This window comes from Saimiri boliviensis, chromosome 2 (assembly GCF_048565385.1).
Source record: "Saimiri boliviensis isolate mSaiBol1 chromosome 2, mSaiBol1.pri, whole genome shotgun sequence".
Classification (NCBI taxonomy): Eukaryota; Metazoa; Chordata; class Mammalia; order Primates; family Cebidae; genus Saimiri; species Saimiri boliviensis.
In genome coordinates this window covers 172,188,982-172,331,572 of record NC_133450.1, presented here as the reverse complement: position 1 = coordinate 172,331,572, position 142,591 = coordinate 172,188,982, and the positions used below count along the sequence as shown (strand labels likewise).

At 43.6% G+C, this 142,591-nt stretch overlaps 3 protein-coding genes, 2 non-coding genes and 2 pseudogenes across 7 annotated transcripts; 4 read left to right on the top strand and 3 right to left on the bottom strand.

Moving 5' to 3' along the window:
* Positions 1 to 49,931: 49,931 nt before the first annotated feature.
* On the top strand, positions 49,932 to 69,539 carry PLIN2 (perilipin 2). 2 transcript variants are annotated; one of them, XM_039474860.2, is made up of 9 exons: positions 49,932 to 50,044; positions 51,488 to 51,539; positions 51,627 to 51,822; positions 53,556 to 53,638; positions 55,110 to 55,395; positions 57,023 to 57,204; positions 58,706 to 58,840; positions 60,477 to 60,767; positions 68,555 to 69,539. In XM_039474860.2, the coding sequence occupies exons 2-9, from the start codon at positions 51,510 to 51,512 to the stop codon at positions 68,690 to 68,692; spliced, it is 1,341 nt and encodes a 446-aa protein (XP_039330794.1). In that variant the 5' UTR covers positions 49,932 to 50,044; positions 51,488 to 51,509; the 3' UTR covers positions 68,693 to 69,539. The 2 variants fall into 2 exon arrangements, with proteins under 2 accessions (XP_039330794.1, XP_003928183.1); XM_003928134.4 differs by lacking the exon at positions 68,555 to 69,539 and having other exon boundaries at positions 49,933 to 50,044; positions 60,477 to 61,358.
* Positions 69,540 to 74,652: 5,113 nt separating this feature from the next.
* Positions 74,653 to 136,052, top strand: HAUS6 (HAUS augmin like complex subunit 6). Of its 2 annotated transcripts, XM_039474861.2 has the most exons (17): positions 74,653 to 75,080; positions 82,263 to 82,358; positions 86,298 to 86,376; positions 88,675 to 88,807; positions 95,012 to 95,159; positions 98,212 to 98,277; positions 98,581 to 98,629; positions 100,798 to 100,968; positions 103,457 to 103,650; positions 106,220 to 106,346; positions 108,095 to 108,197; positions 115,703 to 115,784; positions 123,401 to 123,467; positions 124,113 to 124,298; positions 126,857 to 126,992; positions 128,384 to 129,424; positions 132,581 to 136,052. In XM_039474861.2, exons 1-17 carry the CDS (start codon positions 74,953 to 74,955, stop codon positions 132,640 to 132,642), a joined length of 2,868 nt encoding a protein of 955 aa, XP_039330795.1. In that variant the 5' UTR covers positions 74,653 to 74,952; the 3' UTR covers positions 132,643 to 136,052. The 2 variants fall into 2 exon arrangements, with proteins under 2 accessions (XP_039330795.1, XP_074250998.1); XM_074394897.1 differs by lacking the exons at positions 74,653 to 75,080; positions 88,675 to 88,807 and having other exon boundaries at positions 82,267 to 82,358.
* On the top strand, positions 82,365 to 86,291 carry LOC141583731 (macrophage-capping protein pseudogene; annotated as a pseudogene).
* Positions 92,328 to 92,820, bottom strand: LOC120366355 (NADH dehydrogenase [ubiquinone] iron-sulfur protein 5-like; annotated as a pseudogene).
* On the bottom strand, positions 110,801 to 110,902 carry LOC120366471 (U6 spliceosomal RNA). Its single transcript, XR_005581129.1, has one exon. It is a non-coding gene; the product is annotated as a U6 spliceosomal RNA (small nuclear RNA).
* Positions 123,185 to 123,319, top strand: LOC120366484 (small Cajal body-specific RNA 8). Its single transcript, XR_005581138.1, has one exon.
* Positions 136,053 to 138,611: 2,559 nt separating the features above from the next.
* On the bottom strand, positions 138,612 to 140,358 carry RRAGA (Ras related GTP binding A). Its single transcript, XM_003928136.3, has one exon. The coding sequence runs from the start codon at positions 139,960 to 139,962 to the stop codon at positions 139,021 to 139,023; it is 942 nt and encodes a 313-aa protein (XP_003928185.1). The 5' UTR covers positions 139,963 to 140,358; the 3' UTR covers positions 138,612 to 139,020.
* Between the last annotated feature and the right edge of the window lie 2,233 nt (positions 140,359 to 142,591).

Below are 142,591 nucleotides of genomic sequence, written 5' to 3'. Positions count from 1 at the left end.
TGAATTTTTTAAAAAAAGTTAACAGTTTAGAGTGGTTTTTGGAAGCTGGGAGCGGGTGGTAGGGTCTGGAATAAGGAGGTTGACCAAGGTCGATTACAAAGTCCAGTTGCAATTGAGGCAGGAATAAGGAACAGTAGAGAATGCCTCAAAGTTAATTAGGCGCTGCAGGAGTTGATCATTTCTTCCCCTTTTCATGGTCTTCCGGTTACTTCAGATTTTCCAGGAACTCATCTGGAGTGTCTGCGCAGGTCACAGAGGTTTCCATGGTGTCCATGGTGCCGTCAGTCAGTCAGCCTAAAAGACCTTACAGATACTGGGGGTGGGGAGGTGAGGCTTAGGCAGGAGAATCATTTGAACCCAAGAGGCAGAGGTTGCAGTGAGCCGAGATTGTGCCATTGCACTCCAGCCTAGGCAACAGAACAAGACTGTCTCAAAACAAAACAAAACAAAACAAAAAATGTGAATACTTGTTTTTCATTCTTTTGGATATATACCTAGGCGCAGAATTTCTGGGTCATATGCTAATTCTATGTTTGACTTTTGAAGGAACCACCAAATAGTTTTCCACAGAGGCTGTACCGTCCTACCTTCCTTCTAGCAATGCACAAGAGTTCCAATTTTTCCATGTCCTCACCATTTCTGTATCTAGAATCATTAAAAGAACATCCTTATTAGATATATGGTTTGCATATATTTTCTCCTATTCTGTGATTTGGCTTTTCATTTTGTTGATGGTGTCCTTAGAAACAAGAGTTTTATATTTCAATGATGTTCAATATGCTGAATAAAATTTTTAGGAGGCCATTGATTTGGACTGAGCTCTTTCCCTAGGCCTAACAGACTGAACCAAAATGGAGTTACACATGCTGAAATTGCATGTCACCATGCCAAAACTAAAATCTTTATCTGACCTTCTGAGAAATCAGCAGAGAGAGAAAGAGAAAGAATAGCCAAATTCTCAAACAGGCCAGTTTTCACTGGCATGATAAGGAAGTCCCGTCTACCTGTCTATGAAAGCAATCTCTTTTTTTTTTTTTTTTTTGAGACGGAGTTTCGCTCTTGTTACCCAGGCTGGAGTGCAATGGCACGATCTCGGCTCACCGCAACTTCCGCCTCCTGGGTTCAGACAATTCTCCTGCCTCAGCCTCCTGAGTAGCTGGGATTACAGGCATGCACCACCATGCCCAGCTAATTTTTTGTATTTTTAGTAGAGACGGGGTTTCACCATGTTGACCAGGATGGTCTCGATCTCTTGACCTCGTGATCCACCCGCCTCGGCCTCCCAAAGTGCTGGGATTACAGGCTTGAGCCACCGCGCCCGGCCATGAAAGCAATCTCTTCTGCTTTAATCATTGGAAGACTCATTCTGTTTTATAGAATAATATATAGCCTGAGTTTAGAATCACAAATAAATGAAAATTAAAAATTTTAAACTAAATATGTTATAATTTTGTCTTTTGACAGATATTTTCATTTGTTCTTTTTTGTTTGTGCTTTTCATGTCCTATCTCAGAAACTGTTGTCTAATGAAAGCCCATAAAGATGTACACATATGTTTTCTTTTAAAACTTTAATAGTTTTCGCTCTTATATTTGGGTGTATGTTCCATTTTGATTTTATTTATTTAGATTTTTTTTTTAGATAATGTTGCCCAGGCTTCAGTTCAATGGCGCAGTCATGGCTTTTGGCACACTGCAACTTCCAAAACTCCTGAGCTCAAGCCATCCTCCTGTCTCAGCCTCCTGCATAGCTAGGACTACTGATGCTCACCACCACACATGGCTAATTTTTAATTTTTTTTTTAAGAAACAGGGTCTTTTTGTGTGTGTTTGACAGGGTCTTGCTTTGTTGCCCAGGCTGGAGTGCCATGGTGTGATCAGCCTGCTGGACTCAAGTGTTCCTTTTCTTAGCCTCCTGAGTAGCTGGAACTACAGACACACACCACCATGCCCAGATAATTTTTTTTATTTTTAGTAGGAACAAAGTCTCACTATGTTGTTCTGGCTGATCTTGAACTCCTGGACTCAAGCAATCCTCCCACCTCAGCCTCCCTAAATGCTAGGATTACTACATGAAGCCACCGTGCCTAGCCTGGAATTAATATTTGTATATGAAGTGAGATAGGGGTTTAACTTCATTTTCTTTTTTCATAAGACATCCATTTGGGTCGGCATTATTTGTTGAAAAGATAGTTTATTTAGGCCAAGTTTGAGGACTGCAATGTGGGACCTTTGATTAAGTTGCCCTGAATATATGCTCTGATCAACAGCAGTTACAAGTAAATTTTTTTTTTTTTTTAAAGGTGAGGTTTCACTGTGATGGCCAGGCTGGTCTTGAACTCCTGACCTCAGGTGATCCAACCACCTCAGCCTCCCAAAGTGCTAAGATTGCAGGCGTGAGCCACCGTGCCCGGCTACAAGTGAATTTTTTTTTTTTTTTTTGAGACGGAGTTTCACTCTTGCTACCCAGGCTGGAGTGCAATGGCGCGATCTCGGCTCACCGCAACCTCCGCCTCCTGGGTTCAGGCAATTCTCCTGCCTCAGCCTCCTGAGTAGCTGGGATTACAGGCACGCGCCACCATGCCCAGCTAATTTTTGTATTTTTAGTAGAGATGGGGTTTCACCATGTTGACCAGGATGGTCTCGATCTCTTGACCTCGTGATCCACCCGCCTCGGCCTCCCAAAGTGCTGGGATTACAGGCTTGAGCCACCGCGCCCGGCCTTACAAGTGAATTTTTAAAGAAAAAAAAGAAGAGGTAGTTCCTAAGTTATTTACCAAGAATTTACCACAAAATAACATAAACTATTAATTGGCTGTACATTGACTTTACTTTTAAATTTTATTTTATTATCATTATTTTTTTTTAGAGACAGGATTTTGTCATGTTACCTAGGCTGGTCTTGAACTCCTGGACTCAGGGGATCCACCTGCCTTGGAGTCCCAAAGTGCTGGGATTACAGGCATGAGCCACTATGCCTGGCCTGTTTTTGTTCGAGATAGGGTCTCACTCTTCCTTAGGCTGGAGCATAGTGGTGCGATCACAGATCACTGCAGCCTTCACCTCCAGGCTCAAGCATTCCTCCCATCTCAGCCCTCTTAACTATCTGGGTGTGCACCACTACACCTGGCTAATTTTTTAAAAATTTTTTTTGTGGAGATGGGTTCTCCCTGTGTTCCCCAGGCTGGTCTGGAGCTCCTGGGCTCAACCAATCCTTCTGCCTCTGCCTCCCAAAGTGTTGGGATTACAGATGTCAGCCACTGTGCCTGGCCCTAAATCCCTTAAACAGTTGGCCCCTCCCTGGCACATGTTCGTTGGATGCGTGGGGGAGCTTGATGTACTCATGTCTCTCTGGCCTCAATAAATTTTGCATCTCAACATCCCAGACTGCTCTGAGCTATTTTTCTTTACTCAGAAATCAAAATGTAGGCTGGGCATGGTGGCTCATGCCTATAATCCCAGTGCTTTGGTAAGCCTAGGGGGTAGTACTACTGGAGCCCAGGAATTTGAGATCAGCCCTGGCTACATAGCAAGACCCCATATCTACAAAATTTAAAAAAAAAAAAATTAGTTGGGACTAGGCATGTTGGCTCACGCCTGTAATCCTAGCACTTTGGGAGGCTGAGGCAGGTAGATCACCTGAGATCGAGAGTTCAAGACCAGCTTGGCCAATATGGCAAAACCCTGTTTCTACTAAAAATACAAAAATTAGCTGGGCGTGGTGGTGGGTGCCCATAATCCCATCTACTGGGGAGGCTTAGGCAGGAGAATCGCTTGAACCCAGGAGGCAGAAGTTGCAGTGAGCCAGTATTACACCACTTCACTCCAACCTGAGCCAAAGAGCAAAACTCTGTCTCAAAAAAAAAAAAAAATTAGTTGGGTATAGTGACGTGTACCTGTAGTCCCAGTTACTTGGGAGGCTGAGGTGGGAGGATGGCTTGAGCCTGGGAAATCAAGGCCTCAATAAGCCCTGATCTCATCACTGCAGTCCAGTCTGGGTGACAGAACAAGAGCCTATGTTAAAAAAAAAAAAAAAAGAAAAATTTGGCCAAGCATGGTGGCGAGAGCCTGTGATCTGAACTACTTCAGAGGCTGAGCTGGGAGGATCACTGGAACCAGTAGTTTCAGGCTACAGTAAACTATGATTGTGGCCGGGCGCGGTGGCTCACGCCTGTAATCCCAGCACTTTGGGAGGCCGAGGCGGGTGGATCACCTGAGATTGGGGGTTCACGAGGTTAAGAGATCGAGACCATCCTGGTCAACATGGTGAAACCCCGTCTCTACTAAAAATACAAAAAATTAGCTGGGCGTGGTGGCGCGTGCCTGTAATCCCAGCTACTCAGGAGGCTGAGGCAGGAGAATTGCCTGAACCCAGGAGGCGGAGGTTGCGGTGAGCCGAGATCGCGCCATTGTACTCCAGCCTGGGTAACAAGAGCAAAACTCCGTCTCAAAAAAAAAAAAAAAACTATGATTGTGGCCCAGCCAGGTAGCTCACCCCCGTAATCCCAGCACTCTGGGAGGCCGAGGTGGGCAGATCACCTGAGATTGGGGGTTCAAGACCAGCTTGACCAACATGGAGAAACCCCATCTCTGCTAAAAATACAAAATTAGCTGGGTGTAGTGGCATGCACCTGTAATCCCAGCTACTCGGGAGGCTGAGGCAGAAGAATTCCTTGAACCCAGGAGGCAGAGGTTGTGGTGAGCTGAGATTGTGCCATTGTACTCCAGCCTGGGCAAAAAGAGTGAAACTGCAACTCAAAAAAAAAACAAAAACAAAAACAAAACTATGATCACACCATTGCACTCCAGCCTGGGGGACAGAGAAAGACCCTATCTCATAAATAAATAAGAAGTCAGAATATATGTGTCCTCCAATTTTATTCTTCCTCTTCCCAATTGTATTGGCTATTCTGAGTCCTTTGCATTTCCAAACTATTTTCAGAATCAGTCTGTTGATTTCTGCAAAGAAAACAACTGGGATTTTGATAGGAGTGGTGTTAAATGTGTAGATCAGTTTTGGGAGTAGTGCCATCTTAACAATATTAAATCTTCCAATCCATGAACATGGATGTCTTTCCATTAATTTATCTTTTTTTTTTTTTTTTTTTTTTTTCCAGATAGACTGTCAATCTTTCACCCAGGCTGGAGTACAGTGGTGCAATCTCAGCTCACTGCAACCTCTGCCTTCTGGGTTCAAGCAATTCTTCTGTCTCAGCCTCCTGAGTAGCTGGGATTACAGGCACATGCCACCACACCCAGCTAATTTTTTGTATTTTTAGTAGAGATGGGGTTTGACCATACTGGCCAGACTGCTCTCAAACTCCTGACCTCGTGATCCACCTGGCTTGACCTCCCAAAGTGCTGGGATTACAGGCATGAGCCAGCACACCTGGCCTGATTTATATCTTTTAAAAGTTATTTCAGCAATGTTTGTAGTTTTCAGAGTAGACATTATGCAATTCTTTTGTGTTTCTATTTTTATTTATTTATTTATTTGTGACAGAGTCTTGCTCTGTCACCCAGGCTGGAGTGCAATAGTGTGATCTCTGCTCATTGCAACTTCTGCTTCCCCGGTTCTAGGAATTCTTCTGCCTCAGGCTCCCAAGTATCTGGGACTACAGGTGCATGCCACCACAGCTAGCTAATATTTGTATATTTAGTAGAGAAGAGATTTCATCATGTTGGCCAGACTAGTCTCGAACTCCTGACCTCAGGTGATCTGCTCACCTCAGCCTCCCAAAGTGCTGGGATTACAGGCATGAGCCACCACCCTCAGCCATATTTTATTTTTATTTATTTTTTGAGACAGAGTCTCACTCTGTCACCCAGGCTGGACTTCAATGGTGCAATTAAAACTCACTGCAGCCTCAGCTTCCTAGACTCAAGCCCTCCTCCCACCTCAATCTTCTGAATAGCTAAACTACAGCTGCCTGCCGTGGCACCCAGCAATTTTTTTTTTTTTTTTTTTTTTTTTGAGACAGAGTCTGTCTCTGTTGTCCAGACTGAAGTACAGTGGTTCAATTTCAGCTCACTGCAACCTCTGCCTCCCAGGTTCAGCCTCCTAAATATCTGGGATTACAGGCACCTGCCACTACACCTGGCTAATTTTTGTAGTTTTAGTAGAGATGGGGTTTCGACACATTGGCCAGGCTGGTCTTGAACTCATGACCTCAGGTGATCCGCCTGTCTCGGCCTTCCAAAATGCTGGGATTACAGGTGTGAGCCACCTCTCCAGACCATTAAGTCTTTATTAAACATCTCTTGCATCCAGGCATTGGGTTAAGGAACCAGGACTCAAGTTCAAATGAACCACACCTCAGCTTTTTTTCTCTTACTTAGAGTGTTTTTTGAATGCCTCAGTTTTAAGACTGAAAGTTTTAAACTTAGGGAAGCTTTCTTAAACTTAAAACTGTTTAATAACGAATTCTTGGTTGGGTGCAATGGCTCATGCCTGTAATCCCAGCACTTTGGGAGGCTGAGGCAGGCAGATTATAAGGTTAAGAGACCAAGACCATCCTGGCCAACATGATGAAACCCGGTATCTACTCAAAGTTACAAAAATTAGCTGGGCGTGGTGGTGCCTGCCTGTAGTCCCAGCTACTCAGGAGGCTGAGGCAGGAAAATCACTTGAACCTGGGAGGCAGAGGTTGCAGTGAGCCAAGATCAGGCCACTTCACTCCAGCCTGGCAACAGAGCGAGACTCTGTCTCAGAAAAAAGAGGATTATTGGGCCGGGCGCGGTGGCTCACGCCTGTAATCCCAGCACTTTGGGAGGCCGAGGCAGGCGGATCATGAGGTCAAGAGATCGAGACCATCCTGATCAACATGGTGAAACCCCGTCTCTACTAAAAATACAAAAAATTAGCTGGGCGTGGTGGCACGTGCCTGTAATCCCAGCTACTCAGGAGGCTGAGGCAGGAGAATTGCCTGAACCCAGGAGGCAGAGGTTGCGGTGAGCCGAGATCGTGCCATTGTACTCCAGCCTGGGTAACAAAAGCGAAACTCCGTCTCAAAAAAAAAAAAAAAAAAAAGAGGATTATTAATTCACATACTATGATATACCCAACAACATTCTGCATGCGGTAGGCCAGGTACGGTGCCTCATGCCTAATCCCAGGGCTTTGGGAGCGCTTTGGGAGGCCAAGGTGGGTGGATAATTTTGAGTTCAGGAGTTCCAGACCAGCTTAGCCAACATGGCAAAACTCTGTCTCTACTAAAAATATATACATATATATATATACATACATATAATTAGCCAGGCGTGGTCGCACACACCTGTAGTCCCAGCTACTCAGAAAGCTGAGGCAGGAGAATAGTTTGAAACCAGGAGGTGGAGGTTGCAGTGAACCAAGATCGCACCACTGCCCTCCAGCTGGGACGACAGACCGAGACTCTGTCTCAAAAAAAAAAAGAAAAAACAAACAAACAAAATACATACTGCAACAGCTGAAGATAATCGAAAGAGAAAAATAAAATTCTAACATAGTATTTTGCCTGCTAGGCATTCTAGGTTTTTATTTTAAAAATTTCTTAGGAGGCCGGGCACGGTGGCTCACGCCTGTAACCCTAGCACTTTGGGAGGCCAAGGTGGTTAAATCGCGAGGTCAGGATACTGAGACCAGCCTGGCCAACATGGTGAAACCCCATCTCTACTAGAAATGGTGGCATGCGCCTGTAGTCCTAGCTACTCTGCAGGCTGAGGCAGAATCGCTTGAACCTAGGAGGTGCAGGTTGCAGTGAGCCGAGATTATGCCAGTGCACTCCAGCCTGGGCAACAGAGCGAGTCATTTCAAAAAAAAAAAAAAAAATTTCTTAGGAAACTCCAGCTGTTACAAGGAAGTATTGCTCTCGGTTTAATGTTTTACCCTGTTAGTGTACTCCACCCTTAAGTGATCTTAATGACTAATAGGACTGGCACCAGTTCTCACTTACCAGATGTGAACTCGACTTACTAGCTTGTTTTTTGTCTTCTGCTAATTTGCAGTTGTAGACGAAAACAGTTTAAAGAAGTTCTTAAGATAAATGAAAATCGGCAATGTTGTCGCTTTTTAAGTTTTGAATTGGCCTGGCACAGTGATCTCACCTAAGAGTCATATGGTTGTTATGTTCCCTGCTGTGAGGGAGCCCTCCCCTGCAGCCCACAGTGACTCAGAAGGCAGCTGCTGAGAACAGGAAGGCTTGTGGTTCATGTGACAAGCCACCAGCCTTTACCAGGGCAAACAAAGTAGGTGGGATGTTCCTCATATCCCCTGCCCACCAGTTTTATACCACATTTCAGAGTTGCCTTTTTTTCCCTTCCTCAAACTGCTCTGGATTTTCTCTTTGACCTAATTTGATTTGTGGAGAAATGCTGTCGAAAGGGCCTGCTGAGATTTTGTCCTGGCCTGCCTCACTAAAGAAGGCCAACAATCTGTTTGCATACCAAGAATCAAAAAAAATGTTTCTAGCCGGGCGCGGTGGCTCAAGCCTGTAATCCCAGCACTTTGGGAGGCTGAGGCGGGTGGATCACGAGGTCGAGAGATCGAGACCATCCTGGTCAACAAGGTGAAACCCCGTCTCTACTAAAAATACAAAAAATTAGCTGGGCATGGTGGTGTGTGCCTGTAATCCCAGCTACTCAGGAGGCTGAGGCAGGAGAATTGCTTGAACCCAGGAGGCGGAGGTTGCAGTGAGCCGAGATCGCACCATTGCACTCCAGCCTGGGTAACATGAGCGAAACTCCGTCTCCAAAAAAAAAAAAAAAAAAACTGTTTCTGTGCTTCAGAGATTACTGAATAATCTCTAAAATAAATCCATTCCTTCTAGCCAGTATCATTTTTGTCAGTTGGGAAGATGAAGTTGTCAGTCTTCAGTAGCCAATCTCTAGATAGATTTCTTTATTTTCTTTTTTTCTCTTTTTCTCTTTCTTTTTCTTTCTTTTTCTTTCTTCTTTCTTTTTCTCCCTTTCTTCCTTTCTATTTCTTTCTTTCTTTTTCTCACTTTCTCTCTTTCTTTCTTTTCTCACAGTCTTGCTGTCGCCCAGGCTGGAATGCAGTGGCATGATCTCGGCTCACTGCAACCTCCACCTCCTGGGTTCAAGTGATTCTCCTGCCTCAGCCTCCCAAGTACCTAGGATTACAAGCACACACCATCACATCTGGCTAATTTTTTAATTTTTAGTATAGACAGGGTTTTACCGTGTTAGCCAGGCTGGTCTGGAACTCCTGAGCTCAAGTGATTCACCCACCTTGGCCTCTCAAAGTGCTGGGATTACTGGCATGAGCCACCATGCCCACCGCCAATCTCTAGGTTTCTGGAGACCATACATCTTCATAGTTCTTGGAAGTTTTCTTCACTGGATTTAAGTCATTGTTCTCCAAAGTGTGTTCTGAGGGCTACCTACATTTGAATAATCTTGATTAAGGTACCATCATCTCTACGGAAAGACCCTTTAATCTGTTTTTTTGTTTGTTTGTTTGTTTGTTTGTTTGTTTGTTTGTTTTTTGAGATGGAGTTTTGCTCTTGTTGCCCAGACTGGAGTGCAGTGGCACAATCTCAGCTCACCGCAACCTCTGCCTCCTGGGCTCAAGGGATTCTCCTGCCTCAGCTTCCCCAGTAGCTGGGATTACAGGCATGCGCCACCACGCCCAGCTACTTTTGTATTTTCAGCAGAGACAGGGTTTCTCCAAGTTGGTCAGGCTAGTCTCGAACTCCTGACCTCAGGTGATCTGCCCGCCTCAACCTCCCAAAGTGCTGGGATTATAGGCATGAGCCAACACGCCCAGCCTGTAATCTGTGTTTTCAACACGGAATATAACTCACCAAAATTCATTTTTATGCCCAAAACTCAGCTAAATTAGAGTTCACAAGCCTTCATTGGTAATGTGACCCGCAAGGGAGAGTCCTGAGGCAGAAGGGGAGTCTTATGACTTTCCTATTTCCATTCCTGTATTCCTCCTCCCTGCCAAAATGCCATTTTTTATTATATTGGTTACTGCAGAAGGAAACGGGGAAAAAACAGGAAAGAACTGAGGAAACATTAATGTTTCCTTTTGGTTATATTGGTGTGGGAAACAGGCCTGAGTTTAGAAAGCAATGCAGCAGAATGCTTACGGATCATTCACAGGCTGGGCATAGTGGCTCAGGCCTGTAATCCCAGCACTTGGGGAGGCTGAGCGGGGTGGATCATGAGGTCAGGAGTTCGAGACCAGACTGAGCAATATGGTGAGACCCTGTCTCTACAAAAAATACAAAAATTAGCTGGGCATCTTGGCGTGCACCTGTAGTCTCAGCTGCTCAGAAGGCTGAGGCAGGGGAATTGCTTGAACCCTGGAGGCAGAAGTTGCAGTGAGCCAAGACTGTGTCACCACACTCCAGCCTGAGCAACAGAGAAAGACTGCGTCTCAAAAAAAAAAAAAAAAAAAAGAATCATTCACAAAGCTTGGTGAAACCACAAACTCCCCTTCTCCTCATTCTAGTAAGTGGGTATGAGGTGGGGCCTGAGAACCTATATTTGTAAAAATGCCTACAGTGATTCTAATGCAGGTTGATCTGGGGGTACATCAGGATATTTCTTGTTCAATATATTGGAGCCCAGAGCTAGAAATCCTCTTTGACAGCTGCTCTTCAAACTGTTGGCAAAAAGACCTAAAGTAATTTTACAATATAAAGACATATGTGGATTCTCTGTCGCAGGGCAAACCCCAAATTGGGGATCAGCCCAGGAGGCCATGAGGGTTCTTGACTTTTGGTAGAAAAGAATTCAGGATTCAGGAGCAAGCTGACAGAATAAAGTGAAAGCAAGTTTATTAAAAAGTACAGGAATGAAACAGTGGCTACCCCATAGACAGAGTAGCAGCATGGACTCCTTGACTAACTATATTTATGGTTATTTCTTGGTTACATGCTGAAAAAGGGGTGAATTATTCATATTTTCCTGGAAAGGGGTGGGGGGTTCTCAGAACTGAGGATTCTCCCCATCTCCTACTATCTAGATTAACTTAGGGACGTTGCCATAGCATTTGTAAACTGTCATGGTGCTGGTGGAAGTGTCTTTCCAGGTGTTTAAGGGTGTTTATGATGCATTAGAATTAGCATTTAATGAGCAATGAGGATGACCAGAGGTCACTTTCTTTGCCATCTTGATTTCGATTTTGGGAGGTAGTTGGCCAACTGTTTTTTTTGTTTTTGTTTTTATGTTGCCAGGCTGTTCTTGAACTCCAGGCCTCAAGCAGTCCTCACACCTCGATTCCTAAGCGCTGAGATTACAGGCAGGAGCCACCACACCTAGCCCTTGGCTGGGTTCTGTACTGCATCCTGTTTTATAAGCAGGGTCTTTGTGACCTACTTCTTGTGAAACAAGTCCTGCCAAATTCCTGTATCATAACTAACTAGCATTTAGTTTTAGTATATTCCGTGTTTGTCTTAAGATAGTATGTACATGCCGGGCGCGGTGGCTCAAGCCTGTAATCCCAGCACTTTGGGAGGCTGAGGCAGGTGGATCACGAGGTCGAGAGATCGAGACCATCCTGGTCAACATGGTGAAACCCCGTCTCTACTAAAAATACAAAAAATTAGCTGGGCGTGGTGGTGCGTGCCTGTAATCCCAGCTACTCAGGAGGCTGAGGCAGGAGAATTGCCTGAACCCAGGAGGTGGAGGTTGTGGTGAGCCTAGATCGCGCCATTGCACTCCAGCCTGGGTAACAAGAGCGAAACTCCGTCTCAAAAAAAAAAAAAAAAAAAAAGAAACATTGGGGCCAGGTGCGGTGGCGTAATCCCAGTACTTTGGGAGGTCGAGGCAGGTGAATCACCTGAGGTCAGGAGTTCAAGACCAGCCTGGCCAACATGGCCAAACATTTTTTCTAGTCTCTGCTAGGAAACACACACACACACACACACACACACACACACACACACACACACACATTAGCCAGGCATGGTGGTACCTGTCTGTAATCCCAGCTACTCAGGAGGCTGAGGCAGGAGAATTGCTAGAACCTGGGAGGCAGAGGTTGTAGTAAGCCAAGATGGTGCCACTGCACTCCAGCCTGGGCAACAGAGTGAGTCTCTGTCTCAAAAAAAAGAAAAGAAATACTAGCTAACATGTCTACAAATAAATGAGCCATCTGGTAGAAACAATTCTTTTATGTGATTTCATTAAAAAATATAAATTTTGGCTGGGTAATCCCAACAGTTTGGGAGGCCAAGGTGGGTGGATCACCTGAGGTCAGGAGTTCGAGACCAGCCTGGCCAACATGGTCAAACCCTGTCTCTACTAAAAATACAAAAAATTAGCCAGTCATGGTGGCACACGCCTGTAATGCCAGCTACTCAGGGGGCTGAGGCAGGAGAATCACTTGAGCCTGGGAGGTGGAGGTTGCAGTGAGCCAAGACTGCACCACGGCACTGCAGCCTGGACAACAAGAGCAAAACTTTGTCACAAAAAAAAAAATTAGCTGAGTGTGGTGGTGCACACCTGTAATTCCAACTATTTGGGAGGCTGAGGCACGAGAATCACTTGAACCTGGGAGGCAGAGGTTGCAATGAGCTGAGATAGTGCCACTGCACTCCAGCCTGGGTGACAAGAGCGAAACTCCATCTCAAATCTATCTATCAAATCTATCTATCTATAGATAGATAGATAGATAGATTCTAAATAAAGTTAAAAAAAAAAGATTGATAGACTAGGAGAAGATGGTTGCAATGTCTACAATTAACAGGAGATTTCAGAGCTAGAATACCAGCTTTTAAAGTGTGGTCTATGGACCATGGGGTCTCCAAGAACGATCAGAAGGGTCTACAAAGTCAAAACTGTTTTTATAATAATGCAAATACTTTATTTGCCTTTTTCACGTGTTGACTTTTGTACTCATTGTCCAAAATCAATGTTGGATAGAATTTACGCCCAGTTTTCTGGCTTGAGTAATTGAGTGGGTCGTGGTAGGTACATTTACTGAGACACAAAACATGAGAATAGTATCCTAAGGGGAAGGAAAGTATGATTTTGGATGTATTGACTCTGAGATGCCTATGGGACATCCACATGGAGTCACATATATGGATCTGCAGCTCAGGACTGAACTGCAGTCAAGGTTATTTAGGCAAGATGGGTGGTCATTATTTTTTATATACACTCTAGTTTTCCTGACTAATGTAGATCCTCCTGATATACTCTTTTTGCTCAAGGCCAACACAGCCATTTACCAATTTGTGTAAACTTGAACAAGTTAAAAAACAAACAAACAAAAAACTCAGCTGGGTGTGGTGGCTCACCTGTAATCCCAGCACTTGGGGAGGCTGAGGGGGGGTGGATCATGAGGTCAGGAGTTCAAGACTAGGCTGGGCAATATGGTGAAACCCTGTCTCTACGAAAAAAACAAAAATTAGCTGGGTATGTTGGCGTGCACCTGTAGTCTCAGCTGCTCAGAAGGCTGAGGCAGGGGAATTGCTTGAACCCTGGAGGTGGAGGTTACAGTGAGCTGAGATTGTACCACTGGACTCCAGCCTGGGTGACAGAGTGAGACTCCATCTCAAAAACTAAAAAACTCTCTTGTTTCTCAATTTTCTTATCTATAAAACAAGATAAGGTGATGGCAGCAACCTGGATTAGGATCCAAGTCACCAAAAAAAAAAAAAAAACAACAACGAGATAAGAAACTTTGTTATAGGATTGCTGTATTAACAGATCTAATATGTGTCAAGTGCTAAGAATAGTGCATGGTACATAGCAAACACTAAAAAAAATTAGCTATTTTATAATCATGGGACCAGTACTTTTTTTTTTGAGATGGAGTTTCGCTCTCTCTGTGGAGGCTGGAGTGAAGCAGCGCAATCTCAGCTCACTGTAACCTCCACTCCCCAGGTTCAAGTGACTCTCCTGCCTGAGCCTCTCAGGTAGCTGGGATTACAGGCATGCACCACAATACCTGGCTAATTTTCGTATTTCTGGTAGAGATGGGGTTTCACCATGTTGGCCAAGCTGGTCTCAAACTCCTGACCTCAAGTGATCCACCCGCCTCGGCTGCCCAAAGTGCTGGAATTACAGGCGTGAGCCACTTCACCCAGCCAGTACTTTCTTTTTGTAGTACTTATCACAATTGTTCCTATATAGTTACGAGGTTATAAGCTTCGAGAGTTCAGGTCTGGATCACTGCTGTATGTGTAGCACTGGTATATAGTAGATACTCAACAAATACTTATCAATGAATTAATAAATAAATCTCCAAGAGTGGTGATAGTATTGTTGTAATTTCCCTTCTACCTCAAAGCTGCTTTTGATTTAACTCCTCTCAACAGGTTGGAGAAGTGAGTTCATCATTACTTGTTCTCCGTTATATATAGCATTGTGTCCCCACAATCCCTGTGATGCTGAACATATGAAAGGGGATCGATACATGTTTAGGCGTTGGTTGATTAAATGATGTGGATTGATACTCATCTCCCACCTCAACTTTGCCTATTGTCACATGAGAGGCAAAGAGAAATAATAGAGAAGCAACTCTCAGATTACAGACATCAAAATTTTACTTGGGTCTTTTGAAATATAGTCTGGCATTCATAGGAATTTGTCTGTTTTTGTCCACTGTTGGTCTGAAAAATCAAATACCCTAGGCCAAGAACCTAATGGCCGGTAATTACTATAGTATTGAGCATTATAGATATTAAATTCTATGCATGGCCAATATTATAAATTAAAAGGTTTTAAAGTAATCAGAAAGTATTTGCCTTTTTTTTTTTTTTTTTTTGCTTTGCAAATGGATGGGTAAATATCCACTATTCCTCTCTTCATTGTAGCAAAATCATAACTATATTAGAGCATTAATAACTCACTAGCTGTGTGGCTTTGGACAAATCATTTCTCTCTGGATGTAAATTTCCTTATTGACAAAATGAAGAGATTGGATATAAGGTCTCTTCCAATTCTTTTTTTTTTTTTTTTTTTTTGAGACGGAGTTTCGCTCTTGTTACCCAGGCTGGAGTGCAATGGCACGATCTCGGCTCACCGCAACCTCCGCCTCCTAGGTTCAAGCAATTCTCCTGCCTCAGCCTCCTGAGTAGCTGGGATTACAGGCATGCGCCACTATGCCCAGCTAATGTTTTTGTATTTTTAGTAGAGACGGGGTTTCACCACGTTGACCAGGATGGTCTCGATCTCTCGACCTTGTGATCCACCCGCCTCGGCCTCCCAAAGTGCTGGGATTACAGGCTTGAGCCACCGCGCCCGGCCTGGTCTCTTCCAATTCTAAAAAAATTTTTAAAAAATTAACTTACCTCTGTTTTATTCAGTTTTCTTTTTTTTTTTTTTTTTTTTTTTTTTTTTTTTGAGACGGAGTTTCACTCCTGTTACCCAGGCTGGAGTGCAATGGCGCGATCTCGGCTCACCACCACCTCCACCTCCTGGGTTCAGGCAATTCTCCTGCCTCAGCCTCCTAAGTAGCTGGGACTACAAGCACGTGCCACCATGCCCAGCTAATTTTTTTGTATTTTTAGTAGAGATGGGGTTTCACCATGTTGACCAGGATGGTCTCGATCTCTTGACCTCGTGATCCACCCGCCTCGGCCTCCCAAAGTGCTGGGATTACAGGCTTGAGCCACCGCACCCGGCCTGGAGGTAAATTTTTTTAAGGTTGTGTATGTGTTCCTAAAAGAGAATTTTCTTTAAAAAAAAATACTGGGAAAAAAGAAAAAGAAAAAAGAAAAAAAGGAATTTGGGAAGAAACCTGGTTAAAAAAAACAGAAAGAAAAAGAAAAAAAGAAAAGAAAATACTGGGCTGGGCACAATGGCTCACGCCTGTAATCCCAGCACTTTGGTAGGCTGAGGTGGGCAAATCATGAGGTCAGGAGTTCGAGACCAGCTGGGCCAACATGGTGAAACCCTGTCTCTACTAGAAATACAAAAATTAGCCAGGCGTGGGGGTGCATGCCTGTAATCCTAGCTACTCAGGAGGCTGAGACTGAAGAATTGCTGGAATCTGGGAGGTGGAGGTTGCAGTAAGCTGAGATCATACCACTGCACTCCAGCCTGGGGGACAGAGTGAGACTCCATCTCAGGGGGAAAAAAAAAAAAAAGGAAAAGGAAAGAAAGTAAAATAAAAATAAAATACTGAATCAGCCTGGGCAGCCAAAAAAACAGAAAAATTAGCTGGGCCTGGTAGCACATTCCTATAGTCCCAGCTACTCGGGAGGCTGAGATGGGATGATCACTTGAACCCGGGAGGTCAAGGCTGCAGCAAGCTGTGACTGTGCCACTGCATTCTAGTCTGGGTGCCAGAGTGAGACCTGGAGAAAAAGAGAGAGAGAGAGAGAAACAAAGTGAAAATTGAAAATGTAGACTTTTTCCTATTTGACCATTAGATGTCGCTCAACATCCAGAAAGTGGAAGAAACCAGATGTACACTATCAAGCTCCTGCCTGAGTACCCCAGGGGTGACCCAGTCGCACCGGTGGTTTGTTTAATCATATACTGGTATTTGTGTGTCAGTGTCTTGCCATATATAGCCCAAAATCTCCTTAACCATACAGAAAACTTGTTGCCTATACACCTTATTTATGTATTATTTATTTAAAGAGACAGGGTCTTGCTGTGTTGCCCAGGTTAGAATGAAGTGGTGCTATCATAGCTCACTGTAACCTTGAGCTCTTGGACTCAAGCAATCCTCCCGCCTCAACCCAAACATCTCAATTTTATCATTTCTTTGTAATTTTTTGAGACAGAGTCTCTGTCCCCCATGTTGGAGTGCATCGACACAGTCACAGCTCACTGCTGCCTCAAGTTCCTGGGCTCAAGACATCCTCTTGCCTCAGCCTCCAGAGTGGCTGGGACTTACAGGTGCTCACTACCACGCCTAGCTAATTTTTTTTTTTGCAACAGAGTTTTACTCTTGTTGCCCAGGCTGGAGTGCAATGGGACGATCTTGGCTCACCAAATGCTCTGCCTCACAGCCAGCTACTTTTTGTATCTTTTGGAGAGATGAGGTCTCCCTGTGTTACCTAGGCTGGTCTTGAACTCCTGCAGTCAAGTGGTCCTCCCACCTCAGCTTCCCATAGTGCTGTTATTACAGGCATGGAACCCTGCACCTGGCTAATTTTATCACTAATGTATAGTTGTTGAACATTTAGCTGACTACGTACCAGGATCAATAAGCTCTATGTCGGAATTCCAACTCATCCTGCAAGACCTAGAGCAAATGCCACTTCCTCTGCGGGACCTTATCTGACCTTCCTAACCAAGAGCACTATAGAAAAACCTTTGTCACAGTACTTTTGTGTTGTATTCGTTTACACACCTCCTTCTCCAAATTCTGGAAAAGATTCCCAGTCTCCTTCATAATATAAGAAATGCACACTAAACTACAAAAATATGCTATTTTGTCTTAGATGGTAAATATCAACAGTTCGGATATTTGGTTTAGGATAATAGGCATTCTCATATATTTTTAGTGGGAGTGTATACTGGTTTATGATTACTATTAATAGAAGACAATGTAGGGCCGGGCACGGTGGTTCACACCTCTAATCCCAGCACTTTGGGAGGCTAAGGCGGGCGGATAATAAGGTTAAGATACCAGGACCAGGCTGACTCCATTTTTGGACTCAGCCTACCTGCACCCAGGTGATTTGAAGAAAAAAAAAAGAGGGAGAAAGAGAGATTGAGACCATCCTGGCCAACATGGTGAAATCCCATCTCTACTAAAAATACAAAAATTAGCAGGGTGTGGTGGCGCGCACCTGTAGTCCCAGCTGCTGGGAATGCTGAAGCAGAGAACTGCTTGAATCAAGGAGGTGGAGGTTGCCGGGCGCGGTGGCTCAAGCCTGTAATCCCAGCACTTTGGGAGGCTGAGGTGGGTGGATCACGAGGTCGAGAGATCGAGACCATCCTGATCAACATGGTGAAACCCCGTCTCTACTAAAAATACAAAAACTTAGCTGGGCATGGTGGCATGTGTGCCTGTAATCACAGCTACTCAGGAGGCTGAGGCAGGAGAATTGCCTGAACCCAGGAGGCGGAGGTTGTGGTGAGCCAAGATCGTGCCATTGCACTCCAGCCTGGGTAACAAGAGCGAAACTCCGTCTCAAAAAAAAAAAGGAGGTGGAGGTTGTAGTGAGCTGAGATCGCACTACTGCACTCCAGCCTGGCAACACAGTGAGACTCCATCTCCAGAAAAAAAACAAGGAAGAAGATGGCAATTTGACAATTTAGAAGTATCTGTCTATTTTTATTTTTATTTTTTGAGACACGGTCTCACTCTGTCACCTAGGCTGGAATGCAGTGGCACTATCATGGCTCACTTCAGCCTTGACCTCCTGGGCTCAAGTGATCCTCGCACCTTACTACCCCAGGCCCCAGGTCACAGGCAAATAAACTGATAAGATTTGACCCGAGAAGGAATAACAATAGTAGCATGAATGTATTCTTGGCAGACTTGAGTCCGGGAAGGGAAGTGTTGACCTGGAGGGGTGATGCTAGGTATGACAACTGGCAGGTGGGTGGTTAAAGGCCCACTTACACTGCCACACACCTGTGGAGAGTCCTGCACAAACCACACTAGGCCTCTTATCATTAAATTGGCATCTTTTGCCATATCTCTTTTTCCCCTCAGAGAAGAAAAATATCCTGGCACTCGCCACCTTCAGTCCCCTTCTTTTTTCAGAATGCTGATATTTATGCTTGAGGAGTGCTTTACAGTAATTTTTAATTGGTTGTGTATTTCATAACCCACACAGGGAAACTCAGGCATCACCTGCAACTTTCCCATGCAGTTAGTGTTCCAACCTCGCACCACATTTCAGTACAGAATTTTTTTTTTTTTTAAGATAGAGGAGACAGGGTCTCCCTATGTTGCCCAGGCTAGTCTTGAACTCTTGGGCTCGAGGGATCCTCCTGCCTCAGCCTCTCAAAGTGCCAAGATTACAGGCATCAGCTACCAAGCCTTGCCTCAGTACAGAATCTTGAGTGTAATTGTGGTTTTATAATGAACTTTGGTTTCATCAGATGAAGATTAAATTACAGCATTGCAACTTTTATTTATCCACAAGTGCATTACTTAATATTTGTTCTCATTACTACAGATTTAAAAAGCCTTTCAGCCGGGCACGGTGGCTCAAGCCTGTAATCCCAGCACTTTGGGAGGCCGAGGCGGGTGGATCACAAGGTCAAGAGATCGAGACCATCCTGGTCAACATGGTGAAACCCCGTCTCTACTAAAAATACAAAAAATTAGCTGGGCATGGTGGCACGTGCCTGTAATCCCAGCTACTCAGGAGGCTGAGGCAGGAGAATTGCCTGAACCCAGGAGGCGGAGGTTGCGGTGAGCCGAGATCGCGCCATTGCACTCCAGCCTGGGTAACAAGAGCGAAACTCCGCCTCAAAAAAAATAAAAAATAAATAAATAAATAAATAAAAATAAAAAAATAAAAAAGTAAAAAAGCCTTTCAGCAAAAGGCTCTCATTTGCCTCTCACGTGATTGTTGCCAGGAAATGAGAAACTAAATTACATCCTGAATATTCCTTGCTGCCTTAACAATAGATCTAAAACAATAACAGGCTCAAATTAAGATAGAAATAGAACAATGTGGTGGGAGGGAGCTAACATTAGCAATATGCACTGCTAATTTAGCACAGAACACTTATATAACCAAGGTACTTGATGCATCACATCTAAACATTTATTTAATAAGCAATTATCAGCTGGATTCGGTGGCTCCTGGCTGTAATCTCAGCACTTTGGGAGGCCAAGGTGGGTGGATCATTTAAGGTTAGGAGGTCAAGACCAGATGGCCAACATGGTGAAATCCAGTCTTTACTAAAAATACAAATATTAGCTGGTCGTGTTGGCCCACACCTGTAATCCCAGCTGCTTTGGGAGGTTGAGGCAGGAGAGTAACTTGAACACGGGAGGTTGCAGTGAGCCGAGATTAAGCTACTGCACTCTGGCATGGGTGACAGAGTGAGACTCCATCTCAAAAAAAAAAAAGCAGTTGTTAAATACCTGGCATTCCTTTTACTTTTCCCTGATTTATAGTTAATAACTGTATTTGAATATTATGTAATCCTATATTCCAGGCGCTAGTTTAGGCACTTTATATATCATCTCATTTTTACACTTTGGCTTCACATGTCTATTCTCCTCCTAACTGCCTTTTTTCCTTCTGTAGCTCACAGTTTGTCTCTGCCTTCTACTTTTTTACTCTTGTCTCCATTACTTACTTTCCTCCCATGATTTTTCTCTTTATGTCACCACTCTGTCCTTGGAAAACTTTTTCCATTTTTCCTGTGATTCCCACTCCTTTTTTTTTTTTTTGAGACGGAGTTTCGCTCTTGTTACCCAGGCTGGAGTGCAATGGCGCGATCTCGGCTCACTGCAACCTCCGCCTCCTGGGCTCAGGCGATTCTCCTGTCTCGGCCTCCTGAGTAGCTGGGATTACAGGCACGCGCCACCATGCCCAGCTAATTTTTTGTATTTTTAGTAGAGACGGGGTTTCACTATGTTGACCAGGATGGTCTCGATCTCTTGACCTCGTGATCCACCCGCCTCGGCCTCCCAAAGTGCTGGGATTACAGGCTTGAGCCACCACGCCCGGCCGTGATTCCCACTCCTAACAGGCCCCATTATTTTTCTCTTTGCCTGCCTATAGTGTATGTTGATTGATGTGAGGAAAGTCACAATAGTTTTCCTTAAAAAAAAAATTTTTTTTTTTTTTGAGATGGAGTTTTGCTCTGTTGCCCAGGATGGAAGGCAGTGGTGCAATCTTGGCTTACTGCAACCTTCCCCTCCTAGGTTCAAGCAATTCTCCTGCGTCAGCCTCCCGAGTAGCTGGGATTACAGGTGTCCACCACCATTCCTAGCTACTTTTTTGAATTTGTAGTACAGACGGTGTTTCACTATGTTGGCCAGGCTGGTCCCGAACTTCTGATGTCAGATGATCCACCTGCCTTGGCCTTCCAAAATTCTGGGGTTACAGGTGTAAGCCACTGTGCCTGGTCCACTCCTCTCAATTTTATGAGCACACTTTATGTTTTTAAATTCTTTTTTGTTTTTTATTTTGAGACGGAGTTTCACTTTTGTTGCTCAGGCTAGAGTGCAATGGCTCAATCTCACTCACTGCAACCTCTGCCTCCCAGGTTCAAGCAATTTTCTTGCCTCAGCCTCCCAAGTTGCTGGGATTACAGGCACGCATCACCACACCCAGCTAATTTTGTATTTTTACTGGTCAGGGTGGTCTCAGACTCCTGACCTCAGGTGATCTGCTCACCTTGGCCTCCTAAAGTGTTGGAATTACAGACATGAGCCACCACACCCGGCCTACTTTATGTTTTAATCTTCATGATGCTCAGCTTCCAGCTCCAGGTGCAGCCACTCTTGAATACCTGTGAAATTCATAAACTTTCAATGTCCTCAAGCAGTCTTCTCCAGGAACCTTATCCACACTCAGATGACCCTGATCACAGAGTCTAGAAAAGGGAAATAATAAACTCAGAGCACTTGAGAAAGATTTCCTTTGCTTGTAAGTTAAGGTGAATATACTTTAGGAAGTAACCCAGAAGGGGAAAGTGTCTGTCTTGGGCACATAGAAAGCCTTTCCTAAGGTGAGACTCTTGCAAAGACTGATTGCATACTGGCATCTTGAGCAATATGCCACGTGATCATGTGTGACACGTAGCATGGGTCATTTTTGTCAGGCACAACCTTTCACTATGCATGGGACTAACTTTGCTCTAGATTGGAGTCATTTCCTGTAACATTTTAGTTACATCTACTTTGTTGTGCTAAGATAGATAAATGACTCAGAAACTCTGTCTCTTCTTGAACTTTGGTCTAATTTGTGTTGCAATGACGTGTAATCCCCTGTGAACTTTCACCTAGATAGCTGATCCCCTGAAATTATTAATAGTACTGCAGGTGGGCCTAATAATCCTCTTCATTCATTTTGAGATATCTAAACACTTCATAACCATTACCAAATACACGTAAAGTTAAAACTCCTCTTTTTTTGTGAGACAGAGTTTCACTCTGTCATTCCGGCTGGAGTGTGGTGGATCAGTCTCCACTCACTGCAACGTCTGCTTCCCAGGTTCAAGCAAATCTCATGCCTCAGCCTCCTGAGCAGCTGGAGTTACAGGCATGAGCCACCACACCCGGCTAATTTTGTGTGTTTTTTAGTAGAGATGGGGTTTTGGCCATGTCGGCCAGGCTGGTCTGAACTGGTGACCTCAAATGATATACCTGCCTTGGCCTCGCACAGCTCTGGGATTCCAGGCATGAGCCACTGCTACTGGCCAAAATCCCTCTTTCTATCTTAGTCATAACAAACAGCACTGGTCTATAATTTTCATCTTGTGGAAATAGTAATAAATAATACTTACAGAGTCTTTACCACATGCTAGATATTTGTTCTAAGCCCTTTAGGTAATACTCCCATGAGGTGGGCTCGTTATTATCCCCATTTTATTTTTTTATTAAAAGAAGATTTTTAGGACGGGCGTGGTGGCTCATGGCTATAATCCCAGCACTTTGGGAGGCTGAGGTGGGCAGATTATTTGAGGCTGAGCGTTTGAGATCAGCCTGGCCAACATAACAAAATCCCATCTTTACTAAAAATAGAAAAATCTGCCAGGTGTTGTGGCTGTAAGCGTCATTGCCGAGTTTAAAATGAGGAAACTGAGGCCAGTATAAGAAAATTAAGTATCAATTTATTCAGCTTCCTGGCGAGGTTCTCTGGTCTGGGAAAGGGGGCCAGAGAAGTTGTGCTGACTTCCTGAAGTGGGGGTGTTGGGGGGAGGGGTGTGAGAGGTGAGGGGATGTGGAGGGTACGGCTAGGAGGGACGAGCAACAGCTGGGTGCTCTGATTGGGTCTGGGTGCTCTAAGTCGGGGGAGCAGGATTGAGACGGCAGGGGCCGCTATTGGTTGGCGGGTTGTTGGGCGGGTTTTCCGGTGTGAGAGCCGGCTACGGTTGCATTAGCGGGAGTCTTCCAGGGGAGCCATGCGGCAGAGCTAGGTGCCAAGTGCAGAGCCTGGTGCCAGGTGCAGAGGTGGGTGTGTCCGGCCTCCCTTCGAGGCAACGGGCCTTACAGTGGCGTGCACCTATGATCACAGCTACTCAGGAGGCTGAAGCAAGAGAATCGCTTGAACCTGGGAGGCAGAGGTTGCAGTGAGCCAAGATCCAGCCATTGCACTTCAGTCTAGGTGACAGAATGGGACATCATCTCGAATTAATTAATTAATTAAATATAAAAATAATAGGCTGGGCGCGGTGGCTCAAGCCTGTAATCCCAGCACTTTGGGAGGCCGAGGCGGGTGGATCACGAGGTCAGGAGATCGAGACCATCCTGGTCAACATGGTGAAACCCCGTCTCTACTAAAAATACAAAAAACTAGCTGGGCATGGTGGCGCGTGCCTGTAATCCCAGCTACTCAGGAGGCTGAGGCAGGAGAATTGCCTGAGCCCAGGAGGCGGAGGTTGTGGTGAGCCGAGATCGCGCCACTGCACTCCAGCCTGGGTAACAAGAGCGAAACTCCGTCTCAAAATAATAATAATAATAATAATAATAATAAATAACTTTTTGAGAAAAATAATAAATTTTTTGAGGCACTGTCTCTAAAAACATTTTTTTTTTCAATATGGGGTTTCATCATGATGGCCAGGCTGGTCTTGAACTCCTGACCTCAGGTGATCCACCCACTTCTGCCTCCCAAAGTGCTAGGGTTACAGGCGTGAGCCACCTTGCCCAGCCTCTAAAACCAATTATTTTGAGATGGAGTCTTGCTTCTTGGGAGGCCAAGGCAGGCTGATCACCTGAGGTAGAGAATTTGAGACCAACCTGATCAACATGGAGAAACCCCGTCTCTCCTGAAAATACAAAATTAGCCAGGCCTGGTGGTGCATGCCTGTAATCACAGCTACTCAGAAGGCTGAGGCAGGAGAATCGCTTGGACTGAGAGATAGAGGTTGCGGTGAGCCAAGATCGTGCCATCCCACTCTAGCCTGGGCAACGAGTGAAACTCCATCTAAAAAAAAAAAAAAAAAAAAATTAGTCAAGGGTGGTGGTATGAGCCTGTGGTCCCAGCTACTTGAGAGGCTAAGGTGGGAGAATGAACCCAGGAGCTCAAGTCTGCAGTGAGCCGAATCATGCCACTGCACTTCAGCCTGGACAACAGAGAGAGAAATCCTGTCTCAACAAAGAAGAGGAGGAAGACAAAGAAAGAAGAAGAAGAGGAGGAGGAAGAGGAAGAAGGAGAAGGAGAAAGAAAAGGCTTTCAGTGTGTCATAATTTTCTGGCATCAATGAAAATTGGTACTTTTCCCAGTGATTTCTCCTGTGATTCTCTCAGGCTGTCTCCTAAATGGAGGTATTCCTTAAGGTTTTCTCAGGACCTCCTTTGTTTTCTTGCTGGACCCTCTCCCTTGACCTAAGCCATCTCATGCTACTCCTAACTCCTAACTCCAAGGCAGTGACTCCTAAATCAACCTTTACCAAAAAGATAGCTTTACCTAAGCTATCTGTGCACAGAGGGACAATGTGTGCTGGTGTCTAAGGATGACACTTAGACCACAGACCAAGAACATAGGTAACACGGGTGCATTGTAACAAAGCCCTAGATGGGAGGTTGGCAATCCTTGTCTTTAAAGGGTCAGATAGCAAACACTTCGATTTTGTGGACCATGGAGTTTCTCTGTCCTGATTATTCAGCTTAGTCATTGCAGCATGAAAGCAGCCACAGACAATATAAAATCAAAAAGGCATGGCTGTATCCCCATAGGTTTTTATTTGCAAAAACAGGTAACAGGCAGGAGCTGTTTGTGGTTGACTAAGCCCTTTGATCATTGATTTTCAAACAAGAAGCCCTTTCTGAAATCACTAGGAGAGAAAGAAAGAAATGAGAGGGAGGAAAGAACGCAGTTATTCCCTCCCACTTACTCCAACCAGAGCAATTTAGCTTTAATCTTTGTTTACAATGGCTGACTAAGATTTCATTTGCACAATGGGTTTCAGGGCCAAAAAGTTTGAAAGCTGCTGATCTACCAGTTCTCTGAGTTTCATTCTACGTATGAATCTATCACGTCCTTCAATCTAGTCAGGGTCTGCTTAGATCCATGTTCTCTGCCAAAGTAGTAACCGAATTGCCCACTTCCGATCATATTACTTCTTTTTTTTTTTTTTGAGATGGATTTTTGCTGTTGTTACCCAGACTGGAGTGCAATGGCACGATATTGGCTCACCGCAACCTCCGCCTCCTGGGTTCAAGCAATTCTCCTGCCTCAGCCTCCCGAGTAGCCGGACTACAGGCACGCACCACCACGCCCAGCTAATTTTTGTGTTTTTTTTTTTTTTTTTCTTGAGACGGAGTTTCACTGGTTACCCAGGCTGGAGTGCAATGGCGCGATCTCAGCTCACTGCAACCACCGCCTCCTGGGTTCAGGCAATTCTCCTGCCTCAGCCTCCTGAGTAGCTGGGATTACAGGCACGCGCCACCATGCCCAGCTAATTTTTTGTATTTTTAGTAGAGACGGGGTTTCACCATGTCGACCAGGCTGGTCTCGATCTCTTGACCTCGTGATCCACCCGCCTCGGCCTCCCAAAGTGCTGGGATTATAGGCATGAGCCACCACGCCCGGCCCTAATATTGCTTCTTAATCTTCAGTGACTCCCTGTGAGCCATTCCCAAGCTTCCTCCTTAATCTAACATACCTTCTCTATCAGCCACCCAGGGCTCTATGCAGGAGACACCCCAAAGGTGCTTTTTCTTCTCTTTTTACATGTTCTCCCCTTGCCTGGAAAGGCTCTCTGCCTCCCATCCTGCGCTCTTTTTAATCTTCTATTTTACCACCCAGAAGCAGCCTCTTTTCTGTGTTCCTGCTGTACTTTTTCATGGGGCTTTGATGTGTGCCTGTCCTAGCTCCCCTGCCGGATTAATTCTCCTTATTAAGGGCAGGAATCACATTTTGTAGATCTCTGTACCCAGCATAGGCACTAGCATAATACCGTATCCACATCAGCTATCTGAGCTCTTCTTTTAGATTGAAAGAAGGCATGCCCTAGCAGAGTGCATCCTACCTGCCCAAATATTTTTTCTTTCTTTCTTTCTTTTTTTTGAGACGGAGTTTGTTACCCAGGCTGGAGTGCAATGGCACACTCTCAGCTCATCGCAACCTCTGCCTCCTGGGCTCAGGCAATTCTCCTGCCTCAGCCTCCTGAGTAGCTGGGATTACAGGCACGTGCCACCATGCCCAGCTAATTTTTTGTATTTTTAGTAGAGACAGGGTTTCACCATGTTGACCAGGATGGTCTCGATCTCTTGACCTCGTGATCCACCTGCCTCGGCCTCCCAAAGTGCTGGGATTACAGGCATGAGCCACTGCGCCCGGCCTCTTTCCTTCTTTTTTTTTTTTTTTTTTTAAAGATGGGGTTTCACCATGTTGGCTAGGCTGGTCTTGAACTCCTGACCTCAGGTGATCCACCTGCCTCGGCCTCCCAAAGTGCTAGGATTACAGGCGTGAGCCACCTCGCCAGGCTGCCCAAATATTTTTTCACCTGTCTGTCATCTTCTCACTCCCACCTCCTCCCACTGTCTATAGAAGGCCATCATTACAATGCCCAGGTGTTACCTATGTTCTTAGATTATAAGAATACCTGATTGATGACTGGGAGCTAAAAGAACAAGATCCAGGTGAACTAGCAGTGAACAACACATGAGAAAAAGGCTTGAGAGAGAGACAAGTCTACAAGCCTTGCATGACAGGCAGGCATAAGCTCTCTGGCCCAGGTGGGCAAGGTCTAGGCTGAGGCAATTGCCAGGGTTTGGAGAGACATTGTTTTACAGTAGAAAGAGAGAAGCAGGTCTTGGAAAAGAACTTGCTTAGTATTTACAGCTGTTTACCATTAGGTGGATTTCTAATCCTCTGAGCCTTATCTGTAAATTAGGAATAAAGTATCTTTTGCAATACTCTGAGAGTTAGGAATAATGTTCCTTGTACAGAGCATACAGAGCAGGGGCTCGATAAGTGGGGTTACAGGTTGTGAAGAAAGGGATTAAAGAGGCACATAAGATGTAAAAAAACAAAAAGAAGGAAAGGGTAGTTCTTTTTTTTTTTTTTTTTGAGACGGAGTTTTGCTCTTGTTACCCAGGCTGGAGTGCAATGGCGCGATCTCGGCTCACCGCAACCTCCGCCTCCTGGGTTCAGGCAATTCTCCTGCCTCAGCCTCCTGAGTAGCTGGGATTACAGGCACGTGCCACCATGCCCAGCTAATTTTTTGTATCTTTAGTAGAGACGGGGTTTTACCATGTTGACCAGGATGGTCTCGATCTCTCGACCTCGTGATCCACCTGCCTCAGCCTCCCAAAGTGCTGGGATTACAGGCTTGAGCCACCTGGAAAGGGTAGTTCTTAACATAAATGTCGGCTAGTCACGGTGGCTCATGCCTGTGATCCCAGCACTTTGGGAGGCTGAGGTGGGCAGATCATCATGAGGTCAGGAGTTTGAGACTAGCCTGGCGAATATAGTGAAACCTCATCTTTAGTAAAAATACAAAAATTAGCTGGGTGTGGTGGTATGCGCCTGTAGTCCTAGCTACTCAGGAGGTTGAGGCAGAAGACTCACTTGAACCCAGGAAACAGAGGTTGCAAGTGAGCCAGGATCACACCACTGCACTTCAGCCTAGGCAACAGAGTGAGACTCCGTCTCAACAAGAAAAAAAAAGATAAATGTCTTTATTTTTCTCTGTAGAGATGGTCTTGCTATGTTGCCCAGGCTGGACTCAAACTCCTGGCCTTAAGGGATCATCCCACCTTGGGCTCCCAAAATGTTAGGATTACAGGTGTGTACCAAGCCTGGCCAAGCTGAATGTTATGAACTACTCTTTTTTTTTTTTTTTCCACCTATGACCAGCAAATTGCACTGGGCTCCTTTTAACCATGGTTGAAATGAGACTATAATAATGTGTGGTATGTGCAATAGGAATCACTTGAGAATCTTGTGAAGTGACAGATTCTCATTCAATAGGTCTGGGTGGGCCTGATACTGTACATATATGATGTAATTCTGCTGGTCTGTGAACCACCCTGTGAGTAGCAAAGTGGTTGTCCACATAGGCCGTTGAGATAAAAACAGCTGAGTCGGCTGGGCTGCTTGGTCTGCTTCTCTCACTTGCCTAAAAACTATGCTTTCAAGAAGAAGGAGGTCAGCTGAGGGAGGTTAAACTCTGTCAGGGAGAACAGCACCACGTGGAATGATAAGGGCCAAAGGGTGCAGAAATTACAAGTGAAAAAGAGAACTTGTGTTCTTTGGGGCTTATCTACAGACCATACTCAGACACAGGAAACTGGATTTAAATTCTTCTCTGGAGATGTTAATCTCTTTGGACCTTGGCTGAAATGCTGGAATTAAAAAAAGAAAAGGTTAAGCAAGATAGTATCAAGAAGCTTTTGCAGCAAACCACCTACATTTGACAGTTTCATCAGCAGTAAAATGAGAATAATAATAACAATACCTAAAGCAAATGTAGCAAATTAGTCATTGCAGAATCTAGGTGGCGGAAGTGTAGGTATTCACTGAACAATTCTTTCTTTTATGTTGTATTTATTTATTTTTGAGAGGAGTCTTGTTCTGTTGCCCAGGCTAGAGTGCAGTGGCGTGATCTTAGCTCACTGCAGCCTCCACCTCCTGGTTCAAGAGCTTCTCCCGCCTCACCCTCCTGAGTAGCTGGAATTATAGGTGCCTACCACCATGTTCAGATAATTTTTGTAGTTTTGGTAGAGACAGGGTTTCTCCATGTTGACCAGGCTGGTCTCAAACTCCTGACCTTAAGTGATCTGCCCACCTTGGCATCTCAAAGTGCTGGGATTAGAGGTGTGAGCCACCGCACTTGGTCCCACTGAAAATTCTTTCAATTTTCCTGTATGTTTGAAAAATCTTCATAGCGAAATGTTGAAAAAAATATGCTTCCAAATAAGGTTGAATTGAGATAAAATGGAGTAAAATAGATGAATCTAAATAACATTAGCCCAGTCTCAACAGTAGTTACTCTCTAAGGGACTTTCTTTTAGCGGTTTTAGAAATTATTTCAGAGGCAGAAATACGCATAAAGTATTTCCGAAACAATACGTAAGACAAGGAAGCATTGATTGGCTCCAAGGAGGGGGAGCTTTGCGAGTAGAGGACAGAATGGAAGGGAGACTTTTCACTATATTCTCTTCTGTAAGATTTGCATATCAGATCATGTGTATATATTACCTATTCAAAAATAAATAAAATTATGGCCAGGCTCACACCTGTAATTCCAGCACTTTGGGAGGCCAAGGTGGGCAGATCACTTGAGGTCATGAGTTTGAGACCAGCCTGGCCAACATGGTAAAACTCAGTCTCTTCTAAAAACACACAAATTAGCCAGGTGTGCTGGTGGGTGCCTATAATCCCAGCTATTCAAGAGGTTGAGGCAGGAGGATTTCTTGAACCTGGGAGGTGGAGGTTGCAGTGAGCCAAGATCATGCCATTGCACTGCAGCCTGGGTGACAGAGCAAGACTCCATTTCAAAATAAATAAATAAATAAAATTAAAATTAAAATTAAAATGTAGAGCTCTCAGGCCAGGCGCAGTGGCTCAAGCCTGTAATCCCAGCACTTTGGGAGGCCGAGGCGGGTGGATCACGAGGTCGAGAGATCGAGACCATCCTGGTCAACATGGTGAAACCCCGTCTCTACTAAAAATACAAAAAACTAGCTGGGCGTGGTGGCGCGTGCCTGTAATCCCAGCTACTTAGGAGGCTGAGGCAGGAGAATTGCCTGAACCCAGGAGGCGGAGGTTGCGGTGAGCCGAGATCGCGCCATTGCACTCCAGCCTGGGTAACAAGAGCGAAACTCCGTCTCAAAAAAAAAAAAAAAAAAAAAAAATGTAGAGCTCTCAAAGTCTGATAGTTTGCCTCTTTTCCAAGCAGTTTAATAATTAAGTTGCAGATCTTGCTGGGCATGGTCCTTGGTTATCAAAGAGGTCAGTGTTTAGCTTCCTTGAAGCAGTACATCACGAGGCTGAACTGGCCTATTCGCAGCCAGCTGGCTCTCTCTATTTGAGGACATTTTTAGCGATGAGCCAAAGGACTGTATTTTCCATTCCTGTGTTCCAGACAGGGCTGAGCTCAAGAATTATCTAGGTTGGGTAGCTAGAGAAAAATGAAGGGGTCAGAGGCAGACTGCAGGTCTAGTAGATGTGTGTTAGAGGACAGAGACAGACCGAGGGAGTGAAGAGCTACAGGTCACGGCTGGAGCACAGTCCTGTGTAAGGAATATTTCACATGTTCCACACTTAGAATTTACTTAGTGTTTATAGACATTGCCTTCTCTGAGTCACCCAATTTCTCTAGATGGCAAGTGGGCAAGGATTTTGTCCTGTCTTACCAAAGAGGAAAACTGAGTGTGGTGACCATGACATATACTGGTCAGTCATCCTTTCAACTGCAGGGAGCAGTTGACTGAGGGCCCCTGCTGCCTTCTGAACTCCATCACTGTGTGTGAGCTGAGGCCACACACCCAAGGGCTAATTCCAGCCAGAGACAGAGTGTGGCAGGGGTATTAAGGCAGGCTGATACTTTGGAGATATGCGACTCCTCTGATGACTGGAGTGCTCTCGCAGCCTTGCTGAACTTGCCTTAGAATACACTATAATGTAACATGCTTCTACCCACCCTTCCCTTTTTTCCTCTCTTCTTCACTTAGGGTGAGGCCTGCATTGCAGTCTGTTGGCCCTGCCAGCCTCTCCTGGCTCCTTTGAATTTTCTTTTAGAAGCATTTTCTGCAAGTTGAATACTGTTTTGGCATCAAATATAGATCTGGGTGATTCTAGGTATGCTTGTAATAAATGCGGTATACCATCTTTGTTTTCAGAAATTCATTTCAATTTGAATCATTAGATAGGCACATCTTTTCCTTACCAGCGAATCATTTTTAATACTTTATTTAAAAATTTACACACGCACACACACATATATATATGTCATTCTGTGTGGCATATTACATAGGCAAAGAAATGAAAATTAGCCAGGTGCAGTGGCTCACACCTGTAATCCCAGCATAGAGGCCGAGGTGGGTGGATCATTTGAGGCCAGGAGTTCAAGACCAGCCTGGCTAACATGGTGAAACCCTGTCTCCACTAAAAATACAAAAAATTAGCTGGGCATTGTGGTGCATACCTGTGCTCCCAGATACTCAGGAGGCTGAGGCAGAAGAATCACTTGAACCTGGGAGGTAGAGGTTGTAGTGAGCTGAGATCAATGCACTCCAGCCTGGGCGACAGAGTGACTCTGTCTCCAAAAAAAAAAAAGAAATGAAAACTATTTTATGGTTTTTTTTTTTTTTTTTTTTTGAGACAGAGTTTCCCTCTTGTTACCCAGGCTGGAGTGCAATGGCGTGATCTCGGCTCACCGCAACCTCCGCCTCCTGGGTTCAGGCAATTCTCCTGCCTCAGCCTCCTGAGTGGGTGGGATTACAGGCACGCGCCACCATGCCCAGCTAATTTTTTTTTAGTATTTTTAGTAGAGACGGGGTTTCACTATGTTGACCAGGACGGTCTCGATCTCTCGACCTCGTGATCCACCTGCCTCGGCCTCCCAAAGTGCTGGGATTACAGGCTTGAGCCACCGCGCCCGGCCTATGTTGTTAAAAATATAATTCTAGGCCAGGAGCTGTGGCACATGCCTGTAAACCCGACACTTTGAAAGGCCAAGGCTGGTGGATTGCTTGAGCCCGGGAGTTCTAGACCAGCCTTGGCAACGTGGCAAAACCCTGTCTCTACAAAAAATACAAAAATCAGCCAGGCATGATGGTACGCCTGTAGTCCCAGCTGCTCGGGAACCTGAGGTAAGAGGATCGCTTGAGCCTAGGAGGCAGAGGTTGCAGTGAGCCAAGATCACATTACTGCACTCCAGACTCAGTGACAGAGTGAGACCCTGTCTCCAAAAAAAAAGAAAAGGAAAAACGAGAAAGGTTCTCACTGTGTTGCCCAGGCTAAAGTGCAGTGGCTATATACAGGCGTGATCATAGTACATGACAGCACTGTGATCTCCTGTGATCACTCTTTTTCTTTTTTTTTTTTTTTCTGGAGACGGAGTTTCGCTTTTGTTACCCAGGCTGTAGTGCAATGGCGCGATCTCGGCTCACCGCAACCTCCACCCCCTGGGTTCAAGCAATTCTCCTGCCTCAGCCTCCTGAGTAGCTGGGATTACAGGCACGTGCCACCATGCCCAGCTAATTTTTTGTATTTTTAGTAGAGACGGGGTTTCACCATGTTGACCAGGATGGTCTCGATCTCTTGACCTTGTGATCCACCCACCTCGGCCTCCCAAAGTGCTGGGATTACAGGCTTGAGCCACTGTGCCCGGCCCCTGTGATCACTCTTAACTCCTGGGCTCAAGCGATCTTCCTGCCTCAGCCTCCTCAGTAGCTGGGACAACGAGCCCATGGCACCATGCCTGGCTATTTATTATTATTGTTTTTTTGAGATGGAGTCTCGCTCTGTCACCCATCCTGGAGTACAGCGGCATGATCTTGGCTCATTGCAACCTCCGCCTCCTAGGTTCATGCAATTCTCCTGCCACAGCCTCCTGAGTAGCTGGGATTACAGGTGTGCACCACGACACCCAGCTAGTTTTTGTATTTTTAGTAGAGATGGGGTTTCACCACGTTGGTCAGTCTTGTCTCATACTCCTGACCTCAAGTGATTCACCCGTGTTGGACTCCCAAAGTGTGGGATTACAGGCGTGAGCCACCATGCCCGGCCCATGCCTGGCTATTTAGCTTTTATGAAGACTCTGAGGTATTTTTGTTGTTGTTGTTGTTTGTATAATTTATCCTCCCCCATTCTCCACTCCATTTTTCTTTCTTTTTGAGACAGTGTCTTGCTCTGTCACCCAGCCTAGAGTGCAGTTGCCCAGTCTCGGCTCACTGCAACTGATCAAGTGATCTTCCCACCTTAGCCTCTTTAGTAGCTGGGACTAGATGATACAGGTGCACACCACCGTGCCTGGCTAATTATTGTAGTTTTTTATATAGATGAAGTTTTACTATGTTTCCTAGGCTGGTCTGGAACTCCTGAGCTCAAGCAATCTTCGTGCCTCGGCCTCCCAAAGTGCTGAGATTGCAGGCATGAGCCACTTCACTTTTCCTTGTCTTTATTAATGCTCTGGAGTTTGTAATTATATGGCCATCCTAGGGGTTCTGGGAATTTACTCAAGCCAGGAGAATTACCATTTGCAGGTGGTCCTTGTGGCTTGGCAAGGAATCTCATAAACCCACACATGCTGGTCAAAGGAGGAGATAAGGTTTAAGTCTTTTTTTTTTTCTAGGTCCCTAATTCCTAACATTCTATATCATCTACCCTTACCCAGGCTGGTTCTAGGAAGTGAAGAAGAAAATGCCACAGAGATGCCAGGGAATTAGGTAGGTGGAAGACTAGGAGGGGAGGTTTTGGAGAGAATGTGTGGTGTGGCTTTTTTTTTTTTTTTTTTTTTTTGAAACGGAGTTTCGCTCTTGTTACCCAGGCTGGAGTGCAATGGCGCGATCTCGGCTCACCGCAACCTCCGCCCCCTGGGCTCAGGCAATTCTCCTGCCTCAGCCTCCTGAGTAGCTGGGATTACAGGCATGCACCACCATGCCCAGCTAATGTTTTGTATTTTTTTTAGTAGAGATGGGGTTTCACCATGTTGACCAGGATGGTCTCGATCTCTCGACCTCGTGATCCACCTACCTCGACCTCCCAAAGTGCTGGGATTACAGGCTTGAGCCACCGCACCCGGCCGAATGTGTGGCTTTTTAAGTCCAGGCTGAACAGCCTGGAATTTGTTTGACAGGCAACCAGGAAATATCCAATTTATGCTGCAGGATGGTAACATTATCCTAAAGAGACACCACAATTCTCCAGGTAGCCATGAATAAAAATAAATTTTCTATTCTTGTTGCAATCCAATATTGTTTTGTATTTTTTTTTTATAAGAGAAAGAATAAAGAAGAAAGAGAAAGAGGAAGAGGGAGAGAGGATGGGGATATTGCTTTATTGCCTGGGCTAGAATGCAGTCTAAATATGGGTATGCCTGTAATTGTCCTTAATAATGGAGACATGAAAGAAAATGAGGGAAGAGAGTAACAAACAAGGAGCCAACCAACATTTCGTTTAAACTTCTAAGTTGATATGATGTGGTACTGATAAGAGTGTATATTTTGTATATTTAAAGTGGAGAGTTCTATAAATGTTAATTACATTTACTCGTTCCAGATCTGAGTTCAAGTCCTGGATATCGTTATTAATTTTCTGTCTCATTTATCTGTCTAATATTAATGTTGAAGTCTCCCACTATTATTATGTGGGAGTCTAAGTCTGTTTATAAGTCTTGTATGTCTGCGTATTCCTGTATTGGGTGCGTATATATTTAGGATCTTCAGCTCTTCTTGTTGCATTGATCCTTTTATCATTATATAATGTCCTTTGCTTCTTTTGATCTTTGTTGCTTAATTGTAACTTCGGCTTTTTATTTATTTATTTTAGCTCTCTGTTTGATTGGTAAATCCTTCTCCATCCCTTGTTTTGAGTCTTTGTGTATCCTTGAATGTGAGATGGGTCTGGATGCAGCATACTGATGGGTTTTAGTTTTTTATTCAAATTGCCTGTCTTTGGATTGGGGGATTTAGTCAATTTAAATTTAGAATTAATAATGATATATGTGAGTTTAATACTGCCATTTAATATTAGCTGGCTATTTTGCCCATTAGTTGATGTAAATTCTTCATTATATTGATGCTCTTTTTGGTATTTTTTTTAGAAAAGCTGATACTGTTTGTTCCTTTCTATGTGTAGCGGTTCTTTCAGAAGCTCTTGTAAAGCAGGCCTGGTGGTGATGAAATCTCTGAGTGCTTGCTTATTCACAAAAAACTTTATTTTTCCTTCACTTGTGAAGCTTAGTTTGGCTGGATGTGAAATTCTTGGTTGAAGGTTCTTTTCTTTAAGGATGTTGAATATTGGTCCCCACTCTCTTCTGGCTTGCAAGGTTTCTGCTGAGAGATCTGCTGTAAGTCTGATAGGCTTCTCTTTGTGGGTAACCTGACCTTTCTCTCTGGCTGCCCTTAGTATTTTCTCCTTCATTTCAACCCTGGCGAATCTGACGATTATGTGCCTTGGAATTGCTCTTCTTGAGGAATATCTCTGTGGTGTTCTCTGTATTACCTGGAGTTGAATATTATCCTGCCTTACTAGGTTGGGAAATTTTCCTGAATAATGTCCTGAAGCGTATTTTCCAGCTTGGATTCATTCTCTTCGTCACATTCAGGTACACCTATCAAGCGTAGATTAGGTCTTTTCACATAGTCCCATATTTCTTGGAGACTTTGCTCGTTCCTTTTTATCCTTTTTTCTCTAATCTTGTCTTCTTGTTTTATTTCATTGAGTTGGTCTTCGACCTCTGATATCCTTTCTTTTGCTTGATCAATTCGGCTGTTAAAACTTGAGCATTCTGCCGGGCGCGGTGGCTCAAGCCTGTAATCCCAGCACTTTGGGAGGCCGAGGCGGGTGGATCACGAGGTCGAGAGATCGAGACCATCCTGGTCAACATGGTGAAACCCCGTCTCTACTAAAAATACAAAAAAAAATTAGCTGGGCATGGTGGCGCGTGCCTGTAATCCCAGCTACTCAGGAGGCTGAGGCAGGAGAATTGCCTGAACCCAGGAGGCGGAGGTTGCGGTGAGCCGAGATCGCGCCATTGCACTCCAGCCTGGGTAACAAGAGCGAAACTCCGTCTCAAAAAAAAAAAAAAAAAAAAAACTTGAGAATTCTTCACGTAGTTCTCGTATTGTGTTTTTCAGCTCCATCAATTCACTTATTTTCCTCTCTAAATTGTGTATTCTTGTTAACATTTCGTCAAATCTTTTTTCAAAGTTCTTAGTTTCTTTGGATTGGGTTAAAACAAGTTCTTTTAATTCACAGAAGTTTCTCATTATCCACATTTTGAAGCCTCCTTCTGTAATTGGAACACACTCGTTCTCCATCAAGCCTTGTTCCGTTGCTGATGAGGAACTGTGATCCCTGCTGAGGGAGAGGTGTTCTGATTTTGGGTATTCTCAGCCTTTTTTGGCTGTTTTCTTCCCTTCGTTATAAATTTATCCATCTGTGGTCTTTGTATTTACCGTCTTTGTAATTGGGTTTCTGAGTGGACGTCCAACTTATTGATTCTCAGCGCCGAAATCTGAGCAACCCACTGCGCTGACTAAATCAGCGGCGTTAAGATTGATGGTGCTGGCCGGGCGCGGTGGCTCAAGCTTGTAATCCCAGCACTTTGGGAGGCTGAGGCGGGTGGATCACGAGGTCAAGAGATCGAGACCATCCTGGTCAACATGGTGAAACCCCGTCTCTACTAAAAATACAAAAAATTAGCTGGGCATGGTGGCACGTGCCTGTAATCCCAGCTACTCAGGAGGCTGAGGCAGGAGAATTGCCTGAACCCAGGAGGCGGAGGTTGCGGTGAGCCGAGATTGCGCCATTGCACTCCAGCCTGGGTAACAAGAGCGAAACACCGTCTCAAAAAAAAAAAAAAAAAAAAAAAAAAGATTGATGGTGCTGTTCTGACTCTGCACCAAGAACCAACGGTCCAAGGCGCTGGCAAAACCGCCTCGCTGGTCACAGGAGTCGCGCTGGCGACCCGTGGGGCTCCTCCGCTGGGAATCTCTTGGTGCGTGAGCAACAAGAATTCATGTGAAGGTGTGGCGTCCTCTTGTTCTCTGTGCTTTCACTGGGAGCTACAATCCCGAGCTGCTAGTAATCAGCCATCTTGGGTCTCTCCCCCGGTTTAAGTCTTTTGAAATGGTGTCACCAGGAGAATGAAGACATTGTTAGTTGTGAGCAGGACACCATTTCACATAGGGTGGGAGGAGGCAGAGCAACCAGCAGGCTCTTACTTCTAGGCTGTTCTTGGAGTTGGCTGGCAGCAACCTGATTGGCAATAGCTGTTGGCCTGAGTTCCAGGACTCCATTCTGAGTTCATTCTGGTTGAACAGAATATTTTGTTAGAACAATTAGGGCTTTCTCCCTAAAGTGTGCTTGGCTGGAAGAGAAAGCAGGAGCCCTCAAGGGCTAATAATCTAGGAGTGGCTGACATTGAAGTGATGCATGGAAGAAAGGCTACCAAGCCAGGGAGGGGGAGGGCAGTTTGAAGCAACGGGAGTAAGTGAGGCGTGTGAAAGCAGTCCCTCTGCTCATTCGTCCCCACAGAGACAGCAAGTGTGGCTAGACACGAGGAGGAGTGTGCCAAAGCCAGAGGGCCACAGGAAAGGGAAGGCTTGGGCAGCAGAACAAGGCTTGGTGAAGACATGAAGAATGTCTTCAGGGAACTGTCTATGTAGCCAACTGGTGATAAGCTGGTCTTGTTGAGTCTGTGTAGTAAGGAACTGGTACCTTACACACACACACACACACACACACACACACACACACACGAAAGAGAGAGAGTGGGAGAGAGAGAGAAAGAGAGAGAACAGTATTGCCTTGTCTCTTTATAAGAGTCAGAGATCTCAGTTACCAACTATATATTCTGGGCTCTTCAAGAGCAGTGGTCAGGAATTTTTTCTTTTTCCTTTTTTTTTTTTTTTTTTTTTTTTAGACAGAGTCCTGCTCTGTTGCCCAGGCTGTAGTGCAGTGGCGCAATCTTGGCTTACTGCAATCTCTGCCTCCTGGGTTCAAGTAATTCTCCTGCCTCAGCCTCCCCAGTAGCTGGGATTACAGGTGTGTGCCACCACGCCCGGCTAATTTTTTTATTTTTTAGTCGAGGCGGGGATTCACCATGTCGGCTAGGATGGTCTTGAACTCCTGACCTCATGATCTGTCTGCCTCGGCCTCCCAAAGTGCTGGGATTACAGGCATAAGCCACCGTGCCTGGCTGAGGAGTCATGAATTTTACCTCTGTTGATTCCCTAATGTTACCCAATACAGGGCTGCACACTTGCCAAGGCCTCCCTGAATACAGTTTATTATTCTTTTGGGCGTCATGGAAAACAGGTTCTTGATATTATGCCAATATGTGCTATGTTAAATGGTTTGCATGCCCAAAAGCACGGAAGTTCCCCACCTCATATTCAACGTTCTTCCTCCACACATTTTTAGGGCTCTACCTAACAGTTCAGTTCTAATCACATCTTTCACTAAGCATGAGGTTTGTTAGTGCTGACAGCCAATGCCAGATTAAACTTCTGTGTCCCTTAGCCATTTGCAGAGAGGCCTGGGAAATCAGCCATAAACAAAAGGCACATGGGGGTGAGAAGATAGGCAAGGACCCGCAGTGAAATTGTTCATTCTGATGGTGAAGACAGTCCTGACAGGCCCAAGAGAAAACGTTACAAAGAAAGGAAGACCGAGGGCTTCTACTTTGTACCAGATTTATATCTGCAGGCATTCTTTTTTTTAGACAGAATCTCGCTTTGTCACCCAGACTGGAATGCAGTAGTGCAGTCTCAGCTCACTGCAACCTCCGCCTCACAGGTTCAAGTGATTCTCCTGCCTCAGCCTCCTTAGTAGCTGGGATGACAGGTGCATGCCACTATACCCGGCTAACTTTTGTATTTTTTTTTTTTAAAAGACAGGGTCTCGCTATGTTGCCCAGGTTGGAGTGCAGTGGCTATTCACAGGCACGATTCCACTACTGATCAGCATGGGAGTTTTGACCTGCTCCGTTTCCGACCTGGGCTGGTTCACCCCTCCTTAGGCAACCTGGTGGTCCTTTGCTCCCAGTCACCATATCGATGCCGAACTTAGTGCAGACACCTGATCGGCATAGCTTATTGCAGCCCAGAACTCCTGGGCTCAAGCGATCCTTCCACCTCAGCCTCCCGAGTAGCTGGGACTACAGGCACGTGCCACTGCGCCCGGCTGTATTTTTAGTAGAGATGGGGTTTCACTATGTTGGCCAGGCTGGTCTCAAACTCCTGACCTTGTGGTCTGCCCACCTTGGCCTCCCAGAGTGCTGGGAATACAGGTGTGAGCCACAGTGCCTGGCCTGCATGTATGATTTTCTGGTAAAATCAGAGGACTGGTAAGAAGCTTCGACATCTTCTCAGGGACTTCACAGCTGCTTGGAGACTGTGAATTAGGGATTCTCATTAACAGGCAGAACTATCACAAGAAGTCTAGCATGAAGTGAATGATGGTAGTATATGGTCCACTGCTAAGAGATGTAGCACGCTGCTTTTTTTTGTTTGTTACCCAGGCTGGAGTGCAATGGCGTGATCTCGGCTCACCGCAACCTCCGCCTCCTGGGTTCAGGCAATTCTCCTGCCTCAGCCTCCTGAGTAGCTGGGATTACAGGCACGCGCTACCATGCCCAGCTAATTTTTTTGTATTTTTAGTAGAGACGGGGTTTCACCATGTTGACCAGGATGGTCTCGATCTCTTGACCTCGTGATCCACCCGCCTCGGCCTCCCAAAGTGCTGGGATTACAGGCTTGAGCCACCGCGCCCGGCTGCTTTTGTTTTTAAAACTTCTCTTTTATGCTTTCTGCTTACAAAAGGAGAAATACAGTCTCACTAAACATTTTCCAACATTATAGAAGATATATACTATGGAAAGTGTGGAAGTTTTTTTAATAATCACTGCCCATATATTACCAGATCACCATTGCCAATTATCTGGTATATCTCTCAAGATGGCATGCTTTGTGATCTTGAAACAGATTGTGTCTTTTTTTTTTTTTTTTTAACAGGATATGGCTCTGACGCCCAGGAGGGAGTACAGTGGTGCAGTGTTCGTTCATTGCAGCCTCCACCTCCCGGCTCAAGCCATTCTGTCACCTCAACCTCCTGGATAGCTGGGACAACAGGTGCATGCCACCACACCCAGTTAATTTTTGTATTTTTTGTACAGACAGAGTTTCAGCATGTTGCCCAGGCTGGTCTCCAACTCCTCAGCTCAAGTCATCTGCCTGCCTTGGCTTTCCAAAGTGCTGGAATTATGAGCCACTGTGCCCAGCCACGTTGTGACTTAAAATATGCAATATTTTTGACTTCCAAAAATTGCACCACAAACTGAGATTCCTTGGCAGTTTGGAGTGTATTTCCCAATCTGTGTGTAAGTATGTGTAAAAAAGAAAGAGAGAAATAATAAATGTAATAAATCACTTCTATTTCTTTTCTGGGAAATAGTCTTCAGTTCTTGATTTTTAGCTTTCGTAGGAAATTGTGTTATTAAGAAGGTAGCCAGGCTGGGCACGGTGGCTCAAGCCTGTAATCCCAGCACTTTGGGAGGCCGAGGCAGGTGGATCACGAGGTCAAGAGATCGAGACCGTCCTGGTCAACACGGTGAAACCCCGTCTCTACTAAAAATACAAAAAATTAGCTGGGCATGGTGGCATGTGCCTGTAATCCCAGCTACTCAGGAGGCTGAGGCAGGAGAGTTGCCTGAACCCAGGAGGCGGAGGTTGCGGTGAGCCGAGATCGCGCCATTGCACTCCAGCCTGGGTAACAAGAGCGAAACTCCGTCTCAAAAAAAAAAAAAAAAAAAAAAAAAAAGAAGGTAGCCAGATCATTTCTTTAACATGAATATGTTAACATTTAGTTCAGTCAGAGACTACCCCAATCAGAATCTCCCCAGCCTCCATTAAATAAATAAATAGCCGGGCGCGGTGGCTCAAGCCTGTAATCCCAGCACTTTGGGAGGCCGAGGCGGGTGGATCACGAGGTCAAGAGATTGAGACCATCCCGGTCAACATGGTGAAACCCCGTCTCTACTAAAAATACTAAAAATTAGCTGGGCATGGTGGCACGTGCCTGTAATCCCAGCTACTCAGGAGGCTGAGGCAGGAGAATTGCCTGAACCCAGGAGGCGGAGGTTGCAGTGAGCCGAGATCGCGCCATTGCACTCCAGCCTGGGTAACAAGAGTGAAACTCCGCCTCAAAAAAAAAATAAAAAAATAAAAATAAAAATAAAAAAATAAAAAGAAGAAGAAGATGGTGATGGTGATCTAGACGTGTGGTTTCTGCTCAATCATCCCTGAAGTTCTTATGAGCACATGAAGGGAAGGGGCCATGTTTTTGATGCCTAGCAAGGATATTCTGCAGTGGTGGCTTGAGGAGAAATGCTTTTGTAAACAAATATGGGGGATCCTGCAAGTTAAACTTTGACTCCCTCAGGAAGTAAAACCATGTGCATTTTGGGCACACCCACTCAGTGCACCAGCCACTAAGCAGTTCCAGAGAGTAGTTCTTATGTTTCAGGGATACATGGTGCTTGGAGAAAGGAGATAGAGGCCTAGATGCTTATTCATTCTGTAACACTGTGTCTGCTTTGCTGAATTTATGCTCCCACATCCATGTTTTTACAGGACATTTGAGAGAATATATTTTGGCTTATGAATTAACTTGCAATTTGAGACCCCCTAACTGACAATCTCCAAGCAGCTATGGGAGTCCTTGATTCAGATGCATGTGTTAAAGTTTGCTTAGATTTTCTAGGACAGTGAACTGCATCTAACTACCAGCTTTCTGTAACCACATTGCTAGGTAGAACTTAGCACTCATCAGTGACTTCTCTGGTTAGTTGTTGAGCTTTGTAAGCATTACATAAAATCTAATATAAATGTCCACCTAAAAACCATACTTTGGTCATTGGCCATTGGTGATAAAACTAAAAAATAAAAAAAATTAAAAAACCACACTTTGGGCTGTGCAGGATGGCTCACGCCTAGCACTTTGAGAGGCCAAGGTGGGTGGATTACCTGAGGCCAGGAGTTTAAGACTAGCCTGGCCAACATGGTGAAACCCCATCTCCACTAAAAATACAAAAATTAGCTGGGCGTGGTGGCAGATGCCTGTAGTCCCAGCTACTCTGGAAGTAGGAAAATTGCTTGAACCCAGGAGGTGGAGGTTGCAGTGAGCCAAGATCATGCCAGAGCACTCCAGCCTGGCAACAGAGTGAAACTCTGTCTCAAAAAAAAGAAAAAAAAAGGCTGAAACAGGAGAATCTCTTAAACCTAGGAGGTGGAGATTGCAGTGACCCCACATCACGCCACTGTACTCCAGCCTGGGCGACAGAGTGAGACTGCCTCAAAAAAAAAAAAAAAAAATCAAGATGCATTATATGTATGGTATTAATTTAATTCGGCTCTTCGTTAATTAGAGACATTTAGATTTGGCTGTATTTGGATTTAGCTGTTCTGAATTTCCAGAATACAGGGTTACATCTGTAGACCTATAAAGCCAGCCTGCAGTTGCCTTAATGTAGGGAGTGGATGGGTGGGAGAGTGTTTCTGAGTTCGTATTCCATTTCTGTTAGTTATATCTAATCAGCATCTGATTGATGAATGTCAATGAGGGCAGATACATGGCTGATCTGTATTTCAGTTTCAGAATAATAGATTCTGTTTCTTCTCCTTTGACAGCAGACAAGAGTGATTTCATTTGCTAAAGCCTAAGCCTGAACATTTCTGGAAGCTTAGAAAAGTGATGTTGCATCCAGGCATGGTGGCACATGCCTGTAATCCCAGCTATTCAGGAGGCTGAGGCAGGAGAATCGCTTGAATGCGGAGGCAAAGGTTGCAGTGAGCCGAGATCTCGCCATTGCACTCCAGCCCGGGTGACAGAGTGACACTCCATCTCAAAACAACAACAACAACAACAACAACAAAAACAAAAAAGCCCACAGAAGTTGGGAGCAGTGGTTCACATCTGTAATCCCTGCACTTTGGGAGGCTGAGGCGGGTAGATCACCTGAGGTCAGGAGTTTGAGACCAGCCTGACTAACATGGAGAAACTACATCTCTACTAAAAATACACAAAATTAGCTGGGCGTGGTGGTGCACTGCTGGAGTGCAGTGGTGTGATCCCTGCTCACTGCAACCTCTGCCTCCTAGGTTCAAGCAATTCTCCTGCTTCACCCTCCTGAGTAGCTGGGACTACAAGCATGAGCCACAACACCTGGGTAATTTTTGTATTCCAGCTACTTGGGAGGCTGAGGCAGGAGAATAACTTGAACCCAGAAAGCAGAGGTTGTGTTGAGCCCAGATCACGCCACTGCACTCCAGCCTGGGTGACAGAGCGAAACCCTGTCTCAAAAAAATAAAAACATAAATAAATGAATAAAAATAGAAACACAAAAAATTAGCCAAGTGTGGTGGCAGGCACCTGTAGTTCCAGCTACATGGGAGGCTGAGGCAGGAGAAGTGCTTGAACCCAGGAGGCAGAGGCTGCAGTTAGCTAAGATTGTGCCACTGTACTCCAGCCTGGGTGGTAGAGTGAAACTCCATGTCAAAAAAAAAAAAAAAAAAAAAAAAAAAAGTGATGTTGCTATGGTAGATTCCATTCTTTTTTTTTTTTTTTTTTTTTAAGACAGGGTTTCTTCATACTGGTCAGGCTGATCTTGAACTCCCGACCTCAGCCTCTGAAAATGCTGGGATTACAGGCGTGAGCCACCATGCCCAGCTGGTAGATGCCATTCTTACAGCATAACTTTGTATCACAAACCTTTTTTATTTTTTCATTGCAGTGCTCTAACTTCAAAGACAGATTGTTTTTGTTTTTGTTTTTGAGAGGAAGTCTTGCTCTGTCACCTAGGCTAGAGTGCAGTGGTGCAATCTCGGCTCACTGCAACCTCTGCCTCCTGGGTTCAAGGGATTCTCCTGCCTCAGCCTCCTCAGTAGCTGGGACTACAGGTGCCCGGCACCACGCCTGGCTAACTTTTTATTTTTATTTGTGGTAGATACAGGATTTCCCACTGTTAGCCAGAATTTTCTCGATCTCCTGACCTCGTGATCCACCTGCTTCAGCCTCCCAAAGTGCTGGGATTACAGACGTGAGCCACTGCACCTGGCCTAATTTTTGTATTTTTAGTAGAGACAGGGTTTTGCCATATTGGCCAAGTTGGTCTCAAATTCCTGACCTCAAGTGATCTGTCCGTCTCAGCTTCCCAAAGTGTTGGGATTACAGGTGTGAGCCACCGCATCTGGCTATTGATTTGTTTTTTGTTTCTTCTTTTATTATTTTTCTCTGCCTCTTTGCATGACTCAGTCAGGTGATTTTGTGTTTATTTTGGAGATCTGTTAAAATTACATCAGGCTTACTTGACATCAATATAGCCTTACATTTCAGAAGATAAATTCTGAATTCTTGGCCAGGCGTGGTGGCTCAAGCCTGTAATCCCAGCACTTTGGGAGGCCGAGGCGGGTGGATCATGAGGTCAAGAGATCGAGACCATCCCGGTCAACACAGTGAAACCCCGTCTCTACTAAAAATACAAAAAACTTAGCCAGGCATGGTAGCACGTGCCTGTAATCCCAGCTACTCAGGAGGCTGAGGCAGGAGAATTGCCTGAACCCAGGAGGCGGAGGTTGTGGTGAGCCAAGATTGCGCCATTGCACTCCAGCCTGGGTAACAAGAGTAAAACTCCGTCTCAAAAAAAAAAAAAAAAAAAAAAAAAAAAAAAAAAAAAAATCTGAATTCTTGAAGGATTTCATAATAGTTACAGTAGTGTGGTAATCATATGTCTGCTAAACTTTGGAAATCATGGTCTTTTGGATTTTTCTTTAATGAAATATTAACTCAATGTGGAACTTTGAATAATTGGCCCAGATAAAAGAAATGATTTATCCAGGGATGACAAAAATTGATCCTGACCTTGAGGATTTCACTCTGCCAACTCAGAGAGTCAGATACACTGGCATTAATTGGTAAAGTCATGGTTCCCCTAACTCCCTCAGTTGTTTTTGAGTCATTAAGAACTAATATTAGCCCAGTCAGAAGCCAACCTAAGAAAAGAATCTTTGCCAAATACAATTCCAGAGCTGGAATGTTGAGGTAGACAGTGAATATAATGGTTAAGTTATTCCTGAAACTTTAGTTCAGTTCTGTTTCAAAAATTAATATACTAATAGATATTTTAAAAATCACTCATTTTCTCCTACTCCTATTTCCTACTGGCTCTCAATCAATAGGATTCAGAAATGAAAGGATCAGATATCTTCCTAAAAATGAAGGAAGCCAAGCTTGAGCTGGCCATGGCTTCTCAAGCTTGCACCTATAGTCCTGGCTTCTTGGGAGGCTGAGGCAGGAGGATGGCTTGAGCCCAAGAATTTGAGGCTGCTTGGACAACACAGTGAAACTTTGCCTCTCAAAAAAAAAAAAAAAAAAGATACTAAGCCAAAAGAAAGGGGTTCAGGGCTTTTTTTTTTTTTCCCCAGCCGTGGCTAGTCACAGCACTTGCCTCCAACAACACAGCAGAAGAAGCTATCTCATAGGCTTTTTCTTTTTTTTGTGAGATGGAGTCTCACTCTGCTGCCCAGGCTGGAGTGCAGTGGCACAATCTTGGCTCATTGTAACCTCTCCCAGGTTCAAGCAATTCTCCTGCCTCAGCCTCCCAAATAGTTGGGATTACAGGCACCTGCCACCACGCTTGGCTAATTTTGGTATTTTTAGTAGAGATGAAGTTTCATCATGTTGGCCAGACTGGTTTCAAACTCTTGATCTCAAGTGATCCGCCCGCCTCAGCCTCCCGAAGTACTGGGATTACAGGTGTGAGCCACAGTGCCTGGCTCCATAGGCTTTTTTTTTTTTTTTTGAGACGGAGTTTCGCTCTTGTTACCCAGGCTGGAGTGCAATGGCGCAATCTCGGCTCACTGCAACCTCCGTCTCCTGGGCTCAGGCAATTCTCCTGCCTCAGCCTCCTGAGTAGCTGGAATTACAGGCACGTGCCACCATGCCCAGCTAATTTTTTTGTATTTTTAGTAGAGACGGGGTTTCACCATGTTGACCAAGATGGTCTCGATCTCTTGACCTCGTGATCCACCCGCCTCGGCCTCCCAAAGTGCTGGGATTACAGGCTTGAGCCACCGCGCCCGGCCTTCCATAGGCTCTTTTATTGCCTGAAGATCTATGGCCCAGGCCATTTTATGCACACAGAAGCATATAGAGAACCACTGGGTTAGATAATCAGTAGGGTCTCTTTCTAAAAATCTAGGGTTGTCAGCTGAGTTTCATAGCTCTTGTGATTCTTAATTCTGGAGAAAGAGCAAGAAATAAATAAACATGTAATCTACAGGCTTTTTTGAGAAACACTTAAGTCTGATGATAGACATATGGGTGGTGTAACCACCCAATGGATTCACCTTTTTGGCTGCCTAAATAGAGCCAATTTATCAAGACAGGGAAATTGTAATAGAGAAGAAATAATTCACGCAGAGCTGGTTGTGCAGGAGACTAGAGTTTTATTATTACTCAAATCAGTCTCCCTGAGTTTTGAGATAACAAGGTTTTTAAAGACAATTTGGTGGGTGAGGGAAGCCAGTGATTTGGGAGTACTGATTGGTCAGGTCAGAGATGAAATCACAGGGAGTTGAAGCTGTATTATTTTATTTCATTTATTTTTTAAAAGACGGGGTTTCACCATGTTGGCCAGGCTGGTTTTGAACTCCTGACCTCAAGTGATCCACCTTGGCCTCTCGAAGTGCTGGGATTACAGGTGTGATCCACCTTGCCCCAACATAAAGGGCAATTCTTTACGCAAAAATGATGAGGTGAAATAGACTTATTTAGTTAACCACCCAGGCCCAAATGATCCTCCCACCTTAGCCCCGCAAGTAGCTGGGACTATAGGCGGTGCGGCCATGCTCAACTAATCTTTGTATTTTTGTAGTTTTTGTACAGACAGGGTTTCACCATGTTGCCCAAGCTGGTCTCACTCTGTCACCCAGACTGGAGTGCAATGGCTCAATCTCGGCTCACAGCAACCTTCACTTCCCAGGTTCAAGTGATTCTCCTGCCTCTGTCTCCTAAGTAGCCAGGACTACAGGCATCCGCCACCACACCTGGATAATTTTTGTATTTTTAGTAGAGACAGGGTTTCACCATATTGGCCAGGCTGATCTCGAACTCCTGACCTTGTGATCCTCCCACCTCAGCCTCCCAAAGTGCTGGGATTACAGGCGTGAGCCACCATGCCTGGCTTCTTTGAGACCTTTAAAGGTATCAGATTTTCCATTAATCTTCCCTATATTCCAACAAGAGAAAGCCTCAGAGAATGACTGGCTGCATCAATGCAGATTTTCTCCAAATACGCAAGCCTCTCCCACAAAAAAACAGCTTTGTAGGATTACTCCCTGCAGGTCCTCTGAACAGCCATCTCAAAATATGTGAAAGAAGTATATTTTGGAGTGAAGTTTTTTGGTTTCCTTCACTATGCATCCTTCCTGGGGTGTTATTCTTGCCACTGGTTTCCTGTTCTCAGATTCACAAAGTTGAAAGAGTTGGGGGTGCAGAATTCAATGTGCTTCATCCTTTGGGGGCTTGAAGAGTCTCTGGTTCCCAAACTTAGTCCCTGGGGCCCTCTGCTTCAAATGCAAATAAAGGGAAAAAGAATCTTGCTCAACCTTAAGAGAGGAAATGACTCAATAGGTTTAAAACAAAAAAAGGAAAAAGATGGAGGCATTTTGTAGGTGAAAGGGCGAGTGTCTTCTGATGCAAAACAAGAGGTCATTAGAACAGGGCTGGGTTACCAATAAGCGGACCAAACATTTGCTTAGGGAACAAACAAGGCTGAACGTGAAAAAGAAAAGCAAAGCATAGTAATCTGATTGCTTCAAACACTGAAGATGGCAGGATAGGAAAAAACCCAAGCCAGAACTTTTTTGAACTTCCTAACACATATTTTATGGTTTAGTATTTATGGCTTAGTATTATATTTTATTTTGAATTACATGAGGGGAGGAGGGGGAAAATACTGTAATTTTTCTTGCTAAGGACCATTATATATTCAGGTATAATGGAATAAGGGAGACCATTTTAATGGGTCAGTTTGGAGTTTTAAATATGATCAACAGTATCGGTGCGCATGCAAGACTGGTTAAGAAATTGGGGTAGGCCGGGCGCCGTGGCTCAAGCCTGTAATCCCAGCACTTTGGGAGGCCGAGGCGGGTGGAACACGAGGTCAAGAGATCGAGACCATCCTGGTCAACATGGTGAAACCCCGTCTCTACTAAAAATGCAAAAAATTAGCTGGGCATGGTGGCGCGTGCCTGTAATCCCAGCTACTCAGGAGGCTGAGGCAGGAGAATTGCCTGAACCCGGGAGGCGGAGGTTGTGGTGAGCCGAGATCGAGCCATTGCACTCTAGCCTGGGTAACAAGAGCGAAACTCTATCTCAAAAAAAAAAAAAAAAAAAAAAAAAAGAGAGAAATTGAGGTAAAAACCTCTGAGGGCTTCTTACAGTTGAAACTCCAAAGCTGGACAAACAAAGCCGGCCCCTGGGACACCAGCGCTGTGGGCTCCTCCCTAGGTTCTCGGTGCTAGAGAGGGAGGACCTGCGGCGCCGCGCGCCTGCTCCTTTCCCACCTCCCAACTAGACTCTCTGCCTTATCCTCCCAGCGAGCTGGGGGAGGCGGAGGCCGGACAACTTCATCTGGAGATCCCCTCTCACCGGGGAAGAAGTCCTACGAGACCTACCTGGCCCCGGGCGGTGACACAACTTGTTTGCTCAAATAATCTGGTTCCAAATCCGCGCAGGAAAAAAATACACAGGAAAAAAAAACCCAGGGACTCAGATGACATAGCTGTCTTTGAAAAACAATGCATAACCCCGCACACATAAAGTTGCCTATCTCACATAAGCCTACACAGCTATCATTCTAGAGTGATCTCAAGTCTTTTCTTTTTCTTGTTTAAGACGGGCTTACTCTGTCACTCAGGCTGGAGTCCCGTGGTGCGATCTTAACTCCTCGCTGCCTCGATCATCTGTGCTTAAACGATTCTGTCACCCTCAGACTCCCTCACCCCCCACCCCCAACCCCGTCAAACAGCTGGGACTAGATGAGCCTACAGAAGCACGCGCCGGGCTACTTTTTTTTTTTTTTTTTTTTTTTTTCATTTTGGGAGAGACGGGGTTTCACTATGCTGCCCTGGCTGGTCTCGAACTCCTGACCTCAGGTGATTCGCCCGCATCGGCCTCCCAAAATGCTCGGATTACAGGCGTGAGCCACTGCGCCCAGCCTTCACAGAACTTTTAAAAGTTATTAGTTCGCTATAAATAACAGCGGAGAAGCCATTGTGCAGCGCCACGAGATCTCAGTGCACTGCAGCCTCGTCCTCCCAGGCTCAAGGGATCCTCCCATCTTAGCCCCGCAAGTAACTGGGGCCACAGGCGCGCACCACGACGCTGGGCTATTTTTTTTTTTTTGAGACGGAATTTCCCTCGTTACCCAGGCTGGAGTGCAATGGCGCGATCTCGACTAACCGCAAACTCCGCCTCCTGAGTTCAAGCGATTCTCCTGCCTCAGCCTCCTGAGTAGCTGGGATTACAGGCACGCGCCACCATGCCCAGCTAATTTTTTTTTGTATTTTTAGTAGAGACGGGGTTTCACCTTGTTGACCAGGATGGTCTCGATCTCTTGACCTCGCCTCGTGATCCACCCGCCTCGGCCTCCCAAAGTGCTGGGATTACAGGCTTGAGCCACTGCGCTTGGCGACGCTGGGCTATTTAAAATTTTTTTAAATTAAAAAAAAAAAAATCTTAGCAAGGTTGGTCTTGAACTTTTAAACTCGACAGATTCTCTCGCCTCAGCCTCCAAAAGCATTGTGATTACAGGCGTGAGCCATCACGCCCGGCCGCTGTTTTCACTTTTAAAGAGTTCTATTCTGAGGACTAACGTCATTCAACAAGTTAGTGTGAATTTGTTTTCGTTCCCCATTTGCCCCGGGTCTCTCAGGGCCCCGACCCGAGGCAAGGCTACCCTAACTCCCAGCCTCCCCAGGCAGGACCCCCTGGCCCGCTCCCGACAGGCTCCTCTCCCCGCGGCAGGGCCCCTCTCCCAGGCAGCGCACCCCGTTACTGGGACCCGGCCCTCACCCCTCTAGGAGGGCCAGCGTTGGGGGAGGGCGCCGGGACGTGCCCGAGGGCGACACTGCGGGTTGGGACCCGGCGCGCTGCCGCGGGTCACGTGCTGCGGAGGCGCGGGGAGGGGCGGCGAGGCGGGGTTTATAGCCCGGGCGCCCGAGGGCCCCATGTTCTGCTCGAGTCGTGGCTGCCGGAGTCGCCTTCGGTACGCGCCTGCTCTTCGCCCTTCGCTGCAGTCCGACGGTGAGTGAGCGCCCACTCGGTTTCCCAGCGACACGGTCTGGGGCCCCCAGCGGCGCCCAGATGGGGTGAGGGGCTCCCCGGGGCCGCTGCTATGCTCCCCGCGGGGCTCTAAGGTGCGCGGGACGGCTGGGGTGGTGGTCAGGGACCCCGCCCGCCTCGCGGCTTCCAGGTCCTGCCGGGTGGGTGCAGACTCCCGGACCCGCGCTTTCGACCCTCGCCTTTGTGCGTTGAGCCTTCTTTCCTGCCAACAGATTGAGGGCGATTGCTATCAAATGACCCTTGGCCTTCCTAGATGGTTGTGGGGGAAACAATTAACATTTGTCGAAGGTACAGTATCGAAAGGGAAACGATTTAGAAAGCCGAATTTTTTTTTTTCTTTTTGAGACGGAATCTCTGTCGCTCAGACTGGAGTGCAGTGGCACGATCACTGCAACCTCCACCTCCCAGGTGGAAGCGATTCTCCTCACTCAGCCTTCGGAGTAGCTGGGTTTACAGGCGCGCGACACCAGGCCCGGCTAATTTTTGTTTATTTGTAGCAGAGACTGGGTTTCACCATGTTGGTCGGGATGGTCTTGAACTCCTGCCCTCAAGCAGCCCACCCGCCTCAGCCTCCCCAAGTGCTGGGATACAGCCGTGAGCCACCGTGCCCGGCCTGAAAACCATATTTTATGGGTACATATTTTGTGGGTACAGAATGGGAGTGGGCTGCCGATACTGGCGTCTCTTCCGCCTTCAGGGTAGTGGTGGCTTATTTCTTGCAGAAGCGGAATCTTGGCGAGCGTAGGGTGAGCTGGCCAGCCCGAGCACAGAGGACAGTGAGCGGGTTCTTTCCCTCCCAGCTCCGCTGCCGGTGGCTTTGTGTAGGGATGGGCTTTGGGGATACTAAGGTGACGTTTAAAGGCGTCCTGAAATGCTTCTTCCTCAGAGCACCTCCTTGCTCTCGTGCGTAGTTTCTCCTAAACTAGCTTCCGTCTCTTCACAAGGAAGTTTTAATATGTCCCCGCAAAGGGTTCCCACTTGATAGTCCTGTGATCCCCAGAAGAATCCAGGCAGACCAAGATGTCTTCTATTTGAAATCTCTCTTTAGTCTTAACCTGGATTTTACTTTGGCTAGCATTTTTGTGAACAGATCCTGCCCCTCAAAAGGCATCTCTATATCTTGGTGGAGAAACAAGAGAAGTATATCAACAACTTTGTTTTTCCCTCCTGAGTATTGCAGGTTTACACATAAGCTCTGAAACCTTGCCTCAGAAGAGGGAGTGGGGTTGTGTGGGTGTGGGTCTCTCAGGAGGGGGACTCCGAGAGCTGGAGAGTGAAGTGCAGAAGACTACACAAAACTCATCTTGATTGTTTTCTCTACATGAAATCAGCATTTGCTTGCCTTTGGGAACAAATTTGGGAGAGTCTTATCCCAGTGTTCTGAAATAAGTCTCTTTTCTGCAGATTTCTCTCTCCAGAAAGAAAAATGGCATCTGTTGCAGTTGATCCACAACCGGTATGAATTTTGAGTAACCTTTGCCTACTTTCTCTCCTCTTGTGTTTTGAGAGATTAACAAGCCCACCCTCCCTACTTTGATTGCAGAGTGTGGTGACTCGGGTGGTCAACCTGCCCTTGGTGAGCTCCACATATGACCTCATGTCCTCAGCCTATGTCAACACAAAGGACCAGTATCCCTACTTGAAGTCTGTGTGTGAGATGGCAGAGAAGGGCGTGAAGACCATCACCTCGGTAGCCCTGACCAGTGCTCTGCCCATCATCCAGAAGCTAGAGCCGCAAAGTGAGTTCTGATTTTTCAAGATGCAGTCCAGGGACCGGTCAGTGGTAAGCCCCTGAGCTCACAGCAGTAACATCAGGGACTCCTCAGCCCTTCCTGGGGCATAGACTGCCTTTACCTAGAAACTTTCAGGTGACCCTCATTATCATAGAAGGCCTGTTTCTTTTTTTTTTTTTTTTTTTTGAGACAGAGTCTCACTCTGTTGCCCAGGCTGGAGTACAGTGGTGTGATCTCAGCTCACTGCAATCTCCGCCTTTCAGGTTCAAAAGATTCTCCTGCCTCAGCCTTCTGAGTAGCTGGGACTACAGGTGCCTGCCACCACGCCTGGCTACTTTTGGATTTTTAGTAGAGATGGGGTTTCACGATATTGGCCAGGCTGGTCTTGAACTCCTGACCTTGTGATCCGCCCACCTCAGCCTCCCAAAGTGCTGTGATTACAGGTATGAGCCACCGCGCCTGGCCATTGAAGGCCTGTTTCATAGCATTGGCAGTTTATGACACTTCAAGTAAAACTGTGAGAAATCTCATACTCTCATACTTAGTAGTCTCTCCCTCATTTCCTTCCAACCACCCTGAGGCAGCTACTAATCTACTTTGTCTTTATAGATTTGCCTATGCTGGATATTTCTTATAAATGAAATCATAAAATATGTTAGTTTTTTGTGATTGGCTTTTTTCATCCAGCATAATGTTTTGAAAGATAGATTAACTTTCAAAACATTATGCTGGATGAAAGGGATAAAAAGGGATGAAGCAGTAACTTCTTCCACACTTTATTGTGTAATAGTAATTTACTGTCTAGACAGACAATATTTTATTTATTCATTGCTCAATTAATGGATGTTTGGGTTCATTCTACTTTTGGAGATTATGCATAATGCTTCTGTGAACATTTTGTATACAAGTTTTTATGTGGACATACGTTTTCAGGTTTTTTTTGGAATATACCTAGGAGTGGAATTGCTGGGTTATATGATAACTGTTTAAGCTTTTGAGCCGCCAGACTGTTTTCCAAATCAGCTGTACCGTTTTACATTGCCACCCAACACTATATGGAGGAGGCTCCAATTTCTCCACATCATGAACTGCTTTTGAATAAAGATTTAAATCATTCCTCCCTCAAATAGTTAAGCCAGGGACTTTCAGGATGATCAAGAGCCTTTAGAGACCAGCCATTCCAACTCTGCTACATCCTAAATGAATTTGGTGCTAGTACTTGGCTTGGTATTCTTAGCGGAAAGCTCACACTAAAATCTCCCTTGTTAGGGAGATCCAGGGTGGTCCTAGCATACTCTTTCCCCATGAGAATCCCAAATACACTGTCATGTGCTGAAGTAAGTGTAGGTAGGGATTAAACTGGCACAGGAATGCTTATTCTGAGAGCGTTTCCAGGGAAAGCCTTATTCTCTGAATGAGAGTTCAGGGAAAGCCTGGCTATTGGCATTAATGTTAGGGGCCAGTTGATGAGGAAGAAGCTTCAGAGCCAGCTTCCTGTTTGGCCTTTCACGGCCTCTGCCTGCTCCTCCCTCACACCCCCGTGTTTCCTTATCTGCAGAAGAAAGTTGCCAGCAACTTGCCAGGCCTCTTGCTGTCAGAGCTAGAGAAATCAGGCAATGCATTCTGTGGTAAAAGATCAACGTTCTTGCCATTTTTATAAGGCTAAAATTATAAGATATGGTAATGTGTTCATTCTATACGTACACACTACATTAACACTTTCCCATTTGTGATTTTAGTTGCGATTGCCAATACCTATGCCTGTAAGGGGCTAGACAGGATGGAGGAGAGACTGCCTATTCTGAATCAGCCATCAACTCAGGTGAGCTTGGAACAAAAGTGCTGAGGCTTGACACCTCACATGTTTTCATCTTCTGTCTGTTAGCACAAGCTGTACATACCACAAGTAGGCAAATACTTGTTTTTCCAACCTGGATCTGGATGTGTGTTTGAAAGAGGAATGGCCACTTCCTTACTTCCTGAACCGTTGTCAAGTTGTTTCCATGAAACGGAGAACAAGCCTCCTTTGGATTAGAAAACTTTTAGTGGGATCTCTATCAATTTGTGTCTTTGCTCCTGCAGACCAAATTGTTGTCTCAAATAACTGATTCCCTTGCGGTGTTAAATAAATGCAGAGGTGATATATAGAAGCTTTTCTCACCTGTCTTGTACGGTGCTGCTAGGAACTACCATCCATATGGGATAGCTAGCCAATGTTGATGACAATGATAGGCTCATCTGTCCTGCTGATCCTTTGGTTCAGATAATGCCCTAAAATTTTGTTTCAAATTAAGAATACAGAATGGCATGAAAGGATGCAAGTTAGGGGAAAATATAGCTCCACTGTTTTTGCATAATCTAAATACAGTCATTTGTCACTTAATGGTGGGAATATGTGTTGAGAAATGCATCATTCGGTGAGTTTGCCATTGTGTGAACATCACAGAGTATAGTCTCACAAACCTAGACGGTAGAGCCCAGTAGTCCCGAAGGTTTTTGGCACCAGGGACTGACAGTCCCAGCTACTCCAGAGGCTGAGGCAAGAGAATCCCTCAAACCGGGAGGTGGAAGTTGTGGTGAGCCAAGATTGTGCCATTGCACTCCAGCCTGGGAAACAAGAGTGAAACTCTGTCTCTAAATAAATAAATAATAAATAGATAAAAATGAAAAATTTCATTGAGTTATTGAAAGCCAATAGTTTTCAATAGTTTTAAGAAGACCTTCTCCCAAGGTATTAACAAATAATTTAGAGGAGGTTTTCTTGTCAGTGTTCCCTGTGGCTATGCGCCATCCTTCCTCCGGGTTCACCCCATCATTGTATCCTCTAAACACAGACAATTGCAAATTGATAACACCCAGAGGGCCAGGTATAGTTTGATCTTCAGTTTCCTCTCTAGATTTATGTGACTTTGGAATAAGCTATATAACTTACCACCACCTTTTCTCTCTTTTTTTTTTTTTTTTTTGAGACAAGGTCTTGCTCTGTCACCCAGGCTGAGTGCAATGGCACAATCATGGCTCACTGCAGCCTTGACAAACTGATAAATTTCATATCTGTTTACCTCATTTACTCCTCCCAACAATTCCCAAGGATTGGCAGTTAGGGCAAATACATTTGATAGGGAAAATCAGGCTCATCAACTCTTAGTGACTTGCCCAAGACCTAAAGCTAGAGAGTGAGAGGACTAGACGCCTTCTCTAACTCTTCAGCTGTGCTGCCTTAGTTAAGACCTTATGTATGTCCTCATGCTCATGTTTCTCACCAGCCAAGGGATCTGCTTTTCTACTTCTAGGTTGTTGCCAATGCCAAAGATGCTGTGACTGGGGCAAAAGATGCCATGACGACAACTGTGACTGGGGCCAAGGATTCCGTGGCCAGCACGATCACAGGGGTGATGGACAAGACCAAAGGGGCAGTGACTGGCAGTGTGGAGAAGACCAAGTCTGTGGTCAGTGGCAGCATTAACACAGTCTTGGGGAGTCGGATGATGCAGCTTGTGAGCAGTGGCGTAGAAAATGCACTCACCAAATCAGAGCTGTTGGTAGAGCAGTACCTCCCTCTCACTGAAGAAGAACTAGGTAACTGGAATTTTCCCTTGAAATACTGTTTTATAAATCTTTGTTAAACAGCTCCACTGAGATATACTCTTGTTGTTAGCCTAAATTTACAGTTGTGCAACCATCACCACAATCCAGTTTTAGAATACTTCTGCTACCACAAAAGACCCTCATGCTTGTTTGCAGTCCTTTTTATTTTATTTTTTATTATATAGAGATGGGGTCTCACTATGTTGCCCAGGCTGATCTCGAACTCCTGGGCTCAAGTGATCCACCTGCCTCAACCTCCGAAAGTGCTGGGATTACAGGTGCCAGCCACCACACCTGGCAGTCAATCCTTATTTCCTCTAATCCTTATTTCCAAGACAACCACTAATCTTTTTGCCTCTAGATTTTTCCTTCCTAAAGCAAGCATAAATTTCACACTGAATTGTACATAGTAAGTTTTGAAAGTTCAGTAAAAATGGGCCTTGGAAAACATTTTTTGTAAATGGATTATCTTTAATGGATTATTTTATAAAATTCTTATTACCGCCGGGCGCGGTGGCTCAAGCCTGTAATCCCAGCACTTTGGGAGGCCGAGGCGGGTGGATCACAAGGTCAAGAGATCGAGACCATCCTGGTCAACATGGTGAAACCCCGTCTCTACTAAAAATGCAAAAAAAAATTAGCTGGGCATGGTGGCGCGTGCCTGTAATCCCAGCTACTCAGGAGGTTGAGGCAGGAGAATTGCCTGAACCCAGGAGGCGGAGGTTGCGGTGAGCCGAGATCGTGTCATTGCACTCCAGCCTGGGTAACAAGAGCGAAACTCCGTCTCAAAAAAAAAAAAAATTCTTATTACAAAGAATCATCATTAGATCATGTGTGCCAGGTACCATGTGGCTCAAGTTCACTCTAGGCTGGGCGCAGTGGTGCATGCCTATAATCCCAGCACTTTGGGAGACTGAGAGGGGCAGATCGCTTGAGTTCAGGAGTTTGAGATTAGCTAGGGCAACATGGCGAAACCCTGAAATGCAAAAATTAGCTGGACATGGTGGCTTGTGCCTGTAGTTGGAGCTACTTGGGAGGCTGAGGTGAGAGGATCAGTTGAGCCTGGGAGGTTGAGGCTGCAGGGAGCCAAGATTGCACCACTGCACTCCAGCCCAGGCGACAGAGTGAGACTTCATCTCAAAAAAGTAGTTTTACTCTAGTGGAAGAAGCATGTAGATGCATGCAAGTGTGTATCAGATAGAGTAATATGTTCAAGATAGTCAAGTCCAGCAGCAGACATAAGCAGTCTTGGAAAAATGACTGCATGATTGCTAAGTGATTGGGTAAAAGTAAGAAAGTCAAGATCCAGGTTAGAGTCCAGACCTCCTTATCATTTATCCCTGTGATCCCTTAAGTTTTTTTTTTTTTGGCTCGCTGCAACTTCCGCCTCCCGGGTTCAAGCCATTCTCCTGCCTCAGCCTCCTAAATAGCTGCGATTACAGATGCGCACCACCATGCCCAGCTAATTTTTGTATTTTTAGTAGAGACGGGGTTTCACCATATTGGCCAGGGTGGTCTTATGATCCGCCCATCTCGGCCTCCCAGAGTGCTGGGATTATAGGCGTGAGCCATCGCACCCGTCCTCAAGTTTTTTTTTGTCTCTTCTTTCTAATTTCAGAAAAAGAAGCAAAAAAAGTTGAAGGATTTGATATGGTTCACAAACCAAGTTATTATGTTAGACTGGGATCCCTGTCTACCAAGCTTCGCTCCCGTGCCTACCAGCAGGCTCTCAGCACGGTTAAAGAAGCTAAGCAAAAAAGCCAAGAGACAATTTCTCAGCTCCATTCTACTGTTCAGCTGGTGAGTAAAACTTTATTTTAAGGTATCTGAAGTGAGTTCATTTATCTCTAGGCCCAAGAGTTAATGTAATCAGAATCCAAGAATTTCACTGTTACTTGATGAACAACCCAATAGAGAACTGGGTGAAAAATATGAAGACAACTCACAGAAAAAGAAGTATAAATAGCTGAAATATCTGAAGCAATGCTAATCTTGCTCTGAGGGGTCAAATACCAACACCTCTCTCTTCTCCTGCCATGCTGGAAATGTGGCTGTTGGCAATGGTGTAGAGAAAGAACCACATTTATGTAGCTCTTGCTCTAAGGGACTGATTCAAGAGACAATTTTAGGAAAGTTACAAGCATACCTATACTTTGAGCATTTTACTTTTTATCCTACAGATGTGTATATTTGTTTAAAGCTGCAAGAGACTATAACAATGCACAACCACTCAAGTGACTAATTAAATTGATACATCACAGTAGACTACTGTGTAGCCATTAAAGGTTGCCAAGTTGGCCAGGCATGAACCCAGCACTTCGGGAGGCTGAGGCTGGTATATCACGAGGTCAGGAGCTTGAGACCAGACTGGTGAAACCCCATCTCTATTAAAAATACAAAAAAAAAAAAAAATTATCTGGGCGTGGTGGTTCATGTAACCCCAGTTACAAAGGCTAAGGCAGGAGAATTGCTTGAACCCAGGAGGCAGAGGTTGTAGTGAGCCAAGATCGCACTATTGTATTCCAGCCTGGGTGACAGAGCAAGACTTTGTCTCAAAAAAAAAAAAAAAAAAAAGGTTGCCAAGTTACAGAACAGTATGTACCATTCTGTACTGCCATAATAAAACCATTTCTTCCTGGAAGGGGAAATAGGTGGTTGGCAACAGGGAAGAGGAAGGTTGAATTGCTTTCTGTTATTTTAATCTAACTTACCCTTTACTCATATACACATTACATTTTAATTGCTGGCTGGGCACCGTGGCCTATGCCTGTAATCCCAACACTTCGGGAGGCCAAGGCAGGTGGATCATCTGAGGTCAGGAGTTCGAGACCAGCCTGGCCAACATGGTGAAACCTGTTTCTATTAAAAATGTGAAAATTAGCTGGGCATGGTGACATATTCCTATAATCCCAGCTACTAGGGAGGTTGAGGCAGGAAAATCACTTGAACCTGGGAGACGGAGGTTGCAGTGAGCCATGATCATGCCACTGCACTTCAGCCTGGGTGACAGCGAGACTCTCTCAAAAAAAAAAAAAATTTTTTTTAGTTGCTTTACGTGTGCTGAAGTGGAGGTAAATTTGGAGTCAGTGATTTAATAGTTAAATAGAGGCAGTAAAGAGCTACTACTGCTTGGTTAACTTACACATATTGATAATAAATAACAATGATAGCAGGGATAGATCTCATTCAGCTCCAGGAAATTCTTAGTTTTTATGTTGCCTGATTTACATCATGTATCTGCAAACAGACTAACATGAATGTCTGACCTGTGTGTTTCTTTGTCTTGTTTCAATGTGTCTAGATTGAATTTGCCAGGAAGAATGTGCATAATGCCAATCAGAAAATTCAGGATGCTCAGGATAAACTCTACCTCTCATGGGTGGAGTGGAAAAGGAGCATTGGGTATGATGATACTGATGAGTCCCACTGTGCTGAGGTAAGATGACTGGGACAGTCATTCGCTAGTTTCCAAAGTTCTTACCAAACTTTTCGTTTCAATTTTTCCATACTCTGTCTTAGAATACTCTATCAAAAGGTTGAACAATACTTTGTACATAGGTGGCTAGTTATGTGGCAGAAAAGCAAAACTACGCAGGGAGTAATTTTATTTAACAATCTGTGAATATACATATGCCCCAAGTGAGATACAACCAAACATAGGCCTTGCCCTTATAATGGGTACAGACTAACAGGGGATACAGCCAGCCATGCTGTCCTATTGTGCCTTTTTTTTTTTAACTGTTCCTTGCAGAAGAGGGCTACCCCATAGGCAGTATGCTCAGAGTAGCCAAGTTCTGTTGTTTTTTAACAGCATAAAAATAGGCACTATTGGCCGGGTGTGGTGGCTCACACCTGAAATCTCAGAACTTTGGGAGGCCAAGGCCGGTGAATCACCTAAGGTCAGGAGTTAAAGACTAGCCTGGCCAACATGGAGAAATCTCATCTCTACTAAAAATACAAAATTAGCCAGGCATAGTGGTGTGCTTCTGTAGTCCCAGCTACTTGGGAGGCTGAGGCAGGAGAATCACTTGAACTCTGGAGGTGGAGGTTGCAGTGAGCTGAGATCATGCCACTGCACTCCTGCCTGGGTGACAAAGTGAAACTCCATCTCAAAAATACAGGCACTGTGAAAATTTATGGGATGACTATCTGAGGCAGGCTTGGAGTCAGGGTGGGTGAGTCACTTGGCTTTCTGGAAGAGATGAATGGTAAGCTGAGAACTAATTGGTGAATAAACTAGGCAAAGGAGCAATAAGGGTATTAATGTTTCAGGCAGAAGACATAGCATCTTAGCTGAGCACAATAGCTCACACTTGTAATCCCAGCACTTTGGGAGGCCAGGGCAGGCAGATCACTTGAGCCCAGGAGTTCAGGATCAGTCTGGTCAATGGTGAAACCCCATCTTTACAAAAAATACAAAAATTAGCAGGGCTTGGTGGTGTGCACCTGTAGTCCTAGTTGGCTCGGGAGGCTGAGGTGGGAGGATCACCTAAGCCCGTGAGGTTGGGGCTGCAGTGGGCCATGATTATGCCACTGCCATCCAGCCTGGGTGACAGACTAAGACCCTATCTCAAAAAAGAAGGTCTTATAGACCTAGAAAGTGGTTCTTTGTGTCTCAAAAGCTCTGAAGTCAGTATTAAACTGTTCGTTCATATCTTGCCATTTTACATATATATTAAACTACAAACAGGGAATATGAATATATATATATATATATAAAATAGTGTAATATATATATATTACACTACTAATAAGAAATATTTTTCCATTCTTTTGGGTGTCACCTACTAATATGTTTCTTCAGTTTAAGATGATGAACTTTGGAGACTTAGGCACTAGTTTGAATTCCCACCCAGCTGTTTTCCGGTTGTTAACTGAAGCCATCCACTTAAACTCTAAGCTTGTATTCTTATCTATGAAATGTGAATAATACCGCTGCACTCAGCACTGTAATGAGGATTTTTAAAAGCCAAAAAATCCACATATGTGGTAGACACATAACCAGCTTACTTTCATTGAACCTTATACATAGCACTGTTGGATCCACTGCTAATTTTAAGTTTTATTTTTAGCACATCGAGTCACGTACTCTTGCTATTGCCCGAAACCTGACTCAGCAGCTCCAGACCACGTGCCACACCCTCCTGTCCAACATCCAAGGCTTACCACAGAACATCCAAGATCAGGCCAAGCACATAGGGGTGATGGCCAGCGACATCTACTCAGTGTTCCGCAATGCTGCCTCCTTTAAGGAAGTGTCTGACAGCCTCCTCACTTCTAGCAAGGGGCAGCTGCAGAAAATGAAGGAATCTTTAGATGATGTGATGGATTATTTTGTTAACAACACGCCCCTCAACTGGCTGGTAGGTCCCTTTTATTCTCAAATGACTGAGTCTCAGAATGCTCAGGACCAAGGTGCAGAGATGGACAAGAGCAGCCAGGAGGCCCAGCAATCTGAGCACAAAACTCATTAAACCTGCCCGTCACCAGTGCATGATGTGGCCAGCCAGCTGACACCTTTTGTTGAAATTAACCTGCTAGACAACCTGCTAAATTGGGAAGCAAGTAGCTAGTAAAAAGGCCCTCAATTATATTACTTCCAGTTGAATTAAGAGCTTTAATGTTTCTGGCATTAGCAGATGATTTCTGTTTACCTGGTAAGAAAAGAATAACAGGCTTGCCAAAGCCTAGCCAGAACTCATAAAAAATTCTAGTGCATTTTATGTTCTCATTCTGTGGCCAGTGTGTTGCCTCTGTTACTGTTTGTATTGAATAAAAACATCTTCATGTGGGCTGGGGTAGAAACTGGTGTCTGTTCTGGTATGATCTGAGCAGGCCTCTTTACTGGTTTATCTCATGATGATTGCTTGTACAACTTGATTTTAGTTTTTTATTTCTCAAATAGGAAAACTGCCCTTGAATTCAATAAAAGTCACTGCAGGATAGACCAGTTACATGCTGTTTGTTCCATGTGCTTTGTGCGTTGCTTAACCTGCATGACAGAGTTATTAAACATACGTGAATTTCAATTGGCCTACGGTGGAATTTGGCAGAGTGAGAACATTGGAAGGCTAATGTTAAAAATGGGATGCTAGGCCGGGCGCGGTGGCTCAAGCCTGTAATCCCGGCACTTTGGGAGGCCGAGGCGGGTGGATCACAAGGTCGAGAGATCGAGACCATCCTGGTCAACATGGTGAAACCCCGTCTCTACTAAAAATACAAAAAATTAGCTGGGCATGGTGGCACGTGCCTGTAATCCCAGCTACTCAGGAGGCTGAGGCAGGAGAATTGCCTGAACCCAGGAGGCGGAGGTTGCGGTGAGCCGAGATCGCGCCATTGTACTCCAGCCTGGGTAACAAGAGCGAAACTCCGTCTCAAAAAAAAAAAAAAAAATGGGATGCTTGATAACAGATTTAACACAAATGAAAAAGTAATGTGCATATTCAAATTTTGCTAGGTGACAGTTGCTCTCTGTTTGCCAAGTTACTGGGCCCATGTGAGTGGGTTTTTAAACCAGTAAAAGGACCTAGTCGTGTCTGACTACCTCACTGAGAAAGAATCAGAACTGAAAGGAAGCGAGTGATTGTTTTCATCAGTGTCATGTAAAGGCATTGGGCATTTCTTGCCAGGGAACCAGTTTATAAAGTGCGAGCCCTAAAAGGGAGATTCTTCAGTGTCCAGCCTGAGCTGGACTTAACTTATTGCATTTTCATTTTGAGAGAAAGTCACTAACCTCAATTTTTTTTTGGGGGAGATGCTTCTAGAAAACCATGTGAGACTAACTGCAAGTGAAAAGACTAATCCCCCTGTAATTTGTCTCTTTCTATCCTGGTTCACCCCTTTCCATGAAACAAAGAAGCAGCACATAACTTTACATGCTCCTTTGGTGTGAATGAATCTATTCAAGATTTTTGTTGGCCAGGCACATTGGCTTATGCCTGTAATCCCAGCACTTTGGGAGGCTGAGGTGGACGGATCACCTGAGGTCCGGAGTTTGAGACCAGCCTGGCAACATGGTGAAACCCGGTCTCTACTAAAAACACAAAAATTAGGCTGGGTGTGGTGGCTCATACCTGTAATCCCAGCACTTTGGGAAGCTGAGGCGGGTGGATCATGAAGTCGGGAGTTTGAGACCAGCCTGGCCAACATGGTGAAACCCCATCTCTACTAAAAATACAAAAATTAACTGGGCATGGTGGCTGGCACCTGTAATCTTAGCTACTCAGGAGGCTGAGGCAGGAGAATCGTTTGAACCCAGGAGGTGGAGGTGGCAGTGAGCCAAGATGTGCCATTGCACTCCAGCCTGGGCGACACAGTAAGACTCTGTCTCCAAAAAAAAAAAAAATAAAATAAAAAAATCCACGAAAATTAGCTGGGTGTGGTTTTATAACTTTTATAAAATTTTATAACTTGACAAAAAAAATTTTTTTTTTTTTTTTTTTTTTGAGGCAGAGTTTCGCTCTTATTACCCAGGCTGGAGTGCAATGGCGCGATCTCGGTTCACCGCAACCTCCGCCTCCTGGGTTCAGGCAATTCTCCTGCCTCAGCCTCCTGAGTAGCTCGGATTACAGGCATGTGCCACCATGCCCAGCTACTTTTTTTTTTTTGTATTTTTAGTAGAGACGGGGTTTCACCATATTGACAGGACGGTCTCGATCTCTTGACCTTGTGATCCACCCGCCTCGGCCTCCCAAAGTGCTGGGATTACAGGCTTGAGCCACCGCGCCCGGCCAAAAAAAAAATTTTTTTTTGTCAAGGTATAAAATTTTTCTCCTCAGTGCAACTCCAGAAATTAGTAAACAGGTGAGCTGAGTTGGAGGGTAGGAACTCCCTGGGATACTTGAAGGTGCTCTTTAATTTGTTTTGCAGATAAGGAGCTTCTGGTTTTGGGAAGGATGGACTTTTGTGATTTATGGGTTTCCAGGACAGAGTCTATTCACTCACTTGCCTCCCTGTTCCCAGTGACTGGCATTTTCTAAAGCCTCTGCCTCTTAAATTTTCTTTCTTTTTTCTTTTCTTTTTTTTCTCTTTTTTTTTTTTTTTTTTTGAGGTAGAGTCTCCCTCTGTTTCTCAGGCTGGAGTGCAATGGTACAGTCTCAGCTCACTGTGACCTCTGCCTCCCAGCTCAAGCCATTCTCTTGCCTCAGCCTTTCAAGTAGCTGCAATTACAGGTGTGCGCCACCATGCCCTGCTAGTATTTGTATTTTTAGTAGAGACGAGGAATCACCATGTTGGCCAGGCTGGTCTCAAACTCCTGACCTCAGGTGATCTGCCTGCCTCAGCCTCCCAAAGTGCTGGGATTACAGCTGTCAGCTATTGCACCTGACTAAATTTTTTTTTTCTTAGTCCAAATCACCCTGCCCCTTTGTGCCTCAAAACTGCCAGGACTGGTATTTCGCAGTTTATTCCAGTTGACTGGAAAATTCATAAGCTATAGTTACACACATGCTTTCTTATTTTGAACATTTACCTTTGTGTTTCCCCATTATAAGAGTATATAGGGCCAGGCGTAGTGGCTCACGCCTGTAATCCAAGCACTTTGGAGGCCAAGGCGGGCGGATCACCTGAAGTTGGGAGTTCAAGACCAGCCTGACCAACATGGTGAAACCCCGTCTTAAAAAAAAAAAAAAAAAAAAGAGTATATAGTGTGTTACTTAAGATAGTACAGATTTTTAAAAAAAGAAGAGTTGTAGTGCTTACTGAATAGCTTATGAAAAGGAGGCAGGTCTCAAAGCTCTTCCTGAGCAGGGACAGAATAAAATGTAGACCATTCTTAGCTTCTAGAAGAACACCAGCAGCCCTTGCTTTTTGCCATGAGCTGTGCACATTGGTCATGGTTTTGCTGTCTTTGTGTTTCAAGTTTGTGCCTACATGCATTTCGTTCATTTGTCAACATGTCTCAGGATTTGTGGTGGTTTTTTGTGATTTTTTTTTTTTTTTGAGATGGGCTGGAGTGGAGTGGTACGATTGGCTCACTGCAACCTTTGCCTTCCAGGCTCAAGCAATTCTTCCACCTCAGTGTCCTGAGTATCTGGGACCACAGGCATGCACAACCACACCTGGCTAATTTTTCTGTTTTCGTAAAGTTGGTGTTTCACCACATTGTCCAAGCTGGTCTTGAACTCCTGAGCTCAAGTGATCCATCCACCTCAGCCTGCCAAAGTGCTGGGATTCCAGGCCTGAGCCACTGAATCCAGCCTGTTTTCTCATATCTTGCAGCTTCATTGTTGCATAAACTGGCAGAAAATTTTCATTTTATAGACTTTTTTCCTACAGAAAACAGTTGTTTTGAGGGAAAATACTAAGGCTAACACAGTATCTAACCATGGTAGGTTCGTACACATGGGACTGCATGAAGCCTGGCATGGTGTGCCTGAGGAGGTGTTCAAGAATGTTTTTCCGGCCGGGCGCGGTGGCTCAAGCCTGTAATCCCAGCACTTTGGGAGGCCGAGGCGGGTGGATCACGAGGTCGAGAGATCGAGACCATCCTGGTCAACATGGTGAAACCCCGTCTCTGCTAAAAATACAAAAAATTAGCTGGGCATGGTGGCACGTGCCTGTAATCCCAGCTACTCAGGAGGCTGAGGCAGGAGAATTGCTTGAACCCAGGAGGCGGAGGTTGCGGTGAGCCAAGATCGTGCCATTGCACTCCAGCCTGGGGAACAAGAGTGAAACTCCGTCTCAAAAAAAAAAAGAATGTTTTTCCCTTTGCCTGTAATAATAATATAGTCTTTGTAGTTTGTCCTATGCAGAAATGCAAAGAAACATGACACACTGGCCATTAACCTGTGAGCCTTAGTTTTCTCATCTATTAAGTTAACGTTGCCACAACAGATGGATGTGAGTGTTTCGGATGGGGATGTGTTTTTCTAATTTGCACTAGAGGCATGAGGACATCATCTGTAGGACCGTGACATATAGTATCTTTAATTTGGCAGTTCAGGTGTGAGTATATAATATCAGCTAATGGTTATGAAAATGTATCCACTTTGATAAGGCAGTTATAGGTATTAAAGAGCTAACGAAACTGGGCCTGGTGGTACATGCCTATCGTCTCAGTTACTCAGGTGGCTGGGACAGGAAGATTGCTTGAGCCCAGGAGTATAAGGCTGCGGGGGGAAAAAAAAACAGCAATTAATAAAGTGACAAGGGAAAAACTAAAATTTGATTTACATGAGATACGTAAGATACAGGGCTCAGGGCTCGAGGTCAGCTCCTGTAATTCAAGCTACTTAGACATGAGAATTGCTTGAACCTGGGAGGCGAAGGTTGCAGTGAGCCAAGATCGCACCACTGCACTTCAGCCTGGGTGACAGAGCAAGACTCAGTGTCAAAGAAAAAAAAAAGGAAATTGTTAAGATTGTCAGTAAGATGACTAAGTGAAATGATAGGAAGACAGTTGAAAGAAAAATGTTTGCGGTGGGAGGTAGACAGAATTGCCTGGGATTCTTCTTTTGCTTAAACTGGGCCTGCAGATTATAGATATAATGTGAGATATAACGAAAGGCTTTAAATCTCAAAAGGGAGCCTAGTCTTGATACAGAATATACGTTCTAGGTTTTTCGCTTGGTACAGGTTTTATGAAAGTGCCATTTGAGAGTGCCATATAAAAGATAGTAGAGCTGGCCAGCCATGGTAACTCATGCCTGTAATCTCAGCACTTTGGGAGGCCAAGGTGGGCAGATCACCTGAGGTCAGGAGTTCAAAACCAGCCTGGCCAACATGATGAAATCCCACCTCTACTAAAAACACAAAAATTATCTGAGTGTGGTGGCCCATGCCTGTAATCTCAGATACTTGGGTGGCTGGGGAAGGAGAATCACTTGAATCTGGGAGGTGGAGGTTGTAGTGAGCCAAATTCATACCACTGCACTGTAGCCTGGGTGACAGTAAGACTCCATCTCAATAAAATAAAACAAAAATCCAATGTCAGATTTTCCATTTTTAAGTGTATAATTCTGTGGGATTAAGCATATTCACAGTGTTATACAACCATTGCCATTATATTCATCTTAAGCACAAATTCTGTATCCATTAAACAATAACTCCAGGATGGGTGTGGTGGCTCACGCCTGTAATCCCAGCACTTTGGGAAGCCAAGGCAGGTGGATCACTTGAGGTCAGGAGTTCAAGACTAGCTTGGCCAACATGGTGAAACCCATCTCTACTAAGAAATACAAGTAGCTGGGATCACAGGCCTGCACCACCACAGTGGCGCAGGTGGCAGTGCATGCCTCTAGCTGGGCATGGTAGCAGTGCATGCCTGTAATCCCAGTTACTTTAGAGGCTGAGTCAGGACAGTTGCTTGAACCTAGGAGGCAGAGGTTGCACTGAGCAGAGATTACACCACTGCACTCCAACCTGGCGGACAGAGCGAGACTCCATCTCAAAAAACAAACAAACAAACAAACAAAAACAACCTTAATAACTCCCCAAATCCCTTATTCCCTTCTGTCTGTTTTTTTGTGGGATGTTTTTTGTTGTTTGCTATTTTTCCTCTGATTATAGCCTTTAGTAATACATTGCATGTTATTAATGTTCTTGTTTTAATCTGTTGTTTGCTAAGAAACATTACTTAGCTTATGGAAATGGTATATAAAGTAAGATTCTTTGTCCCTAAAGGCTTTCCTGTGCAGAGAAGAGGTAGGGTTTTGTGATGGCTGTTTGAACCATACAAATACCTTTTGTTTCCTCAGTTGCTAGACATTTCCCTAGACCCTTGTTTATGGAAAAGTGGGGGGGTTACAGTTTTTTATTTTATTTTATTTTATTTATTTATTTATTTATTTATTTATTTATTTATTTATTTTTTTTTTTGAGACGGAGTTTCGCTCTTGTTACCCAGGCTGGAGTGCAATGGCACGATCTCGGCTCACCGCAACCTCCGCTTCCTGGGTTCAGGCAATTCTCCTGCCTCAGCCTCCTGAGTAGCTGGGATTATAGGCACGCGCCACCATGCCCAGCTAATTTTTTGTATTTTTAGTAGAGACGGGGTTTCACCATGTTGACCAGGTTGGTCTCGATCTCTCGACCTCGTGATCCACCCGCCTCGGCCTCCCAAAGTGCTGGGATTACAGGCTTGAGCCACCGCGCCCGGCCTATTTTATTTATTTATTTACTTTTGAGACGGAGTTTTGCTCTTGTTACCCAGGCTGGAGTGCAATGGCGCAATCTCGGCTCACCGCAACCTCCGCCTCCTGGTTCAGGCAATTCTCCTGCCTCAGCCTCCTGAGTAGCTGGGATTACAGGCACACGCCACCATGCCCAGCTTATTTTTTGTATTTTTAGTAGAGACGGGGTTTCACCATGTTGACCATGATGGTCTCTTGACCTCGTGATCCACCCGCCTCGGCCTCCCAAAGTGCTGGGATTACAGGCGTGAGCCACCGTGCCCGGCTCGGGATTACTGTTTTTAAGAAGGTAACAGATTAATAGTTGAATAATGAGAAATGCTTTATATCTGGTATTTTTTAAAAAGCCTTCATTGACTAGTTTCCACCACTAGTTAGTTTCCTTTTTAAAAGATCTCCTTAGGCCAGGCATGGTGGCTCACGCCTGTAATCTAAGCACTTTGGAGGCCAAGGTGGGCGGATCACCTGAGGTCGGGAGTTCAAGACCAGCCTGACCAACATGGTGAAACCCTGTCTTTTTTAAAAAATAAAAAATAAAATAAAATAAAATAAAAGATCTCCTTAGTACTTTTATAATCTGAGGGAATTGCGGGAATAAGACCACAAACATCTTTTCAAAAAGCACAGCTGGCCAGGTGCAGTGGCTCACGCCTATAATCCCAGCACTTTGATCGAGTGCCATCCTGGTCAATGTGCTGAAACACCGTCTCTACTAAAAATACAAAAATTAGCTGGCCATGGTGGCGCACGCCTGTAGTCCCAGCTACTCGGGAGGCTGAGGCAGGAGAATTGCCTGAACCTAGGAGACGGAGGTTGCGGTGAGCCGAGATCGCGCCATTGCACTCCAGCCTGGGTAACAAGAGCGAAACTCTGTCTTAAAAACAAAAACAAAAACAAAAAGCACAGCTATGGACAAAGCAAGGTTCATCTACATGCACTAAAGTCTCCGTGAGCTCACATGGACCTGACAACTCACTTCATCAGTGTTTGTTTCAATATCTGAGATTCTTCTTTTACAGGTGTTTGATTTCACCACCATAGACTTGACATCTGAGACTGACGAAATTCCAGATATTATAGCTTTGGAAGAGGAGAACAGATCAAATCATTCACATGCTAATGGCTTTGTCCCCTCATGGCAAAATGGTGATAATTAACAAAACAACAAAATACCCCTAGGCCAAGGGCAGTGGCTCCTGCCTGTAATCCCAGCAGTTTGGGAGGCCCAGGCAGGTGGATCACAAGGTCAGGAGTTTAAGACCAGCCTGTCCAAGATGATAAAACCTGTCTCAACTAAAAATTACAGAAAAAATAGCCAGGTGCGTGGCACACGCCTGTAATCCCAGCTACTCGGGAGGCTGAGACAGGAGAATTGCTTGAACCCCGGAGGCAGCAGTTGCAGTGAGCTCAGATCGCACCACTGCACTCCAGCCTGGGTGACAGAGCAAGATTCTGTCTCAAAAAAAAAAAAAGGCCGGGCTCCGTGGCTCAAGCCTGTAATCCCAGCACTTTGGGAGGCCGAGGCGGGTGGATCACGAGGTCAAGAGATCCAGACCATCCTGGTCAACATGGTGAAACCCCGTCTCTACTAAAAATACAAAAAATTAGCTGGGCATGGTGGCGCTTGCCTGTAATCCCAGCTACTCAGGAGGCTGAGGCAGGAGAATTGCCTGAACCCAGGAGGTGGAGGTTGCAGTGAGCCGAGATCGCGCCATTGCACTCCAGCCTGGGTAACAAGAGGGAAACTCAGTCTCAAAAAAAAAAAAAAAACAAAACCCTTTTGGTTGAATACACAATTCATATTAGAGTGAACTTCCTGTTTTTATTCCTGTGGCTTTGAAGAGTGTTCATCTATTTTTTGGCTACATTGATCTTAATTGCAATAAAACACTGATCTAAACTTTTGTGAGAGATCATAGTTCTGTGTCATATATCCTTTAATATAATTATTTAAAGTTTAATTGCTGAAATACTTATAATAAAAACTGGGCTGCATAATCTTGACTTCATGAGTTTTTTTTTCCACTGGTATAGTGCACATTTGTTGTCTTTTGGTCTCCCATGATTCATTCATGCTTCTTTTGAGGGTCTCAGTGAGGATAGTGGTCAAGGTTTTTGCTTTCCCTTAGCCCAGTGGTGGGCATGTGACCAAAAGCAGGTCAACTGGGAGGAAACATATCATGCCTGGTAAGGGCTCAGCCTCTGGGTTCTAATCTGACTCTGCCAGTTACTGTGTGATTGTGAGCAGCTTACTTAATTTCTCTGCACCTCATTTTTTAAATCTGTAAAACAGGAATAGTGCTAGGTTTGCTATGAAGCTTAGATAATTAACATTTGTGAAAAGCTTAGAGCAGTGCCTGGGACAGAGCAGCATTAAGTATTAGTTGCCTGTAATCTCAGCAGCACTTTGGGAGGCCAAGGCTAGTGGATCGCTTGAGGTCAGGGATTTGACACCAGCCTTCAACATGGTGAAACACTCTATACTAAAAATATAATAAAAAAAAGAAAAGAAAAAAAAATTAGCCAGGCTGTGGTGGTGCAGGCCTGTAATCCCAGCTACTCAGGAGGCTGAGGCAGGAGACTCGCTTGAACCCCAGGGGGTGGAGGTTGCAGTGAACCCAGTTCGCGTCACTGCACTCCAGTCTCGGTAACAGGGTGAGACTCCATCTCAAAATAAATAAATAAATAAATAAATAAAGTATTAGTTAAGGGAGTGAATTGTAGAAGCAATCTGGGGCAGTGGCTCACACTTATAATTCCAGCAGTTTGGGAGGCTAAGGTGGGAGGATCACTTGAGCCCAGGAGTTCCAGACCAGCCTGGGCAATATAGTAAGACCTTCTCTCTACAGCAACAACAACAAAAAAACCTTAAAAAATTAGGCTGGGCATGGTGACTCACATCTGTAATTCTAGTACTTTGGGAGGCCAAGGCAGGTGGATCACTTGAGATCAGGAGTTCCAGACCACCCTGGCCAACATAGTGAAACCCTGCCTCTACTAAAAACACAAACATTAGGCTGGGTGAGGTGGCTTACACCTGTAATCCCAGCACTTTGGGAGGCCAAGGTGGGTGGATCACCTGAGGTCAGGAGTTTGAGATCAGCCTGACTAACATGGAGAAACCCCATCTTTTTTTTTTTTTTTTTTTTTTTTGTTGAGACGGAGTTTGGAGTTTCGCTCTTGTTACCCAGGCTGGAGTGCAATGGCGCGATCTCGGCTCACCGCAACCTCCGCCTCCTGGGTTCAGGCAATTCTCCTGTCTCAGCCTCCTGAGTAGCTGGGATTACAGGCACACACCACCATGCCCAGCTAACTTTTTGTATTTTTAGTAGAGACGGGGTTTCACCATGTTGACCAGGATGGTCTCGATCTCTCGACCTCGTGATCCACCCGCCTCGGCCTCCCAAAGTGCTGGGATTACAGGCTTGAGCCACCGCGCCCGGCGAGAAACCCCATCTTAAAAAAAAAAAAAATGTGGCCAGGCGCAGTGGCTCAAGCCTGTAATCCCAGCACTTTGGGAGGCCGAGGCGGGTGGATCACGAGGTCGAGAGATCGAGACCATCCTGGTCAGCAAGGTGAAACCTCGTCTCTACTAAAAATACAAAAAGTTAGCTGGGCATGGTGGTGTGTGCCTGTAATCCCAGCTACTCAGGAGGCTGAGACAGGAGAATTGCCTGAACCCAGGAGGCGGAGGTTGCGGTGAGCCGAGATCGCGCCATTGCACTCCAGCCTGGGTAACAAGAGCGAAACTCTGCCTCAAAACAAAAATAAAAAAAAAATTAAAAAATGCAAACATTAGCCAGGTCTGGTGGGTGCCTATAATCCCAGCTACTTGGGAGGCTGAGGTGGGAGGATTCCAGGCTAGTCTGGAATTCCCGGCCTTAAATGGTCCTCCTGCCATGGCCTCCTAAAGCGCTGGGATTACGGGTATGAGCCACCGTGCCTAGCTGCCAAATCTTCTTAGAATGAGGCCTAGTGAGTGAGGACTAAACTCTGACCTTTTTTCTTTCTGGCCCAAATTCCTAACTACCAAACTTAAGGAGTCACGTCCTATAAACTATAAAAATCTCATCAGATGGATTTTGTTTAACCCTATATAACCCAGCTTACTTTCCAACCTGACTCTGACATAATATCACATGACAGATAAAGAAGGAAATAAATTTTTTTTTTTCCGAAAATATGTTTCTTTGGTATATTTTGAAATGTGCCTGCAAAGCCATCGGTTATGGGGGGAAATCTACATCTGTAAAGAAGCTGGCTGGGTGCAGTGCCTCACGCTTATAATCCCAGCATTTTGGGAGGCTGAGGCAGAAAGATTACCTGAGGTCCAGAATTCCAGACCATTGTGGTCAACATGGTGAAACCCTGTCTCTACCAAAAATACAAAAATTAGGTGGGCACGGTGGTGCATGCTTGTAATCCCAGCTACTTGGAAGGCCGAGGCACTTACAAGGCTCCTATAAAATTAACACCTATGGTCTAAAAATAGCCACATTCTAAACTGACCACCAATTATAATTACAGAATATTTATGGCCATACAGGATATCTCCCATCAAGCCTGCAGAATGTCCAGATGTTCTAAGGAGCAGCCCACTTTACTTAAAGAGGACATGAAAGAGCAAGCTTCTGTTGAGAGATTCATGGTCTCTGAAAGCACAATAGCCCTACCTTTAGTGAGCACATCTGCATGTTGCAAGTTTAATTACAGCTCCTTATAGTTTCTTGTAAGTAGAGACACTAACAAAGGACAGTGTGTTCCTTCCCCTGCTTTCTGAGGTTGCTCTGCTCTTCAACAGAGTAGTTTCCAATAAACTCACTTCCTTCATTGTGCTCTGTGACTCACCTCAAATTATTTTCTGCACAAGATCCAAGAACTTTCTCTTTGGGTCTCATCAGGACTCTCTTTTTTCGGACAACAATTTTACAGAGTTTGACTCGTTTTTTTTTTTTTTTGAGACAGAGTCTCGCTCTTGTTACCCAGGCTGGAGTGCAATGGCGCGATCTCGGCTCACCGCAACCTCCGCCTCCTGGGTTCAGGCAATTCTCCTGCCTCAGCCTCCTGAGTGGCTGGGATTACAGGCATATGCCACCATGCCTAGCTACTTTTTTGTGTTTTTAGTAGAGACGGGGTTTCACCATGTTGACCAGGATGGTCTCGTTCTCTTGACCTTGTGATCCACCCGCCTCGGCCTCCCAAAGTGCTGGGATTACAGGCTTGAGCCACCACGCCCGGCCCCCAGAGTTTGACTCTTTTTGTCGACAAGAGTCAGATTTTGTTGTTGTTGTTCTTCTTTTTTATTTTTTGAGGTGGAGTTTCGCTCTTGTTACCCAGGCTGGAGTGCAATGGCGCGATCTCGGCTCACCGCAACCTCCGCCTCCTGGGTTCGGGCAATTCTCCTGCCTCAGCCTCCTGAGTAGCTGGGATTACGGGCACGCGCCACCATGCCCAGCTAATTTTTTGTATTTTTGGTAGAGACAGGGTTTCACCATGTTGACCAGGATGGTCTCGATCTCTTGACCTCGTGATCCACCCGCCTCGGCCTCCCAAAGTGTTGGGATTACAGGAGTGAGCCACCGTGCCCGGCCTTGTTCTTTTGCTTTGAAAAGGGTCTTGCTCTGTCACCTAGACTGAACCTTCCAGGGTCAAGTGATTTTCCTACCTCAGCCTCCTGAGTAGCTGGATTACAGGCATGCACCACCAGAAAGGAGTCAAAGATCTCCACAATGAAGAGCTATGGGTGATAGCATAAACTTCAAAAGGAGGTTTTAGGTTCGGCACGGTGGCTTATGCCTTGGGTGGCCAAGGTGGGCAGATCGCTTGAGCCTAGGAGCTCAAGCCCAGCCTGGGCAACATGGTAGGTCTCTCTCTCTCCCTCTCTCTCTTTCTCTCTCTCTCTCTCTCCTCCCCTCCCCAGCCCCCCTCCTCTGACTGTCTCTTTTTTTAAAGGTGGTTATAGTGAGGCAGGAGGCAATAATTGCCAGAGGTAGCAATGAGTCTTAAGCAGGTTACCCAATCCACTTCCAGGCCCTGTTGTCTGTGGGGTTTGTGGTAGGCAACAGCTGTCAATTAAGAGGACTGCAGGCTGCTGAAGGCAGTGACTCATGCCTGTAATCCCAGCACTTTGGGATGCCGAAGCGGTTGGATCACCTGGGGTCAGGAGTTTGAGACCAGCCCGGCCAAGATGGTGAAACCCCGTTTCTATTAAAAATACAAAAAATTAGCCAGGCGTGGTGGCAGACGCCTGTATTTCCAGCTACTAGGGAGGCTGAGGCAGAGTAATCGCTTGAATCAGGGAGGCAGAGGTTGTAGTGAGCCGAGATCGCACCACTGCACTCCAATCTGGGCAACAAGAGCAAAACTCCGTCTAAAAAAAAAGAAAAACGAAAAAAAGAAAAAAAGACTGTAGGGGGAGTAGAGACCAGATTTCATTTAGAGCAGGAAAAGGAACATCTAGCATTTGAGGGCATAGATTTTGCTAATGACAGAATGAGGCTCAGAGATTACGTGACTTGATCAGAGTCACAGTGAGCATAGTTGAGGATGGAACCAGTGCCTTTTCTCTACAACGAGGCACTGTGCTCCATTTATGGTTTTTTTTTTTTTTTTGAGACGGAGTTTCGCTCTTGTTACCCAAGCTGGAGTGCAATGGCGCGATCTCGGCTGACCGCAACCTCCGCCTCCTGGGTTCAGGCAATTCTCCTGCCTCAGCCTCCTGAGTAGCTGGGATTATAGGCACGCACCACCATGCCCAGCTAATTTTTTGTATTTTTAGTAGAGACGGGGTTTCACCATGTTGACCAGGTTGGTCTCGATCTCTCGACCTCGTGATCCACCCGCCTCGGCCTCCCAAAGTGCTGGGATTACAGGCTTGAGCCACCGCGCCCGGCCCATTTATGGTTTTTATGTGACGTAACAACTAGGATGGACCCCACACAACAACAATCAGAAACCCGAAAGCCCGGGGATCTGGGCACAACAGCGGTTACGCAAGCGCAGAACAATTCGCTGGCTGCGCAATGTCCTGTGGGTCGTGTAGTTTCTGGGCTGGGCATGACCGGAAGAGAGGAGAGAAGAGCGCACTGCATGGCGGGAGATATAGTCCTCCCGGGAAGTCCCTCCTTCCTCGGAAGCCTGGCGGCGCCGGCGCACACTGCTCTTCCTTAAGGGCGGGAGTCTCGGTTTGTGGCGGTTTCGATGAGGCGGTTGTGGCCGCGCTACCGTTAGAAGCTCAATTTCACGGAGGCTGTAAGGCCCTTTGAGGCGAAATGGCTCCGGGCGCGAAAGGAGCAGGCGGTGGCAAAGGAAGGGCCGCCGCGGCCTCAGGCTGACCGTAGGGAGGGATCCTGAGGGCTCTCCAAGTCCCCTGGGCTTGCCGCTTTCTTTCTTTGCCGCCAGCGTGCCTAACGCGAGGATGAGCTCGGCCGCGGTCACCGCTTTCGAGAAGGAGCATCTCTGGATGTATCTGCAGGCGCTCGGCTTCGAACCAGGCCCGGCCACCATTGCTTGCGGAAAGATCGTGTCGCACACGCACCTCGGAGTGTAAGGAGGCCGGGGCCGGCGGGGCGAGGGAGGCTGAGCCGGGGGACGCCGGGGGACTCGCCCTTTTGTAGACCCCCGAGGTTGATTCATCACAGTTGGTTGAGCGGTTACTCTGTGCCAGAAACTGGCTGCAAAGCTCCTACTCCCAGTTGCTGCCAGCCTGGTGGCAGAGACAGACACTAAATAATGGAAGAGTGCCGAAAGCGCTCTGCTGGGGAGTGCGGAAGTCAGCAGATGGGCTGAGTGCAAAGCTGGAGGGGCAGCTTCGCTCGGCCACGCTGGTGGAGGGGTGGCGGTGGAGGGATGGCGCCTGGTAGTGGAAGAGCATGGAAACCACAGTACTAACACCTTTAACTTTATGGTTTTTACTTTTTGAATTAGGAAAGTAAGGCGTGCTAGACTTAGCATAAAACAATAGGGAAGGATATTAAAAACTAATACCCTTTTAATGAAAAGTATGGAAAGTAAAAGCCCCTTTACTGCTTTTTCCACTTTTGTTAAGGTTATGGATCCCTCCCAGTAACCCACTGAAAAGGACTCTTGTTTATATTTCTGTGTTTTATGAACTTCAGCCAGTATCTCTATTTAGTCATTCTTACTGTAGGCCAAGAGGAATTTGGAATATATACATTGGCCGTCTTCTATTCTCCTCAATCTGTTTGACTTTTGTAAATTATATAATTTCAGTTCTTCTAGTAGCTGTTTGTTTTTGTTATTGTTTTTGGATACGGAATCTGGCTCTGTTGCCCAGGCTGATCTCAGCTCACTGCAACCTCCACCTCCGGGGTTCAAGCAATTCTCCTGCCTCAGCCTCCCGAGTAACTGGGATTACAGGCCCCCGCCACTGCGCCCAGCTACCCCTGTGTCTTTAGAGTCCTTTTCAGTGTGTTATTGGGAGGGATCCGCCATCATTTTGTTTTTTCTTTATTTTTTCCTTAAAAAATATGTTATCGTGGCCGGGCGCAGTGGCTAACGCCTGTAATCCCAGCATTTTGGGAAGCCGAGGCGGGTGGATCACGAGGTCAAGAGATGGAGATCATCCTGGTCAACATGGTGAAACGCCGTCTCGACTAAAAATACAAAAAATTATCTGGGCCTGGTGGCGCGTGCCTGTAATCCCAGCTACTCAGGAGGCTGAGTCAGGAGAATTGCCTGAACCCAGGAGGCGGAGGTTGCGGTGAGCCGAGATTATGCCATTGCACTCCAGCCTGGGTAACAAGAGCAAAACTCCGTCTCAAAAAAAAAAAAAAAAAAGTTCTCATTTTAGAGATAGCAGCTAACCATGCTGCCCAGACTGTTCTCAACATTCCTGGGCTCAGGCAGTCCTTCTGCTTCGGTCTTCTGAAGTGCTGGGATTACAGATGTGAGCCACTGCACCCGGAATTTCTTTTTTTTTTGGGGTGGGGAGAGGGTCTCTCTCAGTCACCCAGGCTGGAGTGCAGTTGTGTGATCACAGCTCACTGCATCCTCCAACTCCTGGGCTCAGGTGATCCTCCCACTTCAGCCTACTGAGTAGCTGGGACTGCAGGCCATGGCACTATGCCTGGGGTCGGCGTGTTGTCCAGGCTGGTCTTGAGCTCCTGGCCTCAAGTGATCCCCCTGCCTTGGCCACTCCAAGTGCTGGAATTACAGATATAAGCCACTGAGCCTGGCCTGTTTTCTCTTATTGATGTATTCTAGCTGTACCTATTTTTGGGATATAAAATTTTTGATATTTTGATAAAATTAAACAATGTGTAAGAATCAGAGGCTGGGCATGGTGGTGCATGTCTATAATCCCAGCACTCTTGGAGGCCAGGGTGGGCAGATAACTGGAGGTCTGGAGTTTGAGACCAGCCAGACCAACATGGAGAAACCGCATCTCTACTAAAAATACAAAATTAGCCCAGTGTGGTGACACATGCCTGTAATCCCAGCTGCTCAGGAGGCTGAGGCAGGAGAATCCTTGAACCTGGGAGGCAGCAGTTGGGGTGAGCTGGTATAGTGCCATTGCACTGCAGCTTGGGCAACAAAAGTGAAACTGTCTCAAAAAAAAAAAAAAAAAGAATCAGATCAGGGTAACTGGGATAGCCATTCCCTCAGACATTTATTTTTCCTTTGTGTTGGAAACATTACAGTTCTCTTCTAGCTATTTTAAGATATACAATAAATTATTGTTTTTTTTTTTTTTTGAGACGGAGTTTCGCTCTTGTTACCCAGGCTGGAGTGCAATGGCGCGATCTCGGCTCACCGCAACCTCCGCCTCCTGGGTTCAGGCAATTCTCCCGCCTCAGCCTCCTGAGTAGCTGGGATTACAGGCATGCACCACCATGCCTAGCTAATTTTTTGTGTTTTTAGTAGAGACGGGGTTTCACCATGTTGACCAGGATGGTCTCAATCTCTTGACCTCGTGATCCACCTCGTGTAAACCCAAAGTGCTGGGATTACAGGCTTGAGCCACCGTGCCCAACCTACAATAAATTATTATTAACTATAATTTCATTTCAGCACTATTGAACACTAGAACTTATTCCTTCTAACTGTATTTTTGTGCCCATTAATCAGCTTCTCTTCATCCCTCCCTCTCTCCTCTTCCTTTCCTAAACTGTGTTAACCACCATTCTACTCTACCTCCATGAGGTCCACTTTTTTTGCTGTCACATGTGAGAACATGTTGTATTTGTCGTTCCATGCCTGGCTTATTTCACTTAAGATAATAACCTCCAGTTCCATCCACATTGATGCAGATGACAGGATTTTCTTCTTTTTGTGTGGCTGAATAATGTTCCATTGTGTATATATGCCACAATTTCTTTTTTTTTTCTTTTTTTTTTTTTTTTTTTGAGACGGAGTTTCGCTCTTGTTACCCAGGCTGGAGTGCAATGGCGCGATCTCGTATATGCCACAATTTCTTTATCCATTCATCTGTTTTCTTTTTCCTTTTTTTGAGACGGAGTCTCGCTGTGTCGCCTAGGCTAGAGTGCAGTGTCTCGATCTCAGCTCGCTACAACCTCCGCCTCCTGGGTTCAAGTGATACTTCTGCCTCAGCCTCCTGAGTAGCTGGGATTACAGGTGCCTGCCACCACGGCTGGCTAATTTTTGTATTTTTTTTTTAGAGACAGGGGTCTTGCTATGTTGCCTAGCCTGGAGTGCAGTTGCTATTTACAGGTGCGATCCCACTAGTGATCAGCACGGGAGTTTTGACTTGCTCCATTTCTGACCTGGGCTGGTTCACCCCTCCTTAGGTATCCTGGTGGTCCCCCTCTCCGGGAGGTCACCGTATTGATGCTGAACTTAATGCGGACACCAATCAGCATAGTGCACTACAGCCCAGAACTCCTGGGCTCAAGCGATCCTCCCACCTCAGCCTCCTGAGTGGCTGGGACTACAGGCATGTGCCACCACGCCAGGCTAATTTTTGTATTTTTAGTAGAGACGGGGTTTCACCATGTTGGTCAGGCTGGTCTCGAACTCTTGACCTCATGCTCTGCCTACCTCAGCCACCCAAAGTGCTGGGATTACAGGCATGAGCCATTGTACCCTGCCAAATGTACTTTAAAAATTGCTCAGTGCACTTGTAAATCCAGCTACTCAGAAAGCTGAGGTGGGAAATTGCTGTTGGCCAGAAGTTTGAGACCAGCCTGGGCAACTTAGTGAGACTCTGTCTCTTAAAAAAACAATTAGGCTGGGCATGGTGGTTCACACCTGTTATCCTACTGCTTTGGGAGGGCAAGGTGGGAGGATTGCTTGAGCCCAGGAGTTTGAGGCTACAGTGAGCTATGATTGTACCACTGCATTCCAGCCTGGATAACAGGGCAAGATCTGGTCTCTTAAAAATGAAAAAAAACCTGTTGGGAACCAGCCTAACCCTGTATACAGGTGCCCTGAGTCTCAGTGGCCATGAGGGAGTGAGAAAAGAAATAAGACACAGACAAGAGTAGAATTTGACAGCTTGGGTCCAGGGGGCCAACACAGTCTCTTGTAGAATGAATGGCGAGGGCACTGAGCTTTGGGCTTTTATTAGGTGCATTATCTTGTTAATCTTGCAGGCTGTGGTAGGGGTGGCATTGAGAAGGAAGATGGTTAGGGGGAGAACATGCAGCATTCAATAGCAAATGTGGTTCTTCTAAGAAATGCTAACTAAGGACACTGAGTTTTACCACCTGTTGTCTATCCAGGTGCATCTGCGAAGAGCCACAGTGGATAAGGCACCATAAGGTCTGACACACACAGTACATCAAGGGGCTTTTAACTCCCGAGTTTTGTGGACACAGAGCAATCAGAATTACTCCATATTCTGAGAACACAGGCTGAGCCTGTGGCATTCCAGTGTTCTCTGCCCTGCAAGGCTTTCCAGCTTCGCAAGCTCCCATCTGCAAAGACCCTCCTGAGTCTTGTGAGCAGAGTTTGCATTCCTTCCTAGAGTTCTTGCACAAGCCCCACTTTACGAGACCCTTGCGCAGACCCTATGTTGGGAAGACATCCTAGGACCAAAGCAGTTTTCACTGCTTTGCAACCACTGGGTTCCTTGGTTATAAAGCGCTCTCAGATGGTCATTACTATAGGCCTCCCATTACCGCTTGACTGCAGTTTGGAGTTTTCTTACTTCAATGTTTGATCCATGACACAAATCTCAGTGTATAAAAGGCAAAGCAAGCTTGTTATCATTTAACTGTAAGTAACACAGGTCTGCCGCTGACCATCTTTTCCTACAAAAACCATTATTTTTTATTCACTTTTATTTTATTTGTATGTATTCTCTTTGGTTTGCAGGGTATGAGTTTTTGTTTCTATGACCCTGTAGTGGTATGACTACTTTTCTTAAAAGTTAAACATACACTTAACATGTGACCCAGCAATGGTTTGCATTTTGGAAAAATCATATGGTTGCCTTATAGAGAATGGATAGAAGGGGAAGAAGGCCTTTGCAGCTATCTAGGGTGGAACTTGAAGCAGGAGCGGCCGAGAGAAACAGGTCTTTTGGACACCGAACTAGAAGGGAAGGGGTTTTATTATTACTAGAAAGGAAGGGGTATTATTATTACTGCCCGGGAGCAAGGCTTTATGTTTTGTCCAAATGGCCGGGAGCTCCCTAACAAAGAGAAATTCTGCCTTTATATAGGCTTACACTCCGGATATTACACATGAAAGCATCTTAGGTTTACAGGCTTAGAAATTACAAGCGAAAGAGTTTTGGGTTTACAGTTTTAGAAATAACAAATGAAAGGGTCTTGGGGCCAGGTGCAGTGGCTCATGCCCGCAATCCCAGCACTTTGGGAGGCCTTTGCGGGCGGATCACGAGGTCAGGAGATTGAGACCATCCTGGTCAACATGGTGAAACCCCGTCTCTACTAAAAATACAAAAATCAGCTGGGTGTGGTGGTACGCACCTGTAGTCCCAGCGTCTTCGGACGCTGAGGTAGGAGAATTGCTTTAACCTGAGAGGCAGAGGTTGCGGTGAGCTGAGATGGTGCCATTTCATTCCGGCCTGGGCAACAAGGGCAAAACTTCGTCTGAAAAAAAAAAAAGATCTTGGGTTTACACCTTTAGAAATCACATATGAAAGGGTCCTGGGTTTAATTTACATGTGAAAGGGTTCTGGTCTCCAGGTGGAGGAGTGGGCTAGGGGTTTGATCTTGTTCAAGTAAAAACAATGTCTTCTGGAGAGAGTTCCCCTATACCACGCCTGCTATATTATAGGAAGGTGAATCAAGAGGTGCCACCAGTCGGCCAGCCTTTTCTTCTATTGAAATGCAGTGTGGCTGGGCTCCATGGCTCACGCCTGTAATCCTAGCACTTTGGGAGGCCGAGGTGGGTGGATCACCTGAGGTCGGGAGTTCAAGACCAGCCTGGCCATCATGGTGAAACCTCATCTTTAAAACGGGCGCGGTGGCTCAAGCCTGTAATCCCAGCACTTTGGGAGGCCGAGGGGTGGATTACAAGGTCAGGAGATCGAGACCATCCTGGTCAACATGGTGAAACCCCGTCTCTACTAAAACTACAAAAAATTAGCCGGGCATGGTGGGGCGTGCCTGTAATCCCAGCTACTTGGGAGGCTGAGGCAGGAGAATTGCCTGAACCCAGGCGGCGGAGGTTGCGGTGAGCCGAGATCGCGCCATTGCACTCCAGCCTGGGTAACAAGAGCGAAACTCCGTCTAATGCCCAGCTAATTTTTTTTTTTTTTTTTGAGACAGAGTTTCGCTCTTGTTACCCAGGCTGGAGTGCAATGGCGCGATCTCGGCTCACCGCAACCTCCGCCGCCTGGGTTCAGGCAATTCTCCTGCCTCAGCTTCCTGAGTAGCTCGGATTACAGGCACGCGCCACCATACCCAGCTAATTTTTGTATTTTTAGTAGAGACGGGGTTTCACCATGTTGAACAGGATGGTCTCGATCTCACGACCTCGTGATCCACCCGCCTCGGCCTCCCAAAGTGCTGGGATTACAGGCTTGAGCCACCGCGCCCGGCTTAAAAAGGTGGGGGGATTTTTGAAATATGATCAATCTTTCTGGAAGACAGAATTACTTTTCTCTTTTTTTTTTTTTTTTTTCTTTTTGAGACAGAGTTTCACTCTGGTACCCAGGCTGGAGTGCAATGGCGCGATCTCGGCTCACTGCAACCTCCGCCTCCTGGGTTCAGACAATTCTTCTGCCTCAGCCTCCTGAGTAGCTGGGATTACAGGCACGCGCCACCATGCCCAGCTAATTTTTTGTATTTTTAGTAGAGACGGGGTTTCACCATGTTGACCAGGATGGTCTCGATCTCTTGACCTCGTGATCCACCTGCCTCTGCCTCCCAAAGTGCTGGGATTACAGGCGTGAGCCACCTAGCCCGGCCCGGAAACTCTTAATAAATATTAATTATTTACTGTTATTTAGTAAATGTAGGTTCGTATTATATTATAGGGCATGATTCTCTCTCAAATTAGATTTTCCTTCCTTTTCTGTAGAGTGTTTTCATTAAAGCAAGTTCTGCCAGTCTTCTATTGAATTTTCATTTTCGGAATTAGAAAACAAAAGCTTGTATGTTTTTAACTGGTTATAACATCTACATGAATAAGAAAAATTAATTTGCCTTGTCTTCCTGAAGAGAATTAAAACATTAATTTGTGTCAAACTCCGTAAGAACTCAGCTTTTGATGATGTTTAGTTTGTTAACTATTTTCTTTTTCTTTTCCTACTTCTGTTTCATTTTTAACCACTAGGAACATGTTTGACAAGCTGAACCGTGATGCCTTTCATATAGTTTCTTATTTTTTGTTTCAAATACTGGACCAGTCTCTCACCAAAGAAGTTTTCAAGTAAGGAAAAATAATTTCATTTTCTTAAGTTTCTTTCCAAATTTGAAAATGGACTGCGTTTTAATATAAGCCAGAATTTCAGCTTGGCCTTTGACCATTGTTTTGAATGAATATTACAAAATTCAGATTTAGTCTTACACATTTAATGCTTAATCTTTATAAATCTGGGTGTTTTTTTTCTTTGGTACATATCTTAAAATCATTGTGTGTTTTATGAATAACATAGTTTTAATTTTATATAATTCTTAACATTCTTCATGGTCTTAATAATTAAGCAGATTATTGTTGCAAAACAACTTAACAATCTGTATGAACTTGATTTTGCCTTATTTTTTTGTTCAGTACTCTACACCTTATTACTTTGCCTCTGGGCAGTGTTGTTTTGTCTATTCGAGTCTCTGTAAATCCTTATTTTTTTTTCAGTGACATATATATTAAATCATCAATTGCTGTAGGCAAAAATCATTCTTGTTATATTTACCCTATCGTTATATGCTGTTGAATATTAAATGGTTTAAGAAGGAGATAAACATGTAAAAACCCACTACCGGCCGGGCGCGGTGGCTCAAGCCTGTAATCCCAGCACTTTGGGAGGCCGAGGCGGGTGGATCACGAGGTCGAGAGATCGAGACCAACCTGGTCAACATAGTGAAACCCCGTCTCTACTAAAAATACAAAAAATTAGCTGGGCATGGTGGCACGTGCCTGTAATCCCAGCTACTCAGGAGACTGAGGCAGGAGAATTGCCTGAACCCAGGAGGCGGAGGTTGCGGTGAGCCGAGATCGCGCCATTGCACTCCAGCCTGGGTAACAAGAGCGAAACTCTGTCTCAAAAAAAAAAAAAAAAAAAAAAAAAAACCCACTACCTGTAGTCTCAGTTCTCAGTTAATTTGCATACATGTGATTTGTGTTTCTTCTATCTAAAAAAGTATTCAAATTTATTTTGATATTTATATTGTGCCATCAAGCTTTTATATTGAAAATCAACAAGTAGATCTATTGCTTGGGGCATTATTTTCATTTTTGATAATCTGTTTTGAATATTTTGCTTTTATTTGAAGTTCTGAGTATGCAAGAGAATAGGTGTATTTGGATTATTTTTTGGAATGACCTATTATTAAGGTATAGCATTTCTTCTGTCCAAATAAAAATAGATTTTTAGTTTTTTCCCTGATTATCAACACTATGGCTCATTTTAAGTAATTCAGAAAGTATAGAAAAATGTAAAAATTGGCCAGGCGCGGTGGCTCACACCTGTAATTCTAGCACTTTGGGAGGCCGAGGCAGGTGGATCACCTGAGGTCAGGAGTTTGAGACAAGCCTGGTCAACATGGTGAAACACCGTCTTTAAAAAAAAAAAAAAAAAAGTAAATAAGAATGTAAAAGTTGTTTCTAAACCCATCAGCCAGAGTGTATCACTATTGACATTCTAGCTTTTTAGTCTTTTTGTTCCCTATGTATGCTCATTTTTTTTCTGGGAATACTGAATATAATTATAGAAAAAGTATGAGGCCTTAAATAGTTATTTCTCAGAATAAAAATTTTGAAAAAACTGAATGTGAAAGGAAAGCAAAAGGTAAATTTTAAATCCTAATATTTTTTACCAAAATTGTAGCAAAACTTCTCTTTTTCATGTTTTTCTGTCTTGTTGTTTAGCCACAAAACAGTAGCACCCACAGTATGATAAAGATTATCTCTAGGAGTCATAATATTTCATGCCAATTCTTCTCTTCTCTTCAAATGTATCTGTTTATGTTTCTCTCTGGCAAATTACTGTTTCTTTCCAGGCTTAATTTACTATTTTTTTAATATTATATTTATGCACTAGTCCAGTGGATCCATTGAGTTTGTTGTGTTTAGCTAATTTTCAGCAATTTTAATAGCTGTTCATTCTTTCATTTAATCCATTTTAGTTATTTGTATGAAACACAACTCAGTCCTATAGATATTTATAAATAAAAAAATTCAGCCAGATGTGGTGGCTCATGCCTGTAATCCCAGCATTTTGGGAGGCTGTGGTGGCTAGAATATTTTAGGTCAGGAGTTTGAGATCAGGCTGGCCAACATGGTGAAACCCCATCTCTACTAAAAATACAAAAAATTAGCTAGGCATGTTGGTGGGCACCTGTAATCCCAGCTACTTGGGAGGCTGAGGCAGGATAATCACTTGAACCTGAGAGGCAGAACTTTCAGTGAGCAGATGGACTCCAGCCTGGGAGACAGTGCAAGACTCCCATCTCAAAAAAATAATAATAATTTCTCACAGGTTGGTATCTCTGTATCTGTTATCTAAGAATGTTAGCTTTAATTCATTTTGCTTTAATTTTTTTTCTTTTGAGACAGGGTCTCAGTCTGTCACCAAGGCTGGAGTGCAGTGGTGCCATCTTGACCCACTGCAGCCTCCACCTGCTGGGTTCAGGCAATGCTCGTGCCTTAGCCTTCCAAGTAGCTGAGGCTAGAGGTGCGTACCACTATGCCTAGCTAATTTTTGTATTTTTAGTAGAGATGGGATTTTTCCGTGTTGGCCAGACTGGTCTCAAACTCCTGGCCTCAAGTGATCTCGGGTGAGCCACTGCTCCTGGCCACATGTTGATATTTATGGTATGGGAAATAAGTTTGAGTTTTAAAAAATTTGCTGAAGGGATCAAGGCCTTGGCAGATCTGAAAACAGCATGTACGCAGTCATTCCCCAGAGTGGCTCTCCATTTTCAGCCTCAGTGCAGGATTCAGGCCTGCATGTGTGGAGGGTGGAGAAGCTGAAGCCAGTGCCTGTGGCACGAGAGAACCAGGGTGTCTTCTTCTCCTCGGGGGACTTCTACTTACTGCTGTACACTGGCCCAGAGGAGGTTTCCCATCTGCATCTGTGGATAGGCCAGCAGTCATCCTGGCATGAGCAGGGGTCCTGTGCTGTGCTGGCTGTGCATCTCAACACACTGCTGGGAGAGCGGCCTGTGTAGCACCGTGAGGTGCAGGGCAGTGGGTCCAGTCTCTTCATGAGCTACTTCCCACAGGGCCTCAAGTACCAGGAAGGTGGTGTGGAGTCAGCATTTCACAAGACCTCCTCAGGAGCCCCAGCTGCTGTCAAGAAACTCTACCAGGTGAAGGGGAGAAGAACATCCATGCCACCGAGGGGGCACTGAGCTGGGACAGCTTCAACATGTGGGACTGCTTCATCCTGGACCTGGGCCAGAACATCTTTGCCTGGTGTGGTGGAAAGTCCAACATCCTGGAATGCAGCAAGGCGAGAGACCTGGCCCTGGCCATCCAGGACAGTGAGCGACAGGGCAGAGCCCAGGTGAAGACTGTCACTGTTGGGGAAGAGCCTGATGAGATGATCCAAGCCTTCTCTCAAGGAGGGCAACCCCGAGGAAGACCTCACAGCTGACCAGACAAATGCCCAGGCCATGGCTCTGTATAAGGTCTCTGATGCCACTGGACAGATGAACCTGACGAAGGTGGCTGACTCCAGCCCCTTTGCCCCCGAACTGCTGATGTCTGATGACTGCTTTGTCCTGGACAGTGGGCTCTGTGGCAAGATCTATATCTGGAAGGGACGAAAAGCGAATGAGGAGTGGCAGGCAGCCCTGCAAGTGGCTGAGGGCTTCACCTCGAACATGTGGTATGCCCTGACCACTCAGGTGGAGATTCTGCCCCAGGGCCGTGAGTGAGACTCCCATCTTCAAGCAATTTTTCGAGGACTGGAAATGAGGGTGGGCATCTCCTGCACCATGCTCCCCTACCCACCATGACCTGCCTGCTTTCTTCTCTGCTGCCTGGTCATTGCAGAGGTGCCTCCTGCAGATATTCAGTAAAGGAGACAAGTACTTTCCCAGCTCTTTTTCTAAAAAAAAAACAAAAACAAAAAACAAATTTTGCTGAGATTGGCTTTTTTTTTGCTATTGTTGTGCATAATCCTAATGCTTTATTTTTGTTTTCCAGATTTTGTTGGCCCCCATTTGACCAAAAAAGTGATACTGAATTCCGAAAACATTGCTGTGAATGGATAAAAAGGATTTCTGTAAGTATTCTTTTTGTTAGAAGATAAAGACTTTACGAAGTTAAAAACTGGGCCGGGCGCGGTGGCTCAAGCCTGTAATCCCAGCACTTTGGGAGGCCCAGGCGGGTGGATCAGGAGGTCAAGAGATCGAGACCATCCTAGTCAACATGGTGCAACCCCGTCTCTACTAAAAAATGCAAAAAACTAGCTGGGCGTGGTGGTGCGTGCCTGTAATCCCAGCTACTTAGGAGGCTGAGGCAGGAGAATTGCCTGAGCCCAGGAGGCGGAGGTTGCAGTGAGCTGAGATCGCGCCATTGCACTCCAGCCTGGGTAACAAGAGTGAAACTCCGTCTCAAAAAAAAAAAAAAAAAAAAAAAAAGAAGTTAAAAACGACTTTAACTCTTTAACTTTTTAGAAATCTTTTTAATGCTTTAATGCTAACAGTATAAGCAAGGAAATATTAGTTAGAGTAGTCTTCTTTGATGGTTTTTGGTTGGGAATCTATGTATTTTGAAGAAACCAGCTTTGCTGGCCAGGTGCACTGAAAGTAGGTTTTAGAGTTCTTGAGCGTTTAGAGCACAGTTTCTGTTTAAAGAAAACTTTTTCAACCAACCATGTATTATTATAGTTTGTTTCCCTAGGTAGTATCAATGATTGTCTATATTGTTTTTTTTTTTTTTTTTGAGGCGGAGTTTCCCTCTTGTTACCCAGGCTGGAGTGCAATGGCGCGATCTCAGCTCACCGCAACCTCCGCCTCCTGGGTTCAGGCAATTCTCCTGCCTCAGCCTCCTGAGTAGCTGGGATTACAGGCACACGCCACCATGCCCAGCTAATTTTTTGTATTTTTAGTAGAGACGGGGTTTCACTATGTTGACTAGGATGGTCTCGATCTCTTGACCTCGTGATCCACCCGCCTCGGCCTCCCAAAGTGCTGGGATTACAGGCTTGAGCCACTGCGCCCGGTATATTGTTATAGTTGTTTTTTCTGACCAGGTCCACTTAGGGTTTAGAAAAGCCAAAACATTTAACTTGTGGTTTAAACAGAATAATCCTGATCAAATTCTTTATTATTATTTCTGAGATGGAGTCTTGTTCTGTCGCCCAGGCTAGAGTGCAATGGTGCAATCTTGGCTCACTATAGTGTCTGTCTCTCAGGTTTGAGGGATTCTCCTACCTCAGCCTCCCAAGTAGCTGGTCATTGCAGAGGTGCCTCCTGCAGATATTCAGTAAAGGAGACAAGTACTTTCCCAGCTCTTTTTCTAAAAAAAGAAATTACAGCCACATAACGCTATACCCAGATTATTTTTGTATATTTAGTAGAGATTGGGTTTCACCATGTTGGTCAGGCTGGTCTTGAACTCCTGACCTCTAGTGATCCATCTGCTTCGGCCTCCCAAAATGCTGGGATTACAGGCATGAGGCACTGCACCCAGCCCTGATCAAATTCTTTTATGCTTCAAAAATAGTATGATGACTGGCCGGGCGTGGTGGCTCACACCTTGTAAGCCCAGCACTTTGGAAGGCCGAGGAGGGCAGATCACTGGAGGTCAGGAGTTCAAGACCAGCCTTACTAACATGGTGAAACCCTGTCCCTACTAAAAATACAACTTTAGCCAGGCATTGTGGTACATGCCTGTATACCCAGCTACTGGGGAGGAAGGCAGGAGAATTGCTTGAACCTGGGAGAAAGGTTTTGGTGAGCCAAGATCGAACCATTGCACTCTAGCCTTGGCAAAAAAAAAAAAAGTATGATGAGAAGACAGTGGGCTAGGGGCCCTACCCCCTTGGATTGCTTTGCACTCTGCTACAGAGTTGAATATGTCCAAGCCACTGCTATGAAGAGGTACTGGGGAGCCCCATGGCAACCTACAGCGTAGTGCTCATGAAAATGTGGGGCTTCTACTGCAAGATTGTCCCACCCTTAAAAAAATAGTGTGATAATAGTGTGATGTAAATGTAAGAGCTACTGTTTTTTTTATTTTTTTTTTGAGACGGAGTTTCGCTCTCGTTACCCAGGCTGGAGTGCAATGGCGCGATCTCGGCTCACCGCAACCTCCGCCTCCTGGGTTCAGGCAATTCTCCTGCCTCAGCCTCCTGCGTAGCTGAGATTACAGGCACGCGCCACCATGCCCAGCTAATTTTTTGTATTTTTAGTAGAGACGGGGTTTCACCATGTTGAGCAGAATGGTCTCGATCTCTTGACCTTGTGATCCACCCGTCTCGGCCTCCCAAAGTGCTGGGATTACAGGCTTGAGCCACCGCGCCCGGCCTAGAGCTACTCTTAATATCTTCAAATCATCTTATTTCTTTTCTTCATAGGGTGAATGTGGAAGTAGCTTTCCTCAAGTTGTTGGTTCACTGTTTCTTTCTCCTGGTGGTCCTAAGTTTATTCATCTGATGTATCATTTTGCAAGATTTGTTGCAATGAAATATATTAAATCCAGTTCTAAAAGTAAGTTCAATTTATAAAAGTTTCTTTTGTTTTGATTCTTAAATTTTTATTCTTTCCAATTTTTAAATCATGAAGACATTTTAGTAAAAGCAAAGTAAGTTAAAACATTAATGTACCCCAAGTAGGAAACTTTTTTTTTTTTTTTTTTTTTTTTTTGAGGAGGAGTTTCACTCTTGTTACCCAGGCTGGAGTGCAATGGCGTGATTTCGGCTCACCGCAACCTCTGCCTCCCGGGTTCAGGCAATTCTCCTGCCTCAGCCTCCTGAGTAGCTGGTATTACAGGCACGTGCCACCATGCCCAGCTAATTTTTTATATTTTTAGTAGAGACGGGGTTTCAGCATGTTGACCAGGATGGTCTCGATCTCTTGACCTTGTGATCCACCCGCCTCGGCCTCCCAAAGTTCTGGGATTACAGGCTTGAGCCACCACGCCCGGCCTTTTTTTTTTTTGAGACGGAGTTTCGCTCTTGTTACTCAGGCTGGAGTGCAATGGGGCGATCTCGGCTCACCGCAACCTCCGCCTCCTGGGCTCAGGCAATTCTCCTGCCTCAGCCTCCTAAGTAGCTGGGATTACAGGCACACGCCACCATGCCCAGTTAATTTTTTGCACCTTTAGTAGAGACGGGGTTTCACCATGTTGAACAGGATGGTCTCGATCTCTTGACCTCGTGATCCACCCGCCTCGGCCTCCCAAAGTGCTGGGATTACAGGCTTGAGCCACCGCGCCCGGCTGGAAACTGTTAATATTCTACTGGAACTGGACTTTGCAATCTTCTCATAATGAACATAGTTACTTTTTTTTTTTTTTTTTTTTTTTGAGACAGAGTTCGCTCTTGTTACCCAGGCTGGAGTGCAATGGCGCGATCTCGGCTCACCGCAACCTCCACCTCCTGGGTTCAGGCAATTCTCCTGCCTCAGCCTCCTGAGTAGCTGGGATTATAGGCACGCACCACCATGCCCAGCTAATTTTCTGTATTTTTAGTAGAGACGGGGTTTCACCATGTTGACCATGGTTGGTCTTGATCTCTCGACCTCGTGATCCACCCGCCTCGGCCTCCCAAAGTGCTGGGATTACAGGCTTGAGCCACCGCGCCCGGCCGAACATAGTTACTATTAATTTATTTTATTATTATTTTTTGAGATGAGTCTTGCTCTCTTGCCCAGGCTGGAGTGGCACCGTCTTGGCTCACTGCAAACTCTGCTTCCCGGGTTCAAGTGATTCTCCTGTCTCAGCCTCCTGAGTAGCTGGGAGTATAGGCGCCTGCCACCATGCTCCGCTAATTTTTTATATTTTTAGTAGAGACAGGGTTTCACCGTGTTAGCCAGGATGATCTGAGATCTCCTGACCTCGTGGTCTGCCCACTTTGGCCTCCCAAAGTGTTGGGATTATAGGCATGAGCCACTGCACCTGGCCATTTTATCATGTTCTAATACAAGGGTTGGGAAACATTTTCTTTAAATTTTTTTTTTTTTTTAATACAGGGGTCACACCATATTTCCCAGGCTGGTCTTGAACTCCTGTGATCAGGCACTCTTCCTGCCTTGCCCTTGTAAAGTGCTGCGATTATAGGTGTCAGCCACTGTGCCCAGCAAGAATGGATACTTTTATTACTAGTGTATGGATAGTATCTGTTTTCCTAAAGGCTCATTAACATAGTATGTAATCAGACATTTTTATTTATTTATTTATTTTATTTTTTTCTTTTACCCATAACTCCTGAGAACATACCAAGTAAATAATCAGACATTTTTATCTCTTCAGTTTGATAGGTTACAGTGGAATCTCAGTATAGTTTTAATTTGTATTTCTCTTATTAGTGAGGTTGAAAATTGTTTCATGTTTAGGAGCAATTTGTAATTAAAAAAAAAAATTTTTTTTGACTGGATGTGGTAGCTCCATGCCTGTAATTCCAGCACTTTGTGAGGTCGAGGCAGACAGATCACTTGAGGTGAGGAGTTTGAGACCAGCCTGGCCAACATGATGAAATCCTGTTTCTACTAAAAAATACAAAAATTACCCAGGTATGGTGATGAGTGCCAGTAATCCCAGCTACTTGGGAGGCTGAGGCATGAGAATTGCGTGAACATGGGAGAGGGAGGTTGCAGTGAGCCAAAATTGTGCCCCTGCACTCCAGCCTGGTTGATAGAGCAGACTTAGCCTCAAAAATAAATAAATAAATATATATATATATATTTTTAAATGGATGGGATGGGTGGGTCTTTCTGTTTTGCCCAGGTTGGTTTTGATTTGCTCTCAAGTAATCCTCCTGTCTTGGCCTCCCAAAGTGCTGGTATTATAGATGTAATATAAGAATGTTTACAGTTTTTCTGCTAGTGGATGATCTGCCCAAATTACATGTAATACAAACTATTTTATATAAAATATGTTCTAGATTTAAACCAATTCCAGTCAACATGTTCAGTCTCTAGATAACTTCTAAATTCAGTAAACTCATTTCCTGTTAAATATTTAGAAATTCTGGTGGTTTCTTTGAGGCAATACTGGGACCTGGATAAGCATCGTTAAATGCAGTGTGGAATTCCCTGATTTTCAGAATACTCAAATTTTTTTAATTTTTATTTATTTTTATTTATTTATTTATTTATTTATTTATTTATTTATTTGAGATGAAGTTTAGCTCTTGTTACCCAGGCTGGAGTGCAGTGGCGCGATCTTGGCTCACCACAACCTCCGCCTCCTGGGCTCAGGCAATTCTCCTTCCTCAGCTTCCCGAGTAGCTGGGATTACAGGCACGCGCCACCATGCCCAGTTAATTTTTTGTATTTTTAGTAGAGACAGGGTTTCACCATGTTGACCAGGATGGTCTCGATCTCTCGACCTCATGATCCACCCGCCTCGGCCTCCCAAAGTGCTGGGATTACAGGCTTGAGCCACCGTGCCCAGCCCTTTATTTTTTTTTTTAATAAAGACAGGATTTCACCATGTTGATCAGGCTGGTCTTGAACTCCCGATCTCAGGTGATCCACCTGCCTTGGCTTCCAAAGTACTTAGATTACAGGCGTGAGCCACCACGCCCAGCCATTTAAAAAATTTTATATTAATTTTTAATTAATTTTTATTTTTTAAATAGAGATGCGGTTTCATCATGTTGGTCAGGCTGGTCTTGAACTCCTGACCTCAGATGATCCACCCGCCTTGGCCTCCCAAAGGGTTGGGATTACGGGCTTGAGCCACCACGCCCGGCCTCAGAATACTCAAATTTTTTTTTTTTTTTGACGCGGAGTTTCGCTCTTGTTACCCAGGCTGGAGTGCAATGGCGCGATCTCGGCTCACCGCAACCTCCGCCTCCTGGGTTCAGGCAATTCTCCTGCCTCAGCCTCCTGAGTAGCTGGGATTACAGGCACACGCCACCATGCCCAGCTAATTTTTTGTATTTTTAGTAGAGACGGGGTTTCACCATGTTGACCAGGATGGTCTCGATCTCTTGACCTCGTGATCCACCCGCCTCGGCCTCCCAAAGTTCTGGGATTACAGGCTTGAGCCACCGCGCCCGGCAAATTTTTTTTTTTTAATAGAAGAAATAGGATGAAGCAATACTTTATTTTTACACACTTTGACAAGGAGGTTTTCCATAAACAACCTTTTCAGTGGAGAACAGAGAACATGAAAATCGGCCTCCAGATATTAGTAGCTATGTCTGCTCAGGGCTGAGGGTCCCCCTTGCCCGTGTGGTGAGGTGGAGGGGTGTACTTCCCTTCCTTCATCAGTTTTTCCCGTTGCCTCCAGATGGTATCCACGCGTTTCATCGTTTTTCTCCGAAGTAAACACTCTATGAAATCATCATATTCTATCTTGCACGCTTTCTTTGCCTGGGTAATACTGATTCCATGTGCACATTCTATCCATTCTTTTTCAAAAGCATGGCATCAAGCAGGAAACTTGTAGGGCTGTTCAGCACTTTGGATTGTCCACCACCGATCTACGTTAATGCCAAACCTTTTCTGCACATCCAAGAAAGGCATGGCTGTAACTATCCGATGCTCGTGCCCTTGTCTCAAAATACTCAAATTTTTGTTGTTAGGAGTTACTACATTTATCACAGGTAAAAACCTAACTGAAAAGTTTAGGTAGGTTGTTCTCAGTTCTACTTTGGTTATTAGTAATACAGTGAAGAATTGCTTATGAAATGAACAATGGTTTTATTTGGTTATCTTGTCCTTTTGGTCTTACTAGGAGGAAAAGTAAACTGATGGCAGCAAAGGAGATGATGTGATCTCCTCCCACTTTTTTATATTGACTTTATTCTTTTGTTAAAAGATTCTGTTTGGAAGCAAAGTAGCTCTTACTGTAATTTGAGGTATCTATAAATACTGCATTTATTTATAGATATCTCAGATTATAGTAAGAATTTTTTTAGGTAGATGGACTGAAAATTTTTAAGTGTGTAAAATAACTCACCTTGGACTGGGCTCAGTGACTCACACCTATAATCGCAGCACTTTGGAAGGCCAAGGTGGGCAGATCATGAGGTCAAGAGATGGCTAACGTGGTGAAAACCTATCTCTGCCAAAAATACAAAAATTAGCTGGGTGTGATGGCATGCGCCTGTAGTCCGAGCTACTCAGGTGGCTGAGGCAGGAGAATCGTTTGAACCTGGGAGGCGGAGTTTGGAGTGAGCTCAGATTGCATCACTGCATTCCAGCCTGGGCAACAGAATGAGATTCTGTTTCAAAAAAATAAATAAAATAAAATAAAATAACTCACCTTTAGAAATCATTTATAGTTGCCTACTTTATAAAAAGGTCATTTTGGCTGGGAGTTGTGGCTCACGCCTGTGATCCCACTACTTTTAGAAGCCGAGGTGGGTGGATCACCTGAGGTCAGGAGTTCAAGACAACTTGGCCAACATGGTGAAACCCCATCTCTACTGAAAATACACAAATTAGCTGGGCTTGGTGGCATGCCTGTAGTCCCAGCTACTCGGGAGGCTGAGGCAGGAGGATTGCTTGAATCCAGGAGGCAGAGTTTGCAGTGATGCAGTGAGCCAAGATCGTGCCACTACACTTCAGCCTGGTGACAGAGCAAGACTCCATGCAAAAAAAAAAAGAAGTCATCTTACTTTTCTTAACATTAGTTGTATCAGGCTAGGTGTGGTGACCTGTAATCCCAGCACCTTGGGAGGCCGAGGTGGGTGGATCACAAGGTCAAGAGATCGAGACCATCCAAAAATACAAAAAAATTAGCTGGGCATGGTGGTGCGTGCCTGTAATCCCAGCTACTCAGGAGGCTGAGACAGGAGAATTGCCTGAACCCAGGAGGCAGAGGTTGTGGTGAGCCGAGATCACGCCATTGCATTCCAGCCTGGGTAACAAGAGTGAAACTCCGTCTCAAAAAAAAAAAAAAAAAGACTCGCCTGGGCAACACCTTGAGCATCAGTCTCTACAAAAGATAATAAAAAAGAACTAGATGGGCATGGTGACATGTGCTTGTAGTCCCAGCTACTCGGGAGGCCAAGGTGAGGGGATCCTTGAACTCAGAAGGTTGAAGCTGCAGTGAGCTATGCTTGTGCCACTGCCCTCCAGCCTGGGCAAGAGAGCAAGACCCTGTCTCAAGAAAACAACCCAAAACCAAAACAAAACATTAGTTGTATTTTTTTTTTTTTTTTGAGACGGAGTTTTGCTCTTGTTACCCAGGCTGGAGTGCAATGGCGTGATCTCTGCTCATTGCAACCTCCGCCTCCTGGGTTCAGGCAATTCTCCTGCCTCAGCCTCCTGAGTAGCTGGGATTACAGGCACGCGCCACCATGCCCAGCTAATTTTTTGTATTTTTAGTAGAGACATGGTTTCACCATGTCTTTTTGTATTTTTAGTAGAGGCATGGTTTCAGCATGTTGACCAGGATGATCTCGATCTCTTTACCTCGTGATCCACCCGCCTCGGCCTCCCAAAGTGCTGGGGTTACAGGCTTGAGCCACCGCGCCCGGCCAGTTGTATTGTTATATGTTAGTAGTATACTGGCTTTTGGCGAGTTGTTAGTTACATGATGTTGGTTTCTTAATATTAAAGTTCAACATTTTTGGTATTTATTAGCTTGTAGGTGTGTTTTTCTTTTCTTTTTTAAAAAAGTCAATCAAATTTAGTGGGAGATTGTATACCAACTTAAATGATACTAATGTTAAATTCTGATAACCTGCTACTATGAGACCAGCCTGTTTTCTATAATCTTATTTGTGTTCTGTGTAGATTCTTCTCATCATTTTGCAGAGACATTTAACTTAAAACCACAGGACTTGAACAAATGCATTGCCAGATGCCATTTAGCACGTAGCAGATTTTTACAAATTTTACAAAGAGAAGATTGTGTTACCCAAAAATATCAGGAAAATGCACAGTAAGTAGTACCTTCATAGTTAGAAAATAATTTCTTTCTTTTGAACAAATGTCACTAATATAACTTCAGTAGAAATAATTCATGCCTACCTCAAAACCCTGGCAATTATCTTTGCCTTTTAAAGTCAGATAACTTCTTTTTTTTTTTTGAGATGGACTTTTGCTTTCGCTGCACAGGCTGGAATGCAGTGTCATGATCTAGCCTGCTAATTTTGTATTTTTTGTAGAGATGGGGTTTCACCACGTTGGTCAGGCTGGTCTCAAACTCCTGACCTCAGGTAATCTGCCCATCTTGGCCTCCCAAAGTGCTGGGATATTACAGGCGTGAGCCACAGTGTGTGGTCTCTCTCTCTTTTTTTTGAATGAGTGAGCTTATTTGTTTTTCTGTCTTTTTCTTTTTTTTTCCTATCTGACACGGGATCTGGCTCTGTCACCCAGACTCCCAGGCTAGAATGCAGTGGCGTGATGTCGGCTCACCGCAACCTCTGCTTCCTAGGCTTAAGTCATCCTCCCACCTCAGCCTCCAGAGTAGCTGAGATTACAGGCGCAGGCCACCGTGCCCAGCTAATTTTGTATTTTTAGTAGAGATGAGGTTTCACCATGTTGTCCAAGCTGATCTCAAACTTTGGAGCTCCAGCAGTCTACCTGCCTCAGCTTCCCAAAGTGCTGGGATCACAGGCATGGGCTACTGTGCCTGGACATAGTCAGATAACTTCGGCATAAAATATTTTTAAAAGGCCGGGCGCGGTGGCTCACGCCTGTAATCCCAGCACTTTGGGAGGCAGAGGCAGGTGGATCACGAGGTCAAGAGATCGAGACCATCCTGGTCAACATGGTGAAACCCCGTCTCTACTAAAAATACAAAAAATTAACTGGGCATGGTGGTATGTGCCTGTAACCCCAACTACTCAGGAGGCTGAGGCAGGAGAATTGCCTGAACCCAAGAGGCGGAGGTTGCGGTGAGCCGAGATCACGCCATCGCACTCCAGCCTGGGTAACAAGAGTGAAACTCCGTCTCAAAAAAAAAAAAAAAAAAAAAAAATTAAAACTAGGCCTGGCGTGGTGGCTCAAGCCTGTAATCCCAGCACTTTGGGAGGCTGAGGCGGGTGGATCACAAGGTCAAGAGATCAAGACCATCCTGGTCAACATGGTGAAACCCCATCTCTACTAAAAATACAAAAAATTAGCTGGGCATGGTGGTGTGTGCCTGTAATCCCAGCTACTCAGGAGGCTGAGGCAGGAGAATTGCCTGAACCCGGGAGGCGGAGGTTGCAGTGAGCCGAGATTGTGCCATTGTACTCCAGCCTGGGTAACAAGAGCGAAACTCCGTCTCAAAAAAAAAAAAAACTTCAGGTACACTATAAATATAAGTTTAGAGAAAAGGAAAAGATCACGTTGGTTTATTTATTTGTTTTGAGGTGGAGTCTTGCTCATTACTCAGGCTTGAGTGCAGTGGTGTGATCTTGGCTCACTGCAACCTCCACGTTCTGGGTTCAGAGGATTCTCCTGCTCCAGCCTCCCGAGTAGCTTGGTTTACAGGCACCTGCTACCATGTCCCGCTATTTTTTTTTTTCTGTTTATAGTATCATTAGGGTTTTGCCATGTTGGCCATGCTGGTCTCGAACTCCTGACCTCAAGCGATCCACCTGCCTTGGCTTCCCAAAGTGCTGGGATTACAGGCATGAGCCATTTGTGTCCGCCCACTTTAGTTTAAAAAGTTAATTTTTCATATGTGCTTTGTAAAATAGGGAAATATATTTTAAAGTTGTAATTGTAGTGTTTATTTTGTGTCCTTTTTGTCTTGATATTTTATTTTGTAAATTTTTCCATATTGCCATAGTGAATTACTTTTTTTTTTTTTTTTTTGAGACAGTCTCATTCTGTTGCCCAGGTTGGAGTGCAGTGTCGTGATCTCAGCTCACTGCAACCTCCACCTCCTGGGTTCAAGTGATTTTCCTGCCTCAGCCCCCTGAGTAGCAGGGATTACAGGCACCTGTCACCTTGCCTAGCTAATAATTTTTGTATTTTTAGTAGAGAAGGGATTTTGCCATGTTGGCCAGGCTGGTCTCAAACTCCTGACCTCAGGTGATCAGCTTGCGTCAGCCTCCCATAGTGCTGGGATTATAGGTATGAGCCTGGCCAGTGTATTACTTTTAATGTCTATTAGTCTGATCAGTGGATATTTCATTAAGTAGATATTCTTTCAGGTAGTTAGTCCATAATTTTTTTTAACCACTTAATCTGTTTTATATTTAGGTTCATCTATTTAGCATATCTTTTTTTCTTGGAGTTTCTTCTAAGTGTCATATTGTTTAAATATTGGTATTACAGAATTAAAATCGACAAGGCTGTTACTCTCAAAGTATAAGTTGTATATACTTTTTTTTTAATTAAAAAAAATTTTTTAGAGACAGGGTCTTACTCTGTTGCTTAGCTAGACTAGAGTGCAGTGGCACAATCACGGCTTACTGCAGCCTTGATCTCCTGGGCTCAAGTGATCTTCTTACCTTAGCTTTTGAGTAGCTGGGAGTATAGGCCTGTGCTACCACACCCAGCTCGTTTTTAATTTTTTTTGTAGAGACAGGGTCTTGCTTTGTAACCAGGCTGGTCTTAAACTCCTGGCCTGTAGCAATTTTCCTGCCCCAGCCTCCCAAAATACAGGGATAGGGTAACTTTGTAGAATGCTTTGTTGTCTGTTACTAAAGCTATAGAATCCTTTGAAATTAATTGAAATGTTGTCTGACTGTATTAGAGAATATTTAAATTTATCCCCTGGGTATGTGAGATGAGGATAAGAGCAGAGTCCTTCTTACTAACCCCCATCATTGTAATTAGAGAAGATACACTAACCTATGAATCCTAGGTGCAGCTCAGTAGGAGCCTGTGTGTTGGATCACTTGTATGATAGTTAAAGAGAGTCTAGAGTCCTTTAGCTTACTGGTGGCTGTACCCAGAGGCCTTGAGCAAAGATAAGCAAAGGGAAAATAGAGAAGTGGGCTATACTAATTAATTGTAATGATATTATAGTTGTCATTTTGTGTGTTTTCTTGCAGATTATCAGTTAAGCATGTACGAAACTTGAGATCTGAATGTGTAGGACTGGAAAACCAAATAAAGAAGTAAGTGACTTTTAGAGCTAGAAGTTGTCTTAGATACTAACTTAGCTCTTGCATTTTACAGGTGAGGAAACAGAGTCCCACAAACATTAATTAAAATAATATATCAATAGTCAGATGATGATAGGATAGAACATAGTTATGACTTCTAGTCTAGTTCTTCTAATAAATTATTATTGGTTTCAGATTAAATTTTATTTTTTGTTGGAGTAGTTGTTGGTGGGTGGGTTGCAGACTAATTAGCTCTTTGGATATTAAATTACCATGTGATTTTTTTCATATGACTAATTATTTAATTTTTATTAGAATGGAACCCTGTGATGACCACAGTAATATAGAAGAAAAAATTCAAAAGGTGAGACAACTTTTGAAAGGAGACATTTAATCTTCTTAAATTCTGTGATATGCAGTGTTTGCTGAATCTGTCGGACTCTTATAGCCAGGTCTGGGGGCGCTTGCCTGTAGTCCCAGCTACTTGGGTGGCTGAGGCATGAGAGTCACTTGAACCTGGGAGGCAGAGGTCGCAGTGAGCTGAGATTGTGTCACTGCACTCCAGCTTGGGTGACAGAGTGAGACCCTGTTTCAAAAAAAATGGGAAAGAAAAAAAGTGAACTAATTAGAGATATTTAATATTGTATTTGTATCATGCAGGGAAGAACATGTGTATAATAATCATATTTCCCCACCTCCCTCCCTCTTTTGTAAATTCGATTAAAGCATAACATATATCCAAAAAATGTGTAAATCAAAAGTGTATATCTTGACAAATTTTTACAAAGTGAACACGTTCATGCAATCAATATTGTTTAAGAAATAGAATGTTACCAGCACCCTAGAATCCTTGAACTGTTTCCTCCCATGGGGAAACACTGTCCATCTCTTACACTAAAGATTAGTTTTGCCTGTTTTTGAACTTTATATAAATGGGACTATATAGAATATATTCTTTTGTGTCTGACTTTGACTCAACATTGTTTATGATATTTATCTATGCTGTTGTTTGTAATTGTAGTGTTTATTCTCATTGTTGTGTAGTGTTCTATTTTATGAATATAGCACCAATGTGCCCTTTTTATTCTAGATGGACCTTTGGGTTGTTTCTACTTTTTCATTATTACAAATAGACATTCTATGAACATATATATATATATATATATATATATATATATATATATTTTTTTTTTTTTTTTTTTTGCAAGGATCCTGGGCTTAAGGGATCCTCCTGCCTCAGTCTTTTGAGTAGCTGGGATTGTAGGTATGCGCCTCTGTGCCTGCCTAAGTGTTCTTGTACATAAATTTTAATGAATATAGGTTAGTGTATGCCTAAGATTTTTTTGCTTTTAATGAGGCGTAATTTTTCACACTTTAACTTTCCTCAAACTGAGTTACTTAAAATTGAGATGTAGTAGTTTTTTTCTCTTGAAAAATTTTAAAAATTATTTCTCCCTGAATGATTGTCATTAGACTGATTACATATCACATATAGAAAATGCTGCGGCCGGGCGCGGTGGCTCGAGCCTGTAATCCCAGGACTTTGGGAGGCCGAGGCGGGTGGATCACGAGGTTGACAGATCGAGACCATCCTGGTCAACATGGTGAAACCCCGTCTCTACTAAAAATACAAAAAATTAGCTGGGTATGGTGGTGAATGCCTGTAATCCCAGCTACTCAGGAGGCTGAGGCAGGAGAACTGCCTGAACCCAGGAGGCAGAGGTTGTGGTGAGCCGAGATCGCGCCATTGCACTCCAGCCTGGGTAACAAGAGCGAAACTCCGTCTCAAAAAAAAAAAAAAAAAAAAAAAAAAGAAAATGCTAATTGGGTGTGGTGGCTAATGCCTGTAATCCCAGCACTTTGGGAGGCCGAGGCAGGTGGATCGCTTGTGGTGGGAAGTTGAAGACCAGCCTGACCAACAGGAGAAACCCCGTATCTACTAAAAATACAAAATTAGCTGCGTGTGATGGCGCATGCCTGTAATCCCAGCTACTTGGGAGGCTGAGGTCAGAGAATGGCTTGAACCTGGGGAGGTGGAGGTTGTGGTTGAGCTGAGATCACGCCATTGCACTCCAGTCTGGGCAACAAGAGCGAAACTCTGTCTCAAAAAAAAAGAAAAAAAGAAAATGTGAATTGTCTCTTGGTGGTATAAAGTTTCTTAGATATGGAGCTGGGTGCAGTGGTGCGTGCCTGTAGTCCCAGCTATTTGGGAGGCTGATGTGGGAGGGTTGCTTGAGCCTAGGAGATTGATTCTGGCCTGGGCAACATAGCAACACCCCATCTCTTAAAAAAAAAAAAAAATTCTTAGATTTGTTTGAAAATTATAGTGAGCTCGATTCTCCTGATATATTTTTTTAAAAGTCTCTTTGGAAGTAATACCAGTTTTTAAAAACTATTAAAATATAATTACTTAATTTTCTTACTAGAAATCATTCTAGGAAATTTGTTACTAAGAGTGAACATATATTTACAGTTTTAAAATATATGTATAGATTATGTGTGGACTTTAATATTTTGTTTCTGTTTTCAAAGGTTCGGTCTTTGTGGTCTTCAGTGAATGAAACACTCACGTTTTTGGAAAAAGAGAGAGAAATTGTTAGTTCGGTTCTTAGTCTTGTTAACCAATATGCTTTAGATGGAACTAATGTTGCTATTAATATTCCAAGGCTCTTACTTGACAAAATTGAGAAACAAATGTTTCAGGTAAGCATTTGATAGTAAGGAACCTTTTGAGAAAACTCCTGCCCTGTTGTTATTTATTTTCTTGCAATGTTCTTCTGCTTTCAGAATTTATTTCTGTAAGCATATTTAGTAAAACTTTCATAAAGAGAGATACTGTTAAAGATGTGTATATTTATACGTATTGACTTTTATTAATTGCCCCATACCTGTACAGCACTGCATCATACAGTGTAGAGAGTATGAGGTTGCCTAGTAGGCAGATGATAGTTGCCAAATGTCCTTTTAAAAAGTATCGATCCCCTGGCTTCTGTTTTATCTTGATGCTGTTAAGTGTTGCTTGTAAAGTCTTCTTCCTTTAGCTTTGTGACCTCAGTGTCTCTGCTTTTCTGTAGTCTTTCAGATTGCTGCTATTTTTTACTCGTTTCTTTTTTTTCTTTTTTTTTTGAGACAGAGTCACTCTGTTGCCCAGGCTGGAGTACAGTGGCATGACCTTGGCTCAGTGTAATCTCTCCCTCCTTGGTTCAAGTCATTCTCCTGCCTAAGCCTTCCAAGTAGCTGGGATTACAGGTGTGTGCCACCATGCCTGGCTAATTTTTGTATTTTAAGTAGAGACGGGATTTCACTGTGTTAGCCAGGTAGGTCTCGAACTCCTGACCTCGAGTGATCCATCCGCCTCAGCCTCCCAAAGTGCTGGGATTACAGGTGTGAATCACTGCGCCCGGCTTGGTTCCTTTTTTTCTACATAACTTTTAAAATAATGTTCTCCATGGTTCTTTTAATGCCCTCTTATTCTTTCCCTCATTATAAATTTATTTGATTTTTCTTACCAATTTTGTGACTTCAACAGTCTCTCCTCGTCAATCCAAACTCTATCCAATTATTTCCACTTGCTTATGGAACATTATCTGGACATCTTACCTTTTTGTTTTCTTAGAAAACACAGTTCATCAAGCATCTACTATATACTGGGTAGATGCAAAGATAAAATATTGTTGTGACTCTCTGAAGAGTAATAGTAATTATATGTTACAGTAGAGGGAAAGTAGGAAGTGATGAGGTCTTCAGAGAAAATTACTGCCTAAAACGGTGTTTTCCTGAGATAGACAGTAAAAAATAAAAAGAGAATTATTACCATGATTTTTTTTGTGTGACAGAGTCTTGCTCTGTTGCCCTGGCTGGAGTGTAGTGTGAGATCTCAGCTCACTGAAATCTCCACCTCCCAGGTTCAAGTGATTCTCCTGCCTCAGCCTCCCAAGTAGCTGGAATTATAGGCATGCAGTGCCATGCCTGGCTCATTTTTGTATTTTTAGTAGACACAGGGTTTCACCATGTTGGCCAGGCTGGTTTCAAACTCCTGACCTCAAATAATCCTCCTGCCTCAGCCTCCCAAAGTGCTGGGATTATGTGAACCACTGTGCCTGGCCCATAATTTTTGTGTGAAATCTATGATTTAAAAAATGTTGGAAATTAGTTGGGCATGGTGATTCACACCTGTAATCAATAGCAACACTTAGGGAGGCTGAGGTGGTCAGATCACTTGAGGTCTGGAGTTCGAGACCAGCTTGGCCAACATGGTGAAACCCCATCTCTACTAAAATACAAAAATTAGCCAGACATGGTGGTGTATGTGTATAGTCCCAGCTACTTGGGAGGCTGAGGTGGGAGGATTACTTGAATGCTGGAGTTGGAGGTTGCAGGGAGCCAAGATCGAGCCACTGCACCCAGCCTGAGTGACAGAATGGGACTCTGTCCCAAAAAGAAAAAAATTGGCAACTAATTTAAATAATTTTAAAATACAGAACTGTGCAAGCCAAAGAAACACGTTTAAGTACAGACACAGGTTTTAGGGGTCGTTGACTTGTAACTTCTGTTAAAATAGGAATTTATGATCTTTTCACCAACCCTGTTCTTTCTGCTCAATCTTTATTTTTCTCTCCATCTATTAACATTTCTTTCTTTTCTGTTTTTTTTTGAGATGGAGTTTCGCTCTTTGTTGCCCAGGCTGGAGTGCAGTGGTGCCATCACAGCTGACTGCAGCCTCCACCTCCCAGGTTCAAGCAGTTCTTCTGTCTCAGCCTCTTGAATAGCTGGGATTACAGGCACTGGCCACCATGCCCGGTTAATTTTTGTATTTTTAGTAGAGACCAAGTTTCACCATGTTGGCCAGGCTGGTCTCGAACTCCTGACCTCAGGTGATCCACCCTCCTTGGGCTTTGAAAGTGCTGGGCTTATAGGCGTGAGCCACTGCGCCTGGCTAACATTTCTTTTATTCTAGTTTTCAACCTTTTACATAATACAAAAATGTAGCAGGGCTTGTTAGTTCTTTCACAGTAGTTTTCATTGGACCAAAATTAAATTTAAGTCATTTTATGTTTGGGGATATTTGATTTTTTTTTCCTCTCCTTTTTAAGGTAAACTTTAATCATAAAAAGCCTAAATATATTTATGTAATAGTTTATTATTGGAACAACTTATAGTTCACTACTTTTTTCTCCTCCTGATTTTTTAGTTGCACATAGGAAATGTTTATGAGGCTGGAAAATTAAACCTCTTAACAGTTATTCAGTTATTGAATGAAGTCTTGAAAGTAATGAAATACGAAAGTTGTCAGTCTGACCAAGCAGGATTGACAGTAGACCTTCACTACCTTGAAAAAGAGACCAAATTTCAGAAGGAAAGATTATCAGATCTGAAGCATATGAGGTACACAAGAAAGATCCGCTATTTTACTGTGGGAGGAGTAGGGTGGTTTTCTCAGCAAAGATCTTGTATAACTTTAGTAGCTCTTCAGCTTTGGCATATAAGTGTGAGAATTCTACTGCTACTCAAAAACCTTACATAATCAACTCCTGGAGATACACATGAAGCAGAAAGGAAAAGGAAAATTAATGGAATAAATGATTTGCTTTGAATGATAACTTTTTATGAAATAATTTTAGCTTTTCTGTAGTTTCCTTTCGTTGGGTCTAATCATTAAACGAGGCTTTAGAAAAGTATTTTTTCTTTTGAGGTGAAGTCTTGCTTTGTAGCCCAGGCTGGAGTGCAGTGGCACAATCCTGGCTCACTGCAACCTCTGCCTCCTGGATCCCCGTTCAAGTAGTTTTACTGCCTCAACCTCCTGAGTAGCTTGGATTACAGGCATGTGTCACCATGCCCAACTAATTTTTGTATTTGCAATAGAGACAGGGTTTCACCATGTTGGTCAGGCTGGTCTTGAACTTCTGACCCCGTGACCCACCCGCCTTGGCCTCCCAAAGTGTTGGGATTACAGGCGTGAGCCACCGTGCCTGGCTGAAAAGTTTTTTAATTGAGCAGAAAGAATAGAAAATGGGGCTGCTTCTATGAATGGATAGAGTTGGAGTGACAAAGAGTGGGAGTGAAAGTCCTACCCTACTCAAGTTTAGAGCTAGGAGAAAAATTCTATTTTAAAAATAATGGAGTCGCCGCGTGTGGTGGCTCATGCCTCTCATTCCGGCACTTTGGGAGGCCAAGGCCAGTGATCACCTCATGTCGAGAGATAGAGACCAGTCTGGCCAATATGGTGAAACCTCATCTCTACTAAAAATACAAAAATTAGCAAGGCATGGTGGTGGATGCCTGTAATCCCAGCTACTCAGGAGGCTGAGGCAGGAAATTGCCTGAACCCAGGAAGCGGAGGTTTCAGTGAGCCGAGATCACACCACTGCATGCCATCCTGGGTGAGTGACAGAGCGGGACTCTGTCTCAAAAATAAATGAATGAATGAATAAATAAATAAATAAATGGAGTGATATATTACTGCTTTTGTGTGTGTGTGTGTGTGTGTGTGTGTTTGTTTTTTTAAGAGACAGGATTTCACCATCTTGGCCAGGCTGGTCTTGAACTCCTGACCTCGTGATCCACCCACCTCAGACTCCCAAAGTGCTGGGATTATAGGCATGAGCCACTGCACCCTGACTTAAAAAAAATTGTTTTAAATTTTAATTTAAATTTTTAGTTTTATTTGTTTTATTTTGTTTGAGACGGAGTCTCATTCTGTCACCCAGGCTGGAGTGCATTGGCACGATCTCGGCTCACTGCAACCTCTGCCTTCCGGATTCAAGTGATTCTCCTGCCTCAGCCTTCCAAATATCTGGGACTATAGGCGCACGCCAGCACACCCATCTAATTGTTTTTGTATTTTTAGTAGAGACGAGGTTTCACCGTATTGGTCACCGTATTGAACTCCTGACCTTGTGGCCCACCTTGGCTTCCCAAAGTGCTGGATTACAGGCATGAGCCATTGTGCCTGGCCAATATTTTACTTTTTTTGAGGTGGAGTTTTACTCTTGTTTCCCAGGCTGGAGTGTATGGAGTGCAATGGTGCAATCTCGGCTCATTGCAACCTCCACCTCCTGAGTTCAAGTGATTCTCTCCTGCCTCAGCCTTCTGAGTAGCTGGAATTACAGGCACCCACCACCAAGCCTAGCTAATTTTTTTTTTTTTTTTTTTTTTCGAGACGGAGTTTCACTCTTGTTACTCAGGCTGGAGTGCAATGGCGTGATCTTGGCTCACCGCAACCTCTGCCTCCGGAGTTCAGGCTATTCTGCCTCAGCCTCCTGAGTAGCTGGGATTACAGGCACGCGTCACCATGCCCAAGGCTAGCTAATTCTTATATTTTTAGTAGAGACGAGGTTTCACTAGGTTGGCCAGGCTGATCTTGAACTCCTAATCTCAGGTGATCTGCCCACCTTGACCTCCCAAAGTACTGGGATTACAGATGTGAGACACTGCTTCCGGCCTGCTTTCTGGTCTTAAAAAGAGAAAGTGGTTGCACGCTGTGGCTCACCCCTGTAATCTTAGCATTTTGAGAGGTCAAGGCAGGTGGATCTCGAGGTCAGGAGTTCAAGTCCAGCCTGGCCAACATGGTGAAACCCCATTTCTACTAAAGATACATAATATTATCCAGGTGTGGTGGCGGCACATGCCTGTAATCCCAGCTACTCTGGAGGCTGAGGTAGGAGAATCGCTTGAACTTGGGAGGCAGAGCTTGCTGTGAGCCGAGATCACACCATTGCACTTCAGCTTGGGTGACAGGGTGAGACTTCATCTCAAAAAACAAAAAATGAGAGAGGTATTTTAGGTTCTGAATATTCACCTGTGAGAGTTTATTTAATATGTATGTGGTATCTTGATTGAACTTGCAGTTCTCTTTCCTTTCACTTCTCTACAGCTATTGTTATTTTCTTAAATTTTACTCAGTGCTTTTTTTGTTTCTTCATATTTTGAATAAAGTTTTTTTTTTCTATTATAGGTATAGAATAAAAGATGATCTCACAACTATAAGACATTCTGTTGTTGAAAAGCAGGGAGAATGGCATAAAAAGTGGAAAGAATTTCTTGGTTTGTCTCCTTTCAGTCTAATTAAAAGTTGGACTCCAGTAAGTAATACTGACTTGCCCCTGCCCCCCTGCCCACCTTTTTTTTTTTTTTGGGTTGGTGTCTTGCTCTGTTGCCCAGGTTGGAGTAGAGTGGCATGATTATAGCTGGCTAGAATGGAGTGGCACTATCATAGTTGGCTGGAGTACGGTGGCATGATCATAGCTGGCTGGAATATAGTGGCATGATTATAACTTGTTGTAACCTTGAACTTCTGGGCTCAAGCAGTCCTCTTACCTCAACCTTTGGAGTAGCTGGGACTATAAGTATGCACCATCAAGCCTGGCTAATTTTTTATTTAATTTTATGGACAAGGTCTCCCTGTATTGCCAAGGCTGGTCTTAAACTCCTGGGCTCAAGTGATCTTCCTGCCTCAGCCTCCCCAGCATGGTGGGATTACAGGCATGAGCCACTGCACTCAGCCAGTTGGTCTTTTGGAGAATAGTTTGATATATGGTAATTTGTGAATTTATTGTGTTATGAATGACCTGGAAATGTATGTATGTCATCTTTGCATTTGAGTCTAAAGTTCACATGTATGCTATAATTTTTCTTTTTCTTTTTTTTTTTTTGAAACGGAGTTTCACTCTTGTTGCTCGGGCTAGAGTGCAATGGTGTGATCTCAGCTCATGGCAGCTACCCAGGGTTCAAGCGGTTCTTTTGCCTTAGCCTCCTGGGTAGATGGGATTACAGGCATGTGCTACCATGCCTGGCTAATTTTGTTTTTTTTTTGTTTTTGAGACGGAGTTTCGCTCTTGTTACCCAGGCTGGAGTGCAATGGCGCAATCTCGGCTCACTGCAACCTCCGCCTCCTGGGTTCAGGCAGTTCTCCTGCCTCAGCCTCCTGAGTAGCTGGGATTACAGGCATGCGCCACCATGCCCAGCTAATCTTTTTTATTTTTAGTAGAGACGGGGTTTCACCATGTTGACCAGGATGGTCTTGATCTCTTGACCTTGTGATCCACTCGCCTCGGCCTCCCAAAGTGCTGGGATTACAGGCTTGAGCCACCGCGCCCGGCCTAATTTTGTATTTTTAATAGAGATGGGGTTTCACCATGTTGGCCAGGCTGGTCTTGAATGCTTGACTTCAGGTAATCCACCCACATCTGCCTCCCAAAGTGCTGGGATTACAGGCGTGAGCTGTTATACCCAGTCAGAAAGCAGGACTCCTCTTGATGTGACGTACTATGACATTTGAGAAATTCAGGGACTAAGTAATCTCTCTTGCTCCTAATACTCTGCTTTAAAAATGCTTTACAGGGCTGGGTGTGGTGGCTCTCACACATGTAATCTCTGTTTTGGGAAGCTGAGGCAGGAAGATCATTTGAGGCCAGGAATTGGAGAACAGCCTGGACAACATAGTGAGACCCCAACTCTACCAAAAAACCCCCCCCAAAACTGGGTGTTATGGTGTGTCCCTGTAGGCCTAGCTACTCGAGAGGCTGAGGTGGGAGGATTGCTTAAGTTCAGGAGATTGAGGCTGCAGTGAGCTATGATAATGCCACTGCACTCAGCCTGGATGAGGGAGTAAGAACCTGTCTCTGAGACAGACAGATAGACAGATAGATAGATAGATAGATAGATAGATAGATAGATAGATAGATGGATGGATAGACGATAAAGTTATCTGATATATGCTTAGTAATTCTGTTTGTTTTAGGGAGAAAATGATCTATTTATAGATTAACTCAGCATTGTTATTGTAGTTAGCAAATATGTTTACTTCAAAATTGTGAATTTCTGTTTTAAGTCTGTAGATCTTTTACCACCAATGTCTCCCCTTTCATTTGATCCTGCCTCAGAAGAAGTGTATGCAAAGAGTATTCTTTGTCAGTATCCTGCTTCACTTCCAGGTTGGTTATTTACCTTTTTCTCTTTTAAACCTCCTTCTTGTCATTCTTTTCCATTATGATAATATTTATATTCTTTGTCTTTTTTTTCTCAATTTTTTTTAATTGTGGTGAAATGCATGTAACATAAAATTCACTATTTCAGTTATTGCAAAGTATATAACTCAGTGGCATTTAGTATATTTACAGCGTTGTGCAATCATTATCACTTTCTGGTTCCAGAACCTTTTTTTTTTTTTTTTGGAGACAGGGTCTCACTCTTTTGCCCAAGCTGGAGTACAGTGGCACAATCACAGCTCACTGTAGCCTTGACCACCCCAGGCTCAGGTGATTCGCCCAGCTCAGCCTGTCGTGTAGCTGGGAGTGTAGGTGTGTGCCACCACACCCAGCTAATTTTTGTGCATGCGTGTGTGTGTGCGCGCGCGCGTGTGTGCATGTGTGTGTTTGTTGTTGTTGTAGTAGAGATGGGATTTTACCATGTTGCCCAGGCTGGTCTCGAACTCCTGGGCTCAAATGATTGATCTGTCTCAGCCTCTCACAGTGCTGGGATTAAAGGCATGAGCCACTGAGCCCAGCTCCCAGATTATTTTCATCATCTCAAAGAAAACCTCCTAACCCATTAAACAGTCAGTTTCATTTTCCCTCTAGTCCCTGGCAGCCAGTAATGTACTTGTTTTTTTTTCGTTTTTGAGATGGAGTCTTGCTCTGTCGCCCAGGCTGGAGTACAGTGGCACAATCTCAGCTTGCTGCAACCTCTGCCTTGGGTTCAAGCAATTCTCGTGCCTCAGCCTCCCGAGTAGCTGGGATTACAGGCATATGCCACTATACCAGGTTAATTTTTTTTGTATTTTTAGTAGAGACAGGGTTTCACTGTGTTCGCCAGGCTGGTCTTGAGCTCCTGACCTCAAATGATCTGCCTGCCTCGGCCTCCCCAAATGCTGGGATTACAGGTGTGCCTGGCTGAGTAAAATACTTATCTCTGGATTTGCCTGTTCTGGATATTTCATATAAATGAAGTCATACAGTATGAGGCCTTTTGTTTCTGGCTTCTTTCACTTACACTGTTTTTAATTTTGCACAATGTTTTCTCAAACTGATTTCAAGCAATCTTCCTTTCTTGGCCTTCCAAAATGCTGGGATTATAGGCATGAGGCACCACATGTACAGTATTTTCAAGTTTTATACATCTTGTAGCATGTATTATCCTTCAATTTTTAAAAATCATATCTGTTCAGATATAATTCGCATATAATTTACCTATTGAAAATGTATAGTTTTCTTGGTTTTTGCTAAATTCACAAATAACGTGCAACCATCATCACAATTGTAAACATTTTCATCACCTCGAAAAGAAAGCTCTTACCCTTTAAAAGAAAGCTCTTACCCTTTAGTTACCACCCGTAAATCCCTCTTCGCTTCTCCAGTTCAAAGCAATTATGAAGATATTTTCTGTCTCTAGAGCTCCCTGTCTGGATTTTCATATGGATGGAATCATATAACATATAGACTTTGTGACTGGCTTCTTTCACTTAGGATAATGTTTTCAAAGTTCATCTAAGTTGTAGCACATATCAGTCAGTATTGCATTCCTTTTTATGAATACATGCCATTGTATGCTTTTATCACATTTTGTTTATTCATTCATCTGTTGATGAACATTTGGGTTGTTTTCACTTGGCTGTTATGAGTAATGCTGCTATAAATATCTGTACAGGTTTTTTTGTAGAAGCTCACAATTTTTTTTAACATAAAAGAATAGTACAATAATTAACCCAAATATCTACCCCCATTTCAACAATTAACATTGACCGTATTTGCTTTATGTGTTTGGGTGTATATGCTAAACCAAGTAAGTTCTAGATACTGTGACACTTCACTCAGTGTTTCAGCATACATTTTCATAAAAATGAGTACATTTTCCTAAATAACTATCATACTATTATCACACCTAAAATAATTTTCACAATATTTAATATTCATTTTGCTCAGTTGCATGGTACTTGTGTACAGACATTTTAATTATGTTCAGTAAATAGAGGATAGATAATTGAAGGAATGAATGAATGAAAAACAAATTATATAGCTAAATTGGAGGAGGTAATAGTTGTAGGCTATAGTTCAGTCATGTGAAAGGTCATGACAGCAGTTAGCACAGGACTTAATCACTGGGATAGGTAATTGGTTTGAGAGTCAGGTATATTTGGAGAGTACACTGGTTGGAAAAAAATGTAGACCAGAGAGCAAGGCTCAGTTTAGGTACAACCAGACAAGACAACATAGAAAAAAGTCTGCATGGGGCTGGGCATAATGACTTATACCTATAATTCCAGCACTTTGGGAAGCTGAGGCGGGAAGATTGCTTAAGCCCAGGAGTTCGAGACCGGCCTGGAAAACATAGTGAGACCTACTTTCTACAAAAAATAAAAAATTAGCAAGACTTGGTGGTGTGTGCCTCTAGTCCTAGTTTTTCAGGAGGCTGAGGTGGGAGGATCATTTGAGCCCAGGAGTTCAAGGCTGCAGGGAGCTATAACTGCTCCACTGTACAACGCTCCTGCCTGGGCAAGAGTGAGAACCCATCTCTCTCTCTTTTTCTTAAATTTTAACTTAAAAATTTTTTTAAAATTAAAAATTAGTTTTATCCACGCTCAGGGGCCACGCTAATCTCTGTATTGTTCCAATTTTAGTATATGTACAGCTAAAGTGAGCACAAGAGACTCTGCTTTTAAAAAAAATAAAGGGCTGCATGGTTTGATAAACGAGGAAGAGCTTCAGATACAGCATTCTGGTTCCATGGTAGCTTTGGACAGTTCTTAATTATGATAGAATTCTTCTGATAGGTCTTCATTTTGTTTTTATCTTTTTTGATTTTATTTTTGAGTTATTATTTCTCTCTTTCTCTTTTTTTTTTCAGATCCCCTAGTCAACAGAGCTCTTGGCATTGTGTTTTTATGTTTTTGTTTCAGCTGGGAAAGGGCTTTTGCACTCCTGCCGGGCTTAGTTTACCACTTTGAATCCATGGAATTCTCATGTCCATTTGGAGGTTTCTTTACTTACTTTTATACTGAGGGAAAATGTATCTGTTTAGGAAGTCCAGTTAGAAGTTATACTCTTGGGAGTCCTTTTTTCTTTCCTAGTATAGAACCTTGATCTGAGCTGGGGTACTTAAACATTATTTTATATTTTTTGTGGTAAAACAACCTTTTCCGCCTTCTGTACCTTACATACTGCATCGTAATTTATTTTAAAAATGTTTTTAAGACTGGGCGCGGTGGCTCATGCCTGTAATCCCAGCACTTTGGGAGACTGAGGTGGGCGGATCACTTGTGGTCAGGAGTTCGAAACTAGCCTGTCCAACATGGCGAAACCCCGTCTCTACTAAAAATACAAAATTAGCCAGGCATGGTGGTGCATGCCTGTAATTCCAGCTACTTGGGAGGCTGAGGCAGGAGAATCACTTGAACCTGGGAGGTGGAGGTTGTAGTGAGCCAAGATTGTGCTGCTGCACTCCAGCCTGGGCAACAAGAGCAAAACTCCATCTCAAAAAAAAAAAACAAAAAAGAAAAGATTAAAAATGTTTTTAAAAATTATATTTTAGCATATTGAAAAGTACAGAGAATAATATACATACTTGTTTATTAAACACCACTTTTTGGCAAAGTTTTGCAATCTTCACTTTAGATTTTTAAAAAATGTACATATGTAGTTAATTCTTGGATGTCCACCTTTCTTCAACTTCCTTACTGATTTCACTATTCTGAATCTAATCTTTGTTCTGATTATGTTTATAAAATAATTTTATTACTAATATAGGCTTATAAACTATACGTAACATTTTTCTTTCTCTTTTTTAAAATTTATAAATTTTTTTTTACTTACAATATTTTGTAAGTAAAAACGTAATATTTTTCTTACAATATTCCAAAAGGTCCCTTGTTAATGTTTGTATTTTTCAAACCAGGATCCAAGGAAGGTTAGTTCATTACATGTGATTGTTTTATTCTCTTAGTAACTTTTATTGTAGAATAATGCCTCTCCTTTTTTTGAATGACATTGATAGAAATTGTTCTTCCTGTTTACTTTGTTTAAATTGGCCAACATGATTAATGACTTTTTTTGGTCTATTCTTTTGTTTTTCTCCTTTTGAGAAGTGTATCTCAAAGCATATACTTAATTCTTGGACTCTGAATAGTAAAATTCTCAGTCTTTCTGTGAAAATGTCTTCATTTTCACTCATTTTTGAATGATAGTTTGGTTGGATATAGAATTCTAGGTTGACACTTACTTCTCTTTTGGACTTCGATGATAGGATCTCATTGTTTTTTGTTGTTTCTGAGGCTATTTGCTCTTGGTCTAATTGTCATTGATTTGTAGTTAGTTAGGTGTGTTTTTTTTTTGTTTTTTTTTTGAGGCAGAGTGTCTGTCACCCATGCTGGAGTATAATGGTGTGATCTCAGCTCACTACAACCTTTGCCTCCCCGGTTCAAGCAGTTCTGCCTGAGCTAACCGTGTAGCTGGGATTCCAGGTGTGCACCACCATACCCTGCATATTTTTGTATTTTTAATAGACACGGGGCTTCACCACGTTGACCAGGCTGGTCTTGAACTGCTGACCTCAAGTGATCTGCCCGCCTTGGCCTTTCAAAGTGCTGGGATTGCAGGCATAAACCACTGCGTCCGGCCCATTCATAATTTTTTTTTTGAGAGGGAGTTTTGCTATTGTTTCCCAGGCTGGAGTGGAAGAGCACAGTCTCCGCTCACTGCAACCTCTGCCTCCGCGATTCAAATGCTTCCCCTATGTCAGGCTTCCAAGTAGCTGGGATTACAGGTGTGTGCCACCATGCCTGGCTAATTTATATTTATATATATATATATATATATATATATATATATTTTTTTTTTTTTTTTTTTTGAGACGGAGTTTCACTCTTGTTACCCAGGCTCTGGAGTGCAATGGCGCGATCTCGGCTCACCGCAACCTCCGCCTCCTGGGTTCAGGCAATTCTCCTGCCTCAGCCTCCTGAGTGGCTGGGATTACAGGCATGCGCCACCATGCCCAGCTAATTTTTTGTATTTTTAGTAGAGACGGGGTTTCACCATGTTGACCAGGATGGTCTCAATCTCTCGACCTCGTGATCCACCCGCCTCGGCCTCCCAAAGTGCTGGGATTACAGGCTTGAGCCACTGCGCCTGGCTAATTTGTATATTTTTAGTAAAGATGGAGTTTTACCATGTTGGCAAGGCTGGTCTCAAACTCCTGACCTCGTGTGATCTGCCTGCCTTGGCCTCCCAAAGTGCTGGGATTACAGGCATGAGCCACTGGGCTCAGCCCATTTGTAGTTAGTTAATTTTTGATTTCTGGTTGCTTTTAAGGTTTTTCTTTGGCTGGGCATGGTGGCTCATGCCTGTAATCCCAGTACTTTGGGAGGCTGAGGCAGAAGGATTACTTGAGCCTGGGAGACCAACCTGAGCAATATAGTGAGATCCTGTCTCTACAAAAAAATACAAAAAATTAGCTGGGCATGGTGTCACAAACCTGTGGTCCCATTTACTTGGGAGGCTGAGGTGGGAGGATGGTTTGAGCCCAGGAAGTTGAGGCTGCAGTGAGCCATGATTGTGCTACTGCTCTCAGCCTGGGTGACAAAACAAGACCCTGTCTCACAAAAAAAAAAACACAGAGAAAAAAGGATTTGCCTATTTGTGGTTTGTGTGTGCTTATTTATTCTGAAAGCTCTTTCTTTAGTTTTAGAAATGTATTCACCAATATCTCTTATAATATTACTTTGTCTCTTATTCTTTTGATACTTTCCTTCCAAAACTCCTATTGTTGGGACTTCTGTCTTTCATTTCTTTTAACTTCTCATTTATATTTATAATTGTTTTGTATCTCATGGCTTCTTTCTAGGTATTTTCTTTAGATCTCCCTTATAACTCACTGATTATCTTTCAGTTATGTTTCATCTGCTTTTTGGTCTGTTTAGTAGTTACTAGTCATAGGTACATACTTTTTTTTTTTTTTTTTGAGACGGAATTTCGCTCTTGTTACCCAGGCTGGAGTGCGATGGCGCGATCTCGGCTCACCACAACCTCCGCCTCCTGGGCTCAGGCAATTCTCCTGCCTCAGCCTCCTAAGTAGCTCGGATTATAGGCACGCGCCACCACGCCCAGCTAGTTTTTTGTATTTTTAGTAGAGACGGGGTTTCACCATGTTGACCAGGATGGTCTCGATCTCTCGACCTCGTGACCCACCCGCCTCGGCCTCCCAAAGTGCTGGGATTATAGGCTTGAGCCATCGCGCCCGGCTAGGTACATACTTTTTACCTCTGTAAGCCTTACTTCTTTTCTATAACTGCCTGTTTTTTATGGTGTCATCTTCTTTCATTGTGGCTTCTGGTTTCACTTTGGACATATAAAAACGGGGAAAGCCTTTCAGAAGGTAACATGTTGAAAAAGGTTGAGCTCTTGGACTGTCAGATCTTCTGTAATCCAGCCATGGCTTTCTTCACCAATCCTATTTCCCAGCATGCTTCCATTGGATATACCCTGTGCTTCAGCATAGCAACTTACGTCATTCTTTCAGTACCTTCATGCCTTCTTCCCATCCCCAGTCTGGGCTGGATGTCTCTCCTCTGCCTCGTTAAATTCTGTGTATACTTCTGTCATAGTACTGTAGAAGTATAACATAACACTTGACTCATCACTATCATTTCCTAGACTGACTCTTTGAAGGCATGGTCTCCATCTTTTATTTCTTTTCCATCATTAGCATGGTAGTAGCATGTAATTATTCAGTTATTCAGTCATAGGTTGAAAAATATATAGGTTGACTGATGTCATAAATGTGCACTGAAATATGCTAACATTGTAACTTTTTGGCCTTGCTGTTTTTTTTTAATAATAGCATGATCTGTGTATATAAACATGAAGCATATAACACTGGGGAATTATGGATTCTTACTCTTTGAGAAACTTGTTTTAGTATTAGCCATCATTTCTTTTATAAAAGCTGGATATTATAACTTTTCTGCTCATTACTTTACACTTTTCAATAGAAAACTATCTTTTCCTATTAGTGTGCATATTATTTTGATTTTTTTTGGTTTTCTTCTATATAGAAGTTGTTCTAGAATTTCAAGAGATCCTTGAATATTAGAATGTACAAACATAAGCCAGGCACGGTGGCTCAAGCCTGTAATCCCAGCACTTTGGGAGGCCGAGGCGGGTGGATCACGAGGTCAAGAGATCGAGACCATCCTGGTCAACATGGTGAAACTCCGTCTCTACTAAAAATACAGAAAATGAGCTGGGCATCGTGGTGCACGCCTGTAATCCCAGCTACTCAGGAAGCTGAGGCAGGAGAACTGCTTGAACCCAGGAGGCAGAGGTTGCGATGAGCCGAGATCACGCCATTGCACTCCAGCCTGGGTAACAAGAGTGAAACTCCGTCTCAAAAAAAAAAAAAAAACGGAATGTATAAACATAAAGAGTAATCAATTTTTAAATTTCTTCAGATACACATAAGCAACATAATCAAGAAAATGGTTGTAGAGGAGACAGTGATACCTTGGGAGCTCTACATGATCTAGCCAACAGGTAAAACAAATTTGATTTTATTTTGTTAAACATTTAAAAATTTTTTATTTTATAAAAAATAGAGATGAAACTGGGTGCAGTGGCTTACTCCTGTAATCCCAGTACTTTGGGAGGCCAAGGTAGGATGATTGCTTGAGCCCAGGAGTTCTAGACCAGTCTAGGACTAGCAAGACCCTGTCTGAACGAAAAGAAAAAACAAAAGGTTTGGTCTTTCTAGGTTGCAGAGGCTAGTCTTTAACTCTTGGCCTCAAGAGATCCTCCTGCTTCAGCCTTCCTAAGTGTTGGAATTATGGTCCTGACCCCCTGTGCCTGGCCCAAATTTGATTTTTATATTGATATTTTTCCTATATTAATTTTATTTCCATCTTAAACCAGTTTTCAAACTTACTCTGGAATAATGCATAATTTTGCCCAGTTTGTTTGTTTGTTTATGAGTGAATGAATGAATGAATAAGATGGAGCCTGCTCTTGTTGCCCAGGCTGGGGTGCAATGGTGCAATCGTGGCTCACTGCAACCTCTGCCTCTTGGGTTCAAGCAGTTCTTCTCCTGGGTTCAAGCTACCTCTCAAGTAGCTGGGATTATAAGCACCCACCACCATGCTCAGCTAATTTTTGTATTTTTAGTAGAGACGGAGTTCTACCATGTTGGCCAGGCTGGTCTCAAACTCCTGATTGCAGGCGATCTGCCCACCTTGGCCTCCCAACGTGCTGCGATTATAGATGTGAGCCACTGTGCCAAGCTGATTTTGCCCTTTAGCCAGACGGTATTTTTGTACCATAGACCCACATTTTCAGAAAAGGTCCAACATTTATGGTACATGGGAGTTTTTTTCCCTTCTATTGTTTATCTAAATACTGGGTTTCATTGGGATTATTTGGAAATTATCTAATGCAAGTTTGGGAGTTTGTGCCTTTTTATGTGTGTGAACTGTTTTGAAGCCACTCTATTGACAAGTCCAAATGTTTGGGGGCTTTTGAGGTAATCTTGTCCAGATTTCAGGCTGTATCCTTTAATGCTATTTTTTACTGTGGATGAATCTAGCATAGCCTGTGACTGGTCCAACTCTTTCTCACTTTAGCCTGGGCAACTTGCTCTTTTATATATATTATGTATTGGGGTGTTTGGTAAAGTATTTGATAAGAGTTCCATGCTTAAAAAAAATTTGGAGAACTTCTGATTTACTGTAACCCCCGGATTTAACATATGAAAAAACTGAACTTTGTTCTAACTTCTTTCGGTAATATTCCTGTTTTCTTTATTGCCTTTCCCCCCCTCTATTAACACATTTTGGACAGATTACAGATTATATAGGCAAAAAAAAAAAAAAAATCTGTGAACTATATGTATGTAATCTGATTGGGGGAGCATATTCTTTATTGAAATTAAACATTATTAAGTAGCAATCAAACACAAACTTTATTAGTTTTTTATTTTTTATTTTTTTTTTAACCTAAATAGGTGTCTTTCATTCCTACTTCCTTAAGTAGATGAGAGACAGATGAAAATAATACTTAGGAAAATTATAAAAGAAAATCCTAAATTTTAATTGAATTGAAGCACTCATCATTCTATATACTCTTAGTAAGTTAATAAGCTGTAACACTATAACCAGAGTCAAAACTGTTTTTGTGAAATTGAGTTACTGGTAGTTCTGCAGTAATCTTCCAGTTCACAGCAGTCAGGACTAGTTGTGGAAGAACTATGTTTTTAGTCTTACCTGGATTTGATGTTAGTTTTTTGAGTTCCTAAAGAAAAAATAATGAAATCTTCTGTGAGGACCTGGCATTGAAGAGACAGTAAAGTTACTGGCCTATGTATTTTACACTCATATTACAATTGTTTTTATGGCAGGCTGGGGGAGGGTATGGTTGGTGCTTCCCAAACTCAATTACGTTTTTGGTTTGTCTTCCCTTGAGAGAGCAAATTAAATATTTTTTTTTTTTTTTTTTTTTTTTTTTTGAGACGGAGTTTCGCTCCTGTTACCCAGGCTGGAGTGCAATGGCGCGATCTCAGCTCACCGCAACCTCCGCCCCCTGGGTTCAGGCAATTCTCCTGCCTCAGCCTCCTGAGTAGCTGGGATTACAGGCACGTGTCACCATGCCCAGCTAATTTTTTGTATTTTTAGTAGAGACGGGGTTTCACTATGTTGACCAGGATGGTCTCGATCTCTTGACCTCGTGATCCACCCGCCTCGGCCTCCCAAAGTGCTGGGATTACAGGCTTGAGCCACCGCGCCCGGCCGCAAATTAAATATTTTGATTAAGGTATTTTGCTGGACTAAATATTCATGGCGATACTAGATTAATACATATAGCAGATTTTATTTATGAACTCCGTTAAACCTCAAGATTCTTATTTTTGAGGGGAGGGCCAGTTACGTGCCTGTAATCCCAGCACTTTGGGAGGCCAAGGTGGGTGGCTCACCTGAGGTCAGGAGTTCGAGACCAGCCTGACCAACATGGTGAAATTCCGTCTCTACTACAAATATAAAAAATTAGCTGGTGTGGTGGCGCATGCCTGTAATCCCAGCTACTTGGGAGGCTGAGAGGAGAATTGCTTGAACTTGGAGGTGGAGGTTGCAGTGAGGTGAGGTTGCACCATTGCACTTCTGCCAGGACAACAAGAGCAAAACTCCATCTGAGAAAAAAAAAAAAAAGATTATTTGTTTTGAAGAATTTTGTGCCAAGATACACTATCAGAATTCTGTAGGAGGCCAGGCGTGGTGGCTCACGCCTGTAATCCTAGCATTCTGGGAGGCTGAGGTGGGTGGATCACGAGGTTAGGAGATCGAGACCATCCTGGCCAACATGGTGAAACCTGGTCTCTACTAAAAATAACAAAAATTAGCCAGGTGTGCTGGCATGTGCTTGTGGTCCCAGCTACTTGGGAGGCTGAGATGGAAGAATCGCTTGAACTCAGGAGTCGGAGGTTGCAGCGAGCCAAGATTGTGCCATTGCACTCCAGCCTGGCAACAGAGCAAGACTCTATCTCCAAAAAAAAAAAAAAATTCTATAGGAGCTAGAAATGCCACTCCTAAGAATATAGTTCAAAAGGAAACTCATAATATAGGAGAAAGAAGCTATATTAAATATACTTTGATTTCTACATCTGTCTTCTTCAAAGCTCCTGGATCTTTTATTATAAACTCCTGATTATTTTAATTATGGATTTGAGATACTGACAGGAGGTAGGGGAAGGCCTGGTGATAAGGGATCAGTGCTTAATGAGATGTGAAAGATTATTATTGCTAGATAGTGGAATAGAACAGAAGGCCTGTGAAAAGCTAAGTTACTGGGATGTGGAAGTAGTCTGCTCAAAATTCTTCTTTGTTAAAGGTATATGTAGTTAAATGTTCCATCAGTAATATGTAATACAGATGGTCTGTACTTATGAAAGAAAATAATACCTTTTTTGCATGTAGTTCAGCAGTTACACTATTTTATATCATTAATAATATAGTTAACTGGGAAATTCATATGTGAATATGATCAATATAACTATTCAGTTAAACATGGAAAGAATGTAGTTTTTAGGCAGTGTTACTGGCCCTATCACATGCAGTTGTCATTCACGGATACCAAAAGATATGTAGTCTTTTCCATAAATCTCATTGCTGGCTTTTTTTTTGAGAGGGGTCTTGCCCTGCCACCCAGGCAGGAGTACAGTGGTGCAATCACAGCTCACCGCAGCCTTGACCTCCTGGGCTCAAGTGATCCTCCCGCCTTAGCTACCCAAGTAGCTAGGAGTATAGGCATGCGCCTCCACACCTAGCTAATTAAAAAATTTTTTTTGTAGAGATGAGGTCTCTCTATGTTGCCCAGGTTGGTCTCAAACTTCTGAGCTCAAGTGATCCTCCCATGTCAGCTTCCCAAAATGCTGGGATTTCAGATGTGAGCCGCTGTGCCTGGCTTTCATTTCTGGTTCCAATCAGACTGAGCTCATGGAGGCTGCGTTATGCTTAAAACCAGATTTCAGCAATTGGTGATGCCTTTTGTGTATACTCTGAGCATTATCTTTGCAGTGGCTTTGTGTGTGTGTGGGTGTTCTATGATATTTCTAATGGTAACAATGCTGTTGTTCTAGACATCTGACTTCTGTGTTTTCTCCTATACCATGTTTCAAAGATAAGAAGGGCAGTGTGATCTTGCATACATGTCATCTAAACATCATTTGTGTTAGAAATTGAATTCTAGTCTTACATCTTTTCCTTTTTATAGTTCCTATTTTTTTCTCCTAATTATTGATATAACAACAACAGCAAATAAAAATGAGAAATAATTCGTTAAAATTTCTGAGGAATCACTTGTAACCTTTTTTCCCCCAAGTTCTTACCTATGCCTTGTATATCATCATATATATATTTAGCTCTAGCCGGGCAGAGTGGCTCACGCCTGTAATCCTAGCACTTTGGGATGTTGAAGCAGGCAGATCACCTGAGGTCAGGAGTTCAAGACCAGCCTGGCCAACATGGCGAAACCCTGTCTCTACTAAAACTACAAAAATTAGCCAAGTGTGCTGGTGGGTGCCTATAGTCCCAGCCACTCAGGAGGCTGAGGCAGGAGAATTGCTTGAACCCATTGAACCCAGGAGGTGGAGGGTGCAGTGAGCTGGGATCCTGCCACTGCACTCCAGCCTGGACAATACAGTAAGAGTCTGTCTCAAAAGAAAAATAAAATAGCTCTAATCAAAGCATGGATACAATCTAAATACAAATTTAAAAATGCAAAATTCTAAAGTACAATTTTTTTTTTTTTTTTGAGACCGAGTTTCGCTCTTGTTACCCAGGCTGGAGTGCAATGGCACAATCTTGGCTCACGGCAACCACCTCCTCCTGGGTTCAGGCAATTCTCCTGCCTCAGCTTTCCGAGTAGCTGGGATTATAGGCACGCACAACCACGCCCAGCTAATTTTTTGTATTTTTAGTAGAGATGGGGTTTCACCATGTTGACCAGGATGGTCTCGATCTCTTGACTTCATGATCCACCCGCCTCAGCCTCCCAAAGTGCTGGGATTACAGGTTTGAGCCACCGCGCCCAGCCTAAAGTACAAAATTTTAAAACATTAACATAGTATAAACAGTTGTGGTTTTTTTTCTTGGCTGTCTGTATGTCTAAATAACATTCACCAATTTTCATTGATAATAGCGTTGTAACACTACATTTATTTTCATACTTAATTTCCTCTCATTTTTATTTTTTTACTACTATAAAAGGTATGTCCCTTTTTTTTTTTTTTTTTTTAAACTCTATTAGGATAAATTTCCACAATTCGATCACTGTCCTTTCTTCTATTTTGTTACAGTGCTAGGATTTCATGGGCCTCAATCTTGGCATGGCAGGAGGATAAAGACTGAGCCAGGGCTGCTTTAAAGTTGTCTTAGATTGTAATGTTAACAGGTTTAATAGCATATTACCAGTTCAGAAATGAGAGATGGGAGGGTATAGAATGTTTCCATTGTTCTCTGCTATAAGGTTCCACAAGAATCATTCAAATGGAAACACTTGTCACCTTTAGAACCCCATTCTCAAGTGGCATTTACTCATCGATTCCATCGGTCCATCAAACAGTTAACATGTATGTATTACACTACCAACCACTGTGTTAGCCCCTGGGAATAGGCTTAGGGAAAGACATAGCCTTTGTACTTATCTTCTTGCAGTGGTGGCGTCTTAGTGGCATTGGTCCATAGATTGCTGGCTCTGTTTCAGGGGGCTTTTTGATAATTTTAATGTACAATTTCCCCCAAAATCTAGTAGATGATCAAGACTTTGCCTTTGATATCTGGATCATATCTTGTCAATGCTAAGTTGAAGCTTGAGCAATTGCAGTGATTTTGAATTAGGTTTGGATAGGCAAAGATTATAAGAGTGCATGTTTGAAAAAGTTTGAAAATTATATTTACTATGATATGCAATGCTATTAATTTTGTACTTCTAGTTATAAGAAGACAGGAAAGCACCAACATGCTGTTGAAAGTGGTCTTGGTGGTAATCCTGTCTGTTGTATTAACTAGAGTAAAAAAACTTCAGGTTTTTGCATTTTAAAGGTTTTTAAAGATCAAAGTGGCCAGGCGCCGTGGCTCAAGCCTGTAATCCCAGCACTTTGGGAGGCCGAGGCGGGTGGATCATGAGATCAAGAGATCGAGACCATCCTGGTCAACATGGTGAAACCCCGTCTCTACTAAAAATACTAAAAATTAGCTGGGCATGGTGGCGTGTGCCTGTAATCCCAGCCACTCAGGAGGCTGAGGCAGGAGAATTGCCTGAACCCAGGAGGCGGAGGTTGCGGTGAGCCGAGATTGCACCATTGCACTCCAGCCTGGGTAACAAGAGCAAAACTCCGTCTCAAAAAAAAAAAAAAAAAGATCAAAGTAAAAAAGTTACCATTTCTTTGAAGATTTTAAAATTTAATAATATTTTACAATTAGCATGAAAAGATGCATAAAGTTTTAATATTTAACCAAAAGGGCAAGGGAATATAAAATATTAAGAAATACAATGTGGCAAACAAAAACTCTAACCTTATGATGTTACTGTGACATGTAACATATTTGCTACAGAGCAAAATTTAGCATATGATTTTGGACATGAATCTTCAAAAGAATCTTTTTTTTTTTTGAGACGGAGTTTTGCTCTCATTACCCAGGCCGGAGTGCAGTGGCGCGATCTCGGCTCACCACAACCTCCGCCTCCTGGGTTCAGGCAATTCTCCTGCCTCAGCCTCCTGAGTAGCTGGGATTACAGGCACACGTCACCATGCCCAGCTAATTTTTTTGTATTTTTAGTAGAGACAGGGTTTCACCATGTTGACCAGGATGGTCTCGATCTCTTGCCCTTGTGATCCACCTGCCTCAGCCTCCCAAAGTGCTGGGATTACAGGCTTGAGCCACTGTGCCCGGCCCAAAAGAATCTTAAAAATAAGCCTCTGGCTGGGCCGGGCATGGTGGCTGATGCCTGTAATCCCAGCACTTTGGGAGGCCCAGGCAGGCGGACCACCTGAGGTCTGAAGTTCGAGACCAGCTTGGCCAATGTGGAGAAACCCCGTCTCTACTAAAAATAGAAAATTAGCCGGGCTTGGTGGTGCATGTCTGTAATCCTAGCTACTCAAGAGGCTGAGGCAGGAGAATAGCTTGAACCCAAGAGGCGGAGGTTGCGGTGAGATGAAATCACGCCATTGCACTCCAGCCTGGGCAACAAGAGCAAAACTCCATCTCAGAAAAAAAAAGTTTGCTACAAAGAAACTGTGATTTGGATTCTGTGACATTGTAATAATGCAATTCTAGTTAATCGAATCTGTTTTTAACCTGTGTTCAAGTTTTGGAGTGTTAACATTAAGTCATTTAACCCTTTCAAATGAAAATACTGTTGTCTTGGTATGTGGTAAGTAAAGTCTTCATAATTGGGAGGCTGATACACAAATTGGGCTGAAATACTGCTCTACTTGTCACCATGCCTCCCTAGAATAAACTAACTGCCTTTTGATGACCGGGACGAATTGAGTGAAATCGTAACGGACAGATACGGGGCAGACAGTTTTTTTAGAATAGTCAGACTTGTAAAGGGAATGGAATTCCTTCCTCCTTATAACTTGAATTTGTTGTCTTTTTTCCTTTTAGCCCTGCCTCTTTCTTGTTGCAGTCAGTTTTGCCATCAGATAAGAACAATGTTACACTACTTGAAAAGGTATATTTTAAAATAATTCTCAATTAATTGTGACCATACTAAATTATAAAATATTATTTATTTTTGTTGATACCACAGTTACATTTAATTTTTGTTTTTACATTTTCTAGTATTTGTACAGTTTATGCCACTTCTGCTTATGCATTTTTTAAAATTTTTTAAATTTTTATTTGTTTTGAGACGGAGTTTCGCTCTTGTTACCCAGGCTGGAGTGCAATGGCGCGATCTCAGCTCACCGCAACCTCCGCCTCCTGGGTTCAGGCAATTCTCCTGTCTCAGCCTCCTGAGTAGCTGAGATTACAGGCACGCACCACCACGCCCAGCTAGTTTTTTGTGTTTTTAGTAGAGACGGGGTTTCACCATGTTGACCAGGATGGTCTCGATCTTTTGACCTCGTGATCCACCCACCTCGGCCTCCCAAAGTGCTGGGATTACAGGCTTGAGCCACCGCACCCGGCTGCTTATGCATTTCTTATTGCTAAGTGAGAATACTGGAATTAGTTAATTCTGCCAGTGACATACAATTTCACAATAATATTAACAACCTTTTATAGGTTCATGATAACCAGTAAACTGCTAATGAAGAAAGCTTGAAGATCAGCCGTGATCATTAAGGGTTTAACATTACATATCTATCTTTTTCAGGACACAAAGATGAGAACTCCCAAAGAAAAGAAGGAAGCAATTTCTAAGAAAATACCAGAATTTGAAGTGGAAAATTCTCCATTGTCAGATATTGCAAAGAATACAGAGAGTAGTGCCTTTGGAGGGTCTCTGCCAACTAAAATAAGTGATGCATTTCAAAAAGAGCAAGATCATCTGGTAGAAGAGGTGAGAAAAGACTATAATGAATATACTTAAATATCAGTTATTGGATGGGCACACTACCTCATGCCTATAATCCCAACACTTGGGGATTGCAGTTAATTATTGATTACCTGGAGTAATATGGGATAAAGAAGGCTATAGATCCTAAAAATTATGGTTAAAGCAAAATTAATGTGGTACAAATTGTACTGGGGAGGTAGAGGCTGGAGGAGGCTGCGGCAAGAGGAAAACTTGAGCCCAGAAGTTCAAGACCAGCATGGGCAACATGGCGAAACCCATCTCTACAAAAAAATTAAAAAAACAGTTGAACATGATGGCGCCTCTGAAGTCCCAGCTATTTACTGGTGAGGCTGAGGTGGAGGATCACTGAAGCCCAGGAGGTTGAGGCTGCAGTTAGCTATGTTGGCACTACTGTACTCCAGCCTGAGTGACTAACGGAGACCCTGTTTCAAAACACAAAACAAGTATTTTCTCAATGGTGTTGGGATCTTAAGTGAAATATAGTTAGTTGATTACCTGCAGTAATATGGGATAAAGGAGGCTACAGATAATAAAAATTATGGTTAAAGCAAAATTGATCTTCCCCAAAAGTAGGAATAGATGTAATATAAACTTAGTATTACATCTGTGGTTTACAACTTCCCATTCTTTAAATATTACCTGGAGGTATACAAATGATACATTTGAGATGTTTTGGAGATTAACCATTACATAGTGAGATAAATGTACCCAGTGTTTATACTCTATTAAAATACGTTGTCACTGTTGTTTGTTACTTAACTGAATTTCCTCTTTTTTGGAATATTAGAACACACTGCAGTATCATATCTCTGAGTGCATGTTTTATTCCTTTTGTTGTCTAAAATATTTCCTAAGTGATTAGATACATTGTTGTTCATGAGCTTGATTTTCTTAACCAGCCCCATCCCTTAACACTATTCTGCTTTTCACTGGTAAGTGACCAGGTAGTATCACAATTGCTCAGTATTACAGAACTCAGTTAACCCAAATTAAATCCTGAAGTTACTCACTAATATTTTTAATACATGTTTCCCACAACATGCTTTGCATTGCTTGAATTTCATTAAGCAGCCAGAAAATCAGTGTTAACTTTTTATTCCTGAGAGACTGAAAGAAAAATTTGGTTTAGTGGATATTAATTCAGGTATTGGAGTTTCCTCCTTTATTGCATTCCTGATCAAACTAAATGAACATTGTCCAAATAAGAGAACTGGATGTCAGTCATTTTTTCTTTTAAGACAAGGTCTTAAAAGAAAAGACTCCACCCAGGCTGGAGTGCAGTTGTGCAATTATAGCTCACTGTAAACTTGAACTCATGGGCTCAAGGGATCCTTCCTACCCAGCCTGCCAAACAGTTTCGACTACAGGTGTGCGCCACTTTGCCTGGCTGTTTTTTGTAGAGTTGGAGACTCACTCTTTTGCCCAGACTGGTCTTAAACCGTAAACCTGAAGTGATCATCTAGCCTCGTCCTCCCAAAGTGCTGGGATTATAGGCATGAGCCACCATGCCTGATTGGATGTCAGTCATTTTTCTTGTTTGTAGTATGAGGTCGAGTTTCATGGTCCCTGAGTACTTTTAAATCTCTAAAATATACTAAGTCCTTTTAAATCACTAAACAATATTCTGTTGTTTCTTTTCATTGACTCTACACTAAAGAAAAGATGGTTAGTCAGTCTTTTTTACTTTACTAATTTTGAAAGGAAAAACACATTTTCTGGTTAAAATAATTTATGTTAGCAATGGGATCAGATAGACGAGGAAAGTCTTAAAATCTCATGAAGCTCTGAAAGTAAAATGAAATTAATTTTCTTTAAGAGTGTTTATGACAGGTGATATTCAGTATTTGAATTCCCAGAAGCACTCTGTTTTTGTGAGGGAAAAGCCCTTTATTTTCTTGGGCCAATTTAATTATGGCTTCAAGAAGTTTATTTTTTAGTGATGTCAGAGGGCAGAGTTTTAAATTTGCATTTTTTTTTTTTTTAGTTTTATTGATGGTTAATAGAGATCACTATTATGATGTTATATACTTTTCTGTTTTAGAATGTATCTCTGCTTTTTTCATTAATTTAGATCTGATAATGAGGTTTCTGGCAAAGAGGTATGTTGTCAGAATGATTTTGTTTCTTAATAGAGGTGTTACTATGCAAATTAATTATAAGTGAAAGAAGAGTGCTTCTTTTAAAACTAGTCATTCTAGTGAATACAGAGCTGTCAAGCTCAAAGTTGTGGCAGATAGCAGCCCAGGTCACACTGGGCAACTGGAACTGCCCCTGAATCTTCCCAGTGTAAAGATTGTTATCTATTCTTTCCTTTATAATGGGCTCTCCATTTAAGATGAGGAAATACTTTAGAGTTTCATTTCACTTTACAGGATTGTACCTAGATGGTCTGTACAGACTTGCTGGGAACTTCTTTGTTGCTTATTTTTGTGCTGTCTGCAAAGGGAGGGGCTACTGACCATGAAGTGCTTATCAGGGGGTTGTTGCATTCTACCAATGGGCTTGGTAATCTTTGCTTTACTTTTTCTTTTCTGTTTTAGGTTACCAGAGCAGTTTTATCTGATTCACCACAGTTCTCTGAAGGAAAAGAAATAAAATTAGAGGAACTAATTGACTCTCTGTGTTCTAACCCCTTCTTAACAAGGAATCAGATTCCCCGCACTCCAGAAAACTTGAGTAAGTTAATAATGCTTTCTGTAACTCTTTTCTTTCTTTGACATTACCACTGTTAGAACTATGGCCTGACAGATCTTTTTAGCTTAGTTGGCAACGACTTTTTTTTTTTTTTTTTTTTTTGAGACGGAGTTTTGCTCTGTTGCCAGGCACCAGGCTGGAGTGCAGTGGTGTCATCTCGGCTCGCTGCAACCTCTGCCTCCTGGGTTCAAGCAATTCTCCTGCCTCAGCTTCCCGAGTAGCTGGGATTACAGGCACGCACCACCATGCCCAGCTAATTTTTGTATTTTTAGTAGAGATAGGTTTCACCATGTTGGCCAGGATGGTCTCCATCTCTTGACCTCAAGATCCGCCTGCCTCGTTCTCCCAAAGTACTGGGATTACAGGGGTGAGCCACCGCACCCGGTGGCAATGACTTTTTATTTATGCTGCTGTAAGGGATTTTTATCTACATACTAAGTATGGGCATTCTCACATAACAGTCTTTTAGCAGTATTTTGTGCCTTTAGTGTACTCATTATTCAGAGATAGAACATTTTGATAATATACAATTTTGTTTTTGTTGTTTTACTTGGCTTTTATTTAGAAAGATCTTATTTGAGCATTAAAAAAAAAACTCTTGCCTCCAGATCTGACCTGTGATCCACATATTTATAGAGTACAGAAGTATGTTCTCTCAGTTATCAACAAGAAGCATCAGCCATGAACCATGTGTGTGGAGGTCTTTACCCCTCCCAAATGAGTCGAACTGCCCAATACCTTTTTCCCTATAACCTGTAATTTGTGTAGGCAAAGCTCTGATATTGGTGTCCTTAGGTAGGCACATCATCTTGGTTGTGTAATTAAATAATTTCTGTTTTGCTGTTGATTTAATTCAGTTTGAACTGAACCACAGCCTCCGTCAGAAACTACAGCCTCTGAACTAAATCGGGCCCCACTTTGTGTGTTTTTGTAGATAAAATTGTACTGAACATAAGCGTATAAAATTGTATTGAACATGCTATCATGGCAGAGTTAAGTAGTTAGACAGAATGGATTGCCTGCAAAGCCTAAAATATTACTGTCTGGCCCTTATAGAAAATGTGCCAAACCGTGGCCTAGATGGACAAGAAAATTTCTTTTTAATACATGTAATTCATATGTGCTATGTAAAAGTTGATGCACATTTCAGGAACATCTGTCTTTATATGTGTTTATTTGTGTGTGATCAGTTAGAGATGGGGTTCTTTGATGGTGGGATTTGTTGTATTGTGGAGCCTTGTCATCCATCCAGTATATTTATAGAACACGTACTGAGTCAGGAGCTTTATCTTTGGTGTTAGAAATAAAATGATTCATTGCATGCTCTGTGTTTGGGAATGTTAGTAAATTGTGTTTTCTCCCCTTTTAATTAGTAAATGAAATTAGGAGCTCATGGAGAAAAGCTATTGAAATGGAAGAAAACAGAACTACAGAACCAATTCAAATGGATACTGAGCATAGAGAAGTATTGCCAGAATCATCATCTGTGTTGCATGATCAAAGAGAATTTAGCATGGCCGATTTTCTCTTTGAAACCACTGTATCAGATTTTGGCCAGTCTCATTCGACTGAAGAGAAAAATGTTTCAGATTGCAAGTGTGTGCCTCAGAAACATGTTGTGACCAGTCACATAGATGAACCACTAACACAAAATCAGTCAGATTTGTTAAATAAGAAAGTAATTTGCAAGCAAGATTTGGAATGTATAGCCTTAACTAAGCTTTCAGAAACTAGCCAAATGGAGACATTCTCCCCTGCTGTTGGCAGTAGGATAGATGTGATGCGTGGCAGTGAAGAGGAGTGTACTAAAATATTGGACCACTTACAAGCTTCTTGTAACAAGCCTTCCACAGATAAAACTACCTTGTGGAACTCTTTTCAAGTATCAAGTGGAATTAGTTCTGAGAGTTTTAAAGATACTGATTTTGGCATATTACATGAAACTCTTCCGGAAGAAGTTGGTCACCTAAGTTTTAATAGTTCCAGTAGTTCAGAGGCCAATTTTAAACTGGAGCCAAATAGTCCTATGCATGGTGGCATTTTTCTAGAACATGTTGTGGAAAGGAGACAGACTACTCCAGAATCAGACGTCAATATTCAGGCTCTTTGCAGTAGATATGAGGCTCTCAAGAAATTTCTTTCCAAGAAAAGGGAAGAATCTTACCTCTCCAATCCCCTAACGCCTGAAAGACACAAACCAGTATTGAGCCCTGTTACCCAAAATGTACAAACAAAGGATATGCTTAACTTTTTGGACACCCATGATTTGCATACTGACCATACAAAGCCATCATTACGCATGTCCATTGGTGAAAGAAAACAATCTCTTTCACCACTAATTAAGTTTTCTCCAGTGGAACAAAGATTGAGGACCACAATATCATGTAGTCTTGGAGAGCTACCTAATTTAAAAGGTAAGGTTTAATGACCTATGCATATTCACTTATTGAAGTTTTCTCTCAACTTTTGATGAAACCAGTACATAATGAATGCTGCATGACCTTTATTATTATTATTATTTTTTCTTTTCTTTTTTATAGAGACAGGGTTTCACTGTGTTGGGCAGGCAGATCTCGAACGCCTGACCTCAAGTGATTCACCCGCCTCAGCCTCCCAAAGTGCTGGGATTACAGGTGTGAGCCACCGTGCCTGGCCGACCTTTATTGTTAATGTGCTCCTCCTTCATCTAGGATGAAGGGAACAATCCCTTACTGTAAAGGTCCTTTCAGAATCTCTGTTGATGTATATATAGCTACAATTGATTTGGGATGAGGGTGGGGAAAAAAGCCCCCCAACCTTAAGCTACTGGTTTTATAATACAAATGACCGAAAAGGTGAAAGTCATCAAAATCTTGTCCAGTGGAAGGTGGTTTTCAGAAAGTTGAGAAACACAATTTTATTTCATTATTTTTATTTTTTTAAATTGCATTTTAGGTTTTGGGGTATGTATGAAGAACATGCAAGACTGTTGCGTAGATACACATGGGGCAGTGTGAGTTGCTGCCTTCTTCCCCATCACCTATATCTGGCATTTTTCCCCATGCTCTCCCCAGCTCCCCACCACCCTGTCCCTCCCCTATTTTCCCCCAACAGACCCCAGTGTGTAGTGCTCCCCTCCCTGTGTCCATGTGTTCTCATTGTTCAACTCCCATCTATGAGTGAGAACATGCGGTGTTTGATTTTCTGCTCTTGGTGTCAGTTTGCTGAGAATGATGGTTTCCAGGTTCATCCATGTCCCTACAAAGGGCACGAACTCATTGTTTTTGATGGCTGCGTAGTATTCCATGATGTATATGTGCCACATTTTCCCTGTCCAGTCTATCATCGATGGGCATTTGGGTTGGTTCCAGGTCTTTGCTATTGTAAACAGTGCTGCAGTGAACATTTGTGTGCATGCGTCCTTATAGTAGAACAATTTATAATCCTTTGGATATGTACCCAGTAATGGGATTGCTGGGTCAAATGGAATTTCTCTTTCTAGGTCCTTGAGGAATCGCCACACTGTCTTCCACAATGGTTGAACTAATTTACACTCCCACCCACTGTAAAAGTGTTCCTATTTCTCCACATCCTCTCCAGCATCTGTTGTCTCCAGATTTTTTAATGATCGCTGTTCTAACTGGCGTGAGATGGTATCTCAATGTAGTTTTGATTTGCATTTCTCTAATGACCAGTGATGATAAGCATTTTTTATATGTTTGTTGGCCTCACATATGTCTTTTGTAGTGTCTGTTCATATCCTATGCCCACTTTTGAATGGGCTTGTTTGTTGTTTTCTTGTAAATCTGTTTTAGCTCTTTGTAAATTCTGGATATCAGCCCTTTGTCAGATGGGTAAACTGCAAAGATTTTTTCCCATTCTGTTGGTTGCCAATTCACTCTAATGACTGTTTCTTTTGCCGTGCAGAAGCAGTGTGGTTTGATTAGGTCCCATTTGTCGATTCTGGCTTTTGTTGCCAATGCTTTTGGTGTTTTGGTCCTGAAGTCCTTGCCTATGCCTATGTCCTGAATGGTTTTGCCTAGATTTTCTTCTAGGGTTTTTACAGTGTTAGGTCTTATGTTTAAGTCTTTAATCCATCTGGAGTTAATTTTAGTGTAAGGTGTGAGGAAGGAATCCAGTTTCTGTTTTCTGCACATGGCTAGCCAGATTTCCCAACACCATTTATTAAACAGGGAATCCTTTCCCCATTCCTTGTTTTTGTCAGCTTTGTCAAAGATTGGATGGTTGTAGATGTATTGTGTTGCCTCCAAGGCCTCTGTTCTGTTCCATTGGTCTATATCTCTGTTTTGGTACCAGTACCATGCTGTTTTGATTACTGTAGCCTTGTAGTATAGTGTGAAGTCTGGTAGAGAAACACAATTTTAAATATCATTGTTGTAATGGTGTAATATCTCTTCCTTTGAAATAAATTTGGTGGGAGTGGGGAGTAGAAATAAAAGAAGCCAGGTTAGTACATTAGTTTCCTAGGCTGCCATAACCAAGTACCATAAAGTGGGTGGCTTAGAACAGCAGAAGTTTATTGTCTCTGGAGACAGTAAGTTCTAGAGGCTAGATGTCCAAAATCAAGGTGTTGAAAGGGCATGTTTCCTCTGAAGCCATTAGAAGAGGATCCTTCTTTTCCTCCTCTAGCCTCTGGTAGCACCAGGCATTCCTTGGCTTGTGGCAGTGTAATTCTAACCTTTGCCTCCATTGTCACATGGTAGTCTTCCCTTGTGTGTCTATGTGTCTTAGAAGGACACAGTCATATTAGCTAATTTATGGGTCACCATACTCCAGTATGACCACTTCTTAGCTAATTATATCTGTCATGACTGTATTTCCAAATATGGTCACATTCTGAGGTACTGGAGTTAGAACTTCAACATATCTTTTTGGGGGACACAATTCAGTCCTTAACTGTTAGTATTAATAAATATTGAAGCTAGGTGATGGATACATTGAGTTAATCTTACTTTTCTTCACTTTTGTATGTTTGAACATTTTCCTCATAAAAGGTTAAAAAAATTGCTCTTATAGCTCATTAGGACTGATAAGGATCTGGTGATACAGATTTATTATATATCACTCTGATTTGCCCTAATAGTTATACACTACTACATTGAAAAGTATTTGGCTGGGCACAGTGGCTGATGCCTGCGATACCAGCACTTTGGAAGGCCAAAGATGGGAGGATTGCTTGAATACAGGAGTTCAAGATCAGCTTTGGCAACACAGGGAGACTGTGTTACTACAAAAAATTAAAAAAAATTAGCTGGGTATGTTGGTGCATGCCTGTGGTCCCAGGTACACTGTAGACTGAGGTGGGAAGATTGCTTGGGCCTGGGAGTTTGAGGCTGCAGTGAGCTGTGATGCCACAGCACTCCAGCTTGGGTCACAGAGCAAGTCCCTGTCTCAGGAAAAAAAAAAGTATTCTAGGAGGAATGTATTGATCTTTGGAAAAGAGGGTACTTTGGTGAGAATAATAGTAATTTTATCATAATTGAGTGTTTGCTACTGCCTGGAATCTGTCCTATTTATTTTTCTTTGTACTATTTGCTTATACTTCTTTTCTTTTTTAAATCAATTTGCAGAAGAAGACATTTTGAATAAGAGCCTTGATGCAAAAGAACCTCCATCTGACTTGACAAGTTGAAGACGTACCTATTTAATACGACTGTGATGCACTTAAATTGAAGCTATGCCACAGGATAGAAACTGATTTATAACTTAAATACATGTTGGAAGTGTAGCACTGTTTTTCAATGTTTAAAAAAAAATTCCAAATGCCTTTTAGCCTTCTTTAATATTTTTAGGTAAGGAAAATATGTTTGGATTTTTTCTTTTTGTAGGTTTATGAGATTGAAATGTGAAGTATTTGGAAAGCAAATGTCAAGCAATGGGAAGCCATTTTGATTTCTTGAGTAATCTTGTAAGCATTAAGCATAAATGACAAAGTACTAGTGTAATTCTTATAACTTAAGTCAGTTAATATAAGGATGAGTAGTTTTTGTTGTATGTTCACTAAGTGGTTAATAGCCATTGAATATACTAATTTTAAATCTTAGGGAAGTATACAACTTTCACTGTTTCTTTATGGAACATTCTGGCTAACCAGAAAAAGTGAGAAAAGTAGTGCCTTGGGATGTGTAGTCAAGATGACAAATTTTAAGACTGGAAAAGCTCTAAACAGGCTTCATGATTATTCAAGTAGAATGATCCCAAGTAGTGATGTTTGGTAGAATAAAGCGCATGTGATGATTAAGTGAAGACTGGGGCGGAATGATTTAAAAAAAGGAAAAAGATGGAAGATGAGTAGACACTTGAAAGGAACACTGTCAAACTATAAATCCATCCAGTGAGTTGTATAACATTTATGTTGAGTCTAATTTAGACTTCGATAATTTAACCCTAGCTTAATATTTTAACAAAAAATATAAATTAAAATTTTCATTAGTCTGTTTTTTTGTTGTTGGGTTTTTTTGAGGTACTCCCTGTTGGGGGAGAGGAACAAGGAACAAACAGCAAAATTCCTCATTCCCTACAGAATAGCCTCACAATAACTTGGGAAAACCGAACTTGGGGTTAAATAACTTGGCATGCTGGTACAGTCTCCTGCCTCATTCCTTCAGATGCCCTGCTCAGAGAAAGACTTGTGTCTAGCGTCTAAGTCAGGTATCCCCAAACTTTTTACACAGGGGGCCAGTTCACTGTCCCTCAGACCGTTGGAGGGCCACCACAAACTATGCTCCTTTCACTGACCACCAATGAAAGAGGTGCCCCTTCCTGAAGTGCGGGGGGGGGCCGGATAAATGGCCTCAGGGGGCCGCATGCGGCCCGTGGGCCGTGGTTTGGGGACGCCTGATCTAAGTGAACACATACTATCGCCCTCTGTAAACCAGGAGGAATGGAACAGGCACTGGAAGGGTGATCTTACCTACAGTGCCCTTCGTAGACCCCATCTCACAACCATCAAAATCTTGTCCACTAGCCCCCAAGGAACTGGCAAGGAGAGAAGGTGGAGGGGAAATTTATGGAAGTAGGTGGCTTAACAGTCATCTTTTTTCACTTGTCTTGGGCTACCTGTCTCTAAGTTGTTTGTCCTATCCCAGTGTGAAGACTCATCTTTTTGTGAGAAAAGACAGAAGAAAGCACTTGTAACTACCTTCTTTGTAATGGAAAAGGAGGAAGAAAAAGCTTCACCTAAATTGCTGTCTTTTATTAGTTAATACAGCAAATCGGACTGTGCAGGTCTATGGGGAAACTATTCTTTAGTCTGCTTTAAGAAAACTCAGGATCTGAAAATCTTAGCATGTAAGGCTGTCTTAGCATCTGCAGAAGTGCCATGGCCATTGCTAGACACTTAATGTGCATTATTTCACTTAATTATATTTTAAATATGCTTCCCTGGTAATTCTTAAGCTCAACAAAGGGGGAGAACTGCTGCTAGGAAATAGAGATTCACATTGAACCCTGCGGTACTTTTAAGAAGCAGGTACGTAGCTGCATGTATGCTTCGGTAGAGATTGTTAAACATCTAATAGGAAGCTCAGTTTCGCCAGTCAAGTCTGAGAAGCCCTTAATTACTGAGAATCAAAAGAGCAGAATGTCTGTAGACATTTTGGATTTGTTAAAAAAATGATAAGTGAGTTATACCTGTGATAGGCTGAAAGTTTTTGACATTCTTTCCTGTTCTTCATGTGCCAGTACCATAAACAAAAATTATCTCACATGTATCACTTTCTTCTCCTAAACCACTGTGATGGCAGCTTTTTGCCTTCAGCCTTTTCCCCATCCAGTGTCTCCTGCATAGTTGCCTTGTGATCTTAAGGAACTGTTTTGATTGGGTCACTTCCTTGCTTAAAATTCCATTAATGGTTCATTGTTAATTCTAGAATTGAGTTCAAATTTAAAGACATGTAAGATCCCTATAATGGATTTTGTCTATTCCGCCTTCCACTGTAATCTCCCATTTTTTTTTTACTGAACTGCTTCAGTGAGCATGGGTCTTTAGAAACCTTGATTTATAATTCTCCTGAGGCAGGAATACCTTGCCTTCTTCTCCTAGCTTACCACAATTACAACTCTATTTTAAATCTCAGAACAGATCTGACTTCCACCTTGAAGTCTTAATCTACCCTTTTTATATACATGTGCCTACTCCTCCTCTGAAATCTTCTGATTTGTCTTTTTATTCATTTAATATTCCACTAATTTTATTATTTTTTTATGGTTGCATATGGTCTCTCTAGTTACAGCAGTGCATACATCAATACATATACGCCTACGTGAATGTGTGTTGGGTGTATGCATTCACACACATACATATATACCCCAAGGGCCACGTGTCATCTTTCGCAATGTTTGTTTGCCTCCTATATCATGGATTAAATGGTAAAGAGGGCTAAGTTATTGCTGTAAGTGTATTTCTCATTACATTAACATTAGACATTATATAGAATGTATTTTGTTTTATGCACTATTTGTAAGATACAAAGGTGTATAAACTGCTACATCAGCTTGAAAACCTGAGATAATGCTAAAATGTTTTAGTTACTTTAAATGTTTAAAGAGGGAAGCGTATAATATTGCTAAACATGAAAAATGTTATCAAGTAGAATAAAGAATAGTTGAAGTTAACATATGGGGGAAATTTAACTGAAAACAAAAATACAAGTATTTTGAAAACTTTTCCTACATCCAGAGTAGGAAAATAATAACTTTTATACAGGTCTCCAGAATTCCTGTTTTTCCTTTAGATAAATTTGAAGCTTATCTAAAGGAAAAACAGGAATTCCGGAGACCTGTATAAAAGTTATTATTTTCCTACTCTGGGTGTACTAAAATTAAAATACGTTGAATGACGTTTTCCTCAATGTACAAGTATTGAAGTAAATGTTTCTTTTGTATTATGTTGCAGATACACAGTTACTCTAGAAATGACCTTTTGCCTTATGCACTGGGAATAGCAAGTCTGCATCCTATGTTTAAAATATTTGAGAATCCTCTATGGGACTCTTAGTAAATGTTTTAAATACTGTTGTTTTGAATAAATATTTTATACTATCTGGCTCTGGAATTTCCTATATAATATCAAAAAGAACTATGTCCCTGCAAACTGTAGGATGATGACATATAAAGTTATATTAATAGGCCGGGCGCGGTGGCTCAAGCCTGTAATCCCAGCACTTTGGGAGGCCGAGGCGGGTGGATCACAAGGTCGAGAGATCGAGACCAACCTGGTCAACATGGTGAAACCCCGTCTCTACTAAAAATACAAAAAATTAGCTGGGCATGGTGGCGCGTGCCTATAATCCCAGCTACTCAGGAGGCTGAGGCAGGAGAATTGCCTGAACCCAGGAGGCGGAGGTTGCGGTGAGCCGAGATCGTGCCATTGCACTCCAGCCTGGGTAACAAGAGCGAAACTCCGTCTCAAAAAAAAAAAAAAAAAAAAAAAAAAAAAGTTATATTAATAACCTGATCTGCAAAATAAATTTGAGAGGTTCAGCAATTCAGGTAAATGTATTTTGTTACTGCCATTTTAATTACTAGATTTACTGTATATAGTATTTTTAAATGATTTTTAAAAGTATATCTATAGCATCAGTTTCTCATCTGGAGTCTATACTAGTTTATTGCCAATGACCCTAAATAAGTAATATTTATAAATTACACCTGAATAGCTTCTTACTCTTCATGAGTGGTGTCATCCATGTCTGCTGCTAGAAAGGGTTTAATAAATATTAAATAATTTTATAAAGCCTTAGAAATTCTAAAGCCCTATCACTTATATTTACTGCTTATACAAAGATAGCATGTAGGGTGTAAAATGTGAGTTGATCACAGGTCTCTTGACTCTAAAATACTTAAGATTTCTGTCTATAAGGCAGCTATTGCTGGAACTGGAATGGGACACTTTAGATATGTTTTCCGATTTTACTAAACCACATTGCCAGTCCAAATTAGGAACCTCAGAATCCTTCCTCAAAAGTAGGTGATCTAAGAATCTGGTTCAGTATTATCCAATTTCCAGATAAATACAAATGGGAAAGTGATCTTGCCCCAAATAAGTGAAACTCTTACCTTGAGGGAGGTTGCTTAGCTTCCTGGACTTTGGCTTACTCAATATGTAAATTTGGAATTATATGAAGGAATAATCTATTATATAAAAAGCTGGGACCCATCACCAGTGCTGATCTGTGCATGCAAGTTATAAGAACAAAAAAAATGGCCAGGTGAGGTGGCTCATGCCTGTAATTCTAGCACTTTGGTAGGCTGACGCGGGCGGATCACTTGAGGTCAGTAGTTGGAGACCAACCTGGCCAGCATGGTGAAACCCTGTCTCTACTAAAAATACAAAAATTAGCTGGGCATGTAGTCCCAGCTACTTGGGAGGCTGAGGCAAGAGAGAATGGCTTGAACCTGGGAGACAAAGGTTGCCGTTGGCCTAGATCGTGCCACTGCACTCCAGCCTGGCAACAGAGGGAGATGCCATCTCAAAATAAAAAGCTAGGACTCTTACGGTTAACTTTTCAGTGGAAGTAATGGGGTGTAATGATTAGGAGAGTCAGTAGTCAGATTGCCTGGGTTTAGCTGTATGACCTAAATAAGGTCATAGCAGTTTGCTTATCTGTTAAAATAGAAAGTAACCTACCACATAGGTTGTGAGGATTGAGTAAGATAAATGCACACGTGCTTAAGAACACCAATGCCGGACCCGGTGGCTCACACCTGTATTCCCAGCACTTTGGGATGCTGAGGTGGGTGGATCACCTGAGGTCAGGGGTTGGAAACCAGCCTGACCAACATGGATAAACCCCGTCTCTACTAAAAGTACAAAATTAGCTGAGCCTGGTGGCAAAACACTTGACATTTAGTAAGGGATTAAATATGCAAATAAGTTTCACATCAGCAATTTGGGGAAGAATGGCTCAGTAGGTGGTAATGGTAGTTAACACTTAGTACTGAGTATGTCCTAGGCACCATTCCTAAATACTTTTCACGTTGAATTTAATCCTTTTAACAATCCTATCAAGTGTTTTTTTGTTGTTTTTGAGATAGGCTCTTGCATTGTCAACCAAACTGGAGGGCAATGACACAATTAGGCTTCAATGCAGTCTCTCCCTCCTGGACTCAAGCAGTCCTCCTTCCCCAGCCTCCCAAGTAGCTAGGACTATAGGCAAGCACCACTATGCCCAGCTAATAAAAAAATTTTTGTGTGTGTGTGGAGACAGTCTCACTATCTTGCCCAGGCTGGTCTCGAACTCCTGGTTTCAGGTGATCCTCCCAACTCAGCTTACCAAAGTGCTGGAATTACAGGCATGAGCCACCATGCCTGGCGATGAAGTAGTATTCTGACCCACATTTTACAAATAAGGATAAAAGTGTTGTGAAATTAAGTATTTTGCCCATGTTCAGAGAGCTAGTAAGTGAAGGGACCACAATACCGACTGAGGTGGTCTAGCTTGAGTCCACAGCGTAAGGACTTCTACAGCTGTTACATCACTAAAGTGCTGAGGGCTAAACTCACAAAAAATCAAATATGCCACTTACAGTACTTGTGGGCAGTCAGAATCTTTAGATTTACATATTAAGCACTTTAAAGTTATTTCAAATAAGACCATGTTTTAAATTGCTAACACGTTTATTCATGAATGAAGCCAAGAAGAATTTATAAATGCATTTTAATACCTTGCTGATAAAATAGTAACATTCCATCTTTGCAATCTGATACGGAATACAGGAAGATACTGGTAAAGGCTTTGATGTGCATATCTATTATAACCAGGTAATCAGAACACACACAACCACCTACTTTAGTGTTACACCATACCATCTTCTCAGAAAAGCCAGCTTCAAGCTCTAAGTAGCGTCCAAAGTTTAAAGACTGGAGAGCAGGGGGAAAAAGATGAAAGGAGAAAGCAGCACACACTTCAAAGCCCATTCTTAAGCACACCACATTATGAATATTAAAAATAAAGGATGCAAACAAAAAAGGCAATTCAGCATTTTCAGAAGGAGCATTTGGGACTATTCAACGCATAAGGAGACTGTGCTTGGGGCCATCCACTCTCTCCAGCTTCTCAAAGTGTTTCCTGGCATTGCGAATGTTGATCAGGGTGGCCGCAGAAGGGATGGACGGATCTGACATGACCACCATCACGTACGTGTTTGAGGTGAAGATGTCGATGAAAGCTGCGAAGTTGGAATTTCTAACTTCCATGCTCTGAAAGGAAGCGGCCAATTTACTGCAGCTCAGCTTGAACTGCTTGATGATGTTGCTGATCTTCTCAAACCGGTGGACGTCGCGCTGCTCTTTGCACTGGTAGTGGGAAATAACCAAGAACGTCGCTCTTTCGAACAGCAGAACTTCATCGGCCTCGATGATTTGGGCAAAATTCCTGAGGTTCATCTCCAGCTGCTGAACGTTGGGAATCAGCTGGTAGACGATGCTGGACCAGGCTTTGTAGAGCGTCTCATCCCAGATGGACGTTCGAAAACAAGCACACTCCAGCGGGCGGGACAGACGCCTCAGGTCTTCCTCTCGCTCTTTAAAAATCAGGTCACGCTGATCCTCCTGAACCAAATCCATTTTGTGCACCAGGCAGAAGATCTTGGCGTCAGGAGAGTTCTGGAGGATGGCCTCCAGGCATGACTGGTAATAATGCATATCCTTTTCCAGTTCGCGGCTCTCCACGTCAAACACGTAAATCAAAACCTCCACATTACGGAAGATGTTGTCTCGCTGGCTGGTGAAGTAATTTTCCATGAAGGTGTCCTGGCCGCCACAGTCCCACAGGTTCAGCACCAGGTTCCCCAGGAATCGGACGTGGGAGTGCTCCACGTCAATGGTGGCCCCCAAGCGCCGGGTGTCGCGAGCGATGTAATTGGCGAAGATAATCGACCTCATGCTGGTCTTCCCCGACCCGCTCTTCCCCATCAGCAGCACCTTTTTCTTCATGGCTGTATTTGGCATCACCCGCCGGGGCCGCCGCGGACTGGGCCTGAGGGCGCGGCCTACACACAGCGCGGAGGGAGGGAGAGGGGGCTGCCGGGAGCTCGCAGGCCGGGCCTCGCTCCGCGCCGCCGCGCAGCTGGGCAGGCAGGAGAGCCGAGAGCGCGAGCTAGGAGCCGGAGAGGCTGCGGCGGGGCTGGTTCTTTCTCAAAGCGGAGCGCCTGCGGCGACCGGCGGCAACCGCACGGGAGATGCGCTCGCCTTCCGGAGAGAGGAGCCGCTGCGTCCCCGCCACCGCCCACTTCCGGCGGCGATCTCGCGAGAGCTCCTGCGCTCAACCGTCCCTGCCGGAGGAGCTTGGAAAAGCTGCTACTTTAATGAAACCGAACTGTGCAGCGCGAGCCGTAAGATGGAAGGGAGGCCCAAGGACTCCGGTGTTTTGTTCTGTTGCAGCTGGGCTTGCGGTTGCTAGGGTTACGTGTATGTTTGGCCAGGGGAAATGCTGCCCTCTCGTGGCCAAAAAAAAGCCTCACCCACCACCACCACTGCAACGGGCTTTAGGAGCGAGGTGTGCTGGGCGGGTTTCTGCAGCCGGCAGATGAAGCGGAGGTAAAGCCCAGCTTCCCAGTCCACTTAGGCCTCCCCGGGGTCCCTGGCCCAGTGAGTACAAGGGCAGGGCGGACGGAGACTGTGCAGGTGCGGAAAGTGAGACAAGTTGAGCGATTGTCCGCTGCTGCGTAGTTAGATGACAGCAAGCCCCTCCTGGGAGACATCCTGGCTTCCAGTTGGTGCGTTAAATTCCTTTCTCACATCTGCTTTCCCCGTAATCTCAGACTTTAGCATTTATAGTTAGAATTCCAAAGCTCGAGGAAACGATAATATGGAATTCCATGCATTAGTTCCATTCTTACAGTAACTCTGTGAATTAATAACCCTGTTTTCAAGTGAGGGAATCAAAGGTTAGAGAGGTTAAGTCCCTTGACCAAATTACACAGATACTAAATGATGAAATGGAACTTGGTAATTATAGTCAATAATAATTTCATTGTACATTCAAAAATAACTAAAAGAGTATAATTGAGCCTGCCATGGTAGCTCACGCCTATAATCCCAGTACTTCGGGAGGCAGAAGTGGGTGTATCACCTTAAACTGGGGAGGAGGAGACGGATGTTGTCGTGAGCAGAAATTGAACCATTGCACTCCAGCCTGGGCAATAAGAGCAAAATGGACTGACTGCAGTCCATTTGCCTAACAATAGGTCACACTGTGCCCCTCTAAAGCATAAATGATTCTGCTCTTGATCTTAGAGTAGATGAGTGAATCAGTGTAATCCAGTATCATTCATTCAGAATGAATGAGAGTCAACAGGATACTGAAGCCTCTATATCTACCTTAAAGCCCCTCTTCCTTCCTTTCTTCCTTCCTCTCTCTCTCTCTCTCCTTCCCTCCCTCCCTCCCTTCCTTCCTTTGTTTGACAAAGTTTCACCCTTGTCGCCTAGGCTGGAGTGGAATGGCACGATCTCAACTCACTGCAACCTCCGCTTCCCGGGTTGAAGCAATGCTCCTGTCTCAGCCTCCCAAGTAGCTGGGATTACAGACGCCTGCCACCATGCTTGGCTAATTTTTGTATTTTTTTAGCAGAGATGGGATTTCACCCTGTTGGCTAGGCTGGTTCCGAACTCCTGACCTCAGGTAGTCCACCTGCCTTGGCCTCCCAAAGCGCTGGGATTACAGGTGTGAGCCACCATGCCCAGCCTTCTTTATTTTTTTTTCATTTTTAAATGTATTTTTAGAGACAGTGTCTTTCTCTGTCAACCGGGCTGAAGTGCAGTGGTAAGATCATAGCTCACTGCTGCCTGCACCTCCTCGGCTCAAGGGATCATCACATGCCAGCCTCCCAGCTACCTAGGACTAAAGGCACGTGCCACTATGCCTAATTTTTTTTTTTTTTTTGAGATGGAGTTATTGCCCAGGCTGAAGTGCAATGGCATGATGTCAGCTCACCACAACCTCTGCCTCCTGGGTTCAAGCGATTCTCTTGCCTTAGCCTCCTGAGTAGCTGGGATTGCAGGAATGCACCACCATGCTCAGCTAATTTTGTAATTTTAGTAGAGATGGATTATCTTCATGTTGGTCAGGCTGGTCTCTAACTCCTGACCTCAGGTGAGCTGCCCTCCTCAGCCTCCCAACGTGCTGGGATTACAGGCTTGAGCCACCGTGCCTGGCCTAATTAAAAAAATTTTTTTTGGTAAATCTTTCTTATTTTCTATTTCTGTCTTTTTGTTCTACTTTCCAGGAGATTTTTCTCATCTTAATTTGCCAACTCTTTGGAGTTTTGAATTTTAATAATCATATTTTAAACTTCTATAGGCTGTTCTAACAGTTCTTTTTAAAAACAAAATTATTTTATTGGATTAAATATCTTCTTTTATCTCTCTGACGATAATAGTAGCATTAAAAAATGTTTTTGTACTCTGTTTAGTCTTGGTTTCTTCCAGGTTTCTTTTTTTTTTTTTTTTTTGAGACGGAGTTTTGCTCTTGTTACCAAGGCTGGAGTGCAATGGCGCGATCTCGGCTCACCGCAACGTCCGCCTCCTGGGTTCAGGCAATTCTCCTGCCTCAGCCTCCTGAGTAGCTGGGATTACAGGC

What these genes read in the sequence shown, in the direction of transcription:
- PLIN2 (XM_039474860.2), top strand. Translation starts at nt 51,510, where the DNA reads ATGGCATCTGTTGCAGTTGATCCACAACCG. An exon ending in TGAATCAGCCATCAACTCAG is followed by an intron (nt 53,639 to 55,109) that starts GTGAGCTTGGAA and finishes TTCTACTTCTAG; the next exon opens with GTTGTTGCCAATGCCAAAGA. An exon ending in TCTCACTGAAGAAGAACTAG is followed by an intron (nt 55,396 to 57,022) that starts GTAACTGGAATT and finishes TTCTAATTTCAG; the next exon opens with AAAAAGAAGCAAAAAAAGTT.
- HAUS6 (XM_039474861.2), top strand. Translation starts at nt 74,953, where the DNA reads ATGAGCTCGGCCGCGGTCACCGCTTTCGAGAAGGAGCATCTCTGGATG. An exon ending in TAATTAAAAGTTGGACTCCA is followed by an intron (nt 106,347 to 108,094) that starts GTAAGTAATACT and finishes TTCTGTTTTAAG; the next exon opens with TCTGTAGATCTTTTACCACC. An exon ending in AGAGCTACCTAATTTAAAAG is followed by an intron (nt 129,425 to 132,580) that starts GTAAGGTTTAAT and finishes ATCAATTTGCAG; the next exon opens with AAGAAGACATTTTGAATAAG.
- RRAGA (XM_003928136.3), bottom strand. Translation starts at nt 139,962, where the DNA reads ATGCCAAATACAGCCATGAAGAAAAAGGTGCTGCTGATGGGGAAGAGC.